At 38.3% G+C, this 144179-nt stretch overlaps 1 protein-coding gene across 1 annotated transcript; it reads left to right on the top strand.

Moving 5' to 3' along the window:
- The first annotated feature begins 50236 nt into the window (after positions 1-50236).
- Positions 50237-137345, top strand: LOC128659580 (b(0,+)-type amino acid transporter 1). The gene is made up of 4 exons (XM_053713170.1): positions 50237-50753; positions 122833-122964; positions 125240-125604; positions 136687-137345. Exons 1-4 carry the CDS (start codon positions 50249-50251, stop codon positions 136930-136932), a joined length of 1248 nt encoding a protein of 415 aa, XP_053569145.1. The 5' UTR covers positions 50237-50248; the 3' UTR covers positions 136933-137345.
- The last annotated feature ends 6834 nt before the right edge of the window (positions 137346-144179 follow it).

The following is a 144179-nucleotide window of genomic DNA, read 5'->3' as shown; positions in this document are numbered from 1 at the left end:
GGGTTGCCAATGACAGGAATCTTCCAAAAGATTTTCTCCAAAGCAGGATATGAGCAATAAATGATATCATAAACAATGTATACAGCTTCTATCAGAAAAGGATATATATATACAGTACTGTGCAAAAGTCTTAGGCCACCATTAGATTTGTTGTTTTAGCAATGTTTTAATGACCATGCATATTTATTTTTTGGTCTCTTTATTAAAATACAAATAGAAAATACAAGAAATATGTACACACAGTATAAAACACAATTTTCAGAACAAAATGGCTTCTTCAGGCAAAAATCATTATTTAGTGTGACCTCCCTTGGCAATTAGCACATCTTGAACTCTTTTGGGGAGACGGTCCTGAAGTTTCCTGAAGTAATCTTCTGGTATATTATACCAAGCTTCTTTCCGTTCTTCAGATTTAGGTTGTCTTTTATTTATTTCTCTGTCCAGGTGATCCCATACTGCCTGTATAATATGCAGGTCTGGACTCTGTGGAGGCCTGTGCATGACTGTAAATGTTTTATTAGCTGCTTTTCTCTCCAAATATGATTTCACTGCATTAGCAGTGTGCTTGGGATCGTTATCATGATGAAAAATAAAACCATTCAAAATCAGGCACTTTCCAGAAAGAATGGCATGATAAATTAAAACCTGTCTGTACTTTTTAGCATTCATAATTCCATCAATTTGGACAATATCGCCAACACCACTGGCAGAAATGCAGCCCCAAACCAGGACAGACTCTCTACCATGTTTCACTAAAGGCACAGGCACTCATTCTCCCATCTCTCTCCTACTCTTCTTCTCACATATTGTTGACGATTGGACCCAAAAATGCTAAACCTGGATTCATCACTCTATAATACTCTTTTCCACTTATTTTCATTCCAATCTTTGTGCTCTTTATAATATCTTAGCCTTTTCACCCTGTTCCCTTTCCGAAAAAGTGGTTTCTTGGCTGCTACTCTTCCACAAAGACCATTCATGATCAAGCTTCTTCAGACTATAGAAGGGTCAACTTGGCACCCCGCTGAAGCTGCCAGATGCTGAGCCAGGTCCTTGCTGGACTTTTCCGGTCTTTCAGAGAAGAAACTATGAAAAACTTCTCATCAGATTTTGAAAGTTTTCTTGGCCTTCCAGTGCTTTTTTGTCCTTGACCTCTACTGATTCTTCAAATTTCTTTATAACAGCTTGAATCCCACATCTTGTATCCAGTTTGTTTGCTGATTTCCCTTTGAGAGTGGCCTTGCAAAGTATGATTTTATGTCTGTTAAATTCTGTGATCTTTGGCATTTTGAATGGAATGATGTGATTTGAAAGTTGGTCTTATTAGCAAGCTTCCAATGAATTAAACTCATACCACATATATGTAATGCTCAAGCATGTTTTGCACAAACCTGGTGTAATTGACCTTTTTCACATCAGTCATTTTGACTTGACATAGTAGAACAAATACAGGTGTTAGCAATGACATTAATTAGGGTCCCATTCTATTTAGGTTTACGAGAGCCAGGCTCCTGCTATTGCTCAAGTGTAAGGGGAGGTCACACTAAATACTTGCCACTTTAGCCTATAGAAGCTGTTTTTATCTGATTTTTTTTCCTGTTTTTTAACACTACATACAAATATCCTGTATTTCCTGGTTGTATTTAAATAATGAGACTGAATAATTATATATGGTCATTATACCATTGCTAAAACAACAAATCTAATGGTGGCTTAAGACTTTTACACAGTACTGTATATATAGCGCCCTCCACTAATATTGGTACCCTTAGTAAATATAAACAAAGATGGGTGTGAAAAATTGTCTTTATTGTTTAATCTTATGTTGAAAAATACAAAAAAATACTCTGCTCTCATGGACATCACACAATTACAAACACAACACAGGTTTATACAAAAACAAAATATTGTTAAATATATGTGTGGCACAATAATTGGCGCCCTTTAAGTCAATACTTTGTGCTACCTCCCTTTGCCAAGATAACAGGTCTGAGTCTTCTCCTATAGTGCCTGATGAGGTTGGAGAATACATAGCAAAGGATCGGAGAACATTCCTCCATACAGAATCTCTCGAGATCCTTCAAAATTTGAGGTCAATCCTGGTGGACTCACCTCTTCAGTTCACACACAGGTTTTTTATGGGTTCAAGTCAGGGGACTGTAATGGCCATGGCAGTACCTTGATTTTGTGATCAGTAAGCCATTTTTTTAAAATTAATTTTGATGTATATTTTGTATCATTGTCCTGCTGGAAGATCCAACCACGGCCCATTTCAAGCTTTCTGGGGGAGGCAGTCAGGTGTCTAGGTCCTCTGGCAGAAAAACAGCCCCAACATATTTAAATGTTGGCATGAGGTACTTTTCCATAAGGCTACCTCTCTGTGGGCAAGATTACAAGTTGGGCGGTATTTCTTTTCTGCGGGCAATGTCTTCTTTGCAAGCAATTTTCATTGCCCTGAAATTACAAGTCTCAAAAAAGTTTTCAGCAACAAAAAAGTTTCACGAAACACTCCAATATACATTACATAGTACAGTACAGTTACATTCATAATAACACTGTTTAATAATAATTATTTTAAAAATATATTGCACACAAATGTTATATAAGGGCTCAAAGATAGGAGATCTCGGGTGTTAGAAAAAAAAAGCAGACAAAGGGATTTTACATTGACATACATACACATACATTGAGAAACATAGATTTATATGTATAGAGATATGTTTAAAGGGACACTAAACCCAAAAAATTTCTTTCATGATTCAGATAGAGAATACAAATTTAAACAATATTACAATTTACTTCTATTATTTATTTTGCTTCATTTTTTAGATATCCTTAGTTGAAGAAAAAGCAATCCACATGGGTGAGCCAATCACGCAAGGCTTCTATGTGCAGGAACCAATCAGCAGCTACTGAGCCTATCTAGATATGCTTTCAGCCAAGAATATCAAGAGAATAAAACAAATTATATAATAGAAGTAAATTAGGAAGTTGTTTAAAATTGTATGCTCTTTTTAAATCATGAAAGAAAAAATGTGGGTTTCATGTCCCTTTAATTAAGGAGATAATGAACATATTTCAAATTACAATCTTATGCACATTAAACAATATCTAAGATATATATTTACATATAGAGTTATCTAGACATATATATAATCATATACATATATCGCTATAAATAGTATATCTGTCAAAAAATGATCACATATATAGAGAAATATTTCATTAGAAATAAATAGAACATATTCTGTTAACAAAACATTCTTGCAATATGAAATATATTCGCATTTTTATGTACACTTTTCAAGAAGGAGAATACATCATTGGCTTTGTGCTACAGATCAGAGTGTTAGTTGTTTTTTTTTTTCTATTTGTCTTTTTCATTGACTTCTATGGGGAAATACGTGAACAAACACACGATATGGCTTTTTAGGCTACTCGGCTTAACATGCACGCAAAAAAGTGTTTTTTCTCAACTTGTAATACCTTCGCAATCCCAAATGAGCAAAAACATTTATGAGCGCAGTGTTTTTGCAAATGCGAAAACCAGATTTGCCACATGACTTGTAATCTTGCCATGTGTGTGCCAAAGCCACCTCTGGTGTTTATTGCCAAAAAGCTCTATTTTGGTTTCATCTGACCATACAACCCAATCCCATTTGAGGTTTCTGTAGTATCTGGCAAAGTGAAGATGCTTGAGTTTGTTTTTGGATGAGAGTAGAAGCTTTTTTCTTGAAGCCCTTCCAAACAATTTGTGGTGATGTAGGTGATGTCTGATTGTAATTTTGGAGACTTTCTGACCCCAAGATGCGCTTTTTATTGGTGGATGAATTTATCCACCAATCAGCAAGGACAACCCAGGTTGTTCACCAAAAATGGGCCGGCATCTAAACTTACATTCTTGCATTTCAAATAAAGATACCAAGAGAATGAAGAAAATTTGATAAAAGGAGTAAATTAGAAAGTTGCTTAAAATTGCATGCTCTATCTGAATCACAAAAGAAAAATTTGTCTTCAGTGTCCCTTTCAACAAGATGCTGATCGCCTACATTATAATATTTTAATATGTGAATCATTTTTAAACACTGTTTAACGAGCAGGCAACTTAAAGGCAGTTAACCTGCTCTAAAATAAAAAGACAGTAATACATACTAATACAACCTGAGCTGCTATTTCAAAGAATACAAATCCACTATGATAAAAACAGATACTAAAACAATAAATGAAAGTAAGCCAATGGAAAGAAATGAAAATGTTTTTCTGAAAAGACGCTAAGCCTTTTTTGATGGCACTTGTTTCCTGATCGGTTGTATTGTAGGTGCTGGAATATTTGTGTCCCCCGCGGGAGTATTACAGTATTCTCAGCTTAACATTGGTATTTCTTTATGCATATGGGCTGCTAGTGGACTTCTAGCTATGATGGGTTCCCTCTGCTATGCAGAGCTGGGCTCTAGTTTGCCATATGCGGGTGGTGAATATTATCATGTAAGGAGAGGTATAGGATCTTTACCTGGTTTTATTTTTATATGGACTTTAACTTTGTTTATACGACCTGTATCTAATGCAGCATGGCACTGACATTTGCAGAATACGCCACACAGCCATTTTTCACTGGATGTCCAGCACCTGAGCTTCTTAAGAAATTATTGGCACTTATAGTTCTGTGGATTTTAGGAATCATAAATTCCAAGAGTGTAAATATGGCCAAATGGGTTCAGAACATATTTACTGTGCTGAAAATGATGGCATTGATCATTATTATTATTGGCGGATTTGTTGCGCTAGGAGTAAATAAAGAGGCTTCAGCAAACTTTAAGAATGCATTCAATTCAAAGGTGCCAAATGCAACGCAAACTGCAGAATCTTTCTTTCAGGGTCTTTATGCATATGGAGGTTGGAACTACCTAAACTATATGGCTGGTATGTTAACTTCTTTATGTATTTATTTATGTTTTAATCAGTGATGAACTCTCATGTAATTTATATAGCTTTTCTTTTATTAATGTTTGTAGAATCCGTTAACTTTTTTCCTTATAAGTAAAGTGTGTAATCAGGTTGGAATGAGATGGATACTACTGTATCGGTACTATTTAGCTGGGTAAGTTACAATGGAATAATACTAATATAAAAAAAACGGTATAGAAAAGTGGTGTGAAATCTATATAACCATTTTTTTTTTTTTTCAAACAAGCTTTATTGAAAATATATAATATTCATTACATAGATGCAAGGAGAGACTCACAATCTGTAGAAAAAATGATAAAAAAAAAACAACATTAACATGGTGCACATTAAGTCTAGAGATGCTTCAAGATGGAAACATTTTTTCCATTTTCTCATTATTAGAGTGTCCGGTTTCATGTCCTCTGTGGATATATAAGTCTCTCCATCTAGTTAAGGCTTGTGGGTATTTTTCTTCTTTATTTTTAGGAACAAAACAATCAACTTTGAAAACAACCTAACCATGCTACTTATTAATCAACTTTACAATTGTTGTTGTAAAACCAGTTCTCTATAAATAGCATCTATAAACGAGGCTGGGTGTGTGTATGTTTCTTTTTCGGGTGTTTTCTAGGTGTATGGAATATATTATGTCAATCTTGGCTATTTCTCTATGTGCTCCCAAGGGACTACAGGTAGTGTAGTTCTATTTATTATTAGATGCCCGGGGATCCGGGCAAGCCTATTTTTACTACTGAGCAATCTAGTTCTAAGTGCGATGTATTATTGCTAATAGAAAAGCAGGATGTGATGAGATGTCAACCTGTGAGTAATGAAGTGGAGAGAAAATAGGCTAAGGGTGTCTAGGTGGGGTATATCTATAAATTCTAGTCCTTACTATTTGCCCGGTGCGGGGGACTGATTGGTGTGTCATTATTCTGTTAGGGGTGTCTAGATAGATATGTTGTCTGTATCGGTATAGAGATATGTTTCCCAATATAAGGACATTGCGCAATAAAAATCCATTCTATCAGTGTTAATGTAATGGTGTCTTTCAAGGGTAAAAAGATGCGTAACATTTTGGGACCATTCTTGTTTAGACGGAGTCCTGCTCTGTTTCCAGAGTCTTGGGATTAATTGTTTTGCGCTGCTAAGCATGATGTATAGTAATGTGGATTTATATTTGCACTTAATCTTAGGGGGCTTATTGAATAATAGCGTTAGGGGATCAAACGGGATCTTTTGTGAGAGGACTTTCTGTATTTCTTCGTGTACGTCCCGCCAGTATGTCTGGAGTATAGGGCACTCCCACCATATGTGGAATAACGTGCCCGTCTGTGCGCAATTTCTCCAACAAAGGGGATCTGAGTGTTGAAACATCCTCGCCAGCCTGCTTGGATATAGGTACCATCTCCCTAACAATTTCATATTTGTTTCAGTGATTCCCATTGATGAGGGTGCTTTGCCCATTTGTTGAAAGATGGTATTCCATGTTTCTAAGGGGACCGTAATGCCCATCTCTGCCTCCCATGTCTTAGTGTAGGATGGTAAGTGTCTAGAGTGCGCTACTGTTAAAATCTTATATATCTTGGATAATGTTCCCTTCATTACCAATGGGGAGTAGCATAATTGTTCAATGGGGGAAAGGTCTCTAGTCAGGTTGGGCTTATCTTTGTGATGGGAAAGGAAGTGTGTTAATTGAAGGTATTCAAACCATCTATTGAAATATGTGATATTTTTTTCCATTAGGGATGTTTTGGTCATGACAGCTCCTTTGTCTGTCACTGCACATATTGGCAAGCCTGCAGCGATGGAATAGGGACTTCTTGCCCACAAGTGTCTCAGTGGTGGATAGTCATCGTTGTGGCAAAGGGGAGTCAGTGGTGAGGGGATTGTGGATATATGTCTTTGGGACTTAACCTGACTGTCCCATGTATTTAACGTGTCTTTCACCAGCGAGGGGGTAAATATGAGGTTCTGTCTGTGTTGTTTATGTGTCCAGCATCTGGCCCCCAGGCTCTGCGAGCCTGTCAATTCGTGTTCTAGTGTCACCCACTCTTTATTGCGTACGTTTTTACACCAATCTATTATTCTGGTTAGTTGAGCAGCTTGATGATATAATAGGAGATTGGGTACTCCAAGACCCCCTTTGTCTCTGTCTCTGTAAAGTGTCGATTTCACTATTCTGGGGTGTTTGTGAGCCCAGATAAATGTATTGACTATCGCTTGTGCGGTGGTTATATATTGCGGTGGGGGCTGAACGGGTATTGTCTGAAATAGATACAGGAATCTGGGCAGCACACTCATCTTAAAAGCCTGTATCCTACCCAGCCATGAAAGGCATTTTCCCTGCCAGGTTTTTAAATCCGATCTAACAGATTCTAGGAGGTGGTAGTGATTTAGCTGGTACAGAGATTCTCTGGTGTTCGATATATGTATACCGAGATATTTTATAGAGGTGTTTTTATATGTGAAGTGGTATTGTGCCGTGATCTGATTAATTACTTGGTCTGTGGTCCCTATGCCCAGGAATTTTGATTTTGACATATTTATTTTAAAGTTGGAGTGTGTACTATATGTCTCTATTTCCGGCAATAGTGCCAAAAGGGACTGAAGAGGGGTGGTTAGTGAGAAAAGGATATCATCGGCATATAGTGTTAACTTATATTGTGTGTTATTTGTGTGAATCCCTTGTATGTCTATATTTTCTCTAACTTTAGAGGCTAGAACCTCCATGGCCATGACAAACAGCAAGGGGGAGAGAGGGCAACCCTGCCTCGTTCCATTTGATATAGGGAAGGGATCTGACAAGGAATCATTTAATTTAATACGGGCTGTTGGTGAATGATAGAGGGCGAAGATTTTCTCTATAAGTTTCTCGCCTATTCCAAACCGGGCTAAAGTGAGTTTCAAGAACGTCCAATCTAGTCTGTCGAACGCCTTTTCGGCGTCGACAGCTAGGAAAATTGTAGGGATATTATGAGCTTTGGTAAATTTGAGTAGATTCAGCACCTTAATGGTGTTATCCCTCACTTCCCTATAGGGTACAAAGCCCACCTGGTTTAAGTGAATTAATTGGGGTAAAAGTCTGTTGAGTCTAGTGGCAATAAGTTTCGCATAAAGTTTTATGTCTACGTTCAACAATGAGATGGGGCGGAAATTAGAAGGGCTGTCTGTTGATTTTCCTGGTTTGGGTATGACTGTGACATGGGCCTCTAACATTGAGGGGAGAAACGGATGATTTTGATCCACAGCGTTAAATATGGATCCCAAATGTGGCATCAAGATGGGTGCATACTTTTTGTAATACGAGACGGTAAATCCGTCTGGTCCTGGGCTTTTACCGGTGGGTAGTTGTTTAAGGGCTGTGAGGATTTCTAGTGTTGAGAAGGGGGCTTCTAGTTCATCTGCCTGTGTCTTTGTTAATTTAGGTAGTGAGGTGTCTGCTAGATATGCAATAGTAGAGCTTGGTAAGTCCGCAAGGCCATTATTTTTCGGGAGACCATAAAGTTTGGAGTAATATTCTAAGAATTGGGAGAGAATCTCTGGTGTAGTGTGCACCTTCTTATTCGTTGGGGTTTTTACTTCGTGAATAAAAGTTTTTAGTTTTTTAAGTTTTAGCGATCGTGCAAGTAGTTTCCCTGCTCTGTTACTCTCGAAATAGAATTTCTGCTTAACTTTGAGAGCTAAGGTGTTAGCTTCTGTTATCTGTTGATCGTGTACGATCTTCCTAGCTTGTACTAGCTCTGCTAAAATTTGTGAAGATGTGGGGTTTTTCTTGTGTTCATATTCTAATTTAGCTAAGAGTTCAGTGTTTGATCTGTGTAATGATCGCGTTTTCTTTTTAACATACGCTTGGTGCTTGATGAATTCCCCTCTTATAAAACATTTGTGGGCTTCCCATACTATTAGGGGGTCTGTTTCAGGGAGGGAATTGAGCTGAAAGTATTCTGGGAGTAGTTTCTCAATTTTGCTATTAAGGTCAGCGCAGCTGAGTAGATTTTCCTCTAGTTTCCACTGAAATGTGCGTTTAGGTGCAGATGGCCAATCAAGTCTTGTGAGCACTGCAGAGTGGTCTGACCAGACAGTGTGTGAGAGTTTCGCCGATAGGACGTTAGTCAGTCCCTTTTGGTTGGTGAACTGATAATCTATTCTACTGTATGTACGATGTGGGGAAGAAAAGAAGGTATAATCCCTCCTCTCAGGGTGTTTGAATCTCCATATATCAAATAGGGTCTGTTCATACATTATTCTCCATAATTGTTTAAGTGCGTGTTGCGATATTGTGGGTTTGGGGTTTGTGGTGTCTAGTTGCGGTTGAATGGGCATATTGAAGTCTCCTCCTAGGTAGAGTGCTCCTATTGTATGATCTAATATCTGTGAGAAAGTCTTTCTAAAGAAAGGGAGTTGCTTGGTGTTGGGTGCATACAGATTGACCAACGTCACCGGTGTGCCAAATAGTAAACCGGTTACACATAGGTACCTGCCCTCCGCGTCAGTGTATGTTTGAATTGGAGTGAAGGAGATATCTCTGCCTATCAGAATGCTAACTCCGCTGCGCTTATGGTCAGATGAGCTATGAAAATGTTGTGTATAATATCCCCCATAGTACTTAGGCTCCTTTGATTTCAGAAAGTGTGTCTCCTGTAGGAAAAGAATGTTACCCCCCTTCCTCCGAAGGTCTCTCATAGCTAGTGAACGTTTCTGTGCTGAATTCAGTCCCCTGGCATTTTGACTAATCAATGTAATTGTTCTATTGTTGGTAGCCATAGATTATCTGTATGGATGTGCCTATTGAGCAATATGTGAAAATGCCCTTAAAGTCTAAAATCATTATTTGTGCACTATAGTGTGAATAGCTCGCTACACCCAGTCCTCTATTACATAGCATGAACTTTGAAAACGTAAACAAAAACATGATAAAGCATAAAACAACACAAAGAAAAAACAGGTAGCATACATTAGTTCTTAATGAAAAACATCTTAAAATACGTAAGGTCATGTGACTTTGTGAAAACAAGGGGGGTTGTAGACCAGCTCCCTTCATATATTGCTTAATCTCAAATCTAACATTTGCCTATAATAAATTAGCCTTATTAGTTATATTTTCAGCAATATTTTTTAAACATTTTTAACAGAGAATTGCTATGGGAAAAAAAAGTAGATTTTCCTCTAGTTTCCACTGAAATGTGCGTTTAGGTGCAGATGGCCAATCAAGTCTTGTGAGCACTGCAGAGTGGTCTGACCAGACAGTGTGTGAGAGTTTCGCCGATAGGACGTTAGTCAGTCCCTTTTGGTTGGTGAACTGATAATCTATTCTACTGTATGTACGATGTGGGGAAGAAAAGAAGGTATAATCCCTCCTCTCAGGGTGTTTGAATCTCCATATATCAAATAGGGTCTGTTCATACATTATTCTCCATAATTGTTTAAGTGCGTGTTGCGATATTGTGGGTTTGGGGTTTGTGGTGTCTAGTTGCGGTTGAATGGGCATATTGAAGTCTCCTCCTAGGTAGAGTGCTCCTATTGTATGATCTAATATCTGTGAGAAAGTCTTTCTAAAGAAAGGGAGTTGCTTGGTGTTGGGTGCATACAGATTGACCAACGTCACCGGTGTGCCAAATAGTAAACCGGTTACACATAGGTACCTGCCCTCCGCGTCAGTGTATGTTTGAATTGGAGTGAAGGAGATGTCTCTGCCTATCAGAATGCTAACTCCGCTGCGCTTATGGTCAGATGAGCTATGAAAATGTTGTGTATAATATCCCCCATAGTACTTAGGCTCCTTTGATTTCAGAAAGTGTGTCTCCTGTAGGAAAAGAATGTTAACCCCCTTCCTCCGAAGGTCTCTCATAGCTAGTGAACGTTTCTGTGCTGAATTCAGTCCCCTGGCATTTTGACTAATCAATGTAATTGTTCTATTGTTGGTAGCCATAGATTATCTGTATGGATGTGCCTATTGAGCAATATGTGAAAATGCCCTTAAAGTCTAAAATCATTATTTGTGCACTATAGTGTGAATAGCTCGCTACACCCAGTCCTCTATTACATAGCATGAACTTTGAAAACGTAAACAAAAACATGATAAAGCATAAAACAACACAAAGAAAAAACAGGTAGCATACATTAGTTCTTAATGAAAAACATCTTAAAATACGTAAGGTCATGTGACTTTGTGAAAACAAGGGGGGTTGTAGACCAGCTCCCTTCATATATTGCTTAATCTCAAATCTAACATTTGCCTATAATAAATTAGCCTTATTAGTTATATTTTCAGCAATATTTTTTAAACATTTTTAACAGAGAATTGCTATGGGAAAAAAAAGAGGAAAAATGCAGCGCTTTTCAGTTATCGTCGCGCTGCTGAAAGCTATTATGGGGAGGGCTCTGCTTATGTAAGATATCAATAGTAGCTTTTAAACAAACTAGTGACTATACGTTATGATTACATTTCAGGTTGCAGTGATATGATAATACCTAAGTAAGTACTGAAAACGTTATACGTTACCAAAGCACAGTTCATTTGTATTGAGCATAGTCTAAGTGATGGCTCCCCAATATGTCCTTTGTTATAATCCAATTCAGGAGACAGTCTCTAAGTTGCAGACTGAGGCAAAGTGCTTCTAGGACGTGATATAGTCTGATGTTTAGGCCTGGGATTAACCTTTTGCCAGTCTCCCGTAGCTGTTCTGAGCGTTTTTTTCTTGGGGGGGGCTCTGCCTGGTCTTCAACAGACAGGCCCTCCGGTGGATCTATTTCTAATGCTGAGCAGAAATCGTTGACGTCCTCTTGAGACTTGCAATTCAGCTTCCTATTCCCGTGTAGGACATAGAGGTGGAAGGGGAATCCCCACCTGTAGAGGATTTTCTTTTGACGGAGGAGTGCCGTCAGGGGAGCAAGATCCCTTCTCCTTTGAAGTGTTCTTTGCGACAGGTCCTGATAAAATTGAAGGACTGTTCCCCGAAACTTCACGGGCTGGTGTTTGCGTGAAAGATTCAGCAGCTCTTCCTTCACCCCAAAGTCTTTAAACTTCATAATTATATCCCTTGGGGGCGCCGTATCTGGAGGTTTTGGCCTGAGAGCTCTGTGTGCCCTTACCCAAGGGATATCTGTGGAAGAAGGGATATTCTTTAGATGGGCAAAGAGTGCTGGAAGATAAGTTGGAAAGTCCTTGGGTAGCACAGATTCAGGGACGCCTCGGATTCTGAGGTTTTTCCGGCGACTTCGATTTTCAAGATCCTCAATTTTATCGTGTAGGTCGGCTATAATTGTTGTGTGGTGATTTGTGGCATCTTGGACCACATTGATTTCTTCCTGCAGGTGATCAGAGAATTCTTCTAGCGCCTCTACTCTATTGCCCATGGAGTGAAGATCTTGTTTGATTTCAGCTATTTCTTCGCGTATGCATGAGCGAATAATATCCGCAATGTCCTGTTTGGACGCCAGCGTAGAGAGGATAGCATTTGGTACTGAGGTGCTTTCTTCTGACCCTTCCATGTTTTTTTGCGGCGTGGCCGCCTTTTGTGAAAGTGATTTTCTGAGCTTGTCGCTTGTTGAGATCCTTGATCCTGAGGGAGAGAAAAACTGTTCCACGAGGGAGTCTTTTTGGCTTGGTGTCTTTAATAATTTGTGGGGTTTAGCTGAACGCTTGGTGTTCATGTTGCCTCAGTGTCCCAGGACTTTAACTGCGTGTCTACTGAGCTTGTAAGACAGGGGCCACAGTGCAATTGGCGTATCTGCTTAGTGTATGAGCCCACTAGTGCATTCAAATACTGCAGCAGTAAAGTTCATTTAATAAATGCTGGATGTTACGTAATAGTTTTCTCCAGAGTGAGCGGGGCGTAACCTGCTGTTTTTTGTGGAGAGTATGGTCCAAGAAATAGCCTCTTATAAACTAGGAGCCTGTCTATATTAGGTATTTGGTATAGTTATCAAGGGGCTCCCATCCAGAATGTCCCTGCACGTGGTGCAGTTTCACTTTAAGTTCAGTAGCTTCCTTCTGCGATAAATTATTTTGTGTAATGAGCTTTTTGGTGTCCCTGTAGCAAGATCTCCTATTCCCCAGCTGTGTTATTGTGTTACAGACTGAGTCTTTTAAAACCTTAGACCGGAAAATGGGGTATATTTGCAAACCGCAGTATTATGTACTGTGTCCGTGCTGCGTTTCAGGAGGGCACTGTGAGACAAGCAGTTTTCTATCTTCTCTGTCTGTGGAGATGCATGCAGGGGTCTAAATGCACTTCCTCCTACATGTCATCTAATTGCGTTATAGTAGCCTTCAATTAGAAAGTGCTGAGCTGCAATGTCTGGGTACTGTGTCCTGCTTTCCGTTACAGGTAATTCCCGCCCTAGTAAGCCAATATGGCGGCGTGCTGTCTACTTGTAATAGGGAGGAGGGCACTGTTATCGGTACATGTAGGGGTCTGCGGCTGCATGCGGGTGTTTTAACTCACCGGTCCCAGGTTTGTTGATGCCGGTCCCGCGGCTGCGTTCTCAGTCTGTGTTCCAAGTTATATTGAACGCCGGGATCGTTCCGTGTGCGTCACCGGCCGTGGGATTAGTTGTGCTTAACAATAGCACCGGTCCTCTTCGAGCTGCTCCATAACTGTTTAGAGTTTGTAGCTCTCTGCAAAAACGGCGATCTTGGCCATCTGTTTTACACCGGTTAGTTTAGATATTTGAGACTGTTTTAGGCATTTTTATGGAGCTGTCCTGCAGAGCTACGGTGTTACACAGCCATCTTGGCTGCGGCCAGCTCCGCCCCCGCCTATATAACCATTTTAGACCATAATAACAAATAATATAGGTCTGGCTGTTTTGAAATACTTCATAGATAGGCATCTAGCAATCTATAATTGATGATCTCCATAAATCTGTTTATTTTTATAGCAAATTATACATTTTTATGTTTTTGTAGTTTTTAAATAAATAATATTCTTTAGAGAAATTGTGATATCAGGTCCTTATTAAAGGGATAAAAAAATCAAAATGATATGCTATTTTAAAGAACCAATTTACTTCTTTTATCACCGTTGATATGTTGAAGAACATACCTAGGTAGACATTGGAGCATATATGTGTCTTGAGCACTATATGGCTGTTTCCAACAATATTTGCTTCTTTGTGACTGTGATTTCATTGTTTGGCATTCTGTCTTGTGATGGTGAACAACATCTTTTGCACAGGTTTTTGGAAAACAATAGAATTGGTGCAATGGTGTTTTGAATAATAGTGATTGACAATATCCATAACTATGTGCTGCCATCTTCTTATAGTTAAAGAGTGAGATTTTGAAAACGTGATAAATACAGTGAATTTTTTAAATGCGGTCTGATCAGTGAGTTTTTGAAAACGCTGTCTGCAATTGGACTTTATTTAAAACCTTGGCACCCTGCGGCTTCATTATTTACATCACAAAAACTGTTAACATTCTGTTCAAGAAATTAAGATCAGATGTGGCCACTTTCTCCTATTAGAAACTACTTTACTGCAGTCTGCACTGTGCTTCTTGATTTCTGATGTAAATATTTTTTAAATATTAATTTTCAGATACGAGTGTAGTGCAAAATATCGCATTCGCTAAAGCAATATTTGCGCTCCACTGAGTAATACTAGCGCACACAAATGTGCGCTGGTATTACAAGTTAGGTGCTATGCAAACACGACCTCATGTTCGCATTGCATGGAAGCATTGTGCTCACTGTTTACTCATCTGCTTCTGTAAGTGCAAGCTCTGCAGCCAAGCTTGTTAATGTGTCTGTTTACTCATCTGCTTCTGTAAGTGCAAGCTCTGCAGCCAAGCTTGTTAATGTATCTGTTTATTCATCTGCTTCTGTAAGTGCAAGCTCTGCAGCCAAGCTTGTTAATGTGTCTGTTTACTCATCTGCTTCTGTAAGTGCAAGCTCTGCAGCCAAGCTTGTTAATGTATCTGTTAATTTGTCTGCTTCTGTAAGTGCAAGCTCTGCTGTCAAATTTATTTTTGTGCCTGCTTGCTTATCTTTCCCTTCAAGCTTTAAAGGGACAGTAAACACCTTGTAATTAATTACAAGACATTTTTGTTGTGTTGCAATAGAACAACATATTAACTTCGCCTTTAAACGTCTTAAATATTATTCCAGTAAAAAGTACATAGTTCTGGTCAGACATGTTTTGGGATTTCTCCCAGCCCTTGTTCACTGGCATCAGTGTTACCTTTCTACAGATCATATATTCAGAAGGTTCACTAGCTATTCAAACGATCATACTGAAATGCATAAACTAGAAATTCAACTTCTAAGGTACAACATCAACACTTTAATATGTATCATTGTTTATTTAAAAGAGAGCCAAATAGTTAAATAGTATAACGTTTTTAAATAAGTAAATGGGCTTTATCAAGTTTGAGAGTAAAATCAAAATTACTTGATGATGTATTGTTCTGTTCTACCAGATTCAGGGTTAATTTACAAACAAGTCACTTGACAGATACTAGTTACAAGAAAAATGCTTCCATCTAAAGTGGTGTGGACTAATGGGGATAGACAGTTCAGGTATTCGTGAGTTTAGTATAAGGCTGTAATGATGGTTAATTGATTCTTCTTCTTCTTTATTTATAAAGCACCAGCGGATTCTGCAGGGCTGTCCATGGGTACAAAGATAAAAGTACAACGGTGAGACATTTCAATTTAAGACAACATTTAACAGACAAATACAGGGGGAATTGAGGGCCCTATTCCCGTGGGAACTTACAATATAGATGGGTAGGAGGATGGGAAACAGGAGGTGGGGACTGCAAAGGTAAGAATGATATTAGTGAGGAGATAGATGAGGACAACTGTTAGGTAAGTGAAATTCATTAGTTACTGAGTTGGATTATAAGCTTCCCTGAACAAGAAGGTCTTTAGATAGCGTTTAAAGGAGGAAAGGTTAGGGGAAGTCTGATAGCTTGAGAAAGTGCATTCCAGAGGGTTGGTGCCTGTAGTCTAGCATGAAAGGAAGTAATGGAAGTAATGGTAGAGGATGCAAGAAGCAGGTAATTGTTGGAACTTGGAGTATATTTGTTGATGAGTGAGGACAGGTAGGGTGGGGAGCGTTGGTAAGGGCTTTGTAGGTCAGGGTAAAAATTTTGAATTTAATTCTGCTGTGAATAGGGGGCCAGTGAAGGGACTCGCAGAGAGGTGCAGCAGATACAGAGCGTCGGGAATGGTGGATTAGCCTGGCAGAGGCTTTAAGGATGGATTGAAGGGGGGAGAGGCGGGAGAGAGGGAGACCAGTTAGTAGATTATTACAGTAGTCAAGTCGGGAAATTCCCAGTGGATTAGCTGTTTAGTTGTTTCAGCGCTTAGAAACTGACACATTTTGGAGATATTCCTTAGGTGGTTGTGGCAGGATGAAGAGAGCAATTGGATGTGGGGAATGAAGGACAGATTTGAGTCAAGTGTGACTCCAAGGCAGCGGACTTTGGGTGATGGGGAGATAGTGGTGCTGCCAACAGTGATAGAACATTTATAAACTGGAATAGAATTAGAGGGAGGGATTAGAAGTAGCTCGGTCTTGGACATGTTAATTTTTAGGTGGTGAGAGGCCATCCAGGCAGAAATTCCAGATAAGCAGTTGCTGATGTGAGAATTGACAGAAGGAGAGAGTGAAGGGGTGGATAGGTAGATCTGGGTATCTTCTGCATAGAGGTGATAGTTAAAGCCATAGCTGTTGATAAGTTTGGTCAGTGAAGAAATGTAAATAGAGAAGAGTAGAGGACCCAGAACAGAGCCTTGAGGTACTCCGACAGACAGAGGCAATGGAGAGGAGTCACCAGCAAAAGAGACAGAGAAGGATCTGTTAGAGAGATATGAGTGAATCTAGGAGAGGGCAGTGTCACAGAGCCCAAGAGAGCTGAGAGTAGGAGGAGGGGATGGTCAACAGTGTCAAAGGCATCAGAGAGGTCAAGTAAGATGAGTATAGAGTAGTAGCCATTGTTTTTAGCAGAAAGGAGATCGTTAGTAACCTTGGTGAGGGCAGTCTCCGTTGATTGTTGGGTATGGAAGCCAGATTGCAGGGGGTCAAGCAATGAGTTAGAGAACAGGAAGTGGGTTACGCAATCAAAAAATGTTTTTTCAAGGACTTTTGAAGCTAGCAGAAGCAGTGATATGGGGCGGTAGTTTGCAGGAGAATTGGGGTAGAGGGAAGGTTTTTGAGGATGGGGTGACCTTTGCATGTTTGAAGGAAGATGGAAATGAACTGGTAGAAAGGGATAGGTTGAATATGTGAGTAAGAGCTGAAGTGATGGTGGAAGAGAAAGTATTAGATGTGGTTGTTACTGGGAGGGTTGTGAACACTGATCCGCTTTTAGCAAATACTTGATATCCTTGGCGTTTTTTGCTGATAATATGCGGTTTTGTTCTGAATACCAATTTGTCATACCTGAGTGATTTTATTGTGGTAATAAATACCCTTTATTTTATATTGGAGTCCTATTAATCCTTACCTACTCAAGAGTTTTCATATGGGCTTTTTACACTAAGAGCTAAGTCATAGCTCTGGGCTTTGTGAGCACTATTTCATTTGCCTGCTTATTTTAGAATTCTATACAGAAGTTCACTATTGTTTGATTTTCCTTTTATTAAAAGACATTGTCACAGAAGACATCTGGAATTGTATATCCATTTTCGTGCACCTACACATTTATTTGTTTACATTAACTTGAAGAGACAGAATTGTTATTGTTTAAAAAGAGAGATAATCCCTTTATTACCCATTCTCCTGTTTTGCACATCCAATACGTTTATATTAATACACTTTTTACCTCTGTGATTACCTTGTATATAAACATCTGCAGAATGCCTTTTAGCTTATCTAGGTTTAGATTTCAACAAAGAGAACAAAGCAAATTTGATTATAAAAGTAAATCAGAAATTTGTTTAAAATTGCATGCCCTATCTGAGTCATGAAAGTTAAATTTTGACTAGACTGTCACTTTAAAATGACTTATCTTATCGGCGTGCCTCCAAAGCAACAATCACTGCTTGGTAAATGGAGCCTTGGGAGCCGATTTATTAAAGTGCGGACGAACATGATATAATGTAGCGTATCATGTCTGCCGCACATCGATAAATGAACAAACAGTGTGAACTGTTTGTGCAATGCCGCCCCTTCAGATTCACGGCCAATCGGCCGCTAGCAGGGGGTGTCAATCAGCCCGATCATATAGGATTGGGTGGATTGATGTCCGCAGCCTCAGAGCAGGCGAACAAGTTATGGATATAAGAAGAGAAAAGGGTGCCTCCTAGTGTAGCCAATACACAATCAGATAATGTTACAAACAATGTGAAATGGTACTCACAATTTTGGAAGGCAGAGATATGCCTAGGTGTGTAGTCTGGAAACTCTGCAGTGTCCCAGTAACTGTGCACGATTGCAAGGGCAGCTCCTCTTAGCTGTAGTGGATTCTGCAGTCTAGAAAATTGAAGTGACTACCTGCCTGAGGAAACAGCGTGGTTAGCGCTGAGAAACGCGTAGCGTGTTTTACTGATTTTATATCACTTTGTATTTTATTTTTATTATTGTACATGAACTTTCTTGGATTATAAAGAAAAAATTTTTTTATATACTGAAGTCTCCTGTTTCTTACTGATGTTCCTGGAATAAGACCACAACCTATGAGTTTATGTGCGCTGAGCCACCACAATAGACCCAGTCTGCTTCACTAGCACTATAGTGTGCTTTAGGCCATGTGAGTATCCATTTTATTGGTAGCTACAAGTGGGTGCCCATTTGAATGATTGATCTGCACTAGGAGTCGCCCTCTTCCTTCTTTTCAATGAACAAGTTATGGAGCAGCAGTCTTTAGACCGCTGCTTCATAACTGCTGTTTTCGGCAAGCCTGAAGGCTCGCGTGGAAACAGGGGCATCAAGCTCCATTCGGAGGTTGATAATACGGCCCCATAGGGTCCAATATAAAAGAAGGCTTTTTTTATTAAACATAAAGCTCATCTGTGTCTGTAAAGTAAGAATTCTGCAGAGTAAGCATTTTGATCAATTAATAATATTTGTTTTATAAATTTATATATATATTTTTTTATTAAAATGGTTACATTAGATGAGGTATTTAGTTATTATATCCTATCAAATGATTTTCTATATGCAAACATTTTCATCATCCAAAGAATTATATAGCAAGAAAAAAATCTATTTAAATGACTATTTTTTATAACTTATGTTGGCAAGTTTTTTTTCCCATATATTACAACATAATCTTGCTTCTTTAAATGATTACTAATTAAAACAAATGTTTACATAAGTGAGGCATTATATAGAATAAAACTAAGCCTACAAAGTAATCATTTACTTTTTGTCTGTCCCTTACTGAATACTTTTATACTGAAAAAATAGCAAAACAGGCCTGATGATACACATTTAATCATAAACGTTGTTTCAAGGTTATCTAAAGAAAGGAACTTTACATTCTGAAATCTTATTTTTCTTCAACTTAGCTGTTATAAGTATCTTTTCATCACTTTGTTATTTGCATTATATGAATACCTTGTTTATTTTACTTACCTGTTCCACATAATAATTTTGTAACAATATACTATGGGTATAAAATACTATTAAATACTTCTCTAAATATCTCTACTCACTCAGGCAGCACAGGACAAAACTATAGTACAACTTAATTTCAAAATATGAAGTATCAATTGTACCAAAAGTACAAAATTAAAGACCTCTATAGTGCAAAAATTATATATGCTAATTTGTTATGTAATTTTATCACTACCAACCATGCAAGTCTATGTGTTTAACCCCTACAAATGGCATAAACACATAGGTAAGGAACCTCTCAGAAACCACAGAGAAATATGTGTCCATGCGTACATGGCCATTAAACTAATCAATAGCAGTAGTGTCAAGGCCCAGGTGTGCATTTGTATGATCTACATAAGCTCTAAACTAAAAATGGCTTTCTTTGTAAAATGGGGTGACATACTGGCGAGGAGAGGAAATGAGACATTAAAGTTTAGTTTGAGAATAAGGCACAAGACACAAAGGGCAAGATTACAAGTCGCACGGTATGGGTTTTTCGCGCGGGATATGGTCTTTATGCAATCAATTTCAATTGCGCAGATCGTAAAAAGTCTTGAAAAATCGTGATTTTGCGCGCGCAATTGCCTTTTATGCAATAATCCTTTCCCCGCTCGAAGATACATTACAAAGTACAGTTACACTCCATTTTTCACGAAATACTTCAAAAATTCATTACAAAGTACAGTTACACTCATATTAACACTGTCTAATAAATATAAAATATATTGCACACAAGTTATAAGGGCTAAAAGATAGGAGATCTCAGGTGTTAAAAAAAAGCTCACGCTTGGATTTTACATTGACATACACACACATAGAGAAACATGAATTTATATGTATAGAGATATGTTTAACTATGGAAATAATAAAAAAATATTTCACATTACAATCTATGCACATTAAACAATATCTCAAAGAGATTTACAAATAAATATTTGCATATAGATCTCAAGATATCTAGACATACAGTATACTGTATATAATCATATATATATCTCGCTATAAATAGAAAATCATCACATATATAGAGAAATATGTATTTAGAAATAAATAGAACATATTCTGTTATAAAAACATTCCCGCAATATGAAATATTCATATTTTCATGTACACTTTTCGAGGAGGATACGTCATGGGCTTTGCACAACAGATTAGGGTTTTAGTGTTTTTTTTTTTTTTCTTTTCTATTTGTCTTCTCTATTGACGTCTATGGGAGAATATGTGAACGTGCACGCTATTTGGCTGTTTGAGTTAACGCGCACGATAAATAAGTTCTTTTGCAACTTGTAATACCTGCACAACCCCAAATGCGAGAACGCCATAACGCGCAGTGTTTTCACAACTGCGAAAAACAGATTTGCTGTGCAACCCATAACATAATGTGGAAGAGTTGTTAACACAACATCTTTTTCAGTTTTGTGCTTCTTATGATATCAAAGTTTTTGGAAATGCACTAAAGAAATTCTAAGCTCATATATACACCAATAATAATCTATTACACTGAACAGCTTTGCTAAAGTTTACTGTGCAGGCAAGGACTTTATAATTACAGATAGAGTATTAGCTAGATAGCTTTAATCTCATAATCTGACATCCCACATATTAACAACAGGTCCTTTTATTACAGCGTTATTTCTGAATTTATTAATAGCTGGCTACAAAAGATATTCGGCTAGATTACGAGTTGTGCGTTAGGGTAAAAAAGCAGCGTTAAGAGGTCCTAACGCTGTTTTTTTTACGCTCGCTGGTATTACAAGTCTTGAAGGTTTATAAACCCCTAATCTGCCGCCCCAACGTCGCCGCCACTATATTAAAGTTACTAACCCCTAAACCTAAGTCTAAACCTAACACCCACTAACTTAAATATAATTTAAATAAATCTAAATAAATATTCCTATCATTAACTAATATTCCTATTTAAAACTAAATACTTACCTGTAAAATAAACCCTAAGCTAGCTACAATATAACTAATAGTTACATTGTAGCTAGTTTAGGATTTATTTTTATTTTACAGGCAAGTTTGTATTTATTTTAACTAGGTAGAATAGTTATTAAATAGTTATTAACTATTTAATAACTACCTAGCTAAAATAAATACAAATTTACCTGTAAAATAAAACCTAACTTAAGTTACACTAACACCTAACACTACACTATAATTAAATAAATTATATACAATTACCCAAATTAAATTAAATTAGCTAAAGTACAAAAAACCCGCCACTAAATTACAGAAAATAATAAACAAATTACAGAAATTTAAACTAATTACACCTAATCTAATAGCCCTATTAAAATAAAAAAAGCCCCCCCAAAATAAAAAAAACCTAGCCTAAACTAAACTACCAATAGCCCTTAAAAGGGCCTTTTGAGGGGCATTGCCCCAAAGTAATCAGCTCTTTCACCTGTTAAAAAAAAATACAAACAACCCCCCCAACAGTAAAACCCACCACCCACACAACCAACCCCCCAAATAAAATACTATCTAAAAAAAACCTAAGCTCCCCATTGCCCTGAAAAGGGCATTTGGATGGGCATTGCCCTTAAAAGGGCAGTTAGCTCTTTTGCCACCCAAAATCCCTAACCTAAAAATAAACCCACCCAATACACCCTTAAAAAACTAACCCCCTGAAGATTGACTTACCGGGAGACATCTTCCTCCAAGCCAGGTCGAAGTCCTCAACGAAGCCGGGAGAAGTCTTCATCCAAGCTGGGTGAAGTGGTCCTCCAGACGGGCAGAATTCTTCATCCACAAGGCATCTTCTATCTTCAGCCATCTGGCGCGGAGCGGGTCCATCTTCAAGACATCCGACACGGAGCATCCTCTTCTGCCGACGGACTAACGACGAATGAAGGTACCTTTAAGTGACGTCATCCAAGATGGCTTCCCTTAGATTCCGATTGGCTGAAAGAATTCTATCAGCCAATCGGAATTAAGGTAGAAAAAAATCCTATTGGCTGATGCAATCAGCCAATAGGATTGATGTCCAATCCTATTGGCTGATGCCAATAGAATGCCAGCTCAATAGAATGCCAGCTCAATCCTATTGGATCAGCCAATAGGATTGAACTTCAATCCTATTGGCTGATTGCATCAGCCAATAGGATTTTTTCTACCTTAATTCCGATTGGCTGATAGAATTCTATCAGCCAATCGGAATCTAAGGGACGCCATCTTGGATGACGTCACTTAAAGGTACCTTCATTCGTCGTTAGTCTGTCGGCAGAAGAGGATGCTCTGCGTCGGATGTCTTGAAGATGGACCCGCTCCGCGCCGGATGGATGAAGATAGAAGATGCCGTCTGGATGAAGACTTCTGCCCGTCTGGAGGACCACTTCGCCCGGCTTGGATGAAGACTTCTCCCGGCTTCGTTGAGGACTTCGGCCCGGCTTGGATGAAGACGTCTCCCGGTAAGTCGATCTTCAGGGGGTTAGTGTTAGGTTTTTTTAAGGGTGTATTGGGTGGGTTTTATTTTTAGGTTAGGGACTTTGGGCGGCAAAAGAGCTAATTGCCCTTTTAAGGGCAATGCCCATCCAAATGCCCTTTTCAGGGCAATGGGGAGCTTAGTTTTTTTAGATAGTATTTTATTTGGGGGGTTGGTTGTGTGGGTGGTGGGTTTTACTGTTGGGGGGTTGTTTGTATTTTTTTTTTACAGGTAAAAGAGCTGATAACTTTGGGGCAATGCCCCGCAAAAGGCCCTTTTAAGGGCTATTGGTAGTTTAGTTTAGGCTATTGTTTTTTTTTTTTTATTTTGAGGGGGCTTTTTTATTTTAATAGGGCTATTAGATTAGGTGTAATTAGTTTAAATATCATGTAATTTGTTTATTATTTTCTGTAATTTAGTGTGGGTTTTTTGTGCTGTAGCTAATTTAATTTAGCTAATTGTATGTAATTTATTTAATTGTATTTAATTTAGTAAATTTATTTTATTATAGTGTAGTGTTAGGTGTTGTAACTTAGGTTAGGTTTTATTTTACAGGTAAATTAGTATTTATTTTAGCTAGGTAGTTATTAAATAGTTAATAACTATTTAATAACTATTCTACCTAGTTAAAATAAATACAAACTCTGCCTGTAAAATAAAAATAAACCCTAAGCTAGATACAATGTAACTATTAGTTATTTTTAAATAGGAATTATTTAGTTAATGATAGGAATATTTATTTAGATTTATTGTAATTATATTTAAGTTAGTGGGTGTTAGGTTAAGGGTTAGACTTAGGTTTAGGAGTTAATAACTTTAATATAGTGGCGGCGACGTTGGGGGCGGCAGATTAGGGGTTAATAAATAGTATGTAGGTGTCGGCGATGTTGGGGGCAGCAGATTAGGGGTTAATACATATAATGTAGATGCGGTGGTGTCCGGAGCGGCAGATTAGGGGTTAATAATATAATGCAGGCGTCGGCGATGTTGGGGGCAGCATATTAGGGGTTAATAAGTGTAAGGTTAGGGGTGTTTAAACTCGGGGTTCATGTTAGGGTGTTAGGTGTAGACATAACTTTTATTTCCCCATAGGAATCAATGGGGCTGCATTAAAGAGTTTTACGCTGCTTTTTTGCAGGTGTTAGACTTTTTTCAGCTGGCTCTCCCCGTTGATTCCTATGGGGAAATCGTGCATGAGCATGTTACACCAGCTCACCGCTGACTTAAGCAGCGCTGGTATTGGAGTGTGGTAATGAACAAAATTTTGCTCAACGCTCACTTCTTGTCTTTTAACGATGGGTTTCTGAAAACTTGTAATACCAGAGCTGTAGGTACGTGAGCGGTGAGACAAAACTGCTTGTTAGCACCGCACAGCCTCTAACGCAAAACTCGTAATCTAGTTGATTGTTTGTATCTGACTGCTTGGTATTATACAAACCAATTACAATGTTTCACATCTAGATACATGATTCTCAGAGGTATTACTCACACACCTATGCTAAATATTAATATCTAGAGAGTTTAAGTGTTTTTTTAAACGTGTATGATTGAATAGTTAAACCAATAAAGATAAAGGGGCCGAATTATCATTGTGCGAGCGGACATGATCTGATATTGCGGATCATGTTCGCTGCACATCGATAAATTCTTGTGAACTGCTGGTGCAATGCCACCCCCTTCAGATTTGCGGCCAATCAGCCGCTAGCAGGGGGTGTCAGTCAATTTCTGGCAATGTCTGTCCGCTGCCTCAGAGCAGGCGGACAGGTTATAGAGCAGCGGTCTCCATACGGAGCTTGATAAATATGCCCCAAAGTATGAATGGTTAAAAAATTGTTCCTGTATTATTCAGTGAGAATTTTTCCTATATAATTGTAGGAGTAAAGCACTCTTTTTTATTACAGACTTTGTAACTCAATTTTCTATGAGTCTCTTTAGTGCTATATTGCCCCCCTAACATGTGCTTGTTGATTACGAAAATATTTGGCATCTATAGGTACTTACCATTAGTACTAATTTACCTACTTTCTTGTTACTATAATACACCAATAAGGGTTTGAGTAAGACTGGTGCATGTAATTTGCATAAAGTTCAAATCTGGAATTGAAACAGCATATGAAGTTATTATTTTAAGAAAATATTCAGACATAACATTGTGCTGTTACCAACTATCCACATATATATTTACATTAATAAGCTGTATCCTTAAAACCATTTTTTTTATTATAGTGTATATATTTATTTATGTATATTTATAGGCTATGTATTTGTAAATTTAAAAGGACTTAAGAAAATGTGCTAATGTGTTAGATCATTTGGCATTGTACTGTTTATATTATAAGTTCACAATGTTCTAAGAACTGTATATTTGACCCCTGTGTGGAGAAGGAATTATTTTTCTCATGCAGTAGCTTTTAGCTTGGAATGAAGTATTCATTTATAGTTTAATATAATAGTGATAATTATAGTCATTCAGGACAGAGTATTCTGCAGCTATAATTAGAAATAATTGTAATAATTCAAAATCTGGCAAATTAAGGTAATAAATTCTCTTTTCAGTGGTGTTTTTCCTCTTATAATATAGTATGTTTTGCATAGTGCTTAGCTGAATTACACTTAGCTGCTCGTAGATCTGCCATTAATGTTTCTACCTGTGTATATCCCATTTGTCCATTTTTGGTTGCAGTTTTGTATAGTTAATTTGTTGGAAGATTATGTGGAAATGTACAGTATGTGCAAATTATTGTAATTTCAGGGTTACATAAACAGTTAGCAATTCAAAACTAAAATGTAATAATATTATTACAAAATAATATACATTTTGCAGCTAAAAAATATTAATACTATAGAACATTTTAAGAAATGTATTAACTAGGGGCTAGATTACAAGTAGAGCGCTGAATTTGCCCGTTTGCATGCACACAATAATTAATCAGCCATTACAAGTAGCTGGTTATTGCTACCATGTGCTCGCTGGTCAAATTTATAATTGTGCCCCAAATGCCCCCAAAATACAGTCTAGTGTATTTTATTATAAAATTGTCGGATCAGGTCCGCAAGGCATTTGATAAATAGGCCCCTATATGTCTTAAAGGAATAGTCTAGTCAAAATTAAACATTCAGGATTCAGAGTATGCAATTTTAAGCAACTTTCCAACTGACTCCTATTATCAAATTTTCTTCGTTCTCTTGGTATCTGTATTTAAAAAAGCAGCAATGTAAGCTTAAGAGCCGGCCTATTTTTGGTTCAGCGCCTGGGTGGCGCTTGCTGATTGGATGGCTACATTTAGACACAAATCAGCAAGTGCTACCCAGGTGCTAAAACAAAAATGTGCCGGCTTCTAAACTTACAGTCCATCTTTTTAAAATAAAGATACCAAGAGAACGAAGAAAATGTGATAATAGGAGTAAATTAGAAAGTTGCTTAAAATTGCATCCTCTATCTGAATCATGAAAGTGTAATTCAGACTATACTATCCCTTTAAGATTAATCTTCTTTCCTGGTTCTGTTACAATGTCATGTTTGATAACATTAGTTTTACCTGGGATGATGGAAAACACCTCTCTATTTACTCTGATAAACTCTCTTACCATGGCTTCAATAAATTAACATTGTAAATATGCTCTTTCTTCTTTCTACCTTACTGACTTGACCTGTTCTTTTAATTGCCTCATAGAGTCCCTGCCAGGTTGCCAAAAATTTGTCTTCTACAGTGGGGACCAAAACTAGAACTCTGTCTCCAGGTTAAAACACATGAACCCTAGGATTCTTATTATAGTATTTCTTTTGATCTTATTGGGCCTTTTCCATGTATTCCTTAACTATAGGCATAATAGCTGCCATGAGCTCCAGCATCTGAGAAATATGTTCCATTACTGTCACAGTGCTTAGTCTGTAATCAGAATTGGTATTTGTGAACCACAGCTGCAGGTTAACAACATGCAACCAACACGTCAAAATTTAATTCCATCACCAAGTTTGATACATATTTGATGTTCTAAATGTTTGTTGCTGAGAAGCTGAATTGATACACTGGTGGTAACATAGTAATAGTGTCAAGTATACAATGGAAGTTGTATACATTGCAGCCTTAAACACTATGACAGTAAATCAGCATTTATCTTCTGTAAGGTATGATAGACATGCTGTAGCTAGAACCCAAGTTAACAAACTCCAACAGTGTGGCTATACGCTACTAACCGATTGTTCAATATACTCACTTACTTGTTATTTTTGGTGTCAACATATGTTATTTTGTGATAGAGTCTTACCGTGGAGACTATGGGGCCGAATTATCAAGCTCCGAATGAAGCAGTAGTGTAAAGACCGCTGCTCCATACCTTGTCCTCTGCCTCTGAGGCTGCGGTCTTCAATCCGCCCAATCCTATATGATCGGGCTGATTGACACCCCATGCTAGCGGCCAATTGGCCTCGAATCTGCAGGGAGCAGCATTGCACTAGCAGTTCCCCAGAACTGAGAGCTTACGCTGTTGGCATTTATCGATGTGCGGCGGACATGATATGCTACATCGTATCATGTCCGTCCGCACTTTAGTAAATAGGCCCCCATGAGTTAGCAAGTAGTTGGAAGCAAGGTTTTCGGTCTTCTGCTTATGGAGATCTCGTTGGTGACGTCAACGGTTAGCGTTGAATGCGATGTTCATTGGCGGAAGGAGGATTGGAGATCAGATGCTGCCGATTACGGCAGGACTTTAAAAGGGAATTCTGAAAAAGTAATATGTAGCATAGGATCAAGTGAATCACTTAATGAGAAGTAACTACCTTGACCTGGTCAGGATTCTCAGGTAAGCGGATAAACGAGGAAGGAAATCAGCCTTGTGATTTCAAGTGGCCATGACTCAGTAAGAGAGAATTTAATCCTTGCGAGTTAGCTTGTCAGGAAAATTACCAAGCACAGGGGAGAGGAAAAAGGCTGACTTTATGGGAAATAGTGTGAAGGGATCCTCCCATTCTTAAAGGGGGAGGAATATATGATACAATGACATGACAATTACACTGTAATGTGGTGTAGCCTCCTGTTCCTATGTCTCCTTAGCTATGTCCAATATACCCCTGGGATATCTACCATACAATAACTCGAAGGGTGAAAAAACTGTAGATGCTTGGGGCACTTCTCTAATTGCAAACATCAAATATGGCAAAAGAAAATCAGAGTTTTTATAAACTTTGTCAATTACTTTGCGCAACATAGCTTTTAAAGTTTTATTAAATCTTTCAACCAAACCATCAGTCTGAGGGTAGTACACAGAGGTCTTTAACTGCGTAATGTTAAGGAGTTGACATAATTCTTTTGTAACATGACATGAATGGAGTACCCTGATCAGACAGGATCTCCTTGGGTATCCCCACCCGGCTAAACATAAGCATTAACTCTTTAGCAATGGATTTTGCAGAGGTCGTTTATATGGGTATCGCCTCTGGGTTACAGGTAGCATAGTCTAGTATTACCAAAATATACAGATGAACCCTAACGGACTTTACAAATGGCCCCACAAAATCCATTGCAATAAGTTCAAATGGAACTTCTAAAACAGGTGAAGGCACTAAGGGATTGCGGTAAGCAGTACATTGAGCAGTCAGATGACATTCAGAGCACGAAAAACAGTAATGACTATTGCTGCAAAAATACCAGACCAGTAAAACCTTCTGAGGAATCTCTCTTTCGTCTTTTCCACCCCTAAGTGGCCCCCAAAAATATGGCTATGGGCAAGTTTTAACACAGTGTCTTGATAAGATTGCGGAATCAACAATTGCTTTGTAACCCCTGCTCCTTTCTTTTCAACACGATACAGTAAATCATTATTCACCTCAAAATAAGGATAACTAGTGTTTTCAAAGGTGTTAACTGCTTATTTTACAATCATGTCGTTATTAGCTGGTTTATCAGAAAATGGAAATCAATTAATTAGCTGTTCTGCTGGCTCAGTAGTACATTGTCCAGCAATTGCCCATAGCCCCCAAAAATGGGGAAATCCCTCCCAGTTATCAAATTGTGTGCTAATGTTTGTACCAAACCAACTTGCCACTTTACAGAGCCACACTGAGTTTCAATAACTATCTCTGCTGTAGGGTGATTATGTATGTCACCGTGAATATAGGTAATCTCTAGCTTGCGTGCAATATCTGTTTGTACGTTAGGAAACATTTGCCTAGATTACAAGTTTTGCGCCAAACAGGGTGCAAAACTAACAGCAAAAAAGTTGTGTTATTTCATTCTCCATAGCGCTGCGATTACGAGTTACTGAAAAGCCTCCTTGTGCGTGCGATATGGTGGTGTTAAGCTCCATACCACACAAAAGCCAAGGGCTGATAGACGTCAATGGGGAGAGAGTGTTAGAAAAAAACCTAATACCATAAGTGCGGAATGAAAAATCTCCGTAATGCAACACCATTGATGTCTATGGGAAAAAAAAGTTACGTTTAAACCTAACACCCTAAAATAAACCCCTAATCTAAACACCCCAAATCCGCCGCCCCAACATCCCGACACCTAAATAAAGTTATTACCCCCTAATCCGCCATTCCTGTCATCGCCGACACTAATAAAAGCTATTAACCCCTAATCCGCCACTCCCCGACATCGCCACCACTAAAAAAATTTATTAACCCCTAATCCTCTGGCCTCCCATATTGCCACTACTAAATAAACCTATTAACCCCTAATCCTCCTGCCCACCACATCGCTGCCACTAAATAAACCTATTAACCCCTAAACCGCCAGCCCCCCACATCGCAAAACACTAAAATTAAACTATTAACCCCTAAACCTAACACCCCCTAAATTAAATTAAAATTACAATATAACTATATTTAAATAAATAAAAACTTTCCTGTGAAAAAAAAAATAAACCTAACATTAAACTATAAAGTAACCTAACATAACTATTCTAATAAAATAAAAAATATTACCAATTAAAAAAATCTAAATTACAAATTAAAAAAACCTAACACTACGAAAAAAAAATTAAAAATCTAAAATTACAAAAAATAATAAACACTAAATTACGAAAAATAAAAAACACTAAGCTTACAAAAAATAATAAACTAAATTATCAAAAATAAAAACAATTACACCTAATCTATTAGCCCTATAAAAATAAAAAAGTCCCCCCAAAATAAAAATACCCCCTAACCTACAATAAACTACCAATAGCCCTTAAAAGGACCTTTTGTAGGGCATTGCCCTAAGTTAAACAGCTCTTTTACCTGTAAAAAAAAAGTACAAAGTCCCCCCAACAGTAAAACCCACCACCCAACCAGGCCCCCAAAATAAAAAACCTAACTCTAAAAAAAACACCTAAGCTAAAGGGGCATTTGTATGGGCATTGCCCTTAAAAGGGCATTCAGCTCTTTTATACTGCCCTTAAAAGGGCATTCAGCTCTTTTCCAATTGCCCAAAGCCCTAATCTAAAAAAAAAAACACTAAAAAACAAAACAATGCTAACCCCATTAAATCTACTCACAGTTCCTGAAGTCTGGACATCCATTAGCTGATTTGAACAGCCAATAGGATTTCAGTAGTATTAGATTAGGTGTAATTGTTTTTAGTTTTTATAATTTTGTTTATTATTTTTTGTAATTTTAGATTTTTTTACATTTTTTGTAGTGTTAGTTTTTTTTAAAAATTTGTAATGTAGATTTTTTTGATTGGTAGTTTTTTTTATTTTATTAGAATAGTTATGTTAGGTTAATTTATAGTTTAAACTTAGGATTTTTTTTATTTCACAGGTAAGTTTTTATTTATTTTAAGATAGTTATATTGTAATTTTAATTTAAAGTTAGGGGTGTGTTAATTTTAGGGGTTAATAGATTAATTTAAGGCTTTGCGATGTGGGGGCTAGCGGTTTAGGGGTTAATCGGTTTATTTAGTGGCTGCGATATGGGGGCCGGAGGTTTAGGGGTTAATAGGTTTATTTAGTAGCGGCTATATGGGAGGCCGGAGGGGTTAATAATTTTATTTAAGGGCGGCGATGTCCGGGAGCAACGGTTTAGGACTTAAACATTTTATTTAGTGGTGGCGATGTTGGGGAGTGGCAGATTAGGGGTTAATAGCTTTTATTAATGTCGGCAATGTCGGGAGCGACGGATAAGGGGTTAATAACTTTTGGTGTCAGCGATGTCGAGGGCGGTGGATTAGGGGTGAATAACTTTATTTAGGTGTCGGCAATGTTGGGGGCGGTGGATTATGGGTGTTTAGACTTGGGGTTTATGTTAGGGTGTTAGGTTTAAATGTAATTTTTTTTTCCCATAGACATTAATGGTGTTGCGTTACGAAGATTTTTCATTCCGCACTTCCGTTGTTATGTTTTTTTCTAACACTCTCTCCCCATTGATGTCTATGGGGGAAAGCGTGCACGAGCACATAAAATCAGCCCTTGGATTTTGTGCGGTGTGGAGCTTATCGCACCATAACGCACAGCGCAAGGACGCTTTTCAGTAACTCGTAATGGCAGCGCTATGGAGAGTGAAATAACACAACTTTTTTGGCGTTAGTTTTGCACCCTGTTTGGCGCAAAACTCGTAATCTAGGTGTCTGTTTGTTTCTTGCTGTACTTTGTTCATCTCTTGCTGCACTGCTGCAGTTTGGATCAAAGCTTTAACAACATTTTCTATTTTTTGCAAATTGTCTCTTTTCTGCTTTACAGACTTATCAGTGTGCCACCCGATACTCCACCTAATGTGACAACAATAACCCTTTCCTTCGGTATTTTGTCCCAGGAACAACCTTGACACACAGTCTTTACAGCCGAGAAACACTTCAAACATACTGGATTAGGTGTAAAAGTTTTGGCCTGTTCATTCACAGACAATTTGCAGTAATACAGTTTTTAACAAAAACAAAAGAACTAAAATTGTGTGACTTTTCCACACAACTGCAAAATTACAAAACACATTTCAAACCTCACAGGCCTAGAACCTCTAGACCATAGCACAACTCTATATCTTCTGTATTTCTAATACAGGTTCTAAACAACAGCTTCAGCACACACTATTTAACAGGAGTTAATTGACCTTAATCAGCTGCAGGCAAGAAAACCTTAAAGAGGCAGTATACACCAAATTTAATTTACCTGCATGTAATAGACACTACTATAAAAAAAAGAATATGCACAGATACTGATCTAAAAATCCAATATAAAAACTTTTAAAAACTTTCTTAGATGCTCCCAGTCTAGCACTGTTGATGAGATTAGACTGGGACACCCATATAAAAGGGGTTGGGGAAACAGAAACGGCAGACACTCCCCCCCTTTCCTGCATATGAATAGACAAATTACACAAGCAGGAGCCAGCAGGAGACTGTATCTATAAACGCGGGTATAGATCTGACACTGAGGGGCTTGGTTAAGAGTCTGAAAATCAGCACAATGTTATTAAAAAATAATCAAAACTAATCCTTTTTCCAAATCTTTCATCTAGACCCTCCCCATTAACATCTCTTATAACAAATGGAGAATTTGACATAGGGCCTAGAATAAGTAAACATTCCTACCCTTCTCATCTCCATGATTTCCCAGTCTACTGGGTCGTTCAAAACGAACAGATCAAACCACAAATAGAACTAGTACAGCAAGGCTTTTCCTGTTTAAATAACTGGTTTACGTACAGGCAAATCCACAATTTTCTTACAACCCATACGCAATCCCCAAATATGACTAGACCTCTGACTACATTCGAACAATTATGCATAAGAACTCCCCCAATTCGTCACACTCTCTCATTAATATATAAAATATTGATCACACCATTCCCAGGATATCCCATCCCATACTTAGAGAGTTGGGAAAAAGACCTAGGAATAATAGTTCCACAACACATAAGGTTGAAGATAATCTACACAACACTAAAAACCTCTATCTCCACAGCCACTACAGAAATTAACTTGAAGCTGCTCCATAGGTGGTATTACACACCTCAAAAATTGCACCGTTTCTTTCATAAAACTAAAAACAAATGCTGGCGTTGTGGCCATGTTAATAGTGGTATGGCCCACATGTGGTGGTGGTGGTGCACGGCCATCCAAAACCTATGGAGATCTGTTATATTCGAAATAGAGGACATACTTGAAACACAATTCCCTTTAGATCCCCTACTCTGGCTATTAAACAAACCCCCTAAAATAAAACACAAACCCTCTCTCAAGCTATTTTTCATAATGTCAAACAGTATAAAATTTTTGATAGCCAAAAACTGGAGGTCAAAAGATCCTCCCACTGTAGAAATGTGGGTGCAAAGGGTATCTGAACTAATCCACCTTGAAGAGCTGTATTACTTAAAAACGGACAGGATGGAGATATACTCGGAGATCCTAACAACATGGGAGACATATCTTAAAGATAGCTAGATGGGTCTGGTACTTGATAATAGCCATGTGGGGAACTAGGCATATCCGTTTAGTGGATCAAACCTTCACATAAAATGTAGCATAAGTGTATGGAGGCTATGAGTACTTATTACAATCTCTATTATAATTTACCTTTTGAGAAATAATTTATATTGATGTGTGTTGGTTGTCCCAGTCCAAGGTTAAGTTATTAAAATTGAATCCGCTCAAAACATAACATGTTGTACCTTACTTTATAAGTATTACCTCGGAGCTGCGTCTCCACAACCTGTAACTTTATTATTATAATTTTTAAATAAAGCTGATTAAAAAAAAATAAAAAAAATAAAAAAAATAATCAAAACTATACATTGTTACAAAAACACTCCCAGATGGTCTATTTAAATGGATCATCTACAAAACATTTATGCAAAGAAAAATCTAGTGTACAATGTCCCTTTAACTTGTGGGAAAAACCTGAACTGGATTCCTCACCTGCAATATTCTGCCACATACAAACTGTCGCCTAGATTTAGAGTTTTGCGGCCAAGGGGGTGCGTTAGCTACGCGTGCTTTTTTCTGGCCGCACCTTTTAAATACCGCTGGTATTTAGAGTTCACAGAATGGCAGGGTTTTCAGTGCGTTAGGCTCCAAAAAGGGAGCGTAGAGCATAATTTAACGCCACTGCAACTCTAGATACCAGCGGTGCTTACGGACGCGGCCAGCCTCAAAAACGTGCTCGTGCACGATTCCCCCATAGGAAACAATGGGGCTGTTTGAGCTGAAAAAAAAACCTAACACCTGCAAAAAAGCCGCGTTCAGCTCCTAACGCAGCCCCATTGTTTCCTATGGGGAAACACTTCCTACGTCTGCACCTAACACCCTAACATGTACCCCGAGTCTAAACACCCCTAACCTTACACTTATTAACCCCTATTCTGCCGCCCCCGCTATCGCTGACACCTGCATATTTTTTTTAACCCCTAATCTGCCGCTCCGTAAACCGCCGCTACTTACATTATCCCTATGTACCCCTAATCTGCTGCCCCTAACACCGCCGACCCCTATATTATATTTATTAACCCCTAATCTGCCGCCCCCAACGTTGCCTCCACCTAACTACACTTATTAACCCCTAATCTGCCGACCGGACCTGAGCGCTACTATAATAAATGTATTAACCCCTTATCCGCCTCACTCCCGCCTCAATAACCCTATAATAAATAGTATTAACCCCTAATCTGCCCTCCCTAACATTGCCGACACCTAACTTCAAGTATTAACCCCTAATCTGCTGATCGGAGCTCACCGCTACTCTAATAAATTTTTTAACCCCTAAAGCTAATTCTAACCCTAACACCCCCCTAAGTTAAATATAATTGTATTCTAACTAAATAAATTAACTCTTATTAAATAACTTATTCCTATTTAAAGCTAAATACTTACCTGTAAAATAAACCCTAATATAGCTACAATATAAATTATAATTACATTGTAGCTATTTTAGGATTAATATTTATTTTACAGGCAACTTTGTAATTATTTTAACCAGGTACAATAGCTATTAAATAGTTAATAACTATTTAATAGTTACCTAGTTAAAATAATTACAAAATTACCTGTAAAATAAATCCTAACCTAAGTTACAATTAAACCTAACACTACACTATCAATAAATTAATTAAATAAAATACCTACAATTATCTGCAATTAAACCTAACACTACACTATCAATAAATAAATTAAATACAATTCCTACAAATAAATACAATTAAATAAACTAACTAAAGTACCAAAAATAAAAAAGAACTAAGTTATAAAAAATAAAAAAATATTTACAAACATTAGAAAAAAATTACAACAATTTTAAACTAATTACACCTACTCTAAGCCCCCTAATAAAATAACAAAGACCCCCAAAATAAAAAAATGCCCTACCCTATTCTAAATTACAAAAGTTCAAAGCTCTTTTACCTTACCAGCCCTTAAAAGGGCCCTTTGCGGGGCATGCCCCAAAAAATTCAGCTCTTTTGCCTGTAAAAAAAAACATACAATACCCCCCCAACATTACAACCCACCACCCACATACCCCTAATCTAACCCAAACCCCCCTTAAATACACTAAGCCCCTGAAGATCTTCCTACCTTATCTTCACCTCACCGGGTATCACCGATCGGTCCTGGCTCCAAAATCTTCATCCAACCCAAGCGGGGGCTGGCGATCCATAATCCTGTGGCTGAAGAGGTCCAGAAGAGGCTCCAAAGTCTTCATCCTATCCGGGAAGAAGATTTTAACTATTTTAGCTATTAAATAGTTCTTAACTATTTAATAGCTATTGTACCTGGTTAAAATAAATACAAAGTTACCTGTAAAATAAATATAAATCCTAAAATAGCTATAATATAATTATAATTTATATTGTAGCTATATTAGGGTTTATTTTACAGGTAAGTATTTAGCTTTAAATAGGAATAATTTATTTAATAAGAGTTAATTTATTTCGTTAGATTTAAATTATATTTAATTTAGGGGGGTGTTAGGGTTAGGGTTAGACTTAGCTTTAGGGGTTAATCCATTTATTACAGTAGCGGCGAGATTCGGTCGGCAGATTAGGGGTTAATAATTGAAGTTAGGTGTCGGCGATGTTAGGGAGGGCAGATTAGGGGTTAATACTATTTATTATAGGGTTATTGAGGCGGGAGTGAGGCGGATTAGGGGTTAATAACTTTATTATAGTAGCGGTGCTGTCCGCTTGGCAGATTAGGGGTTTATAAGTGTAGGCAGGTGGAGGCGACGTTGAGGGGGGCAGATTAGGGGTTAATAAATATAATATAGGGGTCGGCGGTGTTAGGGGCAGCAGATTAGGGGTACATAAGGATAACGTAGGTAGCGGCGCTTTGCGGTCGGCAGATTAGGGGTTAATTATTGTTGGTAGCTGGCGGCGACGTTGAGGGGGGCAGGTTAGGGGTTAATAAATATAATATAGGGGTCGGCGGTGTTAGGGGCAGCAGATTAGGGGTACATAAGTATAACGTAGGTGGCGGTCGGCAGATTAGGGGTTAAAATAATGTAATAGAGTGGTGGCGATGTGGGGGGACGTCGGTTTAGGGGTGTATAGGTAGTTTAGGGGTGTTAGTGTACTTTAGAGCACAGTAGTTAAGAGCTTTATAAACCGGCGTTAGCCCAGAAAGCTCTTAACTACTGACTTTTTTCTGCGGCTGGAGTTTTGTCATTAGATTTCTAACGCTCACTTCAGCCACGACTCTAAATAACGGAGTTAGAAAGATCCCATTGAAAAGATAGGATACGCAATTGACGTAAGGGGATCTGCGGTATGGAAAAGTCGCGGCTGGAAAGTGAGCGTTAGACCCTTTCCTGACTGACTCCAAATACCGGCGGTAGCCTAAAACCAGCGTTAGGAGCCTCTAACGCTGGTTTTCACGGCTACCGCCAAACTCTAAATCTAGGCCTGTGTGTGTACAAAAGCCACACAACTTTAGTCAGGAATACTTTATTCTGTTTATAGAGCACCATTGTGCAAGGATTTATTTGGTTTTAGTTAAAACTGTATTACTACAAATTGTCTGGCAATAAATAGGCCTAAGGCCAAGGCTTTTACATCTCATCCAGTGTGTTTGGAGTAATTTCTGCTGTGTTGACTGTGTGTCAAAGCTGTTCCTAGGACAAAATGCCCAAGAAGAAGGCTCTTTTTGTTATATACAGGCAGTCCTCGGGTTACAGACATCCGACTTAAGTACAACTCGTACTTACATACAGAGAAAATAGAGCTTTATCGACAATCCTTCTTTCCAGGATAATCCAAAATACTGAAAATCCAATTGTCACAAGGACAGAAAGTGATGTGAAATTTTCTGAACAGGGGCACAGATAGCAAAACAAACTTTATCCTATGCTATCCAAAAAAAAAAAAAAAATGTTTGGCTAGAGTTTCACCTAAAAAAAGTGCCTGTTCCAACTTACATACAAATTCAACTTAAGAACAAACCTAAAGTCCCTATCTTGTACGTAACCCGGGGACTGCCTGTATATATATATATATATATATATATATATATATATATATATATATATATATATATATATATATATATATATATATATATATATATATATAAAAGCAACTTGTTTTCTAGCACATACAAATTGTAAGTGTAACCAATGACAACAGCAAGAAAAGCAAGCAGAGATTACAAAACTATGGTTTTAGCAGCACAAGTCCTCTATTGATCATAGGCAATAAATAGACTGGAGCAATTGTATGGTGTCTCCTAGCAACACTTCAAAGTAAAAACTATTCCTTTGCCTTTCTGTAGAGACTCCAGCCCCCTTAAGGGGCTGTGACAGGAAGTAATGGACATTGCACAATTAAAAAAAAACAACAAATGCTAAAATCCTTTTAAAATGATGAATAATACATATTGCAATGATTTCTATTAAATATAACCCACTGTGTAGTGCTTTCTTTTTTATTTTTGTTACAATAATGAAACATACTGTTTTATATCCCTATATGCTGCTTGGCATTATCATGGAATAAACAGTGCTTCTGTCAACTCTCTATATGGGCCTTGAATATATTTGTATAAAGTAATCTTATCACCTCTAAAGCTCATTTTTTTCTAGAGTAAACAGACCCTTTTTGGTTAACCTATCAGCCATTCTGTAAACTTGTTCTTATTCTGTAATATACCTTTTACAATTGGTCCCTAGAACTGCACTACGTACTAAAGGTGAGGACTTTATTTATATAGCAACAGAATGATGTTTTCTTCACTTGCATCTATGCCATTTTGAATACATGCTAGTCCCTGATTTGCTCATTTTTAGCTTATTCACAATTACTACTAAATCCTCTTCCTCCTCAATTTGTCTATTTTTAAGTCTTGTCTAATTTTAATAATAGGTAGCCTGTATATTTTTGCTTCCAAAATGTAAAACCCTACATTGATCAGTGTTAAATTTAATTTGACATTTACCAGCCCATTCTTCCAAATTTTTGTAAAGCCCCTTGCTGAGAAATTACATCCTTCCCTGACCAAGTCATTTCCTACAACTTTGTATCATCTACAAAAATATGTTGCTATGCTATGCCCCAGATTAATCCTTGGGGACCACACTAATTTTGTACAACCTGGGTATGATCCATCATAAGGTTTTAAAGCACATACCTGGTTTAATAGCTGGAAGTCTGCTGGAGGTGCTCAATTCTGAGCAGGCAGCAGTGATTGCAAGAAGACTTAGGAAAGGCAGAAGAATTAGTTGGTAAACAAGCCAGAGGTCAGCACCAGATAAGCAGTCAGCAATAACACAGAAGGGAGTTGCAACAGGATTTACCAGAACATAGTTTCAGAGGTTTTTAGTTAGCCTTTCAGCATATCTTACCTAGAGTTCTCTGGTGCATTAGTATATTGGTAGCAATGTATACAGAATGCTTCTGGGGAAAAGCAAGTGGGCATACCTGCATAGATGTGCTAATTGTCTATACAATAATATACTGTGCACTCACAGTTCTTAGATTTAAAGTCTGGGGTGCTTCCCAAGATATTTATATGTAAAGGAATCCACAGAGAGCACTCACTGGAAAGTAAAGTACTCCAATGACTTCTTTATTATGTTAATGTTTACAGGGGCTCATCCCTGACATCAGAAATATGTAGTATATATATATAGATTGTAATAGCCGTATTAGTCCAGTAGTTGAATATCAAAATAATTAGAGTATTATAGTATGCAGTAATACCTTTTTATTGGACTAACATTACATAGTAAATGACAAGCTTTCAAAAGTTACCTCTGTTCCTCAGGTCTGAAGCAATACTGATTAATATGATAGAATTTGTTCATATATACTGTATCTTGTAAAGAAAGGGGGCTATAGGGACAGGACAAAAGGTGGGAGAGATAACTGAAAGAATTTGCAGAGGGCCGTAAATAGCAGATCCTGTCAGTACACTCACCAAGTATCACTGACGTTGGTATATACTAGGTTTACAATATCATTTATTATTATATCAGCAGTAATCTCCAGTTAAATGTTGGAGAACTTATCTTAGCAGTTGCCAACCAATAAAATGTATATACGTAACAATATATTTGTTAAAATCAGTATTTATTCCTTAATTTTAGATTAGTTACCTTTATAGACACCTTGAATTATATTTATATAGAAACTAGATTATGAACCAATTATATGTCTATGCTGTTACAATATTCTTTACAAAGCAAACCAAAATATATCTCTAAAATTAACCTTTACTCACAATAAATACCACAAATGAGAATCCCAGAACAGTCTATAATTAGCCAATAACTCTAATGCTGAACTTATAACCATCAGAGAAATTCTATATTATTTAACACAATAACCAATTTATATGCAGTTTCTAGGAGATTTCACAATAAGTAAGACTATAAAAGTACCAATTATTTTCTAGCAAATAAAATTATTTAGCATTAATATGACAAGTTCTAAACTACACAGGACTATGAATATACATTTATAATACCAAATATCCCTTTAAATAATCAGCTTCAATTAAACTGTAGCAACAATTAATGTATTTGCTTTAAAATATTAAATTATAACCACTGCCATACATTACCACATAAGCCAGTATGAAAATTTTCAGCTTTTTCAGATATATCCGTTCACCTCATAAATAAGAAAGGTATTTGCAACTATGGAAAAAGAAAAGTTAGGCCCAGTTTTGCTTTATAGAGACTGTGTTCCAAAGGCAGCAGTTGTCAGTCAGTCAAAATTCCAGCAAATACCCCCTTTCTTTCCTCTTGCATGTAATCATTGGTGAATATTCGGATACGCCCCATCAGTACTGTCTCTTCATTGGCCCTAATTGGCTTACTGGGAATGTATGGGTTTTAAAAGTCAATCCGTTTGACTGTAATTCTTGCATAAAGCAGCAGACAACCAGAAATGCAGTCTCACTATCAATACTGCTACCAGTTTAATATCTATATTATGATATATTTTTAATTGTATATTTAATATACTCACTATTTCCTGATATTAATAAACTTATCTGGTCAACATATATGTCCCATCTAATATAATTTAGCATGTATTTATAGAGACTACACAAGAGTATACTCCTAGTATCATATTAGTAAGCAATTATACTGTTAATTATTTGCTCTTCATAGAATCATAGCATTCAACATCCTGGCATTATATTGTATCTTAATATAAATACAGTATATTAAATTTTTCTAATACATTTTGAGTGCATGGACTTATGTTTAGGACAAATATTCATAGGGCAGCTTATTTAGTATGTATCAGTCTTATTTGGAATTTCTCTGTCAGACCAGGCTCTGAAAAACAAAGAAAAGCATTATTTATTTGTTTTTATCCTGAAGGTTTGCAAAACATTTTGAATTCATCAATACAGTCATTCATTTAATATAGGACATTTATCCAATATAGTATAATTTTCAGACCAATGGATTAAGCACTATGTTCATTCCTTGCAGGGTGGCCCTGAGAAAATCCCAGTCCACCCTGTCGAAGGCCTTTTCAGCATCTGTTGAAACTAGTGCTAACTCTTGGTGTGTGTTTTGGGCTAGGGTGGTTAGTTGCAGAATTTTGAAGGTGTTATCCCTCGCCTCTCTACCTGGAATAAATCCTACCTGGTCTGGGGCTATCCACTGTGAGAGAAAAGGGTTCAACCTGTTTGCAAGGAGTCTGGCATAGATCTTTACATCAGTGTTTAGCAGTGAGATTGGCCGAAAATTCTCTGGGGTTTTGCCGGGCTTCGGTAATACCGTTATGTGGGCCTCAAGCATCGAAGTTGGGAAACCACTTGTGCTGTCTATGGAGTTGAATAGTTGCATCAACATTGGGGCTAGGATATGAATATATTTTTTGTAATATTTTGTACTAAACCCATCTGGGCCTGGGCTTTTCCCTGTGGGTAGTGATTTAACTGCTATTTTTATTTCTGTGATATTAATTGGTGAGTCTAGTATTTCTGACTGTTTGTCATCCAGTTTAGGCAGGTTTACTTTAGCAATATAGTCAGATATAATTAGTTTTTTGTTGTTCGGTATATTAGATTCGTCTGTGTTTCGGGATATGTAGTATAGAGATGAATAATAGGCGCTGAACTCCTCTACTAAAAAGAGGCTATCGTGTTTAGTCTGGCGTGATTTGGTTTTTATTCTGTGAATGTGCGTTTTGAGACGTTTACGCTTCAATGTTCTGGCAAGTAGTTTCCCCGCCTTGTTTCCCTGTTCATAGTATTTTTGTTGTAATTTTAAAGCCCTACTTTGTTGTTTCCTTTGCAGAAATGTGTTAAGCTCTGACCTTACATCTTTCAGCCGTTCGCCAAGCTCAGTGTCTTTTGGGTTTTGTTTATGGGAGGATTCCAAATGTTGGAGTTCCACAAGGAGGGCGTTATGTTTATTTCTGTGCTAAATGGAGTATGTCCTATAAGACAAAAGAAAAAAGAGGCACTCTTGGTGCAGCAAGTTCCGATCAGCACAATAATCAGTGATCCGTACAATAAGTAGTATACTCACAAACAAATGTGCACATGCAGTGCAATAGTGGGCGGACCGAAACTTCAGAGCCGTTCGGCTGACTCTTCAATGGTAACTCTGCCCAGCGACGCTGTAACCCCAGAAGGTGGATGCTGGAATTCAATCCTCCTTGAAAATCTCCCGTAGTAACCTGGGATAGTTGGCCAGCAGCAGCTGCACAGGAAGTCATCAACTATCCCAGGTTACTACGGGAGATTTTCACGGAGGATTGAATTCCAGCATCCACCTTCTGGGGTTACAGCGTCGCTGGGCAGAGTTACCATTGAAGAGTCAGCCAAACGGCTCTGAAGTTTCGGTCCGCCCACTATTGCACTGCATGTGCACATTTGTTTGTGAGTATACTACTTATTGTACGGATCACTGATTATTGTGCTGATCGGAACTTGCTGCACCAAGAGTGCCTCTTTTTTCTTTTGTCTTATAGGACATACTCCATTTAGCACAGAAATAAACATAACGCCCTCCTTGTGGAACTCCAACATTTGGAATCCCATATGTTAACCCAGGCTGTGTCTGGTGTTGTGTTTATTTGGAAATATTCCACTAATTTTTTTTTTATATCTGTGTGAATGAGAGGATGGTCTAACAGACTATCCTCTAGTCTCCATATATATGGGGTTACTGGACTATTAGGCCATACGATTTGGCAGACGACCGGGGCGTGATCTGACCATGTTGCCGAACGTATCGACGCATCTTTGATGAGTGTGAGCCCTATTGAATCTGTGAAAATGTAGTCGATCCTTGTGTATAGCTTGTGTGGAGATGAGTAAAAAGTAAAATCTCGTGTTGCAGGGTGCAGTGTACGCCATATGTCATATAGGGCTAGAGATTGTATTTGGTTGTTGATTTGTTTAATGTCTTTTTTAGGTATGCTTGTGGAGCCTTCGGATGTGTCTATTTCTGGGTTGAGAGGGACATTGAAGTCTCCTCCCACAAACAATATGCCTCTGGCACTGTCTAATATTTTCCCTGAGAGTTTGCGTGTGATCTCAGATTGCTGTTTGTTGGGGAAGTATGCGTTTACAATTGTAATGGGCTGACCATGTAGAAGACTTATCAGAATTAGTGATCTCCCTTCTATATCTTTTTCTATTTGCATTATTTCTAGCAGGGTGTTTTGTCTGACTAGTATACCCAACCCGTTCTTTTTAGCAGGGCCAGATGAGAATTATGCTGTGGTGTAAATATGGTGGTGCCATTTTGGTTCTGCTCCTTTTTTAAAGTGTGTCTCTTGGAGCAGGATTATGTCTCCTTTCTGTTTGTGTAGGTCATTTAGAATTATTGACCGTTTTTGAGGTATATTGAACCCTTTTACATTAATTGTAATCAGGTTTATAGGGTGCACTGTAGGTGTCTTGTTCATTTTATCTTAATGGGTTGGGTGTTATGTGTGTCAGTAATCCTGTTTTGGGGTTACTAAACGATTTGTGCAGGCCTCCGAGCAGTTTAGATGTATCCTACTCTTATGTGTGAGATATTGCTGTCTATGCAGTGCGCTAAGTGTTGTAGGTGTAGGGTATCAAAGGGATGTGTAAGGGGGAAGGGAAACAATTGTGCAATTAACAGTAATAGAACAACAACAATTTATATAACAGTGCACTTTAGGAATATATATGATAGAAGTAAAAGAAACAATCCGTATCAGTTACAATGAGTTCAAAACTGGTTATCAGTCCAGCGTCTAACTGATACAAATCTAGCGCAACGTTGGAGGGCTGTGGCCCTCTCCCCCTGGGGCATTCAGATAAACAGAAATATCAAATTTTTTGCAGGGTGTTATGTTACGTATTTAGGTCGGCAGAGGTATTACAATATGCTGCCCCTCTTATTTTTTTTTTTTTTAAATATATATTTAGGAATTGTTTTCTGTGGGGGCAGCTGATTATAAGCATATAAATGTGGCTCGCAGCATGGGGATCTATGCCTAGACATTATTATGCAGAACAGTAAATATACAGTCAATGGGGCATATTTATCAAGGTCTGGCGGACCTGATCCGACACTGCGGATCAGGTCTGCCAGACCTCGCTGAATACGGAAAGCAATACGCTTACCGTATTCAGCATTGCACCAGCAGCTCACAAGAGCTGCTTGTGCAATGCCGCCCCCTGCAGACTCGCGGCCAATGGCCCACCAGTAGGGGGGTGTCAATCAACCCGATCGTACTCGATCGGGTTGTATTGTGGCGATGTGTGTCCGCCTGCTCAGAGCAGGCGGACAGGTTTTGGAGCCGCGGTCTTTGTAACCGCTGCTTCATAACTGCTGTTTCTGGCGAGTCTGAAGACTCGCCAGAAACAGGGGCCATCAAGCTCCATACGGAGCTTGTTAAATAGAGCCAATGTCTGTGTTATACTTATCTGTCCTTTGCAAGGCGTATCAGCTTTTATATGTTAGAGTCCTTTATTGGGTGGAACTCCTTGTAGAAGAGGTCGCATGTTGAGGCATCATGTTCTTATTGAGTTCTTCATTATTTTGGCCTGCTTGTCTTTGCACTCTCATTTGCGGACGATCTGTAGGTGGTGGGATTTGTATCTGTAGAATGTCACAGAATGACGAGAGATCATCCATGTTGCGGAGTGTTGCAGCTTTATCTCCTTTTGTGGCTGTGATACTCACAGGAAACCCCCAGCGATATGGTATCTTCTATGATCTCAGCACCGAGGTCACAAATTGCAGGTCTCTGCATTTTTGCAATGTGGTAGGGCTTAAATCTGTGAATATTTGTATAGCTATACCTGCATGCGTGAGTTGGTTTTTCTGACGGGCATGTTTCAGCACTTCTTCTTTGTCTAAGAAATTGAGAAATTTCACTATTATGTCTCTTGGTGGTGCTTTTGCAGGTGGCTTAGGTCTCAGTGCTCTGTGAGCACGTTCCAGTATGATGTCGGGTGATGTACTGCTGCCTTTCACGGTTCTGAAAAGATCTTGCAGGTAACCTGGTATTGCTATTGGCTGGATGCTTTCTGATCCTGATCCTCAGATTGTTTCGGCGCCCCCTATTGTCTAAATCTTCGACCTTTTCCATAAGGTTGTGTATCATTTCATCCTGGTTGTATGATAGTTGGGAAAGGTGCTGGATCTTGCGTCGCAATGTTGTGGCCTTCTTCCAGAGTGGAAACTTTGCGTTCTACCTTCTTGATATCTTTTTTGATCTCGTTAAACATGTCCCGCATGTCTGTCATTGCTGTTTTTATATCATCTTTTGTTGCTAGTAGCAGCAGGTCAGCTTTAGTGATTTCTCCAGAGTTACATTCTGATGGAGTTCCTGCTGATTGATTTGTTGTTTGTGCCATGTCCTCTATGAGATCGTTTTTCAGCGTGACACTTTCTATTGGCTTCAAATATTGGTTAATTTTCTTTGCTTTTGCTGGGGTGTCGGTCCTGTTGGACTTAGTTTTTTTTGCTGGCATACCCAATAGTCTGTTCTTGTCTTATTTTAAGGCCTGATGTTATGCAGTGATTGTAGTTTATCTTTTGCTGTTTTTTTGGCTTTCACACTGTTGCATCTTTTATTGCATTTTATATTACAGAAGATGTCTAGCTGCTATATTGGCGAGTGAGCAGTATAGATCTCTGTGTTCAGGCTGATTAGGGTAAAGGTTGCGCCTTTCCAAGCTCACCAATGACTTGTCAGTGGTTTATTTTTGTTCACCTGTTGCTTTGGTTATATTAGATGTATGGCTTTTAAAAAAAAAAAAAAAAGAAACAACAACAACAACAACAACAAAAAAAGGAAAAATATCTTACAGTATGGCAGTGCACTACTTAAAGTGGCTTGATGTTGGGGGCAGACAGCAGTCCTCAATTACTTTACTATATCCCTATTGTTATGTGGGTAATAGTCTGTGCACTTTTCCTCCCCTCTCTTTGTTTTCCTCCTTTATGAAATTTCACCTTCTATCTCTATTTTTGCTGCGTTAGCCCTCTACTGTCTAAGATTTTAGAGAAAGTTTTTCACCCTTTGTGGTGCAGCTTATTTTTGCTGCCTATGTGGGTATTAGCTGTATTTCCCTTTCCTTTCTTTTTTTTTATACTCAGAGTACCTTTATGACTCCGTGGTCCGTTTCCTTTTTCACTGCCTCCCAGAAAACCTGTGTCGAGGCGCCACACAGAGAGGCCTGGAACCCAGTGTGGTTTATAAACAACCGCTTTCGCTGTAATGTGGTGCTTTTTACCAGGGTCCTGCTTTCACTGGCTGCCGCTTGTTATGTCTTTATCAAGACCCAGCTTGTGGAACTCTTTCTCATGTCCCTTCTTTGCTCCGGTATCTGAGCCTGTTGTTTTCTGCTCCCGGCGGGTCTCCATGTGGTCACTGCAGCTCTTCTTACTTTAACTCCGCAGTGTGCGTCTGTGTGCCGTTCCGGTATTCCGGTTCTGTTGCGGAGGGCTCTTTGTGGCTGATGTTAGTCTCCAGCTGTTGAGACACCTCTCTGCCTGCTGCGCTGCTAATTTTTCCCCTGCTTGCTATAGTTTAAATGCCTTTCTGGTGGGTAAGGACCCAGGAGCTGTACTAATCTGTGGCCATTACACTGTGCGGCCAAGCTCTGCCCTCTCCTGCCTTGTGTTTAAGTGCCTTTCTGGGAAGCTCCCACCCTACCTGAGCAGAATGCTCTCCCCGGCTATTCCCACCTCCTATAACCTCCGATCCAGTACCAGCACATTATTTAGCTTGCCTCAATACAAAAAGAAAGCAGCTCGATCCTCCTTTTCCTACCGAGCGCCACAGTTATGGAATGACCTCCCGCGCACTTTCAAGCCTTCCCCAAGCCTAATATCCTTTAAGAGATCCCTCTCTACATATATTTAAAAACAGAATGCACCTGTCATGGTTGATTATATATTTCTTACCTGTTCTCTGTAACATTTTTGCATCTATTGTGTATTATTATTGTTTTTGAATTTTATTGTACCCTATTGTATCAATGCAATGTTTTGTGGACCCAGGGCCTACTTGAAAACGAGAGAAATCTCAATGTATCCTTCCTGGTAAAATATTTTATAAATAAATAAATACATATGAGATTAGGTACAACATAACATGTAATACAACACATGTCATTTATTTAATGACATGCAAAGGCTGTAACAAACAGTATGTAGGTCGCACTAAACGGGGCTTGAGGGACAGAGCTCTTCCACATCTCAGGGATATCAGCAATCCAGACAGTGATACACCTATAGCCAAGCATTTTAGATATGAACACCAATCTAATGACACACTTTTACAAATGCAAGGTATTGATCATATCCCTAGGCATAGAAGAGCAGGTGATAGGGAGAGGTTATTGGATCAAAATGAAGTATTTTGGATTTTTAAGCTTCAATCCAAACATCCAGATGGTTTAAATTCCATTATGGATGTAAATTTGTTTTATTAAAATTTCTAATTCTATTCTAACATTCATGATTTTCTAAAATAAAAAGGGAGAGAAGTAGGATATCTTAATAGCATACAATTAAGAGACACACCAGTCCAATAGGAAATAGTATATAATTTTATTGCTGTAGCATATTTACATATGTTTTTTTTTTTTTCGTTGTTGACCACATTGACATTGTATTCATGTCGCATATTTAATTACAAACTTTGGCATTAACATCTATACTAATGTTTATATATATAGTGGCTGTTTTTTACAACAGCAGTACAATATATGGTAATATACCTTTAAAATGTTAATTGAATCAGGTGTTTCTGAGCAAATTAGGGACACGTTAAATAGAGGTCTGTTTGGAGTCTGCGGAATGCCAGTGATCAAGGGCTAGGACATGTTTGGCACTCTTTTCCATCAGTCCGCAGTTTTTTTTCTAATATTTTATGGCATTTCTTGTATTTTTTTTTAACTTTTTTGAATAATAAATGTTATTTTTTTATATAAAATGTTTTTCTTCATTTCTGAGAGGTGCGGATGATACCTGCTTCCTATATAATCATATAGATATGTATTTACATTGCTGTCTATGGGAGGACACAGTTCCCATAGACTACAATGTAAAGGCATTATTCAGTGCTGTTTTTTTTCTAACACCCCACTCCCACTAACTTTAAAGCCCCAAAACTGCCTAGTGCAATTTTTTATTTAAAAAAGGCTATTTGTTTTAAATAAAAAACTACAATGCCCTCTATTTTGAGGGCATTTGAGGCACTTTTAGAAAATGTACCCTATAGCTAATCTCGGAGAACCCTATATCTAATTTTTGGAGCACTAATTGATACCGCGGTAGCAATAACCAGCCACTTGTAATTGCTTGTTAATTATTGCGCTCCCACAAACAGGCAAATAATTTAGCACTCCACTTGTAATCTAGTCCATAGTTTTTAAAAATCACTGGATTATGGATTCAGGTGCAACATCCCATATGTACAAAGATTCTAATTTCTTTAAAGAACTAGACAATAATTTTACAGAGCATTGCTAATGGCAGCACACCGGCAGTACAAGGAATGGGAGAACGTTTCTTGCCTCGCCGGAAACAAAGGGCATCAAGCTCCATTCGGAGCTTGATAATTCGGCCCCCTTCACTCAAGAGAGTGCACAAGCAGAAGGGGGAATAGAGCAAGCTTATGGTATTGCAGAACCAGATACTGCTGATCAAGCTGATGAAATTTCAGAACCCATTCCTAGATCCAGAAAGAACATGGGAATTCCAGCTATCGGATTATCCTACCTTGCAACATCAGCATCAACATATGAACCATATTGAGTGTTATTGACAAACTTCCTACTACAGAAGCCACTAAGTGGAAAGAAGCAGCAAAAGAGGAGATTGAAGCTTTGAACAAAATTAAAACATGAATTCTCACTCAGTTACCTAAAAATAAAAAAGCCTAGGTAGCAAGTGGGTATTCAATCAAAAACTGGATGCAGATGACCTCAAATATCAAATCATAATACAGATCATAGCAATACAGATCATAGAAAATCATAAGCACAGCGCACCAACATTGACAAAAAATTAAGCAACCTCACAAAACCAATTAGCGTGACCCTGTGCTACTCAGGGATGTAAATGGCAAATGACAGGGTGAAAATTCTCCAGACTAGGAGTTTGATTGACAGACCACCACTATATGCTGCTGTACTCCACAGAACTCCGCCCCCCATCATCACCTTACCCTTGTGCTAGGCCGAGAATTTTACAATTTCACCACTTGATCATTCAAAATGAACCATAACATTAATTACCCCAATTCACCGGTACAGCCCAACAGACCACCAACTAATTTCATCCTCGTGGAATCCATTTCCTTAATGGGAAACACTGGCAGTCTTATACTGCATGGCTGAATAACCACAGCTGTTGCCCCTATCTGTGCTGTTTTGATCGCTCAACTCAATGTGACCTCTTCTTGTGGCAAACCATTAAACGTAGGGTGGAAGGGAGGGAAAGAAAACAGGAATTTTCGACCCACTTCGCTGCCAAATGTAAATAGGAGTGCCCAAGGATCGATACTCAAAGTGCTCTGTCTGAAAGAAACCAATAAACAAGTTAACAACATAGTAAATGAATCAATATGACCTTAATAACCACAAATTATTTTATTTCTCCAATGGCCTAATATATTTCTTGTATGCCAGAGATTTTCACCTTCCCATCTTCTTAATCTGTTCAACTGACATACCCAATGCCACTGCACTTGTGGCGGCACATATTCTAAAAGATTGGGGTGTCAAACAAGCATTACTCCAGCCTAACTTCTGAACCAATAATTATAACAGCCTTTGGAACTGAAACTTAATTAAACTACGGCCATCTCTATGCCTTAAAAACATTGGGCCCTCTTCTGGACCAGCCTCAATATATGCTTTCACACATTTTACTGGACAAATCACATTATCTAATGCCTTAGCAGTTACCATCCTAAAACATTAACTTCAATACAATGACTTTGCCCGTGCTGCAATTAGACTTTGCTAATCATTGCTATAGAACATTAACCACAAACCCTCTAGAAAAACCAATTTAGTTTCTGAAAATCATAAATAAACACTCAAAGGTGATACTTAAACAAGACGCTGATTGCCTACATTATAATATTTTAATATGTGATTCATTTTTAAACACTGTTTAACGAGCAGGCAACTTAAAGGCAGTTAACCTGCTCTGAAATAAAAAGATAGTAATTCATACAAATACAACCTGAGCTGCTATTACAAGGAATACAAATCCACTATGATAAAAACAGATATTAAAACAATAAATGAAAGTAAGCCAAAGGAAACAAATCAAAATGTTTTTCTAAAAAGACGCTTAGCCTTTTTTGATGGCACTTGTTTCCTGATCGGTTGTATTGTAGGTGCTGGAATATTTGTGTCCCCCGCAGGAGTATTACAGTATTCTCAGCTTAACATTGGTATTTCTTTATGCATATGGGCTGCTAGTGGACTTCTAGCTATGATGGGTTCCCTCTGCTATGCAGAGCTGGGCTCTAGTTTGCCATATGCAGGTGGTGAATATTATCATGTAAGGAGAGGTATAGGATCTTTACCTGGTTTTATTTTTATATGGACTTTAACTTTGTTTATACGACCTGCATCTAATGCAGCACGGGCACTGACATTTGCAGAATACGCCACCCAGCCATTTTTCTCTGGATGTCCAGCACCTGAGCTTCTTAAGAAATTATTGGCACTTGTAGTTCTGTGGATTTTAGGAGTCATAAATTCCAAGAGTGTAAATATGGCCAAATGGGTTCAGAACATATTTACTGTGCTGAAAATGATGGCATTGATCATTATTATTATTGGCGGATTTGTTGCGCTAGGAGTAAATAAAGAGGCTTCAGCAAACTTTAAGAATGCATTCAATTCAAAGGTGCCAAATGCAGCGCAAACTGCAGAAGCTTTCTTTCAGGGTCTATATGCATATGGAGGTTGGAACTACCTAAACTATATGGCTGGTATGTTAACTTCTTTATGTATTTATTTATGTTTTAATCAGTGATGAACGCTCATGTAATTTATATAGCTTTTCTTTTATTAATGTTTGTAGAATCCGTTAACTTTTTTCCTCATATGTATAGTGTATAAGGTTGGAATGAGATGGATAATACTGTATCTATACCTTTATTTAGCTGGGTAAGTTACAATGGAATAATACTAATAAAATGGTGTAAATGGTGTAAAATCTATATAAATAAAATAACAAATAATATAGGTCTGGCTGTTTTGAAATAAGTTATGTCATACTTCATAGATAGGCATCTAGCAATATATATTTTATGATCTCCATAAATCTGTTTATTTTTATAGCAAATTATACATTTTTATGTTTTTGCAGTTTTCAAATACATAATATTTTCCCGATTGAAATAATATTTTCTTTTAAGAGAAAGTTTGATATCAGGTCCTTATTAAAGGGATATAAAAATCAAAATGATATGCCATCTTAAAGGGACACTGAACCCAATTTTTTTCTTTTGTGATTCAGATAGAGCATGCAATTTTAAGCAACGTTCTAATTTACTCCTATTATCAATTTTTCTTCGTTCTCTTGCTATCTTTATTTGAAAAAGAAGGCATCCTAACTTTTTTATTAGTTCAGAACTCTGGACAGCACTTTTTTATTGGTGGATGAATTTATCCACCAATCAGCAAGAACAACCCAGGTTGTTTACCAAAAATGGGCCGGCATCTAAACTTACATTCTTGCATTTCAAATAAAGATACCAAGAGAATGAAGAAAATTTGATAATAGGAGTAAATTAGAAAGTTGCTTAAAATGTCATGCTCTATCTAAATCATGAAATAAAAAAATTGGGTTCAGTGTCCCTTTAAAGAACCAATTTACTTCTATTATCACAGTTGCTTTGTTTTCTCTTGCTATCCTTTGTTGAAGAACATACCGAGGTAGACATTGGAACATGCATGTGTCTTGAGTAGGGATGGGCGAATGTTTCTAAAAGTTAAAAATTTAAAACGAAATTTGATACATTCGTTCGAATCGAATTTCTAATGTTTATAAAACATTTTAATATTCTATTTTCGTTTTCAAATTTTTCAATAAAATTTGATAATATTTGTTTGAATAATATAATGTTTAGCTATGTATTCATTCAATTTTGAAATGTAATATTTGAATTTGAATGTGACATTCAAATTCAAATGTAACATTCAAATTCAAAATAGTATTTCTATTCTACAACTGTGTTTTGTAAATGCAATATTCGAATTCGAATGTGACATTCAAATTCGAATGTAACATTCAAATTCAAAATAGTATTTCTAGTGTACAACTGTGTTTAATAAATGTAATATTCAAATTCAAAATAGTATTTGTAGTCTAATACTGTTTTATAAATGTAATATTCAAATTTGAATGCTACATTCGAATTCGAATGTAACATTCAAATTCAAAATAGTATTTTTAGTTTAATACTCAGGTAGATTACTGCTTTCCAGTTTTAATACTGAAAAAATTGCCATTTCAGCGTAAAAACCAGAAGGCAGCCATTACGAGTCTTGTCGGTATAGCTGTAGAGCAAGCATTTTAGCTTGTAACGCAACGTGGGATTTCCATAGCGCTGCCATTACAAGTTTTGCAGTCTGGCTAAAAAGCTTGCATTCCAGCCTATACTGACACGATCCAATCCGCAATCTGAGACCAGTAGTTATGAGTTTTGCGCCACAAAACTGTTACACAAAACTCATAACTAAACTGTTACAAAGTACACTAACACCCATAAACTACCTATTAAACTCTAAACCAAGGCCCTCCCGCATCGCAAACACTATATTAAAGTTATTAACTTCTAATCTGCTGCTCCCGACATTGCCGCCACTAATAAAATTTATTAGCCCCTATTCCGCCGCTCCCCAACATCATCACCACTATAATAAAGTTATTAACCCCTATTCCCCTGCACCCCAACATCGCCCACACTATAATAAAGATATTAACCCCTATTCCGCCGCTCACCGACATCGTTGCCACTAAATAAAATTATTAACCCCTATACCTCTGGCCTTTCACATCACTATTACTAAATAAACCTATTAACTCCTAAACCGCCAGCCCCCCACATCGCAAAAAACGAAATTAAACTTTAAATCCCTAAACCTAACAACCCCCTAATGTTGGTGAACATCTGTTACACAGGTTTTTTAAAAAAAATAGAATTGGTGCAATGGTGTTTTGAATAATAGCGATTTATAATATCCAGAACTGTGTGCAGCCATCTTTTTAAAGTTAAAGGCATCTATTTATCAAGCCGTCAACCGCAAATACGCTGGAATTCCGCATCGTATTTGTGGCGAGCCTGATTTCCCTTAGTTATCAAACCCTACAGACCGGCAAAAGTAGAATTTTGTGACGTAACATACGATCCGCCGGACTCAGTCCGACAGAGGTCGATGCTTACGTTATTACAGATGTTACGAAAGCAAATTCGGCACAATCTGACTACTTTTGCTAGTTATCAAATTTCTACCAGGTAAGCTCGCCACTATTCCGGCCCAGCATACCTGGTTTTCAATCCGCTGCCCTGGAGGCGGCGGATGTCATAGGAATCAATGGGAGTCTGAAAGCAGCGAAAGCTCATGTTCGCTGCTGCCCGATATCCCATTGATTCCTATGGTAACGTTTACACCTAACACCCTAACATGTACCCAGAGTCTAAACACCCCTAATCTGCCCCCCCCTACACCGCTGCCACCTAAATTACACTTATTAACCCCTAATCTGCCGCCCCTGACACCGCCGCCACCTACATTATACTTATTAACCCCTAATCTGCCCCCCCACATCGCCGCCACCTACCTACATTTATTAACCCCTAATCTACCGCCCCCAACGTCGCCGCCACTATATTAAATTTATTAACCCCTAAACCTAAGTCTAACCCTAACCCTAACACCCCCTAACTTAAATATAATTTAAATAAATCTAAATAAATATTCCTATCATTAACTAAATTATTCCTATTTAAAACTAAATACTTACCTATAAAATAAACCCTAAGATAGCTACAATATAACTAATAGTTACATTGTATCTAGCTTAGGGTTTATTTTTATTTTACAGGCAAGTTTGTATTTATTTTAACTAGGTAGAATAGTTATTAAATAGTTATTAACTATTTAATAACTACCTAGCTAAAATAAATACAAATTGACCTGTAAAATAAAACCTAACCTAAGTTACAATTACACCTAACACTACACTATAATTAAATTAATTCCCTAAATTAAATACAATTAAATAAAATTAAATACAATTATCTAAAGTACAAAAAAACCAAACACTAAATTACAGAAAATAATACACAAATTACAAGATTTTTAAACTAATTATACCTAATCTAATCCCCCTAACAAAATAAAAAAGCCCCCCCAAATAAAAAAGCCCTACCCTACACTAAATTACAAATAGCCCTTAAAAGGGCCTTTTGCGGTTTATTGCCCCAAAGTAATCAGCTCTTTTACCTGTAAAAAGAAGTACAAATGCCCCCCCCCTACATTAAAACCCACCACCCACACAACCAACCCTACTCTAAAACCCATCCAATACCCCCTTAATAAAACCTAACACTAACCCCTTGAAGATCACCTTACCGGGAGAAGTCTTCACCCAACCGGGCCGAAGTCCTCAACGAAGCCGGCAGAAGTGGTCCTCCAGATGGACAGAAGTGGTCCTCCAGACGGGCAGAAGTCTTCATCCAGACGGCATCTTATATCTTCATCCATCCGGCGCGGAGCGGCTCCATCTTCTAGACATCCGACGCGGAGCATCCTCTTCATCCAACGTCTTCTTGAACAATGACGGTTCCTTTAAGTGACGTCATCCAAGATGGCGTCCCTTCAATTCTGATTGGCTGATAGAATTCTATCAGCCAATCGGAATTAAGGTAGGAAAAATCCTATTGGCTGATGCAATCAGCCAATAGGATTGAAGTTCAATCCTATTGGCTGATCCAATCAGCCAATAAGATTGAGCTTGCATTCTATTGGCTGATTGGAACAGCCAATAGAATGCAAGCTCAATCCTATTGGCTGATTGGATCAGCCAATAGGATTGAACTTCAATCCTATTGGCTGATTGCATCAGCCAATAGGATTTTTCCTACCTTAATTCCGATTGACTGATAGAATTCTATCAGCCAATCGGAATTGAAGGGACGCCATCTTGGATGACGTCACTTAAAGGAACCGTCATTGTTCAAGAAGACGTCGGATGAAGAGGATGCTCTGCCTCGGATGTCTAGAAGATGGAGCCGCTCCTCGCCGGATGGATGAAGATAGAAGATGCCGTCTGGATGAAGACTACTGCCCATCTGGAGGACCATTTCCGCCTGTCTGGAGGACCACTTCAGCCGGATTTGTTGAGGACTTTGACCCGGTTGGGTGAAGACTTCTCCTGGTAAGGTGATCTTCAAGGGGTTAGTGTTAGGTGTTTTTATGGGGGTATTGGGTGGGTTTTAGAGTAGGGCTGGTTGTGTGGGTGGTAGGTTTTAATGTTGGGGGGGCATTTGTACTTTTTTTTACAGGTAAAAGAGCTGATTAATTTGGGGCAATGCCCCGCAAGAGGCCCTTTTAAGGGCTATTTGTAATTTAGTGTAGGGTAGGGCTTTTTTTATTTGTTTTTTTTTTAATTTTGTTAGGGGGATTAGATTAGGTGTAATTAGTTTAAAAATCTTGTAATTTGTTTATTATTTTCTGTAATTTAGTGTTTGTTTTTTTTGTACTTTAGATAATTTTATTTAATTTTATTTAATTTTATTTAATTTAGGATATTAATTTAATTATAGTGTAGTGTTAGGTGTAATTGTAACTTAGGTTATGTTTTATTTTACAGGTCAATTTGTATTTATTTTAACTAGGTAGTTAGTAAATAGTTAATAACTATTTAGTAACTATTCTACCTAGTTAAAATAAATACAAACGTGCCTGTAAAATAAAAATAAACCCTAAGCTGGCTACAATGTAACTATTAGTTATATTGTAGCTAGCTTAGGGTTTATTTTATAGGTAAGTATTTAGTTTTAAATAGGAATAATTTAGTTAATGATAGGAATTTTATTTAGATTTATTTAAATTATATTTAAGTTAGCGGGGGTTAGGGTTAGACTTAGGTTTAGGGGTTAATAAATTTAATATAGTGGCGGCGACGTTGGGGGCGGCAGATTAGGGGTTAATAAATGTAGGTAGGTGGCGGTGGTGTAGGGGGCAGATTAGGGGTTAATAAGTATAATGTAGGTGGCGGCGGTGTAGGGGGCGGCAGATTAGGGTTAATAAGTATAATGTAGGTGGCGGCGGTGTAGGGGGCGGCAGATTAGGGGTTAATAAGTATAATGTAGGTGGCGGCGGTGTAGGGGGCGGCAGATTAGGGTTTAATAAGTATAATGTAGGTGGCGGCGGTGTAGGGGGCGGCAGATTAGGGGTTAATAAGTATAATGTAGGTGGCGGCAGTGTAGGGGGCGGCGGTTTAGGGGTTAATACATTTATTAGAGTTGCGGTGGTCTCCGGGAGCGGTGGTATAGGGGTAAACAGTATAGTTTAGTGTGGATGTTTAGTGACAGGGTACCAATAAATCTGGGAAAAAGCCGAAGAGCAGCGAGATCGATGACTGTTAGTTAACAACAGTCCACTGCACATTGCACCGTACTTGGTGCGCAGCTTTTTGACAGCTTTTTTGATCATTTTGGAGAACGTATTCAGGTCTGCGGCAGCGATGTTAGGCGATCTTAGGCAAGCGTATTGGTGCCATTGAATGCAAGTAAGTTGACGGCTTGATAAGTAGATGCCAAAGAGTGAGAGTTTGAAAACGTGATAAATACAGTGAGATTTTGAAAACGCTGTCTGCAATTGGAATATATTTAAAACCTTGGCACTCAGGGACTTCGTGATTTACATTGCAAGAACTGTTAACATTCTGTTCTAGAAAATAAGATCAGGTGTGGCCACTTTTTTTTATTAGAAACTACTTTATTGCAGTCTGCACTGTTCTTCTTGATTTCTGATGTAATTATTTTTTAAATTTTAAGGGCCAGATTATAAGCGGAGTGCAAAATATCGCTTTTGCTAAATCAATATTTGTGCTCCACTAAGTATTACCAGCGCGCGCAAATGTGCACGGGTATTAAGACTTAGATGCAATGCACAGAGCCTTTTTTAATAAATGTAATATTCAAATTTGTGACATTCGAATGGGACATTTGAATTCAAAATAGTATTTCTAGTCCAATACTCAACTAGTTTACGAGTTTTGCGTTCCGGTTTTAATGCTGAAAAAATGGCCATTTCAGCATAAAAACCTAAACGCAGCCATTACGAGTCGTGTCGGTATAGCTGCACCGCAAGCATTTTAGCCTGTAACACAATGTCAGTCCCACACTCCAAAAAATGACGTTTTTGCGTGGGATTTCCATAGCGCTGCCATCACAAGTTTTGCGGTGAGGCTAAAATGTTTGCTTTCCAGCCTATACCGACATGATCCGTTCCGCAATCTGAGACCAGTAGTTATGAGTTTTGCGCCACAAAACTGTTACACAAAACTCATAACTAAAATGTTACAAAGTACACTAACACCCATAAACGACCTATTAACCCCTAAACCAAGGCCATCCCGAATCGCAAACTCTATAATAAAGTTATTAACCCCTAATCTGCCGCTCCCGACATCGCTGCCACTAATAAAATCTATTAACCCCTATAATAAAGTTATTAACCCCTTTTCCCCCACACCCCAACATCGCCACACTATAATAAAGATATTAACCCCTATTCCACCGCTCCCCGACATCACCGCTACTAAATAAAGTTATTAACCCCTAAACATCTGACCTCCCACATCACCGCCACTAAATAAACCTATTAACCCCTCAACCGCCAGCCTCCCACATCGCAACAAACTAAATTTAACTATTAACCCCTAAACCTAACAACCCCCTAACTTTAAATTAAAATTAAAAGATCCTCTATCTTAAAATAAATAAAAACTTACCTGAGAAATTAAGAAAACTATGTTTAAACTAAAAATTAAACTAACATTACTAATATACTAAAATTAAAATAACTATCAATTAAAAAAAATTAAATTACACATTAAAAAAACCTAACACTACTAAAAAAAAAAATCTACAATTGCAAAATATAAAAAACACTAAATTACAAAAAATAAAAAACACTAAATTACAAAAAGTAACAAACACTAAATTACGTAAAATAACAAACAAAATTATCCAAAATAAAAACAATTACACCTAATCTAATAGCCCTATAAAAAAAAAGCCTACCCAAAATAAAAAAAAACCCTAGCCTACAATAAACTACCAATAGCCCTTAAAAGGGCCTTCTGTGGGGCATTGCCCTAAAGAAATCAGCTCTTTTATCTATAAGAAAATACAAAGACCCCCCCAACAGTAAAACCCACCACCCAACCAACCCCCCAAAATAAAAAACCTAACTCTAACAAAAACCTAAGCTACCCATTGCCCTGAAAGGGCATTTGTATGGGCATTCAGCTCTTTTTCTTGCCCTGAAAAGGGCATTTAGCTCTTTTAAGAACCCACAAACCCTAATTTAAAAAAAAAAAAAACACCCCAAAAAAGTAATAAAATAACCTTACACTATCCCCCGACGATCCACTTACAGTTTCTGAAGTCCGGACATCCAAGTGGCGAGGTCTTCATCCATCCAGGCGACCTATTCTATCTTTTTGAATTTCAAAAATTAAATTAGCCAATAGGAATGCAAGGGATGCTATTTTCAAAAGGCTCCCTTGCAATGAAGATTCAGTGTATGGCGGCGACCGTATGAAGAGGATGCTCTGCACTGGATGTCTTCAAGGATGGACCCGCTCTGCGCCGCCGGGATGAAGATAGAAGATGCCGCCTGTATGAATACAGAAGACGCCGCCTGGTTGGATGAAGACCTCGCCGCCTGGATGTCCGGACTTCAGAAACTGTAAGTGGATCGTTGAGGGTTAGTGTTAGGTTTTTTTTAAAAAAAATTGGGTGTTTTATTTTTTAGATAAGGGTTTGGGCGTTCTTAATAGAGCTAAATGCCCTTTTCAGGGCAAGTAAAAGAGCTGAATGCCCTTTTAAGGGCAATGCCCATACAAATGCAATGGGTAGCTTAGGTTTTTGTTAGAGTTTGTTTTTTTATTTTGGGGGGTTGGTTGGGTGGTGGGTTTTACTGTTGGGGGTCTTTGTATTTTTTTCAGGTAAAAAAGCTGATATTTTTAGGGCAATGCCCTACAAAAGGCCCTTTTAAGGGAGGACTATTGGTAGTTTATTGTAGGCTAGGGTTTTTCATTTCGGGGGGGATTTTTTATTTTTATAGGGCTATTAGATTATGTGTAATTGTTTTTATTTTGGATAATTTAATTTGTTATTTTTCATAATTTAGTGTTTGTTATTTTCTGTAATTTATTTTTTTATTTTTTGCAATTTAGAATTCTTTATTTTTTTTAATTGTAGATTTTTTTTTAGTAGTGTTAGGTTTTTTAATGTGCAATTTAATTTATTTAATTGATAGTTATTTTAATTTTAGTATAATAGTAATGTCAGTTTAATATATAGTTCAAACTTCGTTTTTTTTTAATTTCCCAGGTAAGTTTTTATTTATTCTAAGATATGGATCTTGTAATTTTAATTTAAAGTTAGGGGGTTGTTAGGTTTAGGGGTTAATAGTTTAATTTAGTTTTTTGTGATGTGGGGGGCTGGCAGTTTAGGGGTTAATAGGTTTATTTAGTGGCGGTGATGTGGGAGGCCAGAGGTTTAGGGGTTAATAACTTTAGTGGCGGTGATGTCGGAGAGCGGCAGAATAGGGGTTAATATCTTTATTATAGTGTGGGCGATGTTGGGGTGCAGGAGAATAGGGGTAATAACTTTATTATAGTGGCAGCGATGTCGGGGAGCGGCAGAATGGGGTTAATAACTTTAGGTGGCGGCAATGTCAGGAGCGGCAGATTAGTAGTTAATAACTTTCTTTAGCATCGGGGCAGCAGATTAGGGGTGTTTAGACGTGGGTTTTATGTCAGGGTGTTAGGTTTAAACGTAACTTTTTTCCCCCATAGACATCAATGGGGTTGCGTTACGGCGATCCCCATTCCGCACTTCAGGTGTTAGTTGTTTTTCAAACACGCTCTCCCCATTGATGTCTATGGGGAAAGTGTGCATGAGCACATATTCTCAGCCCTTGGATTTTGTGTGGTATGGAGCTCATCGCAACCATATCGCACGCACAAGGAGGCTTTTTAAAAACTTGTAATGGCAGCGCTATGGAGGGTGAAATAACACAATTTTTTTTGCGTTCGTTTTACACCCTCTATAGCGCAAAACTTGTAATCTAGGTGAATGTTTCATAAATGTAATATTCAAATTCGAATGTGACATAAGAATTCAAATATCACATTTGAAAACTGTAGATAACATTCGATAATAGAATTTTTAAGAATATTCGTTCTTATCAACATTCTATTTTGTAAATCGAATTTCTACAATAACATTCGTTCTAACTTTAGAAATTAGAATATAAACACATTCGCCCATCCCTAGTCTTGAGCACTATATGGCTGTTGGGTCTTTGTGACTGTGATTTCACTGTTTGACATTTTGTCTTTTGTTGGTCAACATCTTTTGCACAGGTTTTTGAAAAAAATTAGAATTGGTGCTATGGTGTTTTGAATAATAGCGATTTATAATATCCAGAACTGTGTGCTGCCATCTTCTTAAAGTTAAAGAGTGAGAGTTTGAAAATGTGATAAATACAGTGAGATTTTGAAAACGCTGTCTGCCAATTGGAATATATTTAAAATCTTGGCACTCAGGGGGTTCGTGATTTACATTGCAACTGTTAACATCTGTTCTAGAAAATAAGATCAATGTGGCCACTTTTTTTTATTAGAAACTACTTTACTGTAGTCTGCACTGTTCTTCTTGATTTCTGATGTAAATGTTTTTCAAATTTTAAGGACCAGATTATGAGCGGAGTGCAAAATATCACTTTTGCTAAATCAATATTTGTGCTCCACTAAGTAATATCATAATATCAGTGCACGCAAATGTACACTGGTATTAAGAGTTAGGTGCAATGCACAGAGCCTTGTTCTCATGATGTGTCTGATGCAGCAAAGGGGGTAAGTCGCACAGCAATGGGAAGCAAAGCGTAAATATATATGTGTATATATATATATATATATATATATATATATATATATCTCATCCAAAAGAGACATGCACTCACTCCCCTTCCATCAATGAATTGCCCAGGTGACTCCTCAAATCAGAATATGCAGTGGAAGAATTGGGAGGGCACTCACAGGTCTTATCCAAAATTCTTTTTATTTATGTATTTCACAACATAGCAAAGTCGACGTTTCGGCTGTTCTAGACAGCCTTTTTCAAGACAATCTATAATCAAACATATATTATAGGTCAAGAAAATGCATACAGTCAATATACATAATACCATATACATTTCACAATGTGCAAAACATGCATCTAATAAATACATAAGAAAACACCTCTATTATCTCCCCTTATAAGTGACCACCCTTATAAGTGTGTTAATATTATGCTAACAATAAAAACATCATGAATAAATGCACCTAAAAAAAATGTGCATGCATCAATCTAAAAACTAGCAAAAAAAAAGCTGTTTATATTATGAGACAAAAAGTGAAAGCTCACTCAATATAAACACTGTTACAGATTAATGTTTATATTTTAATTGTCAATCACCTAGATTGCGAGTTTTGCGTTATGAGTGAAAAAGCATTGTTATGTTTCATAACGATGCTTTTTCACTAACGCCGCTATTACAAGTCTTGTCAGAATAGGTGTACCGCACACCTTTTTGGCCGTCACGCAACGTCAGTACCGCACTTTAAGAAAAGTCCTTTTTCAATGGGACTTCCATAGCTCCGGTATTACAAGTTTTGCTGTGAGGCCAAAAAGTGAGCGGTACAGCCTAAAATGACAAGATCCGTACCGCCATCTAAAGTCAGTAGATATGAGTTTTATGCTACAAAGCTGTAGCATAAAACTCATAACTAAACTGTCACAAAGTACACTAAACACCCATAAACTACCTATTAACCCCTAAACCGAGGCCCTCCCGCATCGCAAAAACGATAACATTTTTATTAACACCTAATCTGCCACTCCGGACATCGCTGCGACTTCAAAAATGTATTAACCCCTATTCCGCCGCTTCCCGACATCGTTGCCACTATAATAAAATTATTAACCCCTAAACCACCGCCCTCCTGCATCACAAACACTATTTGAATATTATTAACCCCTAATCTGCCGTCCACCCACACCGCCACTATAATAATAAACCTATTAACCCCAACACCTCTGGCCTCACTACATAAATATATTAACCCCTAACCCTAACGTAACCCTAATCTTAACCCTAACCCTAACGTAACCCTAAGCATAACCCTAACCCTAACACCCCCTAACTTAAATATAATTCAAATAAATCTAAATAAAACTTACAATTATTACCTAAATAATTCCTATTTAAAACTAAATACAAACTTACCTATAAAATAAAACCTAAGCTAGCTACAAAATAACTAATAATTATATTGTAGTTATCTTAGGTTTTATTTTTGTTTCACAAGTAAGTTTGTATTTATTTTAACTAGGTAGACTAGTTATTAAATAGTTATTAACTATTTACTAGCTACCTAGTTAAAATAAATACGAATTTACCTGTAAAATAAAACCTAACCTGCCTTACACTAAAACCTAACATTACAATAAAAAGAAATAAATGAAATTAATCAAATACAATTATCTAAATTACAAAAAAAAAATAAACACTAAATTACAAAAAATAAAAAACGAAATTATCAAAAATAAAAATGAATTATTACTAATCTAATAGCCATATAAAAATAAAAAAGCCCCCCAAAATAAAAAAAACCCTAGCCTACACTAAACTGCCAATGGCCCTTAAAAGGGCCTTTTGCAGGACATTGCCCCAAAGAAATCAGCTCTTTTACCTGTAAAAAAAAATACAAACAAACCCCCAACAGTAAAACCCACCACCCACACAACCAAACCCCCCAAATAAAAATATATCTAAATAAACCTAAGCTAACCATTGCCCTGAAAAGGGCATTTGGATAGGCATTGCCCTTAAAAGGGCATTTAGCTCTTTTACTGCCCAAACACTAAGCTAAAAATAAAACCCACCTAATAAACCCTTAAAAAAAACTAACACTAACCCCCGACGATCCACTTACAGTTTTCGAAGACGGGACATCCATCCTCATCCAGGCGGCAGAAGTCTTCATCCAAGCCGGCAGAAGTCCTCATCAAAGCCGGCAGAAGTCTTCATCCAACTGGGCAGAAGTCCTCAGCGAAGCCAGCAGTAGTCTTCATCCAAGCGGACCGAAGTCCTCATTGAAGCCGGCAGAAGTCTTCATCCAAGCAGGCAGAAGTCACCATCCAGATGGCATCTTCTATCTTCATCAATACGGCGCGGAGCAGGTCCATCTTCAAGACATCCGGCGTGGAGCATCCTCTTCTTCCGATGGTCAACGTAGAATGAAGTTTCCTTTAAGGTACATCATCCAAGATGGCGTACCTTACATTCCGATTGGCTGATAGAATTCTATCAGCCAATAGGAATTAAAGGGGAAAAAAATCATATTGACTGTTGCAATCAGCCAACAGGATTGAGCTTTCATCCTATTGGCTTATCCAATCAGCCAATAGGATTGAGCTCACATTCTATTGGCTGATTGGATCAGCCAATAGGATGAAAGCTCAATCCTATTGGCTGATGGCAACAGCCAATATAATTTTTCCCCTTTAATTCCTATTGGCTGATAGAATTCTATCAGCCAGTCCGAATGTAAGGGACACCATCTTGGATGACGTACCTTAAAGGGAAACTTCATTCTACGTTGACGAGAAGAGGATGCTCCGTGCTGGATGTCTTGAAGATGGACCCGCTCCGTGCCGGATGGATGAAGATAGAAGTTGCTGTCTGGATGAAGACTTCTGCCCGCTTGGACGAAGACTTCTGCTGGCTTCGATGAGGACTTCGGCCCGCTTGGATGAAGACTTCTGCCGGCTTGGATGAGGACTTCTGCCCGCTTGGATGAAGACTTCTGCTGCCTGGATGAGGATGGATGTCCGGTCTTTGAAAACTGTAAGTGGATCGTCGGGGGTTAGTGTTAGTTTTTTTTAAGGGTTTTTTGGGTGGGTTTTATTTTTAGCTTAGGGTTTGGGCAGTAAAAGAGCTAAATGCCCTTTTAAGGGCAATGCTCATCCAAATGCCCTTTTCAGGGCAATGGTTAGCTTAGGTTTATTTAGGGCCATTGGCAGTTTAGTGTAGGCTAGGGTTTTTTTTATTTTGGGGGGGCTTTTTTATTTTGATAGTGCTATTAGATTAGGAGTAATTCATTTTTATTTTTGTTAATTTCGTTTTTTAATTCTTTGCAATTTAGAGTTTATTTTTTTTGTAATTTAGAAAATTGTATTTTAATAATTTCATTAATTTTATTTTATTGTAATGCTAGTTTTTAGTGTAAGGCAGGTTAGGTTTTATTTTACAGGTAACTTTGTATTTATTTTAGCTAGGTAGTTAGTAAATAGTTAATAACTACAGAGTTAAAATAAATACAAACTTACCTGTGAAATAAAAATAAAACCTAAGATAGATACAATATAACTATTAGTTATTTTGTAGCTTGCTTAGGTTTTATTTTATAGGTATGTAGTTTTAAATAGGTATTATTTATGTAATAATTTATTTTAATTATATTTAAGTTAGGGGTGTTAGGGTTAGGGTTAAGTTAGGGTTAGGTTTAGGGGTTAATAGGTTTATTTAGTGTTAGTGATGTTGGAGGCCAGAGGTTTAGGGGTTAATAACTTTAGTTTAGTGGCGGCAACATTGGGGGCGGCAGATTAGAGGCTAATAACTGTAATGTAGGTGGCGGCGATGTTAAGGGAGGCAGATTAGGGGTTAATAAGTGTATTTAGGTGGCGGCGATGTTAGGGGCAGCAGATTAGGGGTTAATAACTGTATGTATATGGCGGCGATATCAGGAGCAGAAGATTAGGGGTTAATAGTTTTATTTAGGTGGTGGCGATGTTAAGGGCGACAGATTAGGGGTTAATAACATTATGTAGGTTGCGGCGATGTCGGGGGCGGCAGATTAGAAGTGTTTAGACGTAGTTTTTATGTTAGGGTGTTAGGTTTAAACATAACTTTTTCTTTCCCCATAGACATCAATGGGGCTGCGTTACGGAGCTTTTGTTTCCGCGATCGCAGGTGTTAGGCTTTTTTTTGCTGGCTCTCCCCATTGATGTCTATGGGGAAATCGCGCATGAGCACGTCAAAACACCGCTTGTATTTGGGTGAAGCATGGAGCTCAACCCCACCATATCGCCCGTGCAAGCCTTTTTTTTCAAACCTGTAATAGCAGCGCTATGAAAGGTGAGCGGTGAAAATAATGTACACGAAATTAGCGAGCAGCCATAACGCCATAACTTGTAATCTAGCTGAAAGTAAGTAAAGCACACAAAATACAACACTGTTGCAACTTTAAATGACATATTATTCCCAATCAGTTCAGCATTGTTACCTCTGTATACCAATTAAGCCAGCATACATATAATGCATTTCTCACAAGCAAGCCTTAGTATCAAAGCATATCAATCATTGCACAGTTATAACTATGAATTCAAACATAGTTTAATCTATATCTGCACCATAACTTAATACAAGGAGACCACAAATTATACTCTGCATAAAAACATGATGTAAACAGACCATGGCCTCTAGTTATCAACGTGTCTACCTCAAATACGCTGGAATTCCGCAGCGTATTTGAGGCGAAGCTGATTCGCCTTAGTTATCAAGCCCTAGATACCGGCAAAAGTAGAATTTTGTGACGTAAGCTTTGATCCGCTGGACTCAGTCCGACACAGATCGATTCTTACGTCACTACAGATGTTCCACACACAAGTGCGGCACAATCTGACTACTTTTGCTAGTTATCAAAAAACTAGCAGGTACGCTCGGCACTTTTCCGGCCCAGCGTACCTGGTTTTCAAACCGCCGGGTGGGCAGGATAGGGGTTAATAAATTTATTATAGGTGCGACGGTGTAGGGGGGGCAGATTAGGGGTTAATAAGTTTAATATAGGTTGCGGCGGTTTAGGGGTTAAACTATTTATTTCGTTGCGGTGAGGTCCGGGATCCGCAGGATAGGGGTTAATAACTTTATTATAGGTGGCGACGGTATGGGGGGGCAGGATAGGGGTAAATAGGTATAATGTAGGTGGCGGTGGGCTCCGGGAGCGGCGGTTTAGGGGTTAATAAGTTTATTAGAGTGGCGGTGGGCTCCGGGAGCGGCGGTTTAGGGGGTAATACATTTATTTAGTTGCGGCGGTGTAGGGGGGACAGATTAGGGGTGTTTAGACTCGGGGTACATGTTAGGGTGTTAGGTGTAGACAGCTCCCATAGAAATCAATGGGATGTCTGGCAGCAGCGAACATTAACTTTCGCTATGGTCAGACTCCCATTGATTCCTATGGTATCCGCTGCCTCCAGGGCCAATCAGCCAATCAGATTGAGCTCGCATTCTATTGGCTGTTCCGATCAGATTTTTCCTACCTTAATTCCGATTGGCTGATAGAATCCTATCAGCCAATCGGAATTGAAGGGACGCCATCTTGGATGACGTCCCTTAAAGGAACCTTCATTCAGTCGTCGGCCGTCGGGGAAGAAGGATGTTCCGTGTCGGCGGGATGAAGATGGATCCGGAAGAAAGAAGATTGAAGATGCCGCTTGGAAGATGAAATCGCCCGGTTGGAAGATCTCTTCAGCGCCGCCTGGATGATGACTTCATCGGATGGAAGACTTCTTCAGCGCCCCTTGGATGATGACTTCTGCCGCTCCGGATCTCCTCTTTGGTTCCATCGGTGGTCGGCTGGCTGAAGACGACTCAAGGTAGGATGAACTTCAGGGGGGTAGTGTTAGGTTTATTTAAGGGGGGTTTGGGTTAGATTAGGGGTATGTGGGTGGTGGGTTTTAATGTTGGGGGGGTTGTGTTTTTATTTTACAGGCAAAAGAGCTGTTTTCCTTGGGGCATGCCCCGCAAAAGGCCCTTTTAAGGGCTGGTAAGGTAAAAGAGCTGGTAACTTTTTAATTTAGAATAGGGTAGGGCATTTTTTTATTTTGGGGGGCTTTGTGATTTTATTAGGGGGCTTAGATTAGGTGTAAGTAGCTTAAAATTGTTGTAATATTTTTTAAATGTTTATAACTTATTTTTTGTATTTTTTGTAACTTAGCTTTTTTATTTTTTGTACTTTAGCTAGTTTATTTAATTGTATTTAATTGTAGTTATTTGTAGCTAATTTATTTAATTAATTTAATGATAGTGTAGTGTTAGGTTTAATTGTAACTTAGGTTAGGATTTATTTTACAGGTAATTTTGTATTTCTTTTAGCTAGGTAGTTATTAAATAGTTAATAACTATTTAATAACTATTCTAACTAGCTAAAATAAATACAAAGTTACCTGTAAAATAAATATAAATCCTACAATAGCTACAATGTAATTATTAATTACATTGTAGCTATCTTAGGGTTTATTTTACAGGGTTTATTTTACAGGTAATTATTTAGTTTTAAATAGGAATAATTTAATTAATGATAGTGTAGTTTTAGGTGTAATTGTAACTTAGGTTAGTTTTTATTTTACAGGTAAATTTCTCTTTATTTTAACTAGGTGGATATTAAATAGTTAATAACTATTTAATAGCTATTGTACCTAGTTAAAATAAATTGAAATTTGCCTGTAAAATAAAAATAAATCCTAAGATAGCTACAATATAATTATTATTTATATTGTAGCTATATTAGGGTTTATTTTAAAGGTAAGTATTTAGTTTTAAATAGGATTAACTTAGTTAATAAGAGAAATATTATTTAGATTTATTTAATTAACATTTAAGTTAGAGGGGTGTTAGGGTTAGTGTTAGACTTAGGTTTAGGGGTTAATAATTTTATTACAGTGGCGGCGGTGTAGGGGGGGGGGCAGGATAGGGGTTAATAAATTTATTATAGGTGGCGACGGTGTAGGGGGGGCAGATTAGGGGTTAATAAGTTTAATATAGGTTGCGGCGGGGTCCTGGAGCTGCGGTTTAGGGATTAAACTATTTATTTAGTTGCGGCGAGGTCCGGTATCGGCAGGATAGGGGTTAATAACTTTATTATAGGTGGCGGCGGTATAGGAGGGGCAGGATAGGGGTTACTAGGTATAATGTAGGTGGCGGCAGTGTCCGGGAGCGGCGGTTTAGGGGTTAATACATTTATAAGAGTTGTGGCGGGGTCTAGGAGCGGCGGTTTAGGGGTTAATAACTTTATTGAGTTGCGAGGGGCTCCGGGGGCGCCGGTATAGGGGGTAGAACAGTGTAGTTAGTGTGGGTGCTTAGTGACAGGCTAGCAATAAAGCTGTCAAAAAGCAGAAGAGCAGCGAGATCGAATGAGTGATAACTCTCACAGTCCGCTGCTCATCGCCCCGTACTTGGTGCGCGGCTTTTTGACAGCTTTTTTGATAACTTAGGCGAACGTATTCAGGTCCGCGGCGGCGATGGTAGGTGAGCTTAGGTGCGCGTATTGGACCGGCGAAGGCAGGTAAAGTAGACGGCTTTATAACTACCCCTCCAGATATTTACCTTACTGTTTAGAACATAATGGCTGAAAACGCCATGATTCAGGATACAAGTTTGTTAACACAGGTGCCAGACTGATTTTTAAATAGACCTCACAGAAAGGTGTCATAGCAAAACGTCTGTGTTTATTGATATCACATTGATATTGATATCACACACAAAGTGGACAAACCTAGTCAGAGCACTCCTAACTGTGTAACTACTGGGAAAGCTCATTTGCATAAGACCAAGCATGAATGGGAAAAAAAAAAGATTTTTAAAGGGGCAGGCACCAAACCAAATTCTCACATATGAAGTGTGGTAGCAAATGTTAAGACATTACCATGACGGTCAGAGAACATCTACACTAACATAGCATGACTTTCTATAGATTAAATTAAAAATTGGCTAAATATATTGCGGCCCCTAGGGACCGACCCTTCCTACATTAACCTGGTATTTCAAGTCTTAAAACTAATTAATTCCAGCACTAAGATAAAGACCTAGGCAAAATGTGAATGAACCTAGTAAAATAATGATAAATCTAGTTGGGTATTCAACCCTTTAGGGCACATAGTCCCCAAACGGTGTATCCAACGAGCATCCTTTTTTAAGAGCTCTTCAACTCTATTACCTCCTTTTTTGAGGGGGAGAACCCTGTCTATCAAGATTGTTCTGAACATGGCGACTGTGTTGCCTTGTTGCTAAAAATGGCGTGCTACAGGCCGATCACTGCTATTTTTGTTATATGCCGCCCTAATGGCACTCTTGTGATTAGCTAGGCGTTCCCTGAAGGTGGTAGAAGTCTTACCAATATAGTATTTTCCACACTGACAAATTATGGCATAAACTACAAAGTCACTATATATATATTTATGTATTAATATGTGTATATGCACATATTAACACATAAATATATATGTATATAAGCATATACATATATATATATATATATATTTAGGGGAACACAGTTCCCATAGACCGCAATGTAAACACACTTTTCATGCCGTTCTTTTTTTCTTTCTAAAACCCCACACCTGCTACTTTTAACCCCTAGAAACTGCTCTGTGCAGTATTTTTGGCTGTGCAGGCAAATGGCCGTATAGTCGGATAGCTCCGTAACAACCAAGGGACCAAACTCATCCTAGACGACAGTGACTCTCTAGGAACCGACCTACCACCTGTCGTAAAGCAGCAGCATTAAGATGCAGTGAAGTCGGAAGCTGTGACTACTAAATCCGCATCACACTAAACGTTTGCTTCCATGGGAGAATCTACCGCCACTATCTTGTCTTCCAATCTGGCCAAGGCACCCAGCTACTAAAACGCTGCTCCTGATTCTAGACACCGGCACGGAAACTGCAGGCTCACCTCCCTCTACAATAGTGAGACGATGTTATCTGGCTGACGGTCACAGCTCATGCTAAGCCCACTAAAGTAAATTGACCCTGTGACCAATAACTATTAAAGGCCCAGACCTCCAGCCTCTGATATGAATCCTAAGAAGCCATTATAACTAACATATGTGATTAATTATACAAAGTCCTAGAAACTTAAAATGTTATAAGAGGAAACTCTATAAGCTAAGGTCAAGGAGATGATGACTGGCTACAAATAGAGCCTTAAAAATGTATAAGTCTACATAACAGGAAAGATTCAGAGCATAATCTGTTTATTCAGAAGTATGAGTAATCCAGCTGCAAAAGCTGTGCGGCATTGGTACATCTCTGTTAATTTATTAGTCTACACACAAACAGTGTGAACGCCTCACACACGTTTTGCCACTGCTTTTTCAAAGGCTGCCCCGACTTTCTCTCCTAAAATAGTGCAAGTTTCCAATCAGGTAACGTCACCAGAGAGACCACGGGGTCTGTTTTAGCCAACCGCTGGTAACTGCAATGTAAACAAAACCACGTTATGATGCGAATATGGGAGTGTGTTATATGGGCCAATCATGTCCGTCTTATTGTCTGTCATGCCTATTAGCAAATCCGGAGCGACGTCCTCCAGTCAATTGGCCTATTGATGCTTGTGATGTTTGAAAGCACGCCTACCAAGATGTCTTGGTGTATTTTACATCGTAATCACACATTATTATGGAGCTGGTTACGATGTGATTCTAAGTGTTATTGCACAAATTGGGCAGATGTTTTCCTCCAGATTATAATTGTGAATTCTAGTAATCGTGCTTTATTATAAAAATAAATACGATTCAAATCTGGATGTTATGTTCCACCACATTACTAGTATAGTTTGGCTGCTTGTGATACTGTTCTTACATATATAGTACACACTGGTATATAGGCTATTGAATTTGTCTTTCTTATGTTTGGCACATATCTATTAACTCTGAATAGAGACTTACACATAGCCAGTGTGTATTATATATATATATATATATATATTAATATATATATATATATATATATATATATATATATATATATATATATATATATATGTGTGTGAGTAAAAAAAAAGGCCAGACTTTTTTTTTTTTTTAGAGTAGAGGTTATGTGTTCTATGGTTATTTTCCCAAGTTATACATCACATAAATATCGATATAGTCACCCATTATTACTAGCATATCATTGAGGGGTGTATTATGTATAGAGATACTATAGAGCAATTCTTTCATAATTATTTTGTGTGTATTTTCATACTGGGACTCTTGTCCTTATGATGTGATATATATATCTTGCTTTATGAAGTCATTAGATGCATGACCCATGTAGTTCATGAATAGAAAATATTTAGAATTGCTCTGTAGTATCTCTACACATAACACACCCCTCAATGATATGCTAGTAATAATGGGTGACTATATCAATATTAATGTGACGTATAACTTGGGAAAATAACGATAGAACACATAACCTTTATTCTTAAAAGATGTCTTCTCGTTACAAGTCAGGCCTTTTTCTTACTCATATATATATATATAAAATACACACTGGCTATGTGTAAATCTCTATTCAGAGTTAATAGATATGTGCCAAACATAAGAAAGACAAATTCAATAGCCTATATACCAGTGTGTACTATATATGTAAGGACAGTATCCCCAGCAGCAAAACTATACTAGTAATATGGTGGAACATCTGCACATAACATCCAGATTTGAATCGTATTTATTTTTATAATAAAGCACGATTACTAGAACTCACAATTATAATCTGGAGGTAAACATCTGCCCAATTTGTGCAATAACCCTTAGGGGCCCATTTATTAAGCTCCGGATGGAGCTTGAGGGCCTGTATTTCTATCAAGCCTGCAGCAAGGTCTGTTGGACCTGATCCGCACTGTTGGATCAGGTCCGACAGACCTTTGTTAAATAATTGCCTTAGAATCATATCGTAACCATAATAATGTGCGATTACGATGTAAAATACACCAAGACATCTTGGTAGGCATGCTTTCAAACATCACAAGCATCAAAAGGCCAATTGACGGATGGACGTCGCTCTGGATTGGATAAAAGGCGTGACAGACGATAAGACGGACATGATTGGTCTGAATAACACACTCCCATATTCGCATCCTAACATGCGGTTTTGTTTACATTGCGGTTACTGGTGGTTGGCTAAAACAGACCCTGTGGTCTCTCTGGTGATGTAACCTGATTGGATACTTGCACTATTTTAGGGGAGAAAGTTGGGGGCGGCCTTTGCCTTTGAAAAAGCAGTGGCGAAACGCATGTCAGGCATTCACACTGCCCTCTGTCATTATTTAATTGTTGGTGCATATGCACATTATAGTTTACACTTTTAAATAGTTGGTGCAGCTTGGGGTACTAACCTATTCTCATTTCTAAATCAGCGTGGGTATATATCACAGCATTCTGTACCCATTTGAGTAAGGTAACACTTGGGGACTCGCAGGACCCCTGTTCAAACATAAACAGACAAAAAGGAACGGACACGCAGGTCCGGTTGCAATAGCTGTCAAAACATTGATACATCATAAGTAAATTGCAGGGATTTGTGGTGAAAATAATTCACCAAGATTGAACCCTAGTGTGGGCTCAGAATATGGGGGGGGGAGGTGATGCTTATAAATTAAATGTAATGTTCCAAAGAGCAAGTCCGGAAAAAATTGCTGTACTATGTAGTAATGGGTATGTCCATATAGATTGAGAGCAGGTTCTGCCAAAATCTAGAGATGTGGGTAACAAGAAAAAATTCCAGAGACAAGTGAGATGCAAATTATACCCAGTGCACAATGTACGTAGCGCCCACTGTACCTAGCACTCATTGTGCCTAGCCCACACTGAACCAAACACTCATTGCACTCATTGTACCTTGCACACGCCAAACCCAGCCTACACCGTACCCAGCACACGTTATACCTAGCACACGCTGTACTTGGCACACGCTGTACCCAGCACACATCATGCCCAGCACACATAGTACCTAGTAGTTAACACTCATTGTACCCAACATACTTTGTACCCAGCACACACTGCACCCAGCACACACAATGCCCAACACACACTGAACCCAGCACTCATTGTACCTAGCACTCATTGTACCTAGCACTCATTGTACCTAGCACACACTGTACCTAGCACACACTGTACCTAGCACTCATTATACCTAGCACACACTGTACCCAGCACTCATTGTACCTAGCACACAATGTACCCGGCACACATTGCACCCAGCACACATTGTACCTAGCACACATTGTACCTAGCACACATTGCACCCAACACACATTGTACCTAGCACACATTATGCCCAGCACACATTGTACCTAGCACACGCTGTACCTAGCCCACGCTGTACCTAGCTCTCACTGTACCTAGCACATGCTGTACTGTGGACGCACTGTATCCAGCACATGCTGTGCCTAGCACACATTATACCTATCACACATTGTACCTAGTGCACATTGTACCTAGCACACATTGTACCTAGCACACATTGTACCTAGCACACATTGTACCTAACACAAATTGTACCTAGCACACATTGTACCTAGCACACATGGTACCTAACACACATTGTACCTAGCACACATTGTACCTAGCACACATTGTACCTAGCACACATTGTACCTAGCACACATTGTACCTAGCACACATTGTACTTAGCACACGCCGTACCCAGCACCCGCCTTGCCTAGCACACATGGTACCTAGCACACATTGAACCTAGCACACATTTTACCTAGCACACATTGTGTCTAGCACACATTGTACCTAGCACACATTGTACCTAGCACACATTATGCCCAGCACACACTGCACCCAGCACACACTGTATCCAGCACACATTGTACCCAGCACACGCTGTACCCAGCACACACTATACCCAGCACACACTGAACCTAGCACTCATTGTACCCGTCACTCATTGTACCCGGCACTCATTGTACCTAGCACTCATTGTACCTAGCACTCATTATACCTAGCACTCATTGTACCTAGCACTCATTGTACCTAGCACACGCTGTACTTAACACCCACTGAACCTAGCTTACGCTGTACCTAGCACACACCGTACCCGGCACCCACCTTGCTGAGCACACGCAGTACCTAGCACGCATTGAACCTAGCACACATTGTACAGCACACAAAGTACCTAGCAAACAAAGTGCCTAGCACACACAGCACCTAGCACATACAGATCCTAGCACACACAGCACCTAGCTCACACAGCACCTAGCACACACAGCACCTAGCACACACAGCACCTAGCACACACAGTACCCAGCACACACAGTACCCAGCACACACAGTCCCCAGCTCAAACAGTAACTATCACACACAGTACAAAGCACATACAGTACCTAGCACACCTAGGAACACACGCTGCATTCGAGTATACAAATAACAAAATATAATTGTGCTACACTTTAACCCTTTGGCAGATGGATGCCTTAAAGCTATGTACAGTGACATACTGGGAGTAAACTTACAATGGAGGTTACATGAATGTACACATCATCCTTAGCTCAAACAGTACCTTTGTGCTTTATAGCGCCAAACATATAGCATATATAGGTAATCAAAGAATGTAAGCTGCAGTTACTGAAGTTTTGACAAAAACACAACAAAAACATAGGTCAGGCTAATAGTGTAGGGAGCATACGAGAACAATACAGAAGTAGGTATCTGCACATATGTGAGCTGTTAACTATATATGGCTTTATACTCAATTGCAAGTTAACACTAGGTCAAGTAGCTAACAATAATCTTATTCGTGTATGGCTGAGAAATATTTTGTAAGGGTAAAGGACACATCTAGTGGTGTGGTCATATATTAATACATTTAACCCTTAGCTACAAGCAGTGAAAATTTGAATTGTCTAGGGAGTCAATGAGGGTGCAGATTACACATGTGCCGCAAAATGGAGTCTATTGAAAAGAGCTGGAGTAACTTAGGGTAAACCAGTAGTAGGTAGCTTAAACAATCAGAACTATTTGGCATTGAGGTTACGAATGGTCTGTACAGCATTAAAATTAAGCACAGTCTCACACCAAGACATGTAAAGCAAGCTACAAATACTATAACTAAGGAACAATATTAAGCTATTTAAAAAATATGAGGAACGTTCATTGAATAACAGAGTGCCAGAGATAGTAATAGCGTTTCTATAGTGGCAGCAGCCCACATCGGTCTGAGTGGTAAGGCACCTTAGCCCGACTACTGTTCTAGTCTCTGTAAAAGGACAAGGGCAAGACGTGCCGTGCAGAGATCCTAGAGAAACCTATTTAAAAATAAGATTTTCCATCTCCCATGAATTTCCTGTGCTCCCAAAATCGCTGTCGATGAGCCTTCTGGTGTAGTGAACAGGATGTCTTACCGATGCTAGAGTTTACAGCAAGCCCTTCTGTCGTTAAGTTAGTCCCCTTTTCCATTGTGAACAGTCGCCTCATAGCGGCTTTCGGCGACTCTATGTCAATTAAAGAGCGGATAGACGAGGGCTGCCAGTGTAAGGCTCTGTTCATGGTGTAGATGCGACACTACGCACTTGCTAACCAAGATGGCGGGTCACGCTAAACTCCACAGTCTACAGTCCTCCGGATCCAAACCACTAGGCACTCAGTCGCATGTCCCAGAAATCACTGCTGATCAGTCCAGGGATGAGGTCTCTTGCCTGGGTAGGCTGTTGGCGTCACACGGGGAGCAGAGGCCTCTCAGGTGGTTGATCCTCTGTTTTTCTACCGCTGGTAGCCAGATTGGTCTCAGGAGGCAGAGGCAATTACTTTCTGTAGCAATCCCGGGTCATAAAGACCTCCAGTATCAGCTGCTGTCCAGGTTTTTACTCTCGGATTTCTTTAGAGGCATTAATCCCATTATTCCCGAAGATAAGGGAGTTTTTTGAGCAATATAATGGGTGTAATTTGATTTTTAATCATTTTTAGCAGAGGAGCTGTAACCACACACGTCTGCTCTGTCTGCTAGCTAGCTCCGCCCCCTTGAGTATACATTTTATCGTGTTTGCTGCATACATGTACTCATATTAAGTGTTACTATCACATTATTGTTCTGAGCACTGTTACTCATTTAACAGGGGGCAGGCATGTATCTGTGTTTGTCTTTTAAGTGATTTTAAATGTGTCAAAGTTTTTTAATTCATCTTAATAAAAGTTACATTTTATTTTAGGTTTCTCCTCTTTTCCCCTTACCCCTATTATGTTTGGTAAATATCTTCATTATTGATATTATAAGTGTGCCGCAATAGTACTTCTGTCTCTCTCTCACACATCCCTAATCTTATGCCAGTACTAGGCACTGCCCTTTGCAGTACACTCCCCCTCCCTCTGACATTGTTCAGCTTATTCCATAAGCTTGTTAATTTGTCTGTTTATTTGTCTGCTTCTGTAAGTGCAAACTCTTCAGCCAAGCTTGTTAATGTGTCTGTTTACTCATTTGCTTCTGTAAATGCAAACTCTTCAGCCAAGCTAGTTAATGTGTCTGTTTACTCATCTCCTTCTGTAAGTGCAAGCTCTGCAGCCAAGCTTCTTTATGTTTCTGTTTACTCGTCTGCTTCTGTAAGTGCAAGCTCTGCAGCCAAGCTTGTTTCTGTTTACTCTTCTGCTTCTGTAAGTGCAAGCTCTGCAGCCAAGCTTGTTAATGTGTCTGTTTACTCATCTGCTTCTGCAAGTGCAAGGTCTGCAGCCAAGACTGTTAATGTGTCTGTTTATTTATCTGCTTCTGTAAGTACAAGCTCTGCAGCCAAGCTTGTTAATGTGTCTGTTTATTTATGTGCTTCTGTAAGTGCAAGCTTTGCAGCCAAGATTGTTAATGTGTCTGTTTATTCGTCTGCTTCTGTAAGTGCAAGCTTTGCAGCCAAGCTTGTTAATGTGTCTGTTTATTTGTCTGCTTCTGTAAGTGCAAGCTCTGCAGCCAAGCGTGTTAATGTGTCTGTTTACTCATCTGCTTCGGCCTAGTGTGGGCCTTGTCAGTGAGGTGCAGCCATATCCCTCTAGGCATAGAAAGGAATTATTTACACAAGTATTCTCAACAGAACGGTCTGAAGGCTTCAGCTCTTGCCTGGAATAACAATTTAAAGCACTTGAAAAATTATTAATTGCTGACCTGAGATTAACCTGGGATATTGAGGCTTTTAAACATTACATAGAGCTCAATAGAATCCCACATGGATTAAGATTAAATAAATTTCCTACCTTCGAGGTGGACAACCCAGACATAATGATGAAATGGAATGACACTCTCTCAGAGTGCTCAATAAAATTATTAAGAATATTGGTACGGTGCAAGCTCCAAAAATAATTAATCTTAAAGAGAGAATGGAGGATATTGAAAAAGAACTTAAACAATTTGAGGCACATGAAAAATTTCTGGAACTGAAAAAATTAATGAAAGAGTATGTAGATAAGCTTGATGCTATCCTTACTGAACTCAAGGGAGAAAGATTTCACAGGGACAGGCTGGATTATGAAGCCAATAAGATTTATCAGTGGCCAATGTTCCAGAAAAAAACATGGAGACCTAATTCTAATAAAGGAAAAGGTTGGGGAAATAAAAAGACAAAGAAGGATGACACCAAAGAAAAAATACCTAAACCTATACTGAAAAATAAGAGCTCTAAGAAAGTGTTGTTCACATCGACAGAAGTGGACACTTCATATCAGGAATCAGTTACTTCAGCTGATTCATCTTCTCCCTCCCCTTCTTCCTCTCTCTCCTCTGTCTCTTCTTTATCTTCTCATTCCCTACAGGTGGAGAGTACTGATGATACTGAGAGTGAGGGTCCAGTGGTACGTCCTAAAGAATCCAAGAAAGATTCTAAGAAAGAGTCCAAAAAAGGATCAAAAGTCCCTTTAGGCGGGTCAGAAGATCCAAAATCAAGAAGAAAAAGAAAGTGAACTACCAACAAATGGGACTATTAGACCTTAATGTTATTAATTTGTCCACCTATGTGTTGAGTGAGGATCAGACGAACTTGTTGAACAGAAGTTTCAGCTTTGCCCCAACAAGAGATTTTTCTCCTTTTAATACTCTGCTTGATATCAACAGGTTCGTAAGAAAACTCACTCTAAAAAGGTTTTTTGCACTAAATTCAATGCCTGATGATAACATGTCAAAAGTTGATGATAATCGAGTGTCAGTACAGAATGAGGTTTCATTCCAGGATGCATGCACATTGAGCACTTTGGTGGATTTGCAAGAAAATAATGATATTCTAAATGACCATTCACAACCAAGAGCCCCTAAAAAAAGTGGATCAGATTTTTATCCTATCCAATTTAGGGGTGTTGCTGTCAATAGTTTCCAAAAAAGTGTTGAAAGGGATATATTAAATCTGGCATCTTCAAAAAAGCCAGTGAAATATAATCTTAAGAGGTCTGAGAAGATGGCGTTGGAGTCTCTTCAGGAGAATCATGATATAGTCATTAGGAACTCCGATAAAGGAGGGAACATAGTTATCCTAAACAAAAATGATTATTTTGATGAGGCTCTACGCCAGCTTGGTGACACTTCTACATACAAACTCCTTAGTGGGAATCCCACATTAGTGTTTAAGAGAAAACTGATGGAATTGTTGGATGAAGGCACTCATTTGTGAGTGTATTAAACAAGAGGATCTATTGTATTTAATATCAGAGTTTCCCATCACACCTTTATTTCACTATTTGCCGAAGGTACATAAGAATCCGAAATGGCCACCAGAAAGACCCATTGTATCAGGCATTGGGTCTTTACTTGAGCCTTTTTCTGAGTGGCTGGATTCTATCCTTCAGCCAATAGTGAAAAGTTTGTACATTTATCTTAGAGATTCATTTCATTTACTTGAAAGTCTCAAAGAGTTTAAATGGAAAAAGGTTATTCATGGGTAGTGGTGGATATTGCTTCTCTATATACCTGTATACCACATGGGTTTGGGCTGAGAGCTGTATTATTTTTTGGACAAATTCTCTGCCTATGATGAGGATGTTAAGGTATATATTTGCTCCATTTTGGAATTTGTCTTAACTCATAATTTTCTAATGTTCAATGACAAATTCTATTTACAGTGTTGTGGAACGGCAATGGGGGCGAAATTTGCCCCCTGTTTTGCAGACCTGTATGTAGGCTTTTTGTAATTAAGATATATGTACAACATTAATTGTAGTGAGCACACTAAAAATGTGCTGTACTATAAGAGATTCATTGATGATCTCATATTGATCATCGATGAGACATTCGATGAAACAAGTTTTGACATGTTTCTTGCTTTTCTTAATGACAATGACATGTATTTGAAATTTGTTGGAGGCTATCACTCTCTGAAAACTGACTTCTTGGATGTGACATTGGAGGGTGATGTGGAGAATAAGAAAATAGTGTCAAAAACCTTTAGAAAACCAAAAGGGGGAATACTATTCTCCATGCGAGTTGGTGTCACCCTCCTCATCTTATTCGTGCCATACCAAGGGGACAGTTTATCAGATTGAGGCGCAACAGGTAGCTCCTTTAGCGAGAATATTCTATTCACTACAGAATACACTAACCAATTCCCACAGATAGTAAAAATCCTTAAGAGAAATTTACCAATACTTTTAGGTGACAGCATACTACAAAAGTATGTTGATAAATGTAAATTTGTTCCAAAGAAACCAGTAACTTTGGCATCCAGATTGGCCCCTAGTAGGGTTTCGAAGGCAATGACCACCAGGGCTGATCAATGGCTTAGAAGGAAAGGATGCTTCAGATGTGGAGCAAGAACTGGCTTGACATGTAGTATGATGGAAGTGACAAATGTATTCAGATCTTCTGTGGACGAGGTGACTTATGATATTGGATTTTATGCTAACTGTAAGACTGTTTTTGCAGTATATTTATTAGAGTGTAACATTTGCCATGTTCAATATGTTGCTAAAACGACAAGGGAGGTCAATGTGAGAGTAAGGAAACATGTGAATGATGTCAAGAATTACTGTAAGGATTCAACAGTGGCTAGACACTTTAATCTCGTTCACTTTACCAGTATTGGCGATTTTACAGTAAAAATTATTGATGTTGCAAAAACCCCTCCTAGGGTTGGTAACAAATATAAAATACTTGATAAAAATTAATTGTATTGGATATAAAAATTAAAGAACAGAATTCCTAATGGTTTAAATCTTGAGTGGGACATCAGTTATTTTGTATAAATATATCCTTAAATCTTCCTACGTGTTTGGATTTCAAGGTGTTTGCCTTGTGCGGTATCGATGGTACTGCTGCTGGTTGGCGTCTGACGTCATCACTTTGAGCTGTGGTGGTGTTCTGGATGGCTTGTGCATATCCCTCTAGGCACACTGAGCAACGGGTCCACGTCTGGATTCCCGCATCACATTTAGGGAGACTTCCCTAAGTGTCATAATTTGCATAAATAAAAAGAGAGAAGCGCTCAACCTGGGAATGAACAATAGCATAATAGCTTGTTCTATGGCTAGTTACCACCCAAGAAGCAGCCTCTTTTTGCTCAACATGTGCCTTTCACAGAGAAGAACGTTCCTGTAGCATATCAGTCTGATCCTGACTTAACAGTACAGTCCAGCCCCAAAATACCAGGCAATCGCTTTCTGAACGAGAGAAATGGCAAAACCCCAGACATACGTTTCAGCCTAGTGTGGGCCTCGTCAGTGAGGTGCAGCCATATCCCTCTAGGCACACTGAGCAACGGGTCCACATCGGGATTCCCGCATCACACTTAGGGAGAGGCATATGGCTGCACCTCACTGACGAGGCCCACATTATTCCAAAATGTACGTCTGGGGTTTTGCCATCTCTGTCATTCTGAGAGTGATTGCCTGGTATTTCGGGGCTGGACTGCACTGTTAATCCCACATGGATTAAGATTAAATAAATTTCCTACCTTCGAGGTGGACAACCCAGACATAATCATGGAATGGAATGACACTCTCTCAGAGTGCTCAACAAAATTATTAAGAATATTGGTACGGTGCAAGCTCCAAAAAGAATTAATCTTAAAGAGAGAATGGAGGATATTGAAAAAGAACTTAAAACAATTTGAGGCACATGAAAAATTTCTGGAACTGAAATTAATTAAAGAGCATGTAGATAAGCTTGATGCTATCCTTACTGAACTCAAGGGAGAAAAATTTTACAGGGACAGGCTGTATTATGAAGCCAATAAGATTTATCAGTGGCCAACGTTCCAGAAAAAAACGTGGAGACCTAATTCTTATAAAGGAAAATGTTGGGGAAATAACAAGACAAAGAACGATGACACCAAAGAAAAAATACCTAAACCTATACTGAAAAATAAGAGCTCTAAGAAAGTGTTGTTCACATCGACAGAAGTGGACACTTCATATCAGGAATCAGTTACTTCAGCTGATTCATCTTCTCCCTCCCCTTCTTCCTCTCTCTCCTCTGTCTCTTCTTTATCTTCTCATTCCCTACAGGTGGAGAGTACTGATGATACTGAGAGTGAGGGTCCAGTGGTACGTCCTAAAGAATCCAAGAAAGATTCTAAGAAAGAGTCCAAAAAAGGATCAAAAGTCCCTTTAGGCGGGTCAGAAGATCCAAAATCAAGAAGAAAAAGAAAGTGAACTACCAACAAATGGGACTATTAGACCTTAATGTTATTAATTTGTCCACTTATGTGTTGAGTGAGGATCAGACGAACTTGTTGAGCAGAGGTTTTCAGCTTTGCCCCAACAAGAGATTTTTCTCCTTTTAATACTCTGCTTGATATCAACAGGTTTGTAAGAAAACTCACTCTAAAAAGGTTTTTTGCACTAAATTCAATGCCTGATGATAACATGTCAAAAGTTGATGATAATCGAGTGTCAGTACAGAATGAGGTTTCATTCCAGGATGCATGCACATTGAGCACTTTGGTGGATTTGCAAGAAAATCATGATATTCTAAATGACCATTCACAACAAAGGGCCCCTAAAAAAAGTGGATCAGATTTTTATCCTATCCAATTTAGGGGTGTTGCTGTCAATAGTTTCCAAAAAAGTGTTGAAAGGGATATATTAAATCTTGCATCTTCAAAAAAGCCGGTGAAATATAATCTTAAGAGGTCTGAGAAGATGGCGTTGGAGTCTCTTCAGGAGAATCATGATATAGTCATTAGGAACTCCACTAAAGGAGGGAACATAGTTTTCCTAAACAAAAATGATTATTTTGATGAGGCTCTACGCCAGCTTGGTGACACTTCTACATTCAAACTCCTTAGTGGGAATCCCACATTAGTGTTTAAGAGAAAACTGATGGAATTGTTGGATGAAGGCACTCATTTGGGAGTGTATTAAACAAGAGGATCTATTGTATTTAATATCAGAGTTTCCCATCACACCTTTATTTCACTATTTTCCGAATGTACATAAGAATCCGAAACGGCCACCAGAAAGACCCATTGTATCAGGCATTGGGTCTTTACTTGAGCCTTTTTCTGAGTGGCTGGATTCTATCCTTCAGCCAGTAGTGAAAAGTTTGTACATTTATCTAAGAGATTCATTTGATTTACTTGAAAGTCTCAAAGAGTTTAAATGGAAAAAAGGTTATTCATGGGTAGTGGTGGATATTGCTTCCCTATATACCTGTATACCACACTGGGTTTGGGCTGAGAGCTGTATTATTTTTTGGACAAATTCTCCGCCTATGATGAGGATGTTAAGGTATATATTTGCTCCATTTTGGAATTTGTCTTAACTCATAATTTTCTAATGTTCAATGACAAATTCTATTTACAGTGTTGTGGAACGGCAATGGGGGCAAAATTTGCCCCCTGTTTTGCAAACCTGTATGTAGGCTTTTTGGAATTAAGATATATGTACAGCATTAATTATAGTGAGCACACTAAAAATGTGCTGTACTATAAGAGATTCATTGATGATCTCATATTGATCATTGATGAGACATTTGATGAAACAAGTTTTGACATGTTTCTTGCTTTTCTTAATGACAATGACATGTATTTGAAATTTGTTGGAGGCTATCACTCTCTGAAAACTGACTTCTTGGATGTGACATTGGAGGGTGATGTGGAGAATAAGAAAATAGTGTCAAAAACCTTTAGAAAACCGAAAGCGGGGAATACTATTCTCCATGCAAGTTGGTGTCACCCTCCTCATCTTGTTCGTGCCATACCAAGGGGACAGTTTATCAGATTGAGGCGCAACAGGTAGCTCCTTTAGCGAGAATATTGTATTCACTACAGAATACACTTACCAATTCCCACAGATAGTAAAAATCCTTAAGAGAAATTTACCAATACTTTTCAGTGACAGCATACTACAAAAGTATGTTGATAAATGTAAATTTGTTCCAAAGAAACCAGTAACTTTGGCATCCAGATTGGCCCCTAGTAGGGTTTCGAAGGCAATGACCACCAGGGGTGATCAATGGCTAAGAAGGAACGGATGCTTCAGATGTGGAGCAAGAACTTGCTTGACATGTAGTATGATGGAAGTGACAAATGTATTCAGATCTTCTGTGGACGAGGTGACATGATATTGGATTTTATGCTAACTGTAAGACTGATAAAAAGGAATTGTATTGGATATACAAATTAAAGAACAGAATTCCTAATGGTTTTATTCCAAAATGTACGTCTGGGGTTTTGCCGTCTCTGTCATTCTGAGAGTGATTGCCTGGTATTTTGGGGCTGGACTGCACTGTTAAAGGGACAGTCAACCTAAAAAAATGTCCTACTTATTTAGATAATGTTTGCAACGATTACTACAGCAAACATTATGCCAATGTGGATCGATATATAGTGTGTAAGTTAAAATACTTACTAGTTCATCTGCAGCCAAGCATGTTATTGTGTCTGTTTATTAATTTGCTTCTGTAAGTGCAAGCTCTGCAGCCAAGCTTGTTAATGTGTTTGTTTACTCATCTGCTTCTGTAAATGCAAGCTCTGCAGCCAAGCTTGTTAATGTGTCTGTTTACTCATCTGCTTCTGTAAGTGCAAGCTCTGCAGCCAAACTTGTTAATGTGTTTGTTTACTCATCTGTTTCTGTAAGTGCAAGCTCTGCAGCCAAGCTTGTTAATGTGTTTGTTTACTCATCTGCTTCTGTAAATGCAAGTTCTGCAGCCAAGTTTGTTAATGTGTTTGTTTACTCATCTGCTTCTGTAAATGCAAGCTCTGCAGCCAAGCTTTTTAATGTGTCTCTTTACTCATCTGTTTCTGTAAGTGCAAGCTCTGCAGCCAAGCTTGTTAATGTGTCTGCTTACTTATCTGTTTCTGTAAGTGCAAGCTCTGCAGCCAAGCTTGTTAATGTTTCTGTTTACTCATCTGCTTCTGTAAGTGCAAGCTCTGCAGCCAAGCTTTTTAATGTGTCTGTTTAGTCATCTGCTACTGTAAGTGCAAGCTCTGCAGCCAAGCTTGTTAATGTGTCTGTTTACTCATCTGCTCCTCTAAGCGCAAGCTCTGTAGCCAAACTTGTTAATGTGTCTGTTTACTCATCTGCTTCTGTAAGTGCAAGCTCTGCAGCCAAGCTTGTTAATGTGTCTGTTTATTCATCTACTTCTGTAAGTGCAAGTTTTGCAGCCAAGCTTGTTAATGTGTCTGTTTATTCGGCTGCTTCTGTAAGTGCAAACTCTGCAGCCAAGCTTAATGTTAATGTGTCTGTTTATTTATCTGCCTCTTTAAGTGCAAGCTCTGCAGCCAAGCTTGTTAATGTATCTGTTTATTCATCTGCTTCTGTAAGGTCAAGCTCTTCTGTCAAATGTATTATTGTGCCCGCTTGCTTATCTTCCCCTTTGAATGTCTGGTTACTCATTAAGCTTTAAAGGGACAGTAAACAACTTGTACTTGTAAGACATTTTTGTTGTGTTGCAATAGAACAACATATTAACTTAAGGGGACAGTCTACCATAGAATTGTTATTGTTTTAAAAGATAGATAATCCCTTTATTACCAATTCCAAAGTTTTGCATAACCAACACTGTTATATTAATATACTTTTTACCTCTGTGATTACCTTGTGTCTAGGAACCTTATCCCAGCCCCCTGATCACATGACTGTGACTGTTTATTATCTATTGTCTTAAATTTAGCATTGTTTTGTGCTAAATCTTAAATAACCCCCTGTGCCTGAACACAGTGTTATCTATATGGCCCACGTGTACTTTATGTCTCTTTGTGTTGAAAAGGAATTTAAAAAGCCTGTGATAAGAGGCAGCCCTCAAGGGTTTAGAAATTAGCATATGAGTCTGCCTAGGTTTAGTTTAAACTAAGAATACTAAGAGAAAAAAGCAAATTTGATGATAAAAGTAAATTGGAAAGTTGATTAAAATTACATGTCCTATCTGAATAATGAAAGTTTAATTTTGACTAGACTGTCCCTTTAACGTCTTTAAAACATTTTTAAAACAAATTAACGTAATTTTTCTCAAATTATTTATCAATAGCCAAACTCCACGCACAATGATCTTTATTTGGAGGAGCTAAATGTAGCCACCAATAAGCAGGCACTATCCAGGGTGCTGAAACTAAAATGGGCCGTCTCCTAAGCTTTACATTTCTGCTTTTCAAATAAAGATAGCAAAGAACAAAGAAGAATTAATAATAGGAGTAAAAAAGAAAGTTACTTAAAATGGTATGTTCTATCTGAATCATGAAAGAAAAAAAAATTGGGTTTAGTATCCCTTTAAATGACTATTTTTGGAACTTATGTTGGCAAGTCTTTTTTCTATATGTTACAACATAATCTTGCTTATTTAAATGATTACTAATTAAAACAAATGTTTATATAAGTGAGGCATTATATAGAATAAAACTAAGCCTACAAAGTAATCATTTACTTTTTGTCTGTCCCTTACTGAATATAATACTTTTATACTGAAAAAATAACAAAACAGACCTGATGATACACATTTAATCATAAACGTTGTTTCAAGGTTATCTAAAGAAAGGAACTTTACATTCTGAAATCTTTTTTTTCTTCAACTTAGCTGTTATAAGTATAGCATTATATGAATACCTTGTTTATTTTACTTACCTGTTCCACATAATAATTTTGTAACCATATACCATGAAAATAAAATACTATTAAATACTTCTCTAAATGGCTCTACTCACTCAGGCAGCACAGGACAAAACCATAGTACAACGTAATTTCAAAATATGAAGTTGAAATTGTTCCAAAAGTACAAAATTAAAGCCCTCTATAGTGTAAAAATTACATATGCTAATTTTTTATGTCATTTTATCACAACAAAGCATGCAAGTCTGTGGGCTAGATTACAAGTGGCGCAGTAATATTTTTTCGCAATCGCGAAAACCCCACTTGAGTTAAGCTTTTTGCACTAGTCGAGTTGCGCTCTTATTAGTTTAAAAAAAAACGTATTTTGTACTAGCATTAACCCGAATAGCACGAAAAACCTAACTTAATTTTCCACATGCGCGTGCATGTATTCTCCCATAGAAATCAATGGAAAAAGAAAAGTGAGAAAAAAAAAATAATGCCCGAGATTGCACAAACTCCATAACATTAAAAAAAAAATTAAATTAAAATTTAAATAAAAAAAAAAACATTAAAATTTTTTTTTAAAAAAAACCTAGCAACCATCGTTCAAACCACATAGCATATTCGCAATAGCAAATCTGAAATATTTACAATAAATACATAGTTTAAATCTTTCTTAAATATGAATATTGCATAAATATGTTTTATCACGTTTTTATCTACTTAATGGCAAAGGGCTATAATGCACTTATATATGTTTATGTATGTGTACATATATATTAATGTTTTATATGTGTATATATGACTGTCAATACATATATACACATATAAATACATTAATATATATGCACATATTTATAAACATATATATATATATATATATATATACATACAAATACATATTTAGCAATGTATATGTATGTGTCTCTATGTTAAAGCCATTTGCCTACCAAGATCTCCTATCTTTGAACCTTTATAACTTTATTGTGCAATATTTGTTTTAATTTAGAAGTGTTTTGTGCAACTTTTTTGTTTCACAAAACAGTTAACCACAGCTCTGAGATCACGGTAAGGACTGAAGCGTAAATTGCGATTGCGCTCCACTTGTAATATCAGCGCAATAAAAAAAGCTTGCAAAAACATGCCACTAGCACAAAACCGTTTGTGCCTCACTTGTAATCTAGCCCTATGTGTTTAACCCCTGCAAAAGGCTTAAACACATAGGTAAAACACCTCTCAGAAGCCACAGATAAATATGTGTCCACGCGTACAAGGCCATTGAACTAATCAGCAGCAGTAGTGGCAAGGGCCAGGTGTGCATTTGTATGCTCTACATAAGCTCTAAACTAGAAATGGCTTTCTTTGTAAAATGGGGTGACATACTGGCGAGGAGAGGAAATGAGGCATTAGCGATCAGTTTGAGATTAGGGCACAAGACATGAAGGCATAAAATAATAAGCGTAATGTGGAAGAGTTGTTAACACAACATATTTTTCAGTTTTGTGCTGCTTATGATATCAAAGTTTTTGGAAATGCGCTAAAGATATTTTCTAAGCTCATATACCAATAAGGGTTTGAGTAAGACTGGTGCATGTAATTTGCATAAAGTTCAAATCTGGAATTAAAACAGCATATGAAGTTATTATTTTAAGAAAATATTCAGACATAACATTGTGCTGTTACCAACTAGCCACACATATATTTACATTAATAAGCTGTTTCCTTAAAAGCTGTTTTTTTATTATATTGTATATAATTTAGTTATGTATATTTATAGGCTATGAGGCCTACTTATCAAGCCGTCAACTTTCTTGCATTCGACGGCACCAATACGCTCGCCTAAGATTGCCTAACATCGCTGCCGTGGACCTGAATACGCTCTCCAAAGTTACCAAAAAAGCTGTCAAAAAGCTGCGCACCAAGTACGGGGCGATGAGCAGCGGACTGTTGTTAACTGACAGTCATCGATCTCGCTGCTCTTCGGCTTTTTCCCAGCTTTATTAGTATACTGTCACCAAACACCCACACTATACTATACTGTTTTACCCCTATCCCGGTGCTCACGGACCCCGCTGCAACTAAATAAAGTTATTAAACCCTAAACCGCCGCTCCTGGAGCCCACCGCCACTCTAATAAATTTAGTAACCCCTATCCTGCCGCTCCCGGAGCCCACCGCCACCTACATTATGTTAATAACCCCTAATCTGCCGCCCCCTACACCGCTGCCACCTACATTATGTTATTAACCCCTAATCTGCCCCCCCTACACCGCCGCCACCTACATTATGTTATTAACCCCTAATCTGCCCCCCCTACACCGCCGCCACCTACATTATACTTATTAACCCCTAATCTGCCGTCCCCAACGTCACCGCCATTATATTAAATTTATTAACCCCTAAACCTAAGTCTAACCCTAGCACCCTTAATTTAAATCTAATTTAAATAAATCTAAAGAAAATTCCTATCATTATCTAAATTATTCCTATTTAAAACTAAATACTTACCTATAAAATTGTAGCTATCTTAGGGTTTATTTTTATTTTACAGGCAAGTTTGTATTTATTTTAACACGGTAGAATAGTTATTAAATAGTTATTAACTATTTAATAACTAAGCTAAAATAAATACAAATTGACCTGTGAAATAAAACATAACCTAAAGCCTAACACTACACTACAATTAAAAAAATTACATAAATTAAATACAATTAACTAAATTATATACAATTATCTAAAGTACCAAAAAAAACACTAAATTACAGAAAATAATAAACAAATTACAAGATATTTAAACTAATTACACCTAATCAAATAGCACTGTTAAAATAAAAAAATCCCCCCCAAAATAAAAACAAAACTTAGCCTAAGCTAAACTACCAATAGCCCTTAAAAGGGCCTTTTGCGGGGCATTGCCCCAAAGTAATCAGCTCTTTTACCTGTAAAAAAAATACAAACAACCCCCCAACAGTAAAACCCACCACCCACACAACCAACCCCCCCCAAAAAAATACTAACTAAAAAACCTAAGCTCCCCATTGCCCTGAAAAGGGCATATGGATGGGCATTGCCCTTAAAAGGGCATTTAGCTCTTTTGCAGCCCAAAGCCCTAACCTAAAAATAAAACCCACCCAATACACCCTTAAAAAAACCTAACACTAACCCCCTGAAGATCAACTTACCGGGAGACGTCTTTATCCAAGCCAGGCAAAGTGGTCCTCCAGACGGGCAGAAGTCTTCATCCAAGCGGGGCGAAGTGGTCCTCCAGACGGGCCGAAGTCTTCTCTTCATCCAAGCCGGGCAGAAGTGGTCCTTTTCAGGGCAATGGGGAGCTTAGGTTTTTTTAGTTTGTTTTTTTTTTGGGGGGGGGGGGGGTTGGTTGTGTGGGTGGTGGGTTTTACTGTTGGGGGGGTTGTTTATAAAATTTTTTTACAGGTAAAAGAGCTGATTACTTTGGGGCAATGCCCCGCAAAAGGCCCTTTTAAGGGCTATTGGTAGTTTAGGCTAGGGTTTTTTTTTATTTTGGGGGCCTTTTTTTATTTTGATAGGGCTATTAGATTAGGTGTAATTAGTTTATAATATCTTGTAATTAGTTTATTATTTTCTGTAATTTAGTGGGGTTTCTTTTAGTACTTTAGATAATTGTATATAATTTAGTTAATTGTATTTAATTTATGTAATTTATTAAATTGTAGTGTAGTGTTAGGTGTTAGTGTAATTTAGGTTAGGTTTTATTTTACAGGTACTTTTGTATTTATTTTAGCTAGGTAGGTAGTAAATAGTTAATAACTATTTAATAACTATTCTACCTAGTTAAAATAAATACAAACTTGCCTGTAAAATAAAAATAAACCCTAAGCTATCTACAATGTAACTATTAGTTATATTGTAGCTAGCTTAGGGTTTATTTTATAGGTAAGTATTTAGTTTTAAATAGGAATAATTTAGGTAATGATATGAATTTTATTTAGATTTATTTAAATTAGATTTAAGTTAGGGGTGTTAGGGTTAGACTTAGGTTTGGGGTTAATAAATTTAATATAGTGGCGGGGACGTTGGGGACGGCAGATTAGGGGTTAATAAGTATAATGTAGGTGTCGGCGGTGTCAGGGGGGGCAGATTAGGGGTTAATAAATATAATGTAGGTGGCGGCGGTGTCGGGGGGCAGATTAGGGGTTAATAAGTAAAATGTAGGTGGCGGCGGTGTTGGGGGGGCAGATTAGGGGTTAATAAGTATAATGTAGGTGGCGGCGGTGTCGGGGAGGCAGATTAGGGGTTAATAAGTATAATGTAGGGGGCAGCAGATTAGGGGTGTTTAGACTCGGAGATTATGTTAGGGTGTTAGGTGTAAACATAACTTTTATTCTCCCATAGGAATCAATGGGATATCGGGCAGCAGTGAACATAAGCTTTGCTACTTTCAGACTCCCATTGATTCCTAAGGCATCCGCCGCCTCCAGGGCGGTGGATTGAAAACCAGGTACGCTGGGCCGGAATAGTGCCGAGCGTACCTGGTAGAAATTTGATAACTTACAAAAGTAGTCAGATAGTGCCGAATTTGCATTCGGAACATCTGTAGTGACGTAAGCATCGATCTGTGTCAGACTGAGACCGGCGGATCGTATGTTACGTCACAAAATTCTACTTTTGCCGGTCTGTAGGCTTTGATAAATAAGGGGAATCAGGCTCGCCACAATTACGCTGCAGAATTCCAGCGTATTTGCGGTTGCCGGCTTGATAAATAGAGGCCTATGGCTATGTATTGTAAATTTAAAAAGACTTAAAAATGCAAAAAAAATTGTGCTAATGTGTTAGATTATTTTGTCATTGCACTGTTGCATATAACCTTTTTATTTAACCCCTATAAAGAGAGCACAAACTTATTCATATTATAGGACCTACACAAGTATATTTATACTATAATCGCGTTTGTAACGCGTCCGTCGGTGTTGCCAGTTGCACACGCATCCTCAAAGAAATGTTGGCTGCGCGAGGCAGCCAAAAGAATGTTGGCTGCGCACGCAACCAAAAGAATCCACCTGGATGCAGCGAAGCTGCATCCCGTGGATTCCAAAAATAGCAGGGTGGATTCTTTCCGGGATGCAGCGTAGGCAAACAAAGCCTTATAAAAAGAAAACACGCACAAAACAACAAAAAAACACGTATCCGCAAGAAATAAGAAAAACCCTAACCGCCCGCACAAAACAACAAAAAAACACGTATCCGCAAGAAATAAGAAAAACCCTAACCGCCCGCACAAAGTTTAACAAAAATCAGTCAGTAAAACATGGGGACAAAACATTCTTTAGATATATCAGTGAAAGAAGAAAAAATAAGGTAGGAATAGTAAAATTGAAATCAGTTGATGGTAGAATAATAGAAGGAGATAAGCAGATTGCAGACTGTCTCAATGATTACTTCTGTTCTGTTTTCACTAAAGATTGTGAAGATACAATGTCTACATTAAGGGATGCTACGCAAAATAGAAACAAGCTTAACAGTAATCTTTTTACAGAGGATGAGGTTTTGTTAGCATTATCAAAAATAAATGTTACAAAGGCAGTGGGTCCTGATAATATTCATCCAAGGGTTTTAAAAGAACTTCGATCAGTGCTAACTGTCCCATTAACTGTTCTGTTTAATCAGTCACTATTAACAGGAGCTGTCCCAGATGATTGGAGAATAGCAAATGTAATACCCCTTCATAAAAAGGGCAGTAGAGAAGAATCTGGCAACTACAGGCCAGTTAGTTTAACTTCAGTAGTAGGGAAATTAATGGAAAGCCTCTTAAAAGAAAGAATTATGACTTACATAAAGACAAACAATTTAGAGGACCAAAATCAGCATGGTTTTACTTCAGGGAGATCATGTCAGACTAATCTAATTGACTTCTTTGATTATGTAACAAAAGTATTAGACAAGGGAGGAGCAGTTGATGTAGCATATCTAGATTTCAGCAAAGCATTTGACACCGTCCCACACAATAAACTTATTCACAAACTATATCTCCTTGGTCTAGATTCAAAAATTGTGAACTGGGTGGAATGCTGGCTTAAGGACAGAAAACAAAGTGTCTTAGTAAATGGAGTTCATTCAGCAGAGGGGGCTTTTACTAGTGGTGTTCCTCAGGGGTCAGTTCTGGGGCCTGTTTTGTTTAACATATTTATCTGCGATATCAGCAAAGGGCTACAGGGGAAAGTATGTCTCTTTGCAGATGATACAAAAATTTGCAACAGAGTGGATGTTCCAGGGGGGGTAGACAAAATGAGAAGTGATATACAACAATTGGAGGATTGGACAAATGACTGGGGTCTAAAGTTTAACACAGCAAAGTGTAAAATAATGCATTTAGGGAAGAAAAATCCAAATGTTAATTACAGACTCAATGACACTTTACTGACTGTTACAGACGAGGAACAGGACTTGGGAATTATTATTTCAGATGATTTAAAACTTAGTAAACAATGTAGTAATGCAGCGAGTAAGGCTAGCAGAATGCTTGGATGTATTGGTAGAGGTATTTGCAGCAGAAATAGTAAGGTTCTTATGCCACTTTATAGATCATTAGTTAGGCCTCATCTTGAGTATTGTGTGCAGTTCTGGAGACCATATCTTCAGAAGGATATTAACAAACTTGAATCTGTGCAAAGGAGGGCTACCAAAATGGTACATGGTCTAAAAAATAAAACTTACCAGGATAGGCTCAATGACCTAAATATGTATAGCTTAGAGGAGAGAAGGGAAAGAGGTGATATGATAGCAACTTTCAAGTACATTAAAGGGTTTAGTAAAACTGAGGCTGTGGGTATTTTACATAAAATGGAAAATTCAAGAACAAGGGGTCATGAGCTCAAGCTAAAGGGTAGTAGATTCAGAAGTAATTTGAGGAAGCACTTCTTTACAGAAAGAGTGATTGATTTATGGAATAAACTTCCTCAAGAGGTAGTAGCAACAAACACTGTGGGGGACTTTAAAAATGCATGGGACAAGCATAGGGCTATCCTACGAACTAGATAAGTTTATACTGTTAGGTAAGGTCGGGCAGACTTGCTGGGCCTATGGCTCTTATCTGCCGTCAATATCTATGTTTCTATGTTTCTAAAACTAAGCCCCAAATAGGTACTCACCATTCCTGAAGTCCGGCGGAGAAGGTCTTCTTCCAGACGGCTCCATCATCTTCTATCTTTATCCGGAGCTAAGGCGACGCAGAGTGGAGGTGCGGAGCTGGCATCCCTGATGCGTGGATCCTCAACAGTGGCGGTTCTCGGGGGCGTGGAGGCTCCTCTTTATGCGATCGCCTGTCGCACACTGAAGATTGAATGCAAGGTACCCCATATTTATTGGGATACCTTGCATTCCTATTGGCTAAAATTTTTAAATCAGCCAATAGGATGAAAGCTACTGAAATCTTATTGGCTGATTTGAACAGCCAATAGGATTTCAGTATCTCTCATCCTTTTGGCTGATTTCAAAATTTCAGCCAATAGGAATGCAACATTCCCCAAATTGAATGTGGTACCTTGCATTCAATCTTCAGTGTACGACAGACATTGGATGAAGGGGAGCCTCCTTGCCGCCAAGGAATGCCTCTGCTGAGGATCTCACTGAGGACCGCAGCTGAGAACCGCCGCTGCTCCGGATCCGCGCATCAGGGAAGACCACTCTGCACCTCCGCTCTGCGCCGCCTTCACACAGGATGAAGATAGAAGATGAGGGAGGCGCCACACATGAGAAAAGGTATACCAAAAGGACAGTACCTCCGCCTACGCAGAAACTGTTCCACACTCAAGATCTACTACAAAGAAGCCAATACCCTAACAGACAAACTAACAGCTAGAGGATATAACAAATCATCACTTAAAACACAATAATTCAGGTAGCAAAAATGGATAGACAAACCCTACTGAATAATACAGAGGGAGTCATTAGTCGAAAATCCAAAATGAAATCACATACACATACTACCTTATCAAACCAAACAACAAGCCATACAAATCTAACATTAGATAAAGACCCCATATATTTCACAACAAAGTTTAGTTGCCAGTTTTATCAAATCTGCAGGATAATCAGAAAGTACCTACCGGTTCTTAATGGAGACACAATACTCAAACACAAAATGGATAACATAGTAAAGTTTTCAGCCAAGAAGGCCACTAATTTGGGTGATATAGTTAAAAAAAAGTTTCTCAAAAAAACTGAGTCTCGCACCAACTGGCTTACACCATCAGCGGGTTTCTACAGATGTGGCCACCTCCGCTGCAAAAGCTGTGACTACACTAATCCAAGTACCACTTTTACTTCAACACAAACAGGTAAAACCTACTACATCAAGAGTAGGATTAACTGCACCTCCACGTTCATTATCTATCTAATCACATGTAAGGAATGCGGGTTCCAATATGTGGGCATCACAACTTGCCCCCTTAAAGACAGGGCAAGAGAACACCTGGCCTCCATAGAAGAAAGCTCACCAAGAACTCCTGTAGCAAAACATTTCCATACACATACCAACCACATTAAGAATTTTACTTCCAGGGAATAGAACATATAGATAAAGATCCTCAAGGAGGTGATAGAGTTAAGGCACTACTTAAGAGAGAAGTCTACTGGATCTTCACTTTAGCGACCAGATCACCTACAGGTATCAACAAAAGATATGATGTTAACCTGTTCATAGAGTGACTTATAGGGTTCAAAAACATCAACATCCTGTCTCTTTTCCCGAGCTCTAGCAGGTTAGCTTAGGAACTCACTACAATCAGTGTACCACACGTTTGTACTCAATATATCTTTTAACCTTTTAGGATTTTTGTTAACCCTTTTCAATCTTTTCAAATTTTCAAATTCTCAATTCTTTGAGTTGTTTGTATTTTGTCATTTCTTCACACTATTAACATATACGGATAAGACTCCCTTTATATATACAGGGTTTCTTAGCATGATTTATATATGGATAGGATTTCCTAATTGTACATAATTGTACATCAGTTCTCCTAGTATTAGTGATAAAAGTATAAACTAACAAAATCAGGGAACCAAATGGCCCTCTATCGAGCTCATAAGTTAGGACATACACACATACACTTTCTCTTTAAATGCCACAGTCATGTAGCATCAGTGACCTCCTAGCTCATAGTCCTTAACATGATAGATTGTTATAACCATATGACAAACCATTTAACAAATTATCAGATAAGTTGCTCAATAAGACCCATCTATTTCTAATCCCATACCCAGCTACTCCTTGTACGTCATAGAGAACCAATACAAGCAATAACCTCTTAGGGATTAACTATATCTCGTAGTTTGATTACAGACCTTACTAGGTCCTAGCACATACAGATGGTGCAATTAGGACCATCTTATACTTTAGAACTTAATGGTTTATCCCTAACAAATACCCCAAAATTTAGTTTGACTTTTAGAATACACTTTTTGTACTATTTTAACTTAGAACTAACTTCAAGTAAGCTACTTAACCTCTCATTATTATCTTTTTCACTAAGCTACATGCTGCTCAGTATAGAGAATATGTATGTACTAGTTATCCTCATTTTTATTTTTTACCTTTATTTTTACTTTTCTCTGTTTTTCTCTTTATTGTTTATTTATGACTTATCATATATATATATATTTCTTAGCTTGTTTTCTAACTAGTCAAGATGTGATGTAAGAATATTTTTTTTTTTTTCTCTTTTATACTTTTTTAATATTTCTTTCTATATCTCTGTTAAAATATGTTAATAACATATAACACTGAATGTTTATGTTCTTTTACACTTGTATAATTTAACAGTGTATCATCCCATAGAGTTAATAATAATTTTGGCTTCCACAACTGAGCCTAAGCGATTAATTAATTACCTAAGACCAACCTACTTCTCTCCAACTGGCTATACTAGCCTATTTAGGCTCAGCTGTGGCACCCAAATCACTATCTCTGAAGAAGCGCATGTGACATGCGCGAAACATGTCAGATAGTTTAAGCTGCTCCTGCTGAACTACTATTCTGAAGAATAAACTCTACTTGCACTGGCTACCTGTCCGGACCTGTTCTCTTTTTTCTATTGTAAATTTAAAAAGACTTAGGGCTCGATGATATATTGTTCGCCAGCTCAAACCTTCTTTTTCTCGCTGACACTCGCAGGGCTGCCCCGGTGCAATGATCGTAAAAAAGGGGCAGTCCCTGCGAGTTGCAAGATGGCTCCTATTAAAAGTAATGGAGCTCGCTGGATAGGGAAACTTCGCTCCTTAGTGCGAAGTTAGCAGAGAGCAGGGGGAGCACTTTAAAATTAAAATCCTGCAGCCAATATAACTCACATTACGCTGCTTTCTGCTTATAGCATCTTACATTCGCCTATATGTTCGTATGCATTTGTTTTTTTATTGGGGTTATAAGTGTTCATATTGTTTTGACAAAAGCTCGCCACCTTTTAGTTGGAGAGAAAAAACTGTGATATCTGCAGTGCGAAAATCTTTATATAATTACGCTGGGATTAGTGAGACATTTTCATATACGCCCATGGAACGCCCATGTTCAGCCCATTTTACGAAAAAACAACAATAACGCTTTGCATTTTGTATTTATAAATTCAAATTTCTGTGTGATTTTTGCACATTCAGTGTACTACAATTACGATTTACTCTGTGAATATTTCATTTGATTTATTCCTGTGTAAATTAGATACTAATTTTACGTTTTTGTTAACATACGATTTTTGGTAAAGAATTTTGTTACGATTTTTGATGCACCTTAACAATACAAATTTTCCCTGCTTATTTTTGTGTGAATGATTCAAATATTTGTTTTGTATAATGTTTAAAATACGAATTTTGTTGTGCACATTTCATATGAAAATGCAGTATACGCCCCTTAGCGAGACACCCTGTTTTCAGGGTAAAAAATGGCTTTAGATCATTCCACAAGGGAAATAGAAGGACTGGCGAGCATTCTTTAATAATCTCGCCAGCCCAGAGAGCTTTCAATCATCGAGCCCTTAAAAATGCAAAAAAAATTGTTGCATATAACCTTTTTATTTTACCCCTATAAAGAGAGCACAAACTTATTCATATTATAGGACCTACAGCACACGCATCCTCAAAGAAATGTTGGCTGCGCGAGGCAGCCAAAAGAATGTTGGGGCACGCAACCAAAAGAATCCACCTGGATGCAGCGAAGCTGCATCCCGTGGATTCCAAAAATAGCAGGGTGGATTCTTTCCGGGATGCAGCGTAGGCAAACAAAGCCTTAAAAAAGAAAGCACGCAACCGCCCGCACAAAACAACAAAAAAACACGTATCCGCAAGAAATAAGAAAAACCCTAACCGCCCGCACAAAGTTTAACAAAAAACTACCCTCCCGCACGAAGTATTAACAAACCCCGAAACCGCCAACATTGCAAAATAATAAAGTAATTAACCCCTTATCCGCAAATAACATAATTAATATATTAACCTTTAAACCGACAAACCCCCACATCGCAATAAACCTAATTAACCTATTAACCCCTAAACCGATAAACCCCCACATCGCAATAAACCTAATCAATTTATTAGCTCCTAAACCGACAAACCCCTGCATCGCAATAAACGTAATTAACCTATTAACTCCTAAATCGCCAACCCCCCACAATGCAATAAACCTAATTAACCTATTAACCCCAAACTGCCAAACTCCCACATTGCAATAAACCTAACTAACCTATTAACTCCTAAACCGCCAACCCCCCACAACGCAAATAACTAATTTAATTACTAAGCCCCCTAACGTAACACCCCCTAAATTAACCCCAGTACTAAGTTACACTTAAAATAATAAAAACGAACATTAAATCCAAAAAAATAATCTAAAATTGCAAAAAATAAAAAAATTACAGAAAAAAGAAACAAAATTATCAAAAATTAAAAAATTAAACCTAATCCCTATGAAAATAAAAAAGCCCCCCCCCAAAATAAAAACACCTCCTAAACTAAACTACCAATAGCCCTTAAAAGGGCCTTTTGTAGGGTATTGCCCTAAGTTAAACAGCTATTTTACATTTAAAAAATATTTTTTAGTCCCCCTAAAAAAAACACCCCTCAAACCCCCCAAAATAATAAAACCTACCAATAAAAAAACCTTAACTACTGTATGGGCATTGCCCTTAAAAGGGCATTAAGCTCTTTTACTGCCCTTAAAAGGGCAATCAGCTCTTTTCCAGCCCATTTAATCCCTAATCTTAAAAAAAAAAAAGAAAATCCTAAAACTAAGCCCCAAATAGGTACTCACCATTCCTGAAGTCCGGCGGAGAAGGTCTTCTTCCAGACGGCTCCATCATCTTCTATCTTTATCCGGAGCGAAGGCGACGCAGAGCAGAGGTGCGGAGCTGGCATCCCTGATGCGTGGATCCTCAACAGTGGCGGTCCTCGGGGGCATGGAGGCTCCTCTTTATGCGATCGCCTGTCGCACACTGAAGATTGAATGCAAGGTACCCCATATTTATTGGGATACCTTGCATTCCTATTGGCTAAAATTTTTAAATCAGCCAATAGGATGAAAGCTACTGAAATCTTATTGGCTGATTTGAACAGCCAATAGGATTTCAGTATCTCTCATCCTTTTGGCTGATTTCAAAATTTCAGCCAATAGGAATGCAACGTTCCCCAAATTGAATGTGGTACCTTGCATTCAATCTTCAGTGTACGACAGACATTGGATGAAGGGGAGCCTCCTTGCCGCCAAGGAATGCCTCCGCTGAAGATCGCACTGAGGACCGCAGCTGAGAACCGCCGCTGCTTCGGATCTGCGCATTAGGGAAGACCACTCCGCACCTCCGCTCTGCGCCGCCTTCACACAGGATGAAGATAGAAGATGAGGGAGGCGCCTGGAAGAAGACCTTCTCTGCCAGACTTCAGGAACAAGGGTACCTATTTGGGGCTTAGCTTTAGGATTTTTTTTTTATTTTTAAGATTAGGGATTTAATGGGCTGTAAAAGAGCTGATTGCCCTTTTAAGAGCAGTAAAATCAGCTGAATGCCCTTTTAAGGGCAATGCCCATACAAATGCCCCTTTTGGGGCAATAGGTAGTTTAGGTTTTCTTAGTCTTAGTTTTTTTTATTTTGGGGGGTTGGTTGGATGGGGGGTTTTACTGTTAGGGGGTGATTGGTAATTTTTGTAAGTAAAAGGCCTTTTTAAGGGCTATTGGTAGTTTAGTATTAGATTAGAGTGTTTTTATTTTGGGGAGGATTTTTATTTTTATAGGGGTATTAGTTTTGGTTTAAATTTTTATTTTAGATAGCTTTGTTTATTTTTTTCTGTAATTTTACATTTTTTATTTTTAGTAAAATTATCTTGGGGGTTTGGATTTTTTAAACATAGACTGCCCTCTGGATCGCTTAGTATATTATAAGTTCACAATGTTCTAAGAACTGTTTGACCCCTGTGTGGAGAAGGAATTATTTTTCCCATGCAGTAGCTTTCAGCTGGGAATGAAGCATTCATTAATAGTATAGTGATAATTATAGTAATGCAGGACAGAGTATTGTGCAGCCAAAATGAGAAATAATTGTAATAATTCAAAAGCTGGCAAATTAAGGTAATAAATTCTTATTTCAGTGGTGTTTTTCCTCTCATAATATAGTATGTTTTGCATAGTGCTTAGCTGAATTACACTTAGCTGATTGTGTATATCCCATTTGTCCATTTTTGGTTGCAGTTTTGCATAGTTAATTTGCTGGAAAATTATGTTGAAATGTACAGTATGTGCAAATTATTGTAATTTCAGGATTGCATAAACAGTTAGCAATTCCAAACTAAAATTTAATAATATTATTACAAAATAACATAAATCTTGCAGCTAAAAGGTATTAATAATATAGAACATGTTAAGAAATGCATTAACTATGTGGCTACTAGCAATTGATTGCCGCTCTCTGGTAACCTTGGAGTTAAATATAACTACGCTAATGTTCATTGAGTGAAATACTAAATTTCGTTCCCTTTATTTTAAATAGAATGACCCTGAGGTAATGTAAATAATTTTGTAGCTGATTGATACAGTACTGGTGTTCTAAATTGTGAAACTCTTTTGTGACTCTCAGACCTCTGGTTAATTTTAAAAATGTCCCCCAATTACCACCAAAATACAGTGTACAGTAAAAAAAATGTTTTTTCATTAATAACTGCAGAAGACAGTTTTCGGGGGTTAAAAGTGTCGGGTGTGGGGTGTTAGAAAGAAACGGCACTGAAAAGTGCCTTTACATTGCGTACTATGGGGACTGTGTGTTCTCTGTAAATATATTTGTATATGCTTAAATACATATATAGTTATGTGTTAATATGTGTATATAAACATATCAACACATAAATATATATGTATATATACATATATATTTAAAATTGCTGCCCATCGTTGCACAATTTTCTGTCTTCGCTTTGCTACTTCTCATGCCATATCTCACGGCATGAGAACGAGGCTCCTATTGGAGAATATGGAAGTGAGCTCTATTGAAATGTTTCCATGCAATGGAAACGCAAGGCCGCATTCGTATTTCCAGCTACTTCAGATACCAGTGCACAATTGCGCATGCTAGTATTACGAGTGTAGTGCAAATATCGCTTTTGCAAAAGCGCAATTTTGCGCTCGACAAGTAATCTGGCCCTTTATATATATATATATATGCAGAGACGTGCAGGCAGAGGAGGCAAAGCCTCACCTGTCCGGACAAGAAAAAATAAAATAATGTTAAAGTAAAATAAAAATAAAAACTCAGGGTGCTGTATGGCGTGCCCGTCCACTGTCTGTCAGGTCAAGAGTCACATTTCATCAATAAGTTAATCAAGAAAAAGCCAGAAGTGAGCCATTTCTTTTTTTTTTTTTTAAACTTTATTTATCAAACGAGGGTTGCCATGTGGAGATGTCTCTCCCATTAATCACAGAGGATACAAAACCAATAATATGTTACAATTGTGTGTTTCCATTAGCATATTGGGGTTACTTTGCTGCAAGTGTAGGTCATACATTCAACGTCCCCACAATTACGCCCAGAGTCTTTCCTCTAAAAAAACAAAAAGAGTTTTAAATCCGCTTCTTGGGAGATAGTCGTTTTGCGTTAATTGTCCATGGTAAGACCCTCTTTTCCTTTTTACACCCTTCCCTCCCCTATACCTCCCCCCCTCCCTTATCCAAATCTCTCAAATAATACAATGTTCAATAATAACAAAATAACAACAAAATAAACAATAGTCAGAACCAAGCTCAATCTCATCTCTTCATTATTCACACTGAGACCTCTATAGTGTACCACGGTTTAGGTCTCTTTCTCTCCCCTGGGCAGCAGCAACAAGAAAGACCTTTTAAAGTTAAAGCAGATTTCTACTACCTTGTCTTTCGTGTACCTCTTCGTATAAAAAGTTCCATTTACCTCTCAGGTGTTGTTCTAATAAGGCTTCTGTGTTCCTGAGGGGGAATAAAAGCTGTGTCTGCACAGTGATCTGTAGAGTGTGTATGTAAGGTTCCCATTTTTTCATAAAGGGCCTAGTTCTCAATTGTACATCTCTTAGGGTGTCTGCTGCTTTGTATGTAACCTGCTTGTGCATACTAGTCTTAAGTTGTGATAGTGTGGGGGTTCCTGAACTTAGCCAATTTTTGAATATGAGTTTCCTAGCTTGTAGGATAATGTTTGTGATCAGATTTTTCAGGGTGTTAGGTGTCAAAGCTGGGGTCTCTAGGAATATTATCAATTCGGGGGAAACTGTCACTTCAGTGTGGAACGTGGTTTTTATCCAGTATGCTATCATGCCCCAGAATTTACGTATCATAGGGCAGTTCCACAGCAAATGCGGCAAATCCGCATCTGATGCTTTGCACTTTTTACAGAGACCATCTGCATCCGGTCTCCACTTCTTGAAGATTTTGGGTGTTATGTATGCTGCCTGTAGCAGTCTGGTGTGTGATTCTCTGACAGTCGCTGATAGAGTTGCTCTTCTCGCTTGCTGTATGCTGCGTTGGACCACGTCTGTTGTAATTTCAGTGTCTAGGGTGTTTGTCCATGTGTCGCTGATGTGCTTGACTGTGGCTACGTTAGTCGGTTTCATATGTAGTTTGTAAGTTGGGGATATAGACGTACCACCCTGCGCTGTCTTGTGTAGGAGTCTGTTTATGTCTAAGTTTTGGTCAGTAAGTTCCGTATGTCGCAGTAGGTCATTGGTGTAATGTCTCGCTTGTAGGTACGCAAAGTGGTGCGTGCGGGGCAGTTCAAACTGGGTTTGTAGTTCTTGAAAGGGTCTAACCTTCATGTCTAAACCATTTATCAACTGGGACACGGAGGTCAACCCCCTGACTTCCCATGTTGCAAACACTGGAGAATCAATCCCTGCAGGGAATTCTGGATTACCTCTCAAAGGGAGGTACTTCGTGTAGTTGGGGTTAAATTGGGATCTCTTGCACAGTTTCCACCAAGCGTGGAGGGGTTGGGATAGCAGCGGATAGTTTTTAACTAGCTTGAGCGTGTGTGTCGGTGTCATATGTGGGATTGCTTGCAAGGACCATGGAGCTGTGACTTGTTGTTCAAGCATCGGCAAGGTGAAGTGCCGTTTCTCTGTCAACCAGTCCAGTACGTACTTGATTTGGGCTGCCTCACAGTATGCTTCGAGGTTGGGGACCGCTAGACCCCCCCGAGGTAACTTCTGCCATCAATCTAGTAGAGTTTATTTTGTGTTTTTTCCCCGCCCATATAAAAGTAAGCATTGCTTTGTTAAGTGTCTGGACATCCGCTTTATGGATGTTGTAGGGTACCATCTGAAACAAGTAAAGGAGTTTCGGGAATATGATCATCTTGACGAGTGCGACCCTACCAGGTAATGCAACCGGCAGTTTACCCCATCTGAGCAACATCTCCTGGAGTTCCTTTATTAGAGGGCGATAGTTAAGATGGTACCACTCCCCGGGATTCAAAGAAAGTTTGATTCCTAAGTACTTGAAGGAGTGGGTAACTTGTTTAAAACTGAATGGTAAAGCTGTGCCGGGTGACTTCGGGAGCAGCCAAATAAGTTCCGATTTGTCGGTGTTTATTCTGTAGCCAGAGATTAGGCCAAACTGGTGTATAATTTGCATGATGTGGGGGATATTGTTTTTTGGATTCTGTAGGTACAGGATCATGTCGTCTGCAAAGAGAGACAGATGGCACTGGACCTTACCCACCCACAACCCTTCCGACTCCGTTCTGATCTTGATGGCTAGGGGCTCAATAGCAATGTCGAAAAGGAGAGGTGACAGTGGACATCCCTGTCTTGTCCCTCTGCCCAGCCGGAAGGGAGGCGAGGGGGCTCCGTTAATCAAAATTGAGGCGTGGGGGTTGGCATATAGGGATTTGATTGTATTCGCAAAAAGGCCTCTGATACCAAACCTATTTGGGACCATGGTGAAGAGATGGTCCCAAAGGACCATGTCAAAGGCCTTTTCCGCGTCTATCAGCAAAGCACAGGCTTCCAGGCCTACATCTCCACCCTCCCTGGTCTGGTTCCAAAAATGGGTCAGTATAAATTGGAGCTTGCGGATGTTTAATACCGAGGATCTACCCTTCACAAATCCTGTCTGATCCTGGTGTATCAGAGAGGGCAGAGCCACCGCGAGTCTATCTGCCAGGATTTTAGTTAGTAATTTGTAATCCTGATTTAACAGGGATATCGGGCGGTAGGATTGGGTAAGTAATTTGTCTCTGCCTTCCTTGGGGATTACACAGATGTTAGCCTCTGTGAAACGGGTAGAGATCTCTCCCTCCCCATTCATGATTTTATTGAAAAGAGTAGTGAGTGTTATCCCCACCTCCTCTTTCACTAGTTTGTAGAATTCCCCAGGTAGTCCATCCGGACCTGGGGTCTTGTCAAGAGGCAGGGTATTTATGGCCTTTAGTATCTCCGTCTCTGAGATGGGTGCGTTAAGGAGAGTCAGATGCTCGTCTGAGATGGTGGGGTTGTGTATGGTTTCCCAGAAGGATATTTGTTGTGTTTTGTCTATTTTTTCCTCACTGTACAGGGTTTTGTAATAGCTCATGAAAGCAGTCTGTATCTGTGGTGTGGTTGTGTGAAGAGTATTCCCTACCTTAATGGCACCTATGTATTTGTTAGGTTTAGCAAACTTGGTAAGTCTGGCTAGGAGCTTTCCAGTCTTATCTCCATGTCTGTAGAATTTCGCTTGAACTGTTGTTATTTCCCTAACTGTACTCTGGTGTAATTGCTTTTGCGTCAGTGTAGTGTTGTTTCGTCGTCGGATTTGGGTTTCGTAGGTATTTATTCCTAGCGCTAATCACCCTTCTCAATTGATTCTCGCTTTTTTGTTTTAAACATTTTAGCCTGCCGATTGTGTAAGAGGATATAAGACCCCTCATCACCGCCTTACCCGCCTCCCAGAGCAACAAGGTGTCATGTTGGTGTGCGGAGTTCAGAGTCACGTAGGTTTTCCATTCTCCCGTAAGGAATCTCTTAAAATGTATGTCCCCGTATATATACGTCGGGAAGAACCACCTACGGGGCCCCTCTCTGTCTGGAGCAAGATTCAGTTTAAGGCTAATGGGGGCATGGTCTGATATGGTCGTGACATCTATGGTAGTGTTGGTGATCTGTGGTCCTAAGGAGTGTGTTGTTAGGAATAGGTCTATCCTAGACAGGGTGTCTTTGGCAGTGGTAGTGCAAGTGTAACTTCGCTCTTCTGGGTGTTTATCTCGCCATATGTCTGTCAGTGCTAAAGAGTGTTTGAATTTAGACAAAGTCAGGGAATCTCTCCTCGCGTTTCTATGGGTCGTGTTATGCCTTACAGCTGCATTAGGGTCTCTAAATCTGTCTGCCGGGGTTTGGGGGGCTATGTTGTAATCTCCCCCCAGAATCACTGGGGAGTCAACAAACTTTGTTACGACAGTGCTGAAGGTTCTCCAGAAATCCTTTTTATCAGTGTGTGGGCTGTAGACCCCTCCAACTATAATGTGTTTGTGTTTGAGTTGTATTTTTGTTAACACATATCTACCTTCGGGATCTGTCAAATGTTTTACCAGGGTGTAGTCTAAATTCTTCCTAAAGAGGATAGCTACCCCTCTGGCTCTTTTCCCCTCGTATGTGGTGTGGATAACTTCTCCCACCCACCCTTGTTTTAGTTTCTGATGTTCCACTTTTGACAAGTGGGTTTCTTCCAATATCACTATGTCTGTGTGTTGGTTTCTCAGATACTTTAGGATGGTTTTTCTTTTAATGGGGGACGTGATGCCTCCCACATTCCAAGATACCACTTTCATGTTGGAGCCTTTTGGGGATGTGTAATGAGTATGTAAAAGTGTGATAGGAGGAGAATAGACTAGTTCTGTCTTTCACACTTACCGCCAACTGCCCAAGGGAGAGAGTGCGTAGCTATTGAGGTGTTCTATAGTAGCTTTATTATTGTTCGGCTCTCTGTAGGGTTAGACAACAGGTTAGTACAATAGATATATACAAACACAGATATTATCTCACTTACGTCTATAGTTGCTACAAGTAGCAGATAACCTAAACTGATTCTGGTTCGTTCTGACTCTAAACAGTAGTTAAACTAGTAAACTTTCAAACTTCACAAAATCCCAAAAGCCCCCCCCCCCATCTTGAAAAGGATATATAAGCTGTGTTTTTGCACTATTTTTAGTGCGTTATGGCCCTCCAGTCGGCCTTAGTAGGTTCAGTAGTCCTAAATGAATGGTTCAATGTCCCACTTGACTTTGTCTTGTCTCAGGTGTCTTTGTCTTCTTCTTGCTGGGCTTGTTGTGTTCGAGCTGTGCGCCTCTTGGTTTGATCTAAGAATAGCTGAAGATGTTTTGGAGATTCAAATATCTTTGGGCCTTGTGGCGTTTGAAGTCGCAGTCTGGCTGGATACAAGAGTGCTATGGATTCACCTTGAGCTATGAGGTCTCTGCAGTAAGGCGTGAATTCTCTTCTCTTCTTTGAGACATCCACGGAGTAGTCTTGGAAGATGAAGATTTTTCTCCCTTCAAAATCAATAGGTGCCCTTTGTCTATACGCTCTAAGTAGTAGCGTTTTATCTTTGAAGTTAAGATAGCGCGCCATTATCTGTCTTGGTGCACCTTCCTGCTGGGGAGCTCCTACTCTGTGTGCTCTCTCTGCAATGCATGGTATGTTTGTAGGTGGAAGTTTGAGTATGCCTGGGAGGACAGTCTCTACAAAGTTTATTAAGGCCTTCTGGGGGACGGATTCCAGCACCCCCACTATCCTAAGGTTATTCCGCCTTAAGCGGTTCTCTAAGTCATCAACTTTGGTTTGCAGTATTCTGTTTTGCCTTTGGAGGGTAGTGATGGAGGAGGCTGTTTCCCTATATCTCTCTTCTCCCTCCGCTGTTTTCTGTTCCACAGTAGTTAGTCGTGCTGAAAAGGCTCTGAGGTCCGTAGACAGACTGTCCATGCCTGTCTGCAGTTGTTCAATTTTGGGCAGAAAAAGCGCAGACAGTTGCGATACAATAGGATGTGTGTCTTGCGCCAAGATTATAGAGGTTTCTGGCGGTGACTGTGCCAGGTCTTGGGTCTCTGTTTGGATTTTTTGGCGTCTCTCTGAGTGCTTTTGCTTTCCTGCCATGTTGTCAGTCTTTTTGTTATATGGGGTATAATATTTTTGCATACAGGCTGCTCTCAGAAGAGGCTTTGCTGCTGTTGTGGTATGGCAGGGGAGTTGAATTTCCTCTATAGGACGAGGAGGACTTGTTGTTGTTATGTACCTGGAGGGCTGTGCGTGGGGAGGGGGGTATATATGGCTCTTGTCTAGTGTGTCATGACTGTTATTTCCTCCTTAACAGAATTTATAATTGGGGTGATGGGACCCAGCTCTGGCTTGCCCTTAAGTGTTTGATTCTTCAGTAGGCAGGAATCAAGTATGAGTGTGGGGTTCTGCACTGAGGTACTTATGCAAACTGTGCCTTTCAGTGACTGCCTTTAAGTATTCAAAAGTCTCTGGTGGTTATATCACGTCAGGTGGGGCCAGGGTTGCTATGCTTTTGAAGCAGAGTGGTTATTGTGCGAGTAGGGTTATGGGACACTCGTGGGGCTGTCTGCTATGTATTGGCACTTTAGGTGTCCCAAGATGGCGCCTCTTTTCGCTCCATGCTGGCGCGGCACTATATTCTGTGATCCTCCCTGCTCGCACCGGGTCTCCTTACCTCCCTTCCTCTCCCGGTATCTTCCGGGTGTTAGCACTGCGGTTCTGGCCTGTTGTGGTGCACAAGGCCGTCGCGGCCCGCTACTTGGCGGCGTGGTCCTGAGTCTCCTCCGGTGGTGGAGCAATGTAGGGGCTCCTGGCTCTTAAGGTTCCAGCAGTCTTCTGCGAGTGTTTCTGCCAAGGAGGTGAGCCTTTAGGGTCTGCTTTGGGGGTAAATCTCCCCGTTTTCACACAGGTCGCACGGAGCTCTCTTCTAGTGTGACCTGTCAGATCGCCCGCCCACCGGAAGCCCACGAGCCATTTCTTATATCTGCCTCTTGGGGAGACATGACAGTGTTAGTGTAAGAGAAGTACTGACAATCTGTGCTATGGGCAGGAACTAATAGAAGAGGGAAATTTGGGCATCAGAAATATGGTACTGCTACTGCCTTTCCATTTAAAATTGTGCACAGCAATTTTTGTTTTGTGTGCAATGTCTGCAACAACAGCAGCAGGAGAGGTAATTATATATATATATATATATATATATATATATATATACCACTTTATTAGGTACACCTTGCTAGTACCGGGTTAAGCCCCCTTTTGCCTTCAGAGCTGCCTTAATTCTTAGTAGCATAGATTCAAAAAGGTGTTGGAAACATTACTCAAAGATTTTGGTCCATATTGAAATGACGAGGCCCACAATAGGCTGAAACGTATGTCTAGGGTTTTGCTGTTTCTCTCGTTCATAGAGGGATTGCCTGGTATTTCGGGGATGGACTGTACTGTTAAGTCAGGATCAGACTGATATGCTTCAGGAAAGTTCTTCTCTGTAAAAGGCACATGTTGAGCAAAAAGAGGCTGCTACTTGGGTAGTATTTAGCCATAGAACAAGCTATTATGCTATGAGCGCTTCTCTCTTTTTATTTATCCATATTGATAGCATCACACAGTTGCTGCAGATTTTTCAGCTGCACATCCATGATACGAATCTCCCATTCCACCACATCCCAAGGGTGCTCTATTGGATTGAGATCTGGTAACTGTGGAGACCTTTGGAGTACAGTGAACTCATTGTCATGTTCAAGAAATCAGTTTGAGATGATTTGAGCTTTGTGACATGGTGCATTATCCTGCTGGAAGTAGCCATCAGAGATGGGTACACTGTAGTCATAAAGGGATGGACATGGTCAGCAACAATACTCAGGTAGGCCGTGGCATTTAAACAATGCTCAATTGGTACTAAGGAGCCCAAAGTTTGCCAAGAAAATATCCCCCACACCATTACACCCCCACCACCAGCCTGAACAGGGCTGGACTGGGAAGCCAGACCGGCCCTGGAAATGTCAAAAGACCAACCCTAGCCCTCCCCAGCCCCAAAAAAGAGAGATGAAAAGGGGAGAGAAATAATAGAGGAGAGAGAGAAAAAGAAGAAAGAGAAGATAGATAAAAAAGAGAAAACAGTAGGAGAGAGGGATAAAGAAGAGACAGAAGAGAGGAGGAAGATATAGATAATAAAATAGAGGGAGAGAGGAAGAGGAAGAGACAGGACAGAAAAGAGAGGGCAGAGATATTTTTTTATTTTTTTATTTACCAAAACTAATTATGTGATACTTTTAATTATATATTAAGTAATCACAGTGTATTATGATGTAGCCTGAGACTTTTGCATTATACAGCATACATTCTATCCTCTCTGAGAATAGTGAGAAAATATTATTTCAGAGTTAATTTCAGGGAAAAACAGTGGGTTGATCGCCTAGTCTGCTTTATTGTAGCACTCTACAGGCACACAAGCAGAGGAGAGACAGCTTGGCTAAAGAGAGGAATGTGGCTATGCAGAGTTTAGGAATTACCCTGCAGCCCGCACCTCCTCTTCATGCTCTGCACCTGGTGCCAGGCTCTATAACCATCTAGAGACATGGCTAATTACCGCCAAGAACAATGACAGCACCAGCTACTTCTCTAGCTGGACACGGAGCTTGGCAGCAGGTGCAGCCCATGAAGAGAGGTGGTGCGGGCTGGACTGTCGGACAATTCCTAAACTCTCAGTCTTATTACCCTATTGAATACATATACATAATTGTGCCCCTTCTCACTTTCCCCTAAACTCAGTATTTTTATTTTATTAACATACCTTTCTTAAGTTCTTTTTTAAGTTTTCTTTTTTTGATCTGTTAGTGCACTGGTCTGCATGATGATCTGTATTACCGGTAACTGGCTGGCTTCTGTCCCACATCGCCTCCAACTAGGCTCCCTCCTGACTATGTCACGTGTGTGTGACGACTGGCATTCTAGCCGGGCCGGTATAACCGGCCCATCCCCACCCTATTCCCTCATCTAGCAGTGTGTGAGTGACAGTGACTGTCTGAGTCAGAGACTCAGAGTAGACTGATTGCGGCCAGTTAATTTAAGACAGTGCCTATTACTAAGCAACTAGAAAATGTATATGTGTGATGCTGGGAGGTGGAGCTTGAGTGGCCGCAAGCTGAGCACTGTGACTGCGGGCTGCGGCGGCCGCTCTGCTCCCAACCGCCTCAGACATCTGCTCTCTCACATCCGATTACGGACCATCATATCAAATGAGGCAATTCGGCAAATGCCTGAATGAGTGACTTTGGCTGAGCCTGGCTGTCAGTCTGTGTGCAGTAGCTTGCTGGCGGCTCTGCTGCTGCACTCCCTCACACAACTGTGCTTGCTTGCTGGGCTGGCAAATTGCTGCTCTCCACTGCAGCTGAGCTGCCTCTGCCGGCCGGCGACCCACCGGGATTTTTTCCAGTACCCCGGCGGCCCAATCCAGCCCTGAGCCTGAACCGTTGATACAAGGCAAGAGGGATACATGCTTTCATGTTGTTTACTCCAAATTCTGACCCTATCATCTGATTGTCGCAGCTGATATCGAGACTCATCAGACCAGGCAACGTTTTTCCAATCTTCTATTGTCCAATTTTGATGAGCCTGTGCAAATTGTAGCCTCCGTTTCCTGTTCTTAACTGACAGGAGTGGCACCCGGTGTGGTCTTCTGCTGCTGAAGCCCATCTGCTTCAAGGTTTGATGTGTTTTGTGTTCAGAGATGGTATTCTGCATACCTTGGTTGTAACAAGTGGTTATTTGAGTTACTGTTGCCTTACTATCATCTTGAGCCAGTCTGGTCATTCTCATCTGACCTCTGACATCAACAAGGCATTGTCGTCCACACAACTGATGCTCACTGGATATTTTCTCTTTTTCAAACCATTCTCTGTAAACCCTAGAGATGGTTGTGTGTTAAAATCCCAGTAGATACTCAGACCAGTCTGTCTGGCACCAACATCCATGCCACGTTCAAAGTCACCTAAATCCCCTTTATTCCCCATTCTGATGCTCAGTTTGAACTTCAGCAAGTCATCTTCACCATGTCTAGATGCCTAAATGCATTGAGTTGCTGCCATGTGATTGGCTGATTAGTAATTTGTGTTACCAAGAAATTGAGCAGGTGTACTTAATAAAGTGGCCGGTGAGTGTGTGTGTGTGTATATATATATATATATATATACATACAGGTGGCCCTCGTTTTACAACGGTTCAATTTACACCGTTTCAGAATAACAACCTTTTTTTCCAGTCATGTGACTGCTATTGAAAAGCATTGAGAAGCAGTGCATTTATTAAAATAGCCAGAAGATGGAGCCAAGAAAGCTGAAATTAATCAGTTTAACCAGACCTGAGCTATCGAGCAGATTTCAAAGGAACAAGATCTTCCTGTCTATATATCAGTCCAGATTGAAATGCATAGAAAGAACCGTTTGCAGAAAAATGCAAGTAAAGTCTGTTGTGTGATTATTTTATTAGGTTTATAATGCTGTTTAGCATTCAAAGTCTTCATTTCAAAGCTTTAAAAATAATGTATTAGGTGTTACTTATGACAATTTTGAGAGGGGCCTGGAACCTATCTCCCTCACTTCCCATTGACTTACATTATAAACTGGGTTTCAATTTACAACGGTTTCAATTTACAACCATTCCTTCTGGAACCTAACCCCGGCGTAAACTGAGGGCTACCTGTATATATATATATATATATAAAACATAACACAGTTTTATCCAAAAAAATAATTATCTTTATTGAATATACTGGTATGTGTGGCACAATTATTGCCACCCTTTTAGTCAAAACTTTGCGCTACCTCCCATTGCCAAGATAACAGCTCTGTCTTCTATAATGTCTGATGAGGTTGGAGACTATTCCTCCATACTGAATCTCTCCTGATCCTTCAGATTTCATTGTTGATGCTGGTGGACTCTCCTCTTTAGTTCACCCCACAGGTTTTCTATGAGGTTCAAATCAGGGGACTGGGATGGCCATGGCAGGACCTTGATTTTGTGGTCAGTAAACCATTTTTGTGTTGATTTTGATGTATGTTTTGAAATATTAATATTGTCCTGTTGGAAGATCCAACCACGGCCCATTTAAAGCTTTTTGGCAGAGGCAGTCAAGTTTTTAATATCTGTTGATATTTGAGTCCATGATGCCATGTATCCTAACAAAATGTCCAAGTCTCCTGACAGAAAAACAGCCCCACCATATTTAACTGTGGGCATGACATACTTGTCCATATGGCTACCTCTCTGTGCGCGTGCCAAACCCACCACTGGTGTTTATTGCAAAAGCACTCTATTTTGGTTTCATCTGACCATAGAACCCTATCCCATTTGATGTTCCAGTACTGTCTGGCAAACTGAAGACGCTTGAGTTTGTTTGTGGATGAGAGTAGAGCCTTTTTTTCTTGAAACCCTTCCAAACAACTTATGGTGATGTAGGTGATGTCGGATTGTAGTTTTGGAGACTTTCTGACCCCAAGATGCAACTAACTACTGCAATTCTCCAGCTGTAATTCTTGGAGATATTTTGGCCACTCAAAACCCTCCTCTACACAGTGCTTTGAGACACGTGTCCTTTCCAGGTTGATTCATAACATTTCCAGTTAACTGAAGCTTCTTAATTGTTGCCCTGATGGTGGAAATGCTTTTGCAATTTTCTTTTAGCCATTTCCCATTTTGTGAAGCTCAACAACTTTTTGATGCACATCACAGCTATATCCCTTGGTCTTACCCATTGTGATAAATGACTTAGGGAATTTGGCCTATGTGTTACCTCATATTTTTACCCCTGTGAAACAGGAAGTAATAGTTGCACAATTTCCTGTTCCTAGTCTCTTAGGTGTAATAAAATATTTTACAAAATATCAATGGGAATATACTTCAAATTTATTTTTTTCTCATATGAATTCATAAGGGTGCAAATAATTGTGCCACACATATTTTTACAAAGATTTTTTTTTTGCATAAACCTGTGTTGTGTTTGCAATTGTTTGATATCCATGAAAGCAGAGTATTATTGTGTATTTTTTTAACTAAAGGTTAAACAATAAAGACAATTTTTCTTCTTTGCTCATATTTACCAAGGGTGCCATATTTACCAAGGGTGCCAATAAGGTATTTAACTGTTAAGGTCTCAAAAGTGAATATATATGTGAATATATATGTGTATACATATTTATATATGTGTTTATATCTATTTAAATGTATAAATACATATTTTCACATATAAACACAGAAATACACATTTATACATACACACATATTTAGACGTACATATATAGATAATAGCCCTTTCCAGTCAAATACCTTGCCATATACCATATCCATTTTAACCCTTATAAACGTTATCATTATTTATAAGATTTTGATTTATCAGAAAGTGTAGATATGAGTTTAATAGTTTATTTTGATAAGGTATTTAACTGGAAAGGCTCAAAAGTGAATATATATATATATATATATATATATATATATATATATATATATATATATATATATAAATAAATTCTATGAGGAAACAGTTGACTCTTTGCAGAAAACAGTGGACGCACTGAGCAAAATATTAATAGAGCTCTTATGGTTGTGTGAGGGGTAATGAATGAATTGCATATGCTTGAACTTAGACAGACATATAGTATCTGTTCTTGCTTTAATTGTTGCACATTTATTATATTTTTTTTGAAATAGTAATAAACTTAGTTGCATTGACTTCTGAATACTGTGATGGTGTGTTTGGTTTTGAGAAGTTCACAGCTCCTTCTTTATTTTTAATTCTTTGACTTTATGTGTAGTGCTGGATAAGGTTTACTGTTTCCTTATAATATAGGCTATAAATAGATTGCCAAGACCCTGAAACAGAGCGGCAGCACGGTGGGTAAGACCATACAGCCGTTTCACAGGATAGGTTCCACTCAGAACAGGTCTCGCCATGGTCAACTAAAGAAGCATGTGCTCGGCGTCATATCCAGAGGTTGTCTTTGGGAAATAGATGTATAAGTGCTGCCAGCATTGCAACAGAGGTTGAAGGGGTGGGGGGTCAGCCTGACAGAGCTCAGACCATACGCCGCACGCTGCATCAAATTGGTCTGCATTACTGTCGTCCCAGAAGGAAGCCTTTTCTAAAGATGATGCACAAGAAAGCCTGCAAACAGTTTGCTGAAGACAAGCAGACTAAGGACATGGATTACTGGAACCATGTCCTGTGGTCCAATGAGACCAAGATAAACTTATTTGGTTCAGATAGTGTCATGCGTGTGTGGCAGCAACCAGGTGAGGAGTACAAAGACAAGTGTGTCTTGCCTACAGTCAAGCATGGTGGTGTCATGGTCTGTGCCTGCATGAGTGCTGCTGGCACTGGGGAGTTACAGTTCATTGAGGGAACCATGAATGCTAACATGTACTGTGACCTACTGAAGCAGAGCATGATCCCCTCCTTTCAGAGACTGGGCCACAGATCAGTATTCCACATAACGACCCCAAAAACACCTCCAAGATGACCACTGCCTTGATAAAGAAGCTGAGAGTAAAGGTGATTGACTGGCCAAGCATGTCTCCAGACCTAAACCCTATTGAGCTTCTGTGGGGCATCCTCAAATGGAAGGTTGGGGAGCGCAAGGTCTCTAACATCCACCAGCTACATGATGTCATCATGGAGGAGTGGAAGAGGACTCCAGTGGCAACCTGTGAAGCTCTGGTGAACTCTATGCCCAAGAGGGTTAAGGCAGTGCTGGAAAATAATGGTGGCCACACAAAATATTGACACTTTGGGCCAAATTTGGACATTTCCACTTAGGGGTGTACTCACTTTTGTTGCCAATGGTTTAGACATTAATGACTGTGTGTTGAGTTATTTTGAGGGGACAGCAAATTTACACTGTTATACAGGCTGTACACTCACTACTTTACATTGTAGCAAAGTGTCATTTCTTCAGTGTTGTCACATGAAAAGATATAATAACATATTTACAAAAATGTGAGGGGTGTACTCACTTTTGTGAGATACTGTATATTTGTATACATATCTATATATGTATTTATATGTGCACATACATATTTACACATATAAACACATAAATACACATTTATACATACACATATTATACATACACATATTTAGACATAAATTTATACATTAACCCTTTCCAGTCAAATACCTTGCCATTTACCATATCCCTTTTAACCCTTATAAAACATTTTTTTTATCAATATTTATATGATTTTGTTTTATCAAAAAGTGTATATATGAGGGTAATAATTTATTTTAATGTTTTGAATGTGTTTTGACATTTTTTTTAACCCTTACAGTTTAAACTGTTTCCATTCGTTTTTTATACTTCAAGCACTCAAGTGCAACTGTTTACTTTCAACTTGTAATATCCACATTAGCGATGTCACGATATTGCTTCTCCCGTCCCGCACTAACATTAGCGCCACTTTTAATCTAGACCTTTATGCGTAATTTTTTTTGTTTGTTTAATGCCCCTTGTTTTATTTTTGTTTTTTTAATTCATTGCTGTTATTTAAAGGGAAAGTCTACTCATCAGTTTAGGAATAGTGATGTATAGAGCGCCAATAGAGGCTGGATTAAAAAAGATAATTTATTAAAGCTATTCTAAATCCCTATGGGGATATACACAATGTAAATAACACAATTCTATAAAAGCTCAGTTAATTAAAGCACAATAAGCCCAATAAAAGGTACAATAGTGGAATATGCAATATAAAGTTAGCACAATGTGAAGGTCACATATAATAAAAACATATGTTAAAACACCGTATAGGTGGAAAATTCGATTCAATTGCGGCTCTGTAAGGTGCACCTTATGAGTATGAGAACCGATATAGACTTGGCTTAACACAGTCAGTGATGTTCCAATAAGTTCCAATAAGTTTCAAATGGGGATGATTCAAAATAGGTGTTCAAATCGGTGAAAAATGCAATAGTGTGTGAGAAAAAAATGAATATTATGTGAGAAAAAGTCCAAAAATGTATGGAAAACAAAAATTGAAAAAATAAAAACCAAAAAGCAGATGTGAGTGGTCAAAAAGTTTCCAAAGTGAAATGTGATAACAATCAGTGAGGGGAAAAAAGGATATTCCAAAATGTTAAATTGTAGATATAGATCCCTCTGAGAGATGGTGTGTGCTTCTCAAGCACTGGGTCGTGTTTCTTCTTATAGCCTGTAACAACATATAACAAATAGTGCAATATCGCTAAAAACAAATATAATAAAAGGAATAAGGCTTACCAAATGACTGTCAACGCGTTTCGGCCCTCAGAAATGGGCCTTTATCAAATCTTTATCGGTTCTCATACTCATAAGGTGCACCTTACAGAGCCAAAATTGAGTCGGATTTTCCACCTATATGGTGTTTTAACATATGTTTTTATTATAATATGTGACCATCACATTGTGCTATCTTTATGTTGCATATTCCACTATTGTACCTTTTATTGTGCTTATTGTGCTTTTATTAACTGAGCTTTTATAGAATTGTGTTATTTACATTGTGTATATCCCCATAGGGATTTAGAATAGCTTTAATAAATTATCTTTTTAAATCCAGCCTCTATTGGCACTCTATACATCACAATTCCTATTTCTTCATTTCTCAGGGTGGGCTAGTACACCCTTGCTATAGAGCGACAGAGGCTTCCCTTAAAGGGACACTGAACCCACATTTTTTTCTTTTGTGATTCAGATAGAGCATGAAGTTTTAAGCAACTTTTTAATTTACTCCTATTATCAAATTTTCTTTATTCTCATGGTATCTTTATTTGAAATGCAAGAATGTAAGTTTAGATGCCGGCCCATTTTTGGTGAACAACCTGGGTTGTCCATGCTGATTGGTGGATAAATTCATCCACCAATAAAAAATTGCTGTCCAGAGTTCTGAACTAAGAAAAAAAGCTTAGATGCCTTCTTTTTCAAATAAAGATAGCAAGAGAATGAAGAAAAATTGATAATAGGAGTAAATTAGAAAGTTGCTTAAAATTGCATTCTCTATCTGAATCACAAAAGAAAGAATTTGGGTTCAGTGTCCCTTTAAGCGCTCCATCTCACCACCCATATCTACTCATCAGTTTGTATTGTTTTAAAAGATAGATAATCCCTTTATTACCCATTCCACAATTTTGCATAATCAGCATGCTTATATTAATATACATTCACCCAGAGACGTAACTAGAAACCTCAAGACCCCGGTGCAAGAATCCATGAAGGGCCCCCTCCCTCATACAGTGTGAAACTGTTGTTAGTTACCAAGCATTCGTGTATGTATATATATAAATATATATATATAAATACACAGCATATTTTAAAGCAATTAATTATGGGCCATTGTTTTTTTTTATTGCTGTGTTTTGTGCATGCACGTGCATCATTTGGTAGAAAAGTAAGCCATGTTACTGTTTTACTTGTACCTGCATTCATTAATACAAAATCATGGATTGTATTTTTTAAATAAACGACGCAGGGACAAGGCTTGCTTATTTCCCCAAAATCTGCATGTCTTTTTTTATGATGCCCTTCATATGGCTTTTCCTAATTGCCCCCACTGGCTCCTCCAAACTGTCTCAGCTGGCGCACACATACACACTGTCAAACAGAGACACTGAGGCTGAGAGATGCACAGACACAGTTAAGAAGGAATTAATACACACATCCAGGCAGGTACACACACACACATCCAGGCAGGTACACACACACACACACACACATCCAGGCAGGTACACACACATCCAGGCAGGTACACACACACAAACACACACACACACATCCAGGCAGGTACACACAAACACACACATCCAGGCAGGTACACACACACCCATCCAGGCAGGTACACACACACACGCACACACATCCAGGCAGGTACACACACACACATCCAGGCAGGTACACACACACACATCCAGGCAGGTACACACACACACATCCAGGCAGGTACACACACACATCCAGGCAGGTACACACACACACACACACACATCCAGGCAGGTACACACACACAAACACATCCAGGCAGGTATACACACACACACACATCCAGGCAGACACACACACACACACACATCCAGGCAGGTACACACAGACACACATCCAGGCAGGTACACACACACACACACATCTAGGCAGGCACACGCACACACATCCAGGCAGATACACACACACATCCAGGCAGGTACACACACATCCAGGCAGGTACACACACACACACATCCAGGCAGGTACACACACACATCCAGACAGGTACACATACAAATAGCCATGCATCCTAAAAAGTTTTGTTCAAAACTCTTTCTAAAAATGTACTTTGATTTCCAAAGAATAGTGCAGTTGCATCATTTACGGCTAGAATACGAGTTTTACGTTATGAGAGGTGCGGTGCTAACTTGCACGTTTTTGTCACTGCTCACTTACATACACCTCTGGTATTACAGGTTTTCATAAACCCGGCTTTAAAAGGCAAGAAGTGAGCGTAGAGCAAAATTGTGCTCCATACCACACTCCAATACCAGCACTGCTTAAGTCAGCGGTGAGCTGGTTGTACTTGCTCGTGCACAATTTCCCCATAGACATCAATGGGGAGAGACAGCTGAAAAAAAGCCTAACACCTGCAATAAAGCAGCGTAAAGCTCCGTAACGCAGCCCCATTGATTCCTACGGGGAAACTAAATTTATTTTTACACCTAACACCCTAACATAGACCCTGAGTCTAAACACCTCTAATCTTACACTTATTAACCCCTAATATGCTTCCCCCGACATCGCCAACACCTACATTATACTTATTAACCCCTAATCTGCCGCTCCGGACATTGCTGCCACCAACGTTATACGTATTAACCCCTAATCTGCTGCCCCCAACATCGCCGACTCCTACATTATATTTATTAACCCCTAATCTTCTGCCCCCAATGTCGCCGCAACCTACCTACACTTATTAACCCCTAATCTGCCACCCCCAACATTGCTGCCACTATAATAAACATATTAACCCCTAAATTGCCGCACTCCCGCATCGCAAACACTAGTTAAATAGTATTAACCCCTAATCTGCCGTCCCTAACATCGCCGCCACCTACCTTCATTTATTAATCCCTAATCTGCCATCCCTAATGTCACCGCCACTATACTAAATTTATTAACCCCTAAACCTAAGTCTATTCCTAACCCTAACACCCCCTAACTTAAATATAATTAAAATAAATCTAAAGAAAACCTACTATTAATAACTAAATAAGTCCTATTTAAAAATAAATACCTGTAAAATAAACCCTAAGCTAACTACAATATAACTAATAGTTACATTGTATCTAGCATAGGTTTTATTTTTTATTTTACAGGCAAGTTTGTATTTTTTGTTTGTAGCTAAAATAAATACAAATTTACCTGTAAAATAAAACCTAACCTGTCTTACACTAAATTAAATACAATTAACTAAATTAAATACAAATACCTAAATTACAAAAAAAACAAACACTAAATTATACAAAATAAAAAACAAATTACAAGATATTTAAACTAATTACACCTAATCTAATAGCCCTATCAAAATAAAAAAGCCCCCCCCCCCCCAAAAAAAAACCCTAGCCTAAACTAAACTACCAATAGCCCTTAAAAGGGCCTTTTGCGGGGCATTGCCCCAGAGAAATCAGCTCTTTTACCTGTAAAAAAACAACAACCCCCCAACAGTAAAACCCACCACCCACACAACCAACCCCCCAAATAAAACCCTAACTAAAAAAACCTAAGCTCCCCATTGCCCTGAAAAGGGCATTTGGATGGGCATTGCTCTTAAAAGGGCATTTAGCTCTATTGCTGCCCAAACCCTAATCTAAAACCCACCCAATAAACCCTTAAAAAAACCTAACACTAAGCCCCGAAGATCCACTTACAGTTTTGAAGACCCGACATCCATCGTCAACGAAGCTGGGAGAAGTCCTCAACGAAGCGGCAAGAAGTCCTCAACAAAGCCGGGAGAAGTCTTCATCCAAGCCATGAGAAGTGGTACTCCAGACGGGAAGAAGTCTTCATCCAGACGGCATCTTCTATCTTCATCCATCCGGTGTGGAGCGGGTCCATCTTCAAGACATCCGGCGCGGAGCATCCTCTTCTTCCGACGACTCCCGACGAATGAAGGAAGGTTCCTTTAAGTGACGTCATCTAAGATGGCGTCCCTTAGATTCTGATTGGCTGATAGAATTCTATCAGCCAATCGGAATTAAGGTTAAAAAAATCCTATTGGCTGATGCCAATAGGATTGAGCCAATAGGATTGAGCTTGCATTCTATTGGCTGTTCAGACCCTTTTAAGGGCTATTGGTAGTTTAGTTTAGGCTAGGGTTTTTTTTTTATTTTGGGGGGACTTTTTTATTTTGATAGGGCTATTAGATTAGGTGTAATTAGTTTAAATATCATGTAATTTGTTTTTTATTTTGTGTAATTTAGTGTTTTTTTTTGTAATTTAGGTATTTGTATTTAATTTAGTTGATTGTATTTAATTTAGGTAATTGATTTAATTGTAGTGTAAGGTTAGGTGTTAGTGTAAGACAGGTTAGGTTTTATTTTACAGGTACATTTGTATTTATTTTAGCTAGGTAGTTAGTAAATAGTTTATAACTATTTAGAAACTATTCTACCTAGTTAAAATAAATACAAACTTGCCTGTAAAATAAAAATAAACCCTAAGCTAGATACAATGTAACTATTAGTTATATTGTAGCTATCTTAGGGTTTATTTTACAGGTAAGTATTTAGTTTTAAATAGGAATTATTTAGTTATTAATAGTAGGTTTTCTTTAGAATTATTTTAATTATATTTAAGTTAGGGGGTGTTAGGGTTAGACTTAGGTTTAGGGGTTAATACATTTAGTATAGTGGCAGCAACGTTGGGGGCGGCAGATTAGGGGTTAATAACTGTAATGTAGGTTGTGGCGATGTTAGGGGCGGCAGATTAGGGGTTAATAATATTAAATTAGTGTTTGCGAGGCGGGAGTGCGGTGGTTTAGGGGTTAATAACTTTAGTATAGTGGCAGCGACGTTGGGGACGGCAGATTAGGGGTTGATAAATGAAGGTAGGTGGCGGTGATGTTAGGGACCGCAGATTAGGGGTTAATAATATTTAACTAGTGTTTGCAATATGGGAGTGTGGCGGTTTAGGGGTTAATATGTTTATTCTAGTGGCGGCGATGTCGGGAGCGGCAGATTAGGGGTTAATACTTTTATTTTAGTGTTGCGATGCGGGAGGGCTTCAGTTTAGGGGTTAATAGGTAGTTTATGGGTGTTAGTGTACTTTTTAACACTTTAGTTATGAGTTTTATGCTACAGCTCTGTAGTGTAAAGCTCATAACTACTGACTTTAGAATGTGTTACGAATCTTGCGAGATAGGCTGTACCGCTCACTTTTTGGCGTAAAAAAAAAAAAACTTGTAATACCGGCGCAATGGAAGTCCCATTGAAAAAAGACTTTACGAAAATTGCATAAGTTAATTTGCGGTACGGTCAAAAAAGTGTGCGGGACAGCTGTACCTACAAGACTCGTAATAGCAGCGGTAGTGAAAAAGCAGCGTTATGAGCCTTAACGCTGCTTTTTTACTCATAACGCAAAACTCGTAATCTAGCCGTTAGTTTACTGTTTTTTACATTTGTAAGTGCATTATCAGAGTTATTCTAAAATCACAGAATGACTGTTACTCTAGTCTTTTTGATCCATTTATGGTAATAATTGGTGGAGCTGTCTTGTTAAATAATTGTCTGTCTGGAATTAAACAGCTCTGTTCTTTTTATCTACACTGCCATGTTCTCCTCATGAGCAATTTGATCATTGCTACATAATTCTTTCACTGAAATAACGGCATGCTGGATGCCCTTGTAAACTCACAAAATAATACACTTATGATGGTTCAACTAACTTGTATAAGCAATAAATTAGGGGCAGCAGACACACTGGAATTTATACTCACTGCTTTGTGGATTATTGAAGCCTATACACTCTGCACATAACATGAATTTACTATGTGCAGAGTGTGTATTAAACTTACAAAGCAGTGAGTAAAAATTCCAGCTGCCAGTGTATCTGCAGTTCCTAATTTATTACTTACATAACCCATGTAGCAAGTTTAAAAAACTTCTGTAGTGCTAGGCTGAGAGACCGGCAAATACTTTTAGCTGAACGCAGTCCATAGCTCTTGTAGCTTTATCCTGCACCAAAGCACACTAATAAATCAGATGCCGTTGTATATGTTATATAAAGGTTAAGTGAATTATCCTAAAAAAAAAAAATAGGAATAAGTATTTGGTGATCCCACTTATCCCCCTCATCCCCCTCCCAACCTAGCACTACAGAAGAGTTTTAAATTTGCTACATGGGTTGTATTAGTAATAAATTAGGAGCTGTAGACACGCACTGGCAGCTGGAATTTATATTCACTGCTCTATAAGTTTAACGCTATACACTCTGCACATAGTTCACTCATGTTATGTGCAGTGCTTATAAGGTTAAATAATCCAAAAAGCAGTGAATATAAATTTAAGTTGCCATGTGTGTCTCATAATTTATTACTTATACAACCCGTATAGCAAGTTTTACAATCTTCTGTAGTGCTAGGCTGGGATGGGGGCTGGTATAAATAATAGCAAAATACGTCTCCATTTAATCTTTAATCTACCTTATACTGCATCTGCATGCACTCAACTTCTGCAGCCTGCTTCAGCGCTCTGCTCTCACATCCACCCGATCCTTTCTGTGGAAGCCTTTGCGAAAAGTAGAGTGGTAATGCAAGCTAAAGGCTTCTACAATGTGATGAGGGCGGGACAGATGTGAGAGTAGCGGAGCGGAGATGCAGACTGCAGAAGTTTGCTTTTCTAATGTCAGTCCCTGGCTGCTATTGTATATATCACACTCACAGCACCTTCTGGGCCCCTCCTGAGTGGTGGATCTCAAAGGCCTGGTCGCACCTGCGACCTTTGCGATCCCTGACGGTCAGTCCCTGCATTTACCTCTGTGATTACCTTGTATCTAAGCCTTTACCGTCTGCCCCTTATTTCATTTTTTGTAGACTTGCATTTTAGCCAACCAGTGCTGACTCATAAATAACTCCACAGAAGTGAGCACAGTGTTATGAATATGGCACACCTGAAATAGCACTGTGTAACTGTGAAAATCTTTCAAAATGCAATGAGATAAGAGGCGGCCTTCAACGGCTTAGAAATTAGCATTTGAGCCTACTTATGTTTAACTTTCAACAAAGAATACCAGGAGAACAATGCAAATTTGATGATAAAAGTAAATTGGAAAGTTGTTTAACATTGCATGTCCTATCTGCATCATGAAAGTTTAATTGTGGCTATAATGTCCTTTTAAGATGTAATTTCTTTGTATTTACTTTGTATTAAACCAATGTAGTTCTGCATATGTTTTACTTTCTCAAATTATTTTTGTTGTTTATTTTTTCAGAGGAGATTAAAAATCCCAGCAAGAACATTCCCCGTACTGTGATCACAGGAGTGTCCACAGTGATTGTATTTTACTTGCTGGTAAACATCTCATATCTAACAGTATTAACACCCAAAGAGATTGTGTCCTCAGGTAATGCACACCATTCACATTATAAAAAAAAATCCTAAATACTTTTGCATTGAACACAGTGTATACATATTTGTTCTGTAAGTTGTGACAAATCAAATGCCTTGCACTGTCATGTTTCTTGTGTGGGTATTTAGCAGTATGAACTAACAGAGAAACTAACTTAAAGACAATGTCTGCTGACTATAGAGTTCCCTCCCAGTTCCAGAGTGTCTTTTCTCAAAGTAACAGTATACCACATCTTCGCAACTACTTCCAAATCCCATCTTAACATTTAACACATCTTAACAACAAAGAAAAAATACAAATGTGCTTCAATGGCTCAATATACTTTATCCTACAACATAATCTTTTAATCTCTCTGGAGGGTGTATTGCCCTTCTAGCTTGTGATGTTTTGTGTCCAGCTTCTGCAGACTGTATAGGGACAAATTCTCCTTGGTTTGCATCTGAACCTGGCATTTCAGTCTCTGAGTCAGTATTGTGAGTGATTGGCGACTCTTCTCCTCTTTCGGGTACAAATACTTGTGGCTCTGAGTGATCTTGTTCATACGTGTAATCCATCCTGAGATGACGCCGGTTTCTCCTGTACTGTCTGCCATCAGTTGTTTTAATTACATATGGGGGTCAATTTATCAAGCTCCGTACGGAGCTTGATGCCCCGTGTTTGGCTCATTGGAAACAGAAGTTATGAAGCAGCGGTCTAAACCGCTGCTCTATAAACTGCCTGCTCTGAAGCGGCGGACAGAAATCAACCTGATCGGATACGATTGGGTTGATTGACACCCCCTTCTAGTGGCCAATTGGCTGCGAATCTGCAGGGGGTAGTATTGCACCATCGAACCAGCAGCATACACCTTGCATCCATGTCCAGTGTCTGAAGTCACACCTGGATATATATAAACATATATAGAAATACATTTTTAAAAATAAAAATACAATTTCTTCTAAGTGAAGAATATTGGAATATAAAAAGTTTACAGTAAATTGCATTATGAAATATTAAAGTTGTTAAAAAATGATTTTTCTACTTTTAAGATATTTGAGTGGAAAGGGTTCCAAAGTGTGTGTGTGTATATATATATATATATATATATATATATATATATATATAACACGGAAGGGGACTGCACTCTCTGGACTGGGTACACATATTATGACCCTGCAACATGCACAGCCCTGGGTGCTCAATAGCACTCTCAGACAGCTGCACTGCCCCCAGAGTCCCAGGCAGTTAACTCCAGACAGGTCTGGGTGCAAGGCCATTTGGACAGATGCGGTAACTAAACTAACTCTTCCATCATTTTTGCTTTTAATCTTAGCTGAGAGCTTGCACGTGAGTGCTGTACTTTCTCTGTGTGTTGTATGTATGTATGTATGTATGTATGTATGTATGTATGTGTGTATATATATATATATATATATATAATACATAGCCGGTAGCCCAGCACTCCTTCCACACGGGTGTAATCACAGCCCGGGTGCTATCCTCGTGTAATTGTATAGAAATGTCCAAATGTAGGAGGGCACTCACAGCTCTGCTGAGAGTTCATTTATTATATATTGTCCTGAAGAAGGCCCACAAATGGGTCGAAACGTAGACATCTACAATTAATGTGAAAATAAGTTGGAAATAAAAGTATACTGTTTGTTGTTTCTATACAAGTCCTGTGAGTGCCCTCCTACATTTGGACATTTTTATATATATATATATATATATATATATATATATATATATACATATGTGTAAATGTTTATATGAGTATAAGTTATCACTAACAATAGTGTGCCACTTGTAATCTAGCCCTTAACGCTTTGAATATCTGACAGGATTTGAAAAACCACATTATTTTAGTTTCTGAAACATAGGACTGAAAATATGGTTTTAATACAGTTAATAAAATTGATGCTTGTCACATTGATGTAACCTCGTCACTTGGTCCAAATGGTAGTTTATCATTTTGTTTGGCTTGTAAGACAGTTAGATATGAGAATTTATTTTATTTATTTTAGTTTATTGACTATAACGTCAGAGCCATTCACAACCATCTAATTGTAAAGTAAGATGTTTAACAAATTAATGACCATTTTTTAAAAAAAAACAATACAAATAAATACATAAACAATAATTAGTTGTATCTGCTGACAATATTATACGTTTTATTTAGTGTCACACAAGATATAATGGAAAATGCTCTGCTCATTTTCACAATAATTACTTTGTATAGTGTTACAAATTTCTGCATTTCAGTTTCTCATAATTTATCACTTTCTTGTAGCTGCTGTTTCTATTACCTGGGCTGATAGAACTATTCCATCTGTAGCATGGATCATTCCAGTCTCAGTTGCTATCTCAGTATTCGGTTCTCTCAATGGTGGTATGTTTATACTTGGACGACTTAACTATGCTGGAAGCAAAGAGGGGCATTTACCGGCCATCATTTCCATGCTTAATGTACATCACATGACTCCAGCTCCAGCTATGATTGTCTCAACAATTATTGCATCCATTTTTGTCATCCCTTCTGATCTCCTGTCCTTAACAAACTATTTTGGCTATGCTTCTTGGCTTTTGGTTGGCCTGACTAGTACTAGCCTAATTGTTTTGCGCTACAGAGAACCTAGCCTTACTAGGCCATACAAGGTAAGATGAACCCAGAAAAAACGGAAATATATTAATGGAATGAGTGGTTGTTAAAATGTGATGCAGTTAATGAAATTCTTTGCAGTTAATTAAATGCTTACAGTGGAATAAGAAAATGGTCTAATTGTTAGAGCACTTTTAAATTGCTCTATTGCTTACATATAAATATGCATTTAATCACTGCAAAATAGGTAAACACATAGTTAAAGGGACATTCAAGTCAAAATAAACATTCATGATTTAGATAGGGCATGCAATTCTAAACAACTTTCCAATTTAATTTTATCATTAAATTTGCTTTGTTCTCTTACGGCTAGATTTAGAGTTTGGCATTAGATGTCAAAACCAGCGTTAGAGGCTCCTAACGCTGGTTTTGGGCTACCGCTGGTATTTAGAGTCGTATAGGTAAGGGTCTAACGGTCACTTTGCAGCCGCGACTTTTCCATACCGCAGATCCCCTTATGTCAATTGCGTATCCTATCTTTCTAACGCTGGTATTTAGAGTCGTGGCTGAAGTGAGCATTAGAAATCTAACGACAAAACTCCAGCCGCAGAAAAAAGTCAGTAGTTAAGAGCTTTCTGGGCTAACGCCGGTTTATAAAGCTCTTAACTACTGTGCTCTAAAAGTACACTAACACCCATAAACTACCTATGTACCCCTAAACCGAGGCCCCCCCACATCGCCGCCACTCTATTAATTTTTTTAACCCCTAATCTGCCGACCGCACACCGCCGCCACCTACGTTATCCCTATGAACCCCTAATCTGCTGCCCCTAACACAGCTGACCACTATATTATATTTATTAACCCCTAATCTGCCGCCCCCAACATCACCTCCACCTACCTACAATTATTAACCCCTAATCTGCCGACCGGACCTCACCGCCACTATAATAAATGTATTAACCCCTAATCCACCTCACTCCCGCCTCAATAACCCTATAATAAATAGTATTAACCCCTAATCTGCCCTCCCTAACATCGCCGACACCTAACTTCAAGTATTAACCCCTAATCTGCCGACCGGACCTCACCGCTACTCTAATACATTTTTTAACCCCTAAAGCTAATTCTAACCCTAACCCTAACACCCCCCTAAATTAAATATAATTTAAATCTAACAAAATAAATTAACTCTTATTAAATAAATTATTCCTATTTAAAGCTAAATACTTACCTGTAAAATAAACCCTAATATAGCTACAATATAAATTATAATTATATTGTAGCTATTTTAGGATTAATATTTATTTTACAGGCAACGTTGTAATTATTTTAACCAGGTACAATAGCTATTAAATAGTTAATAACTATTTAATAGCTACCTAGTTAAAATAATTACAAAATTACCTGTAAAATAAATCCTAACCTAAGTTACAATTAAACCTAACACTACACTATCAATAAATGAATTAAATAAAATACCTACAATTATCTACAATTAAACCTAACACTACACTATCAATAAATGAATTAAATACAATACCTACAAATAAATACAATTAAATAAACTAACTAAAGTACAAAAAATAAAAAAGAACTAAGTTACAAAAAATAAAAAAATATTTACAAACATTAGAAAAATATTACAACAATTTTAAACTAATTACACCTACTCTAAGCCCCCTAATAAAATAGCAAAGCCCCCCAAAATAAAAAAAAATGCCCTAAACTATTCTAAAATTAAAATAGAAAAGCTCTTTTACCTTATCAGCCCTTAAAAGGGCCCTTTGCACGGCATGCCTCAAAGAATTCAGATCGGATCAGCCAATTGGATTGAACTTGAATCTGATTGGCTGATTCCATCAGCCAATCAGAATTTTCCTACCTTAATTCCGATTGGCTGATAGAATCCTATCAGCCAATCGGAATTCGAGGGACGCCATCTTGGATGACGTCCCTTAAAGGAACCTTCATTCGTCATCTAGTCGTCGGAAGAAGAGGATGGATCCGCACTGGAGGTCTTCAAGATGGAGCCGCTCGTCATCAGATGGAAGAACATAGAAGATGCGGCTTGGATGAAGATGTTTGCCGGTCCGGATCTACTCTTCTGCCCGGATAGGATGAAGACTTCTGACCGAAGATGGAACTCTTTAGCCGCCGCTTGGATCAAGACTTCAGCCGGAGGATGGACGTCACTCTTCAGCCCCCGCTTGGGCTTGGATCAAGACTTCGGAGGCTCTTCTGGACCAATCAGGACCCGGTGTGGTGAAGACAAGGTAGGGAGATTTTCAGGGGCTTAGTGTTAGGTTTATTTAAGGGGGGTTTGGGTTAGATTAGGGGTATGTGGGTGGTGGGTTGTAATGTTGGGGGGGGTATTGTATGTTTTTTTTTTACAGGCAAAAGAGCTGAATTCTTTGGGGCATGCCCCGCAAAGGGCCCTTTTAAGGGCTGGTAAGGTAAAAGAGCTTTTCTATTTTAATTTTAGAATAGGGTAGGGCATTTTTTTTATTTTGGGGGGCTTTGTTATTTTATTAGGGGGCTTAGAGTAGGTGTAATTAGTTTAAAATTGTTGTAACATTTTTCTAATGTTTGTAAATATTTTTTTATTTTTTTTAACTTAGTTCTTTTTTATTTTTTGTACTTTAGTTAGTTTATTTAATTGTATTTATTTGTAGGTATTGTATTTAATTAATTTATTGATAGTGTAGTGTTAGGTTTAATTGTAACTTAGGTTAGGATTTATTTTACAGGTAATTTTGTAATTATTTTAACTAGGTAGCCATTAAATAGTTATTAACTATTTAATAGCTATTGTACCTGATTAAAATAATTACAAAGTTGCCTGTAAAATAAATATTAATCCTAAAATAGCTACAATATAATTATAATTTATATTGTAGCTATATTAGGGTTTATTTTACAGGTAAGTATTTAGATTTAAATAGGAATAATTTATTTAATAAGATTTATTTTATTTCGTTAGATTTAAATTATGTTTAATTTAGGGGGGTGTTAGGGTTAGGGTTAGACTTAGCTTTAGGGGTTAAAAAATTTATTAAAGTAGCGGTGAGGTCCGGTCGGCAGATTAGGGGTTAATAATTGTAGGTAGGTGGAGGCGACGTTGTGGGAGGCAGATTAGGGGTTAATAAATATAATATAGGGGTCGGCGGTGTTATGGGCAGCAGATTAGGGGTACATAGGTATAATGTAGGTTGCGGCGGTGTAGGGAGCGGCAGATTAGGGGTTAATAATAATATGCAGGGGTCAGCAATAGCGGGGGCGGCAGATTAGCGGTTAATAAGTGTAAGGTTAGGGGTGTTTAGACTCGGGGTACATGTTAGGGTGTTAGGTGCAGACATAGGAAGTGTTTCCCCATAGGAAACAATGGGGCTGCGTTAGGAGCTGAATGCTGCTTTTTTGCAGGTGTTAGGTTTTTTTTTCCATCTCAAAATGCCCTATTGTTTTCTATGGGGGAATCGTGCACGAGCACGTTTTTGAAGCTGGCCGCGTCCGTAAGCACCGCTGGTATTGAGAGTTGCAGTGGCGGTAAATTATGCTCTACGCTCCCTTTTTGGAGCCTAACGCACTGAAAACGCAGCCATTCGGTGAACTCTAAATACCAGCGGTATTTAAAAGGTGCGGGGAAAAAAAAGCCAGCGTTAGCTACGCGGGTCGTTACCGACAAAACTCTAAATCTAGGCGTTAGTATTCTAATTTTAAAGATAAACCTAGGTGGGTTCAAACTGATTTCTAAACTGTTAAATAGACATGAAACCCAAATTATTTCTTTCATGATTCTGATAGAGAATACAATCTTAATCAACTTTATAATTTACTTCTATTATCTAATCTGTTTTATTCTCTTGGTATCATTTGTTGAAGGCGCAGCAATGCACTACTGGTTTCTAACTGAACACATGGTGAGCCAATCACAATCGATATATAAATGCAGCTACCAATCAACAGCTAGAACCTAGGTTCTCTGCTGCTCCTGAGCTTGCCTAGATACACCATTCAGCAAATGATAACAAGAGAAGGAAGCAAATTAAATAATAGTAAATTGGAAAGTTGTATGCTCTGTCTAAATCATGAAAGAAAAATTTTGGGTTTCATGTCCATTTAAAGGTCGACTCTTATCTCAGTGGATTTTGACCGTTTTCACAGTTAGACAATGCTAGTTCATGTGTGCCATATAGATTACATTGCGCTCACTCCCATGGAATTAATTATGAGTCAGCACTGATTGGCTAAAATGCAAGACTGTCAAAAGAACTGAGATAAGGGGGCAGTCTGCAGAGGCTTAAATACAAGGTAATCACAGAGGTAAAAACTGTATTAATATCACAGCGTTGGTTATACAAAACTGGGGATTGGGTAATAATGGGATTATCTATCTTTTTAAACAATAACAATTTTTAAGTAGACTGTCCCTTTAATGGTCATAAGGTGCTGTAATTTAGTGAGCCACAAATAGAAAACTATTACAAAATAACAGTGGTGCAGGTTTAATTACACTGTTAAAATGGAGACTTTTAGAAATCTGCTGTTGCCTTTTCATAATAATCCATTATAGTGACCTGCATAGGGTCTAGGCCAATGTAGGGAATATTTTATTAATACATTACAATTCATTTTTTCCCTTTTAAGATATCAAGTTTCAGAGCATTACATTGTGCCTTCCATTTTATGGGCCAATTATATACTCAGGAATACATTATACCAGTCTATACGTTTTTTTAATCTTCATTGAGACATAAAAAGTTGAGCTATTTTTACCTCTGTGATTATCTTCTATCTAAGCCTCTGCAGAAAGCCCCCTTATGTCAGTTCTTTTGACAGACTTGAATTTTAGCCAATCAGTGCTGTCTCAAAATAACTCCACAGGAGTGAGTACAATGTTATCTGTATGGCACACATGAACTAGTACTGTCTAACTGTGAAAAATGGGGGAACATGCACAGATATAAGAGGCGGCCTTTGACAGTTTAGAAATCAGTTTGAGACAACCTAGGTTTAACTTTCAGCAAAGAACACACACGCCTAGATTTAGAGTTTTGCGGCCAAAGGGGTACGTTAGCTACGCATGCTTTTTTCTGGCCGCACCTTTTAAATACCGCTGGTATTTAGAGTTCACAGAATGGCTGGGTTTTCAGTGCGTTAGGCTCCAAAAAGGGAGCGTAGAGCATAATTTAACGCCACTGCAACTCTCGATACCAGCGGTGCTTACGGACGCGGCCAGCTTCAAAAACGTGCTCGTGCACGATTCCCCCATAGAAAACAATGGGGCTGTTTGAGCTGAAAAAAAACCTAACACCTGCGAAAAAGCCGCGTTCAGCTCCTAACGCAGCCCCATTGTTTTCTATGGGGAAACACTTCCTACGTCTGCACCTAACACCCTAACATGTACCCCGAGTCTACACACCCCTAACCTTACACTTATTAACCTCTAATCTGCCGCCCCCCGCTATCGCTGACACCTGCATATTTTTTTTAACCCCTAATCTGCCGCTCCGTAAACCGCCGCTACTTACATTATCCCTATGTACCCCTAATCTGCTGCCCCTAACACCGCCGACCCCTATATTATATTAATTAACCCCTAATCTGCCCCCCACAACGTCGCCTCCACCTGCCTACACTTATTAACTCCTAATCTTCCGACCGGACCGCGCCGCTATTATAATAAAGTTATTAACCCCTAATCCGCCTCACTCCCGCCTCAATAACCCTATAATAAATAGTATTAACCCCTAATCTGCCCTCCCTAACATCGCCGACACCTAACTTCAAACATTAACCCCTAATCTGCCGACTGGAGCTCACCGCTATTCTAATAAATGTATTAACCCCTAAAGCTAATTCTAACCCTAACCCTAACACCCCCCTAAATTAAATATAATTTTTATCTAACGAAATAAATTAACTATTATTAAATAACTTATTCCTATTTAAAGCTAAATACTTACCTGTAAAATAAACCCTAATATAGCTACAATATAAATTATAATTATATTATAGCTATTTTAGGATTAATATTTATTTTACAGGCAACTTTGTAATTATATTAACCAGGTACAATAGCTATTAAATAGTTAATAACTATTTAATAGTTACGTAGTTAAAATAATTACAAAATTACCTGTAAAATAAATCCTAACCTAAGTTACAATTAAACCTAACACCACACTATCAATAAATTATTTAAATACAATACCTACAAATAACTACAATTAAATAAACTAACTAAAGTACAAAAAATAAAAAAGAACTAAGTTACAAAAAATAAAAAAATATTTACAAACATTAGAAAAATATTACAACAATTTTAAACTAATTACACCTACTCTAAGCCCCCTAATAAAATATCAAAGCCCCCCAAAATAAAAAAATGCCCTACCCTATTCTAAATTAAAAAAGTTCAAAGCTCTTTTACCTTACCAGCCCTGAACAGGGCCCTTTGCGGGGCATGCCCCAAAGAATTCAGCTCTTTTGCCTGTAAAAAAAACACATACAATACCCACCCCCCAACATTACAACCCACCACCCACATACCCCTAATCTAACCCAAACCCCCCTTAAATAAACCTAACACTAAGCCCCTGAAGATCTTCCTACCTTATCTTCACCATACCAGGTTCACCGATCCGTCCACGGAAGTCTTGATCCAAGCCTCGGAAGTGTTGATCCAAGCCCAAGCGGGGGGCTGAAGAGTGACGTCCATCCTCGGGCTGAAGTCTGGATCCAAGCGGCGGCTGAAGAACTCCATCATCGGGCTGAAGTCGGAAGTCCATCATCGAGATGAAGTCTTCTATCAAGCCGCATCTTCAATCTTCTTTCTTCTGGAGCGGAGCGGAGCCATCTTCTTTCCAACCGACGCGGATCCAACCTCTTCAACCGATGCCTACTTGCCGAATGACGGTTCCTTTAAATGACGTCATCCAAGATGGCGTCCCTCGAATTCCGATTGGCTAATAGGATTCTATCAGCCAATCGGAATTAAGGTAGGAAAATTCTGATTGGCTGATGGAATCAGCCAATCAGAATCAAGTTCAATCGGATTGGCTGATCCAATCGGCCAATCAGATTGAGCTCGCATTCTATTGGCTGATCGGAACAGCCAATAGAATGCGAGCTCAATCTGATTGGCTGATTGGATCAACCAATCGGATTGAACTTGATTCTGATTGGCTGATTCCATCAGCCAATCAGAATATTCCTACCTTAATTCCGATTGGCTGATAGAATCCTATCAGCCAATCGGAATTCGAGGGACGCCATCTTGGATGACATCATTTAAAGGAACCGTCATTCAGCGAGTAGGCGTCGGTTGAAGAGGTTGGATCCGCGTCGGTTGGAAAGAAGATGGCTCCGCTCCGCTCCAGAAGAAAGAAGATTGAAGATGCGGCTTGATAGAAGACTTCATCCCGATGATGGACTTCCGACTTCAGCCCGATGATGGAGTTCTTCAGCCGCCGCTTGGATCCAGACTTCAGCCCGAGGATGGACGTCACTCTTCAGCCCCTTGGGCTTGGATCAACACTTCCGAGGCTTGGATCAAGACTTCCGAGGACCGATCGGTGAACCTGGTATGGTGAAGATAAGGTAGGAAGATCTTCAGGGGCTTAGTGTTAGGTTTATTTAAGGGGGGTTTGGGTTAGATTAGGGGTATGTGGGTGGTGGGTTGTAATGTTGGGGGGGGGTATTGTATGTGTTTTTTTTACAGGCAAAAGAGCTGAATTCTTTGGGGCATGCCCCGCAAAGGGCCCTGTTCAGGGCTGGTGAGGTAAAAGAGCTTTGAACTTTTTTAATTTAGAATAGGGTAGGGCATTTTTTTATTTTGGGGGGCTTTGTTATTTTATTAGGGGGCTTAGAGTAGGTGTAATTAGTTTAAAATTGTTGTAATATTTTTCTAATGTTTGTAAATATTTTTTTATTTTTTGTAACTTAGTTCTTTTTTATTTTTTGTACTTTAGTTAGTTTATTTCATTGTATTTATTTGTAGATATTGTATTTAATTAATTTATTGATAGTGTAGTGTTAGCTTTAATTGTAGATAATTGTAAGTATTTTATTTAATTAATTTATTGATCGTGTAGTGTTAGGTTTAATTGTAACTTAGGTTAGGATTTATTTTACAGGTAATTTTGTAATTATTTTAACTATTTTAGCTATTAAATAATTCTTAACTATTTAATAGCTATTGTACCTGGTTAAAATAAATACAAAGTTACCTGTAAAATAAATATAAATCCTAAAATAGCTATAATATAATTATAATTTATATTGTAGCTATATTATGGTTTATTTTACAGGTAAGTATTTAGCTTTAAATAGGAATAATTTATTTAATAAGAGTTAATTTATTTCGTTAGATTTAAATTATATTTAATTTAGGGGGGTGTTAGTGTTAGGGTTAGACTTAGCTTTAGGGGTTAATCCATTTATTACAGTAGCGGCGAGATTCGGTCGGCAGATTAGGGGTTAATAATTGAAGTTAGGTGTCGGCGATGTTAGGGAGGGCAGATTAGGGGTTAATACTATTTATTATAGGGTTATTGAGGCGGGAGTGAGGCGGATTAGGGGTTAATAACTTTATTATAGTAGCGGTGCGGTCCGCTTGGCAGATTAGGGGTTAATAAGTGTAGGCAGGTGGAGGCGACGTTGAGGGGGGCAGATTAGGGGTTAAAAAATATAATATAGGGGTCGGTGGTGTTAGGGGCAGCAGATTAGGGGTACATAAGGATAACGTAGGTGGCGGCGCTTTGCGGTCGGCAGATTAGGGGTTAATTATTGTAGGTAGCTGGCGGCGACGTTGTGGGGGGCAGGTTAGGGGTTAATAAATATAATATAGGGGTCAGCGGTGTTAGGGGCAGCAGATTAGGGGTACATAAGTATAACGTAGGTGGCGGTCGGAAGATTAGGGGTTAAAAAAATTTAATCGAGTGGCGGCGATGTGGGGGGACCTCAGTTTAGGGGTACATAGGTAGTTTATGGGTGTTAGTGTACTTTAGAGCACAGTAGTTAAGAGCTTTATAAACCGGCGTTAGCCCAGAAAGCTCTTAACTACTGACTTTTTTCTGCGGCTGGAGTTTTGTCGTCAGATTTCTAACGCTCACTTCAGCCACGACTCTAAATACCGGCGTTAGAAAGATCCCATTGAAAAGATAGGATATGCAAATGACGTAAGGGGATCTGCGGTATGGAAAAGTCGCGGCTGGAAAGTGAGCGTTAGACCCTTAAATGACTGACTCTAAATACCGGCGGTAGCCCAAAACCAGCGTTAGGAGCCTCTAACGCTGGTTTTGACGGCTACCGCCCAACTCTACTGTATATTTTGTAAAATACAGTACAAAATATGTTTATTTAACCCTTTCACTGCTGGGAATTTCCGAGAGAAAAACTTGACCAAAGCACCAGAAACTTTTTTTAGCATTTTTGCTATCTCTCTATTTAAATAGAAATAGATCCTTTGTTTTTTTTTATTCACCTATGAGAACTATATATATATATTTTAAAGTAGACTACCCAAGGTATTGATCTAGGCATATTTTGGTATGCTTGATGCCACTATTTGCTCACCAAATATGATCATATTAAAAAAATAACATTTTAGCAAACTTAATTTTGTCACTGAAATGATTTACACGTTACTACTACAGTCATATGACAAATTGTTGTAAAAGCTTTTCTAGGACCCCCTTTGTTCAGAAATAGCAGACATGAATGGCTTTGCCATTGGTTTTGGCAATTAGAAGCTAAACATTGTAATCAAAATTCAAATATATCTCCCACAAATGTTTATATAAAATAATTGTGACTGAAAACTAAGCTTGTTTCATTCTATTTAGATAGCCCAGAATGTCTCTATAATACGTATATACGGTATATTGACATACTGACCTTGCAACATTCTACAAAGAGATTTCTTAGTCAAGATTAAAATCCCATTTACCTCTGTCCATAATTGACCAAATAAAAGGAGACCAGGAAATTAATTCACCTAAGTTTTTAAGGAGTATACATTTGAACTGCTTTTGATTTCTAAAACGTTATAACTCATGCTAACAAAATTACAGTTTTTAATGATTTAAAACATATCTTTTTTTATACAGATCTTTTATAATACATGGTTTGATTGCTGGTATACCAAATACATTTGCAAAAATTACGTCATTGTCCCTTTATATTAACTGATAAAGGCTGATACACCTATGGATACAGCTTTTAGCCCAATAAAAAAGATTTTTATTTAAAGGGGCATAAAACTCAAATTTTTTCTTTCATGATTCAGATAGAGCATGCAATTTTAAACAACTTTCTAATTGACTTATTTTATCTAATTTGTCTTGTGCTCTTGGTATCCCTTATTAAAATGGTTATCTAAGTAACCTGCTGATTGGCGGCTGCACATATATGCCTCATGTTATTGGCTCTTCCAATGAATTCAGCTAGTTCCCAGTAGTGCATTGCTGCTCCTTCAACCAAGGATACCAAGATAATGAAGCAAATTAGAAAATAGAAGTAAATTGAAAACGTATTTAAATCAGTATGCGCTGATCTAAATCATAAAAGAAAAAATGTGGGTTTCATGTCCCTTTAAGTTATGCAGCATGGAAAATAAAAGTGTCATTTAAATGGACAGTAAAGTCAAAATTAAACTTTCAGGATTCAGACAGGGCCTGCAATAAAGCAAAACAAGCCCTCCCCCAAAAAAGATAACAAATGTCAAATTCACTTCTAATACCAAATTAGCTTTGTTCTTTTTGGTATCTTTTGTGTAAGAATAAACCTTGGTAGGGTCATAGGACCTCAGGCACGTGTCTGTAGGAGCAGTGTTTGCAACGGTTGTAGCTATGTTATACATAAACACTGGTACCATAGAGAGTAAAGACGTGCACTCCCCTGAGCTTCCATAACTCTACTTAGTTTTACTCATTAACAAAGGACACCATGAGAACTTTGGAGAGTTGTTTAAGATTGGACACTGTTTGAACTGCGAGTTTAATTTTGATTTTACTGTCCCTTTAATAAAAGTAAAACTATTTTATTATTAATGAATCTGTTATTTTATAAAGGACGTGTACTGTGAAACTTATTGATATGCACCTGTAATACTAATTTATTTTTTTATTTTGCAGGTCTTCCTTCCAATTGCTTTTATTGTTGTTGCAGTTTCTGTTTTTCTGGTTTTAGCACCAATAATACAATCTCCAAAAGTACAATATATCTACACTTTGCTGTTTATGTTAAGCAGTTTGCTTATCTATATTCCCTTTGTGCATTTCAAATTACATTTTGCATGTTTTGATAAGATCACCTGTTATTTACAGCTTTTGCTGGAGGTATCACCCACTGATATATTTGATGATGATAAAACACTATAAAAAAAAAGTAAGCATCATTTACATAAGCACTTACAAATCTGAAACACCAACAATTGCTGAAACATAAACTATTGCATGCATTTAAAGGGAAAATCAAGTCAAAATTAAACTTTCATGATTCAGATAGAGCATGCAATTTTAAACAACTTTCCAATTTACTTTTTGAGTCATAAGCTCCTACTGAGCATGTGCAAAAAGACACAAAATATATGTACAGTATATGAATTTGTGATTGGCTGATGTCTGTCACATGATGCAGCAGGAGTGGAAACAGACATAACTGAAATTTGTACTCATTTGAAGTTCAGACTAAGTGCTATTGCATTGTCTTGTTATCATGCATTTGATGATTATGCAAATTAACTGTATTTACTGGTCCTTTAAAAATAAAATTACTTTTAAAGATATTTTGTGAGTATTCTTTTATTTATAGAGAGCAGATAAACTTCAGTTCCATCCCTTTTCCTGGAGTGTTTTTGTTTCTGAAGTTTTGTGTGCATACTGCAAACAAGGAGAATATGGTCAGTGGTTTTTGGATATTAACCCCTTAATGACCACAGCACTTTTCCATTTTCTGTCCATTTGGGACCAAGGCTATTTTTACATTTTTGCAGTGTTTGTGTTTAGCTGTAATTTTCCTCTTACTCTTTTACTGTACCCACACATATTATATACCGTTTTTCTCGCCATTAAATGGACTTTCTAAAGATACCATTATTTTCATCATATCTTATCATTTACTATAAAAGAAAATATAAAATATGAGGAAAAAATGGAAAAAAACACACTTTTTCTAACTTTGTCCCCCAAAATCTGTTACACATCTACAACCACCAAAAAACACCCATGCTAAATAATTTCTAAATTTTGTCCAGAGTTTAGAAATACCCAATGTTTACACGTTCTTTGCTTTTTTTTGCAAGTTATAGGGCAATAAATATAAGTAGCACTTTGCTATTTCCAAACCACTTTTTTTCAAAATGAGCGCTAGTTACATTGGAACCCTGATATCTGTCAGGAATACCTGAATATCCCTTGAAATGTATATATTTTTTTTAGAAGACATCCCAAAGTATTGATCTAGGCCCATTTTGGTATATTTCATGCCACCATTTCACCACCAAATGCGATCAAATAAAAAAAATTGTTCACTTTTTCACAAATTTTTTCACAAACTTTAGGATTCTCACTGAAATTATTTACAAACAGCTTGTGCAATTATGGCATAAATGGTTGTAAATTTTTCTCTGGAATCCCCTTTGTTCAGAAATAGCAGACATATATGGCTTTGACGTTGCTTTTTGGTAATTAGAAGGCCGCTAAATGCCACTGCGCACCATGCGTGTATTATGCACAGGGAAGGGGTTAATAAGGGAGCATGTAGGGAGCTTTTTGGGGTAATTTTAGCTTTAGTGTAGTGTAGTAGACAACCCAAAGTATTGATCTACGCCCATTTTGGTATATTTCATGCCACCATTTCACCGCCAAATGCGATCAAATAAAGAAAAACGTTAAATTTTTCAAAATTTTAGATTTCTCACTGAAATCATTTACAAACATTTTGTGCAATTATGGCACAAATGGTTGTAAATGCTTCTCTGGGGTCTCCTTTGTTCAAAAATAGCAGACATATATGGATTTGGTGTTGCTTTTTGGTAATTAGAAGGCCGCTAAATGCCACTGCGCACAACACGTGAATTATGCCCAGCAATGAAGGGGTTAATTAGGTAGGAGTATGGAGTTTGCAGGGTTAATTTTAGCTTTAGTGTAGAGATCAGCTTCCCACCTGACACATCAGACCCCCTGATCAACTCTCGATACCAGCGGTGCTTACGGACGCGGCCAGCTTCAAAAACGTGCTCGTGCACGATTCCCCCATAGAAAACAATGGGGCTGTTTGAGCTGAAAAAAAACCTAACACCTGCGAAAAAGCCGCGTTCAGCTCCTAACGCAGCCCCATTGTTTTCTATGGGGAAACACTTCCTACGTCTGCACCTAACACCCTAACATGTACCCCGAGTCTACACACCCCTAACCTTACACTTATTAACCTCTAATCTGCCGCCCCCGCTATCGCTGACACCTGCATATTTTTTTTAACCCCTAATCTGCCGCTCCGTAAACCGCCGCTACTTACATTATCCCTATGTACCCCTAATCTGCTGCCCCTAACACCGCCGACCCCTATATTATATTAATTAACCCCTAATCTGCCCCCCACAACGTCGCCTCCACCTGCCTACACTTATTAACTCCTAATCTTCCGACCGGACCGCGCCGCTATTATAATAAAGTTATTAACCCCTAATCCGCCTCACTCCCGCCTCAATAACCCTATAATAAATAGTATTAACCCCTAATCTGCCCTCCCTAACATCGCCGACACCTAACTTCAAACATTAACCCCTAATCTGCCGACTGGAGCTCACCGCTATTCTAATAAATGTATTAACCCCTAAAGCTAATTCTAACCCTAACCCTAACACCCCCCTAAATTTAATATAATTTTTATCTAACGAAATAAATTAACTATTATTAAATAACTTATTCCTATTTAAAGCTAAATACTTACCTGTAAAATAAACCCTAATATAGCTACAATATAAATTATAATTATATTATAGCTATTTTAGGATTAATATTTATTTTACAGGCAACTTTGTAATTATATTAACCAGGTACAATAGCTATTAAATAGTTAATAACTATTTAATAGTTACGTAGTTAAAATAATTACAAAATTACCTGTAAAATAAATCCTAACCTAAGTTACAATTAAACCTAACACCACACTATCAATAAATTATTAAATACAATACCTACAAATAACTACAATTAAATAGGATTCTATCAGCCAATCGGAATTAAGGTAGGAAAATTCTGATTGGCTGATGGAATCAGCCAATCAGAATCAAGTTCAATCCGATTGGCTGATCCAATCGGCCAATCAGATTGAGCTCGCATTCTATTGGCTGATCGGAACAGCCAATAGAATGCAAGCTCAATCTGATTGGCTGATTGGATCAACCAATCGGATTGAACTTGATTCTGATTGGCTGATTCCATCAGCCAATCAGAATATTCCTACCTTAATTCCGATTGGCTGATAGAATCCTATCAGCCAATCGGAATTCGAGGGACGCCATCTTGGATGACATCATTTAAAGGAACCGTCATTCAGCGAGTAGGCGTCGGTTGAAGAGGTTGGATCCGCGTCGGTTGGAAAGAAGATGGCTCCGCTCCGCTCCAGAAGAAAGAAGATTGAAGATGCGGCTTGATAGAAGACTTCATCCCGATGATGGACTTCCGACTTCAGCCCGATGATGGAGTTCTTCAGCCGCCGCTTGGATCCAGACTTCAGCCCGAGGATGGACGTCACTCTTCAGCCCCTTGGGCTTGGATCAACACTTCCGAGGCTTGGATCAAGACTTCCGAGGACCGATCGGTGAACCTGGTATGGTGAAGATAAGGTAGGAAGATCTTCAGGGGCTTAGTGTTAGGTTTATTTAAGGGGGGTTTGGGTTAGATTAGGGGTATGTGGGTGGTGGGTTGTAATGTTGGGGGGGGTATTGTATGTGTTTTTTTTACAGGCAAAAGAGCTGAATTCTTTGGGGCATGCCCCGCAAAGGGCCCTGTTCAGGGCTGGTGAGGTAAAAGAGCTTTGAACTTTTTTAATTTAGAATAGGGTAGGGCATTTTTTTATTTTGGGGGGCTTTGTTATTTTATTAGGGGGCTTAGAGTAGGTGTAATTAGTTTAAAATTGTTGTAATATTTTTCTAATGTTTGTAAATATTTTTTTATTTTTTGTAACTTAGTTCTTTTTTATTTTTTGTACTTTAGTTAGTTTATTTCATTGTATTTATTTGTAGATATTGTATTTAATTAATTTATTGATAGTGTAGTGTTAGCTTTAATTGTAGATAATTGTAAGTATTTTATTTAATTAATTTATTGATCGTGTAGTGTTAGGTTTAATTGTAACTTAGGTTAGGATTTATTTTACAGGTAATTTTGTATCTATTTTAACTATTTTAGCTATTAAATAATTCTTAACTATTTAATAGCTATTGTACCTGGTTAAAATAAATACAAAGTTACCTGTAAAATAAATATAAATCCTAAAATAGCTATAATATAATTATAATTTATATTGTAGCTATATTATGGTTTATTTTACAGGTAAGTATTTAGCTTTAAATAGGAATAATTTATTTAATAAGAGTTAATTTATTTCGTTAGATTTAAATTATATTTAACTTAGGGGGGTGTTAGTGTTAGGGTTAGACTTAGCTTTAGGGGTTAATCCATTTATTACAGTAGCGGCGAGATTCGGTCGGCAGATTAGGGGTTAATAATTGAAGTTAGGTGTCGGCGATGTTAGGGAGGGCAGATTAGGGGTTAATACTATTTATTATAGGGTTATTGAGGCGGGAGTGAGGCGGATTAGGGGTTAATAACTTTATTATAGTAGCGGTGCGGTCCGCTTGGCAGATTAGGGGTTAATAAGTGTAGGCAGGTGGAGGCGACGTTGAGGGGGGCAGATTAGGGGTTAAAAAATATAATATAGGGGTCGGTGGTGTTAGGGGCAGCAGATTAGGGGTACATAAGGATAACGTAGGTGGCGGCGCTTTGCGGTCGGCAGATTAGGGGTTAATTATTGTAGGTAGCTGGCGGCGACGTTGTGGGGGGCAGGTTAGGGGTTAATAAATATAATATAGGGGTCAGCGGTGTTAGGGGCAGCAGATTAGGGGTACATAAGTATAACGTAGGTGGCGGTCGGCAGATTAGGGGTTAAAAAAATTTAATCGAGTGGCGGCGATGTGGGGGGACCTCAGTTTAGGGGTACATAGGTAGTTTATGGGTGTTAGTGTACTTTAGAGCACAGTAGTTAAGAGCTTTATAAACCGGCGTTAGCCCAGAAAGCTCTTAACTACTGACTTTTTTCTGCGTCAGATTTCTAACGCTCACTTCAGCCACGACTCTAAATACCGGCGTTAGAAAGATCCCATTGAAAAGATAGGATATGCAAATGACGTAAGGGGATCTGCGGTATGGAAAAGTCGCGGCTGGAAAGTGAGCGTTAGACCCTTAAATGACTGACTCTAAATACCGGCGGTAGCCCAAAACCAGCGTTAGGAGCCTCTAACGCTGGTTTTGACGGCTACCGCCCAACTCTACTGTATATTTTGTAAAATACAGTACAAAATATGTTTATTTAACCCTTTCACTGCTGGGAATTTCCGAGAGAAAAACTTGACCAAAGCACCAGAAACTTTTTTTAGCATTTTTGCTATCTCTCTATTTAAATAGAAATAGATCCTTTGTTTTTTTTTATTCACCTATGAGAACTATATATATATATTTTAAAGCAGACTACCCAAGGTATTGATCTAGGCATATTTTGGTATGCTTGATGCCACTATTTGCTCACCAAATATGATCATATTAAAAAAATAACATTTTAGCAAACTTAATTTTGTCACTGAAATGATTTACACGTTACTACTACAGTCATATGACAAATTGTTGTAAAAGCTTTTCTAGGACCCCCTTTGTTCAGAAATAGCAGACATGAATGGCTTTGCCATTGGTTTTGGCAATTAGAAGCTAAACATTGTAATCAAAATTCAAATATATCTCCCACAAATGTTTATATAAAATAATTGTGACTGAAAACTAAGCTTGTTTCATTCTATTTAGATAGCCCAGAATGTCTCTATAATACGTATATACGGTATATTGACATTCTGACCTTGCAACATTCTACAAAGAGATTTCTTAGTCAAGATTAAAATCCCATTTACCTCTGTCCATAATTGACCAAATAAAAGGAGACCAGGAAAATTAATTCACCTAAGTTTTTAAGGAGTATACATTTGAACTGCTTTTGATTTCTAAAACGTTATAACTCATGCTAACAAAATTACAGTTTTTAATGATTTAAAACATATCTTTTTTTATACAGATCTTTTATAATACATGGTTTGATTGCTGGTATACCAAATACATTTGCAAAAATTACGTCATTGTCCCTTTATATTAACTGATAAAGGCTGATACACCTATGGATACAGCTTTTAGCCCAATAAAAAAGATTTTTATTTAAAGGGGCATAAAACTCAAATTTTTTCTTTCATGATTCAGATAGAGCATGCAATTTTAAACAACTTTCTAATTGACTTATTTTATCTAATTTGTCTTGTGCTCTTGGTATCCCTTATTAAAATGGTTATCTAAGTAACCTGCTGATTGGCGGCTGCACATATATGCCTCATGTTATTGGCTCTTCCAATGAATTCAGCTAGTTCCCAGTAGTGCATTGCTGCTCCTTCAACCAAGGATACCAAGATAATGAAGCAAATTAGAAAATAGAAGTAAATTGAAAACGTATTTAAATCAGTATGCGCTGATCTAAATCATAAAAGAAAAAATGTGGGTTTCATGTCCCTTTAAGTTATGCAGCATGGAAAATAAAAGTGTCATTTAAATGGACAGTAAAGTCAAAATTAAACTTTCAGGATTCAGACAGGGCCTGCAATAAAGCAAAACAAGCCCTCCCCCAAAAAAGATAACAAATGTCAAATTCACTTCTAATACCAAATTAGCTTTGTTCTTTTTGGTATCTTTTGTGGAAGAATAAACCTTGGTAGGGTCATAGGACCTCAGGCACGTGTCTGTAGGAGCAGTGTTTGCAACGGTTGTAGCTATGTTATACATAAACACTGGTACCATAGAGAGTAAAGACGTGCACTCCCCTGAGCTTCCATAACTCTACTTAGTTTTACTCATTAACAAAGGACACCATGAGAACTTTGGAGAGTTGTTTAAGATTGGACACTGTTTGAACTGCGAGTTTAATTTTGATTTTACTGTCCCTTTAATAAAAGTAAAACTATTTTATTATTAATGAATCTGTTATTTTATAAAGGACGTGTACTGTGAAACTTATTGATATGCACCTGTAATACTAATTTATTTTTTTATTTTGCAGGTCTTCCTTCCAATTGCTTTTATTGTTGTTGCAGTTTCTGTTTTTCTGGTTTTAGCACCAATAATACAATCTCCAAAAGTACAATATATCTACACTTTGCTGTTTATGTTAAGCAGTTTGCTTATCTATATTCCCTTTGTGCATTTCAAATTACATTTTGCATGTTTTGATAAGATCACCTGTTATTTACAGCTTTTGCTGGAGGTATCACCCACTGATATATTTGATGATGATAAAACACTATAAAAAAAAAGTA

Source organism: Bombina bombina, chromosome 5 (genome assembly GCF_027579735.1).
Source record: "Bombina bombina isolate aBomBom1 chromosome 5, aBomBom1.pri, whole genome shotgun sequence".
Taxonomy (NCBI): Eukaryota; Metazoa; Chordata; class Amphibia; order Anura; family Bombinatoridae; genus Bombina; species Bombina bombina.
Note: the sequence above shows the minus strand (reverse complement) of the source record. Positions and strands in the feature narration are given on the sequence as shown.

What these genes read in the sequence shown, in the direction of transcription:
- LOC128659580 (XM_053713170.1), top strand. Translation starts at nt 50,249, where the DNA reads ATGATGGGTTCCCTCTGCTATGCAGAGCTGGGCTCTAGTTTGCCATAT. An exon ending in CAAAGAGATTGTGTCCTCAG is followed by an intron (nt 122,965 to 125,239) that starts GTAATGCACACC and finishes ACTTTCTTGTAG; the next exon opens with CTGCTGTTTCTATTACCTGG. An exon ending in GCCTTACTAGGCCATACAAG is followed by an intron (nt 125,605 to 136,686) that starts GTAAGATGAACC and finishes TTTATTTTGCAG; the next exon opens with GTCTTCCTTCCAATTGCTTT.